The sequence below is a fragment of the Mustela putorius genome, unplaced genomic scaffold (genome assembly GCF_011764305.1).
Source record: "Mustela putorius furo isolate JIRA1106 unplaced genomic scaffold, ASM1176430v1.1 tig00537284_pilon_pilon_pilon, whole genome shotgun sequence".
NCBI classification, from domain to species: domain Eukaryota; kingdom Metazoa; phylum Chordata; class Mammalia; order Carnivora; family Mustelidae; genus Mustela; species Mustela putorius.
In genome coordinates, this window is record NW_025422422.1 from 2,455,146 (window position 1) to 2,597,611 (window position 142,466).

At 42.2% G+C, this 142,466-nt stretch overlaps 5 protein-coding genes across 8 annotated transcripts in view; all 5 read left to right on the plus strand.

Moving 5' to 3' along the window:
* LAPTM4A (lysosomal protein transmembrane 4 alpha) overlaps positions 1-777 on the plus strand; it is a 17,645-nt gene extending 16,868 nt beyond the window's left edge. The window contains exon 7 of the mRNA XM_004745862.3: positions 163-777. Within this exon, the coding sequence (XP_004745919.1) occupies positions 163-237 (75 nt within the window). The 3' untranslated portion in view covers positions 238-777. The remainder of the gene's footprint in view (positions 1-162) is intronic.
* A 10,834-nt stretch (positions 778-11,611) lies between these two features.
* On the plus strand, positions 11,612-33,346 carry MATN3 (matrilin 3). Of its 2 annotated transcripts, XM_004745861.3 has the most exons (8): positions 11,612-11,844; positions 16,878-17,444; positions 20,352-20,477; positions 21,237-21,362; positions 22,674-22,799; positions 26,312-26,437; positions 30,039-30,149; positions 32,401-33,346. In XM_004745861.3, exons 1-8 carry the CDS (start codon positions 11,661-11,663, stop codon positions 32,454-32,456), a joined length of 1,422 nt encoding a protein of 473 aa, XP_004745918.1. In that variant the 5' UTR covers positions 11,612-11,660; the 3' UTR covers positions 32,457-33,346. The 2 variants fall into 2 exon arrangements, with proteins under 2 accessions (XP_004745918.1, XP_044929752.1); XM_045073817.1 differs by lacking the exon at positions 20,352-20,477.
* A 1,939-nt stretch (positions 33,347-35,285) lies between these two features.
* Positions 35,286-99,302, plus strand: WDR35 (WD repeat domain 35). Of its 3 annotated transcripts, none has more exons than XM_004745859.3 (28): positions 35,286-35,455; positions 36,140-36,257; positions 37,855-37,926; positions 39,657-39,749; positions 41,231-41,359; positions 44,455-44,588; positions 45,466-45,631; positions 45,927-46,072; positions 50,024-50,149; positions 53,131-53,316; positions 57,999-58,031; positions 58,387-58,447; positions 73,897-74,041; positions 76,880-76,949; positions 77,987-78,040; positions 80,046-80,155; positions 80,632-80,842; positions 85,948-86,028; positions 88,202-88,338; positions 88,650-88,853; positions 89,675-89,821; positions 90,452-90,584; positions 92,900-93,010; positions 93,888-94,052; positions 94,913-95,053; positions 95,938-96,094; positions 97,738-97,978; positions 98,281-99,302. In XM_004745859.3, the coding sequence occupies exons 1-28, from the start codon at positions 35,432-35,434 to the stop codon at positions 98,429-98,431; spliced, it is 3,546 nt and encodes a 1,181-aa protein (XP_004745916.1). In that variant the 5' UTR covers positions 35,286-35,431; the 3' UTR covers positions 98,432-99,302. The 3 variants fall into 3 exon arrangements, with proteins under 3 accessions (XP_004745916.1, XP_044929749.1, XP_004745917.1); XM_045073814.1 differs by having other exon boundaries at positions 89,720-89,821; XM_004745860.3 differs by lacking the exon at positions 57,999-58,031 and having other exon boundaries at positions 35,287-35,455.
* Positions 55,168-56,620, plus strand: LOC123390195 (ATP synthase subunit e, mitochondrial-like). Its single transcript, XM_045073815.1, has one exon. It carries the CDS (start codon positions 55,405-55,407, stop codon positions 55,615-55,617), a length of 213 nt encoding a protein of 70 aa, XP_044929750.1. The 5' UTR covers positions 55,168-55,404; the 3' UTR covers positions 55,618-56,620.
* Positions 99,303-106,505: 7,203 nt separating the features above from the next.
* TTC32 (tetratricopeptide repeat domain 32) lies at positions 106,506-111,896 on the plus strand. The gene is made up of 3 exons (XM_004745858.3): positions 106,506-106,834; positions 110,808-110,974; positions 111,715-111,896. Exons 1-3 carry the CDS (start codon positions 106,683-106,685, stop codon positions 111,840-111,842), a joined length of 447 nt encoding a protein of 148 aa, XP_004745915.2. The 5' UTR covers positions 106,506-106,682; the 3' UTR covers positions 111,843-111,896.
* Positions 111,897-142,466: the final 30,570 nt, after the last annotated feature.

Here is a 142,466-nt window from a genome sequence, read left to right on the forward strand (position 1 = left end):
TTCAGCGGTCTTGGATCCGATGCTCACCTCCAGTTACCAGTCCTCTCTACGCTCAGGAACTTTTTAGCTCACAAATTCTTCAGCTAAAATCTGAAAGCTGAATTATTCCATGTAGGATTGTAAAGGCGCTTTAAGTCCAATATCATTTTTTTCTCTCTTCAGTATGTTTTGCCAACCTATGAAATGGCCGTGAAGATGCCTGAGAAAGAGCCACCGCCTCCTTACATACCTGCCTGAAGAAATTCTGCCTTTGTCAATAAACCCTATACCAGCTTTTTGTCTTGTTTATTTTACAGAATGCTGCAAACTTGTTTGATATAAAATACATTTTCCTTTGTTTAAGCATTTATTTTCAAACACTAACAAGCCTTTTGGACATCTATTCAAAGTCTTTTTTTTTGTGTGTTTTGTTAAGTCTATACATTTTAATAGTATTTGGAGACAATCTAGGTTAAGCAAGAGCAAAGTGCCATTGTTTGCCTTTAATGGGGGGGTGGGGAGGGGGTATTCTCTACACATTCTCTTTTTTAACTTTGCACTTTCTTTATATAATAGTTTGCATTTGGGCTCTTTGCTGCCCTGGATACTTTCAGGAAGAATGACTTAAGTATTCAGGGTGAATGAGTTGGTTATAAGATCTGAAGTTCTCAGCTATGAGAACAGGAACAATACATAACATTTTAACTTTTGACTGTGGAAGATGACGGTTGCATGTTTCTAATTTGTATGTGTTTTCCATCTTTGTGATAAGATGCTTTAATAAATCTCTTAAATATTTACTGTTGTCATTTTTTAAAAAGTCCATTATCCTCTGTTAGATAGAATTTAACATTTTCCATTACAATAAACTCAGACTGTCACGGTCTTCTGGTACTTTGAGAATATAATGCAGGCTTAACTAGAAAGCATTTATTTAGTCCAGTTACTCAAATATTATTTAAAGTTATGGTGAAGATATTACTTGCATCACAGGCCAGAAATTATTAATGGTTTGTTAGAAAAATTATATGATAAGGTTAGCAAGCTGTGTTTTTATGTAGAATCATTTAATATTTAGTTAACGAGTTCGTCAAGAATAATTCAGTAGGGGCACCTGGGTGGCTCAGTCATTTAAGCACCTGCCTTCAGCTCAGGTCATGATCCGGGCTTCCTGAGATGGAGCCCTTCATGGGGCTCAGTGGGGAGTCTGCTTCTCCCTCTCCCTGCTGCTCCTCCTGTTTGTGCGCTCTGTCAGTTGAACAAATATCTTAAAGAATTCAGTAATTAAAGAATAATTTAAAAATGCCTCAGGTTAGCTTCAGAGAGGAGCCAAAGAGAAAGCAAGCCAACTGCGACTTACAGACCGCACAACTAAAACATTTCTCCTAAAAATACTCCAGCCTGCATCTTGTTAAGAGTGTAGCAATAGTGGCCTCACACACATCGACCATATAGACACATGAACGTATTTGACACATTCTTTAAGGGTTAATGACATTGTTTTTGTTTTTTTTAATTTTTTTTTTTTTTTAAGATTTTATTTATTTGACAGACTGAGATCACAAGTAGGCAGAGAGGCAGGCAGAGAGAGAGGAGGAAGCAGGCTCCCTGCTGAGCAGAGAGCCCGATGCGGGGCTCGATCCCAGGACCCTGGGATCATGACCTGAGCCGAAGGCAGAGGCTTTAACCCACTGAGCCACCCAGGCGCCCCTTGGGTTAATGACATTGTTTGACGCAAGGTCACTTTTACAAACACCCGCCACCACCAAAACAAAGAGTAAACTTTATATTTAGGAGGTACAGTTTTGTCTGGGAGTAGACCCATTTTTGGGTAGTATAAGATATTTTACTGGTCTTATGATTTTAGGACATTTGAAAATTAAGGATGATTTTTCTGGGCTAGGTCTCAACTTCATTTCTTTATAAAAAAGAAATCTTGGAGGTCCATGAAGTTTCCTTAGTTACTGTTGGTTTATTTGAGTTCTCTGATGATATTAACCAAACTCTTCCTAGCTTTTTAGTAGTGGTGGGATTACATCCAAATATGAATACATCAGGACCCTGATTTGGTGGGGCACCTTTTAGGACCGGGGTAGGCATGGCTTTTGCCTGCAATCCATGGCCGAACCCAGTGGGCCCAGCTGGGTATCGTTCCTCCTGGAGGAGAAGTGGTGGGCCTTCATGACCTTTAATCACGACTTCATTTGAAACCGGTTTATCTTCTGGAAAATGACACAGGCCGTAGACTTTATGAAGAACAGTCCCAATGTGTTAAACCTAATCATTTTCCCTAAGGCAGGGGAAAAACTTGCACGATTGTTAAGGGGTCATGTTCCCAGTAAAGGGAAATTTGTTGTCATGTAACAGTTAAATATCCTCAATATGCCAAAATTGTTTGCCTTAAAAAGAATTTTTTTTTTCTTCAGCTAGTTTTGGAGAAAAAATGTTAGTAGATTAGTCTATCTGACTCTGAAATTCAGGTGGAGACAACACTGAAAGATAAACGTTTAGATGTTTGGTCTTTTTATTTTCATTTTTTTTTTAAGGTTTTATTTATTTAACAGAGAGAAATCACAAATAGGCAGAGAAGCAGGCAGAGGGTGGGGGTGGGGGTCAGATCATGACCTGAGCGGAATGCAGAGGCTTAACCCACTGAGCCACCCAGGCGCCCCTTGTTTGTTTGTTTGTTTTAAATAATTATTTTTATTAACATATAATATACTATTTGCCCCAAGGGTACAGGTCTGTGAATCATCAGTCTTACACATCTCACAGCACTCACCATTATCACATACCCTCCCCAGTGCCCATAACCCAACCAACCTCTCCATATCCTCCCCTTTCAGCAACCCTCAGTTTGTTTTATGAGATTAAGAGTCTCTTACGGGTTTATCTCCCTCCTGATGCCATCTTGTTTCAGTTTTTGGTTTTGTTTTTTAAAATAGGAAGCAACTCCAGCTTTAGCAAGGAGATCATAAATCTCACTGTTCTGACTTCTGAGGTTGGCACTGCCTCTGAAATTCCCTTAATCACAAAGTTCTGTTAGGCTTGCTTGCTGGTTTTTTTTTTTTTTTTTTTTTTTTTTTTTAAGATTTATTAGTCAACAGACAAGAGTGCAAGCTCGGGGAGAGGCAAAGGGAGAAGGGCAGAGAGAATCCCAAGCAGACTCCCCGCTCAGTGCAGAGCCCAGTGTGGGACTTCATCTCAGGACCCTGAGATCATAACCTGAGCTGAAATCAAGAGCCAGATGCTCAACTAAGCCACCCAGGTACCCCGCTGTTACACTTTCTAACCTGTTTCTGCTTTTATCATCCAACATCGTTGCCTGTGCAACCTCTTGGTTTTCACAACTTTTCACTGAGCTTTGCCATTCTTTGTCATCTGTTCAGTTTCCTTTTGTAGCTTTTTCATCTCCATCTGCTTTTGTTCACTCTGTGCTCCGGTTTTGGCCTTGCTTCACTTTCTCAACATTTACTTATATGAATGTGGCTAGCTATAAAAGCTCCATAAAGTTCCAGGTGTTTCTGAGGCCTATCAAACAAAACTTGAGCCCTGTGAAGCCCTTGTTTCCAGAATTGAGCTCTCCGGAGCATGCCTTTTCTCTGGCATCATTAGTACATTTGATGTGATGGAAAGAGGATGATCTTAGGGATTATCTGATTGGGTTCAGAATCCAGCTCACACTCTAATCCTGGGCAAAAGCTTAACCCGTATTTATATTTTGAGCCTGTACTTTGTTCCAAGTGCAAGAGACATAGTGATGGGCAAAACAGTAAAAAACAAAACAAAACAAAAACCCACAAAGTTACCCGGTCTCCTCTTAGTGGGGAGAGACAGATGATTTAAAACAACATAGTAAATTAGTAATAGCGCTATGGAGAAAAGGAAACAAGAAAGGGGGATGGGTGGATAAAATTTCAAAAGATGTCAGGAAAGGCCGCTCTTGGAATAGGTGACATGTGAGTGAAACCTGAAGGAGGAAGGTGGTCTTGGGCAGAAGGACCTGCAGGAGTGCACTTGGTGTGTTCAAAGAATAGCCAGCTTGAATGAGGGGAGTGGAAAGGAGAGCCAAGGGCAGTGGGCCATGAACTTGGGGAGGCATTGGGTTGGCCACTGTAGGTCATTATGATGATTGTCTCAGTAGAAGGGAAACCTACTGGAGAATTCCAAACAGATGAGTCTTAAAAGGACTCGAATAACTTCTCTGAATCTGTTTTCTCATGTAGAGAAAGACCGCTAACTCACAGAACTGTAAATAATAAATGATATAATTCATGGGCAAAATCTAGAGCAGTGCCTAGCACATACAAAAAATCAGTAGGTTTTATAAAGCAGTCGTATAGAAGATTTGTTAGATACTGGATTCAGACAATCTTGGTTTTAAACTTGAGTTCTGCCACGGATTTGCTGTGAGTCTGGGCAACTTTATTATCCTCCGTGAGCTTTAGTGAACACCATATGACTTCCTAAGAGAAGGCAGTGTGTACAGTGCTTAGCACAACTGCAGACTGACAGCTTGTCCTCAAAGAATACATCTACATATGTTGTTGGGAGATTTTAAAATATTACTTTAAAAGTTTTGGCAAATTAAGTAAACTCTTTTAAATTGGCCTTTTTTCCCTTTTCTTGTTTAGCAAATGGGCTACCAAGGAATTTGAAGAATGATTTGTTGAGTCGGCCTGCTTCCTTTCCTCTCCTGGCACCTGGGACATCCCTCCATTACAGCTCATGTGTTGTTGTGTCTGTGTCTCTGTTAGTGAACAACTTAGAGAGGAGACCTTACTCTTTTTTCCATCTACTACACTTGGCACAGTGGCCCACACAAAGTTGGGAGGGAAAAAAAGGGTGTAAGTGTTTACTGAATGAAAAACTTTGTCTCCACAAACTTTACACAGCTAATAGACATTTTTTTTTGCTTATAGACTATTTTCAATATGAATTGGATATGATCTAAATGTTGGGTATACCAGTCTACATTTAAAGGTACTTGCAATACAAAACCAAGAGAATTTCCATTGATAAACTGCACATTTTCTTCTGTTTGGTGATGGACTAATCCCTGTTTTCTAGCCTGTGACTAATTTGTTCACAGTCATCGTGAACTTTATTCTAATTGTTCCGATGTCCCTGGCGGCAGGTAATTTGTACCTTAAGTACAAAAAGCAAATGTGCCCTTTTCAGGACTTTTACTCTCAGAGAAGGAACATGTTACAAATAAGCCCAAGCCAAGTAATACCTTTGCTTTTCTGAGGTTGCTTTTTGTTCCTATAAAAGTCATGACGTCAGGTATAAGAAGATAAATTAGAAATAAGATGTGTGCCAGACAACATGGAATTCAGGCCCATGAGAGAGGCAGTATGGGGAATGAGCATGCAGTCTAGAGTCAGAAGATGGAAATTTCAGTCCTCACTTCATACTATTAACCCCTCCTGCTGGGGAGTTTAACTCCAGTCTGAGGTTGAGTTTCTGCATTTGCGAAATCATGAAGATGCAAACCCCTTACCCACACACATCTGGGAGTTGTTTTTAGGATCAAGTGAGGTAACAGACATGGGAGAGTTGGCAACTACCAACCACTGTAAATATTATCGCAGGGTGTGTGAGCAAGGAATGGGGAGAGGAGGGACTGGAAAGGGAAAGAGTGTTTGACCTGGAAACCAGAAAAAGACTAATGGTTTCTGGTCTGTTAGAAAGAGGTGTTTACCTGTCATTCAGTGAGGTAGCTTAAAATCTGGACCACGCATCAGGAAACCTGATTAATATTCCTTTGCCCTCCTACCAGTAGAATGACAATAAATAATTCGTTTGCAAATGAATGGCTGACTAGGTTACTTCTTGTGTTGACTTTCTGATAACTTAATTTTCCTTAAACAGTTAATTACCTTCTAAAGAGGAGGCTAATTTTTAAAATTACATATATTATCCATTTAGTTACTATTTCGGGTGTTTTTTATTCTTTGTAGATCCACATTTCCACCTGGTATTATTTTTCTTCTGCCAGAGAACTCCCTTTAACTTTCTTTTTTTCTTTGTAGTGTGGTTTTGCTACCCATGAATTCCTTTGTATGTCTGACAGTGTCTTTATTTTACCTTTGTTACCAAACGGTTCATCCCTGGGTATAGAATTCTAGGTAGTCAGGGTTTTGTTTATTTGTTTTGTTTCTCTCAGTTTTTATTCAGTACTTTGAAGATACTGCTCCACCATTTTCTCGTACACATTGTTTCAAAGGAGAAATTTTCCATCATCATTAACTTCATTTTTTTTTAACTTTCAGTGATGAAAAGTTTGGCTCTGTCCCTGCACTGCTCTGTCACAACATATTTTAATATATTCCTTGGTTTCTTTTTTTTTTTTTTTGAGGTATAATGACACAAATATTGTAAGGTTTTGTGCGTGTGTTTCTCGTGCTAGAGGTTCATTGGGTTGATCAGTTTCAAGTTTCAAATGTTTTTCAGCCATTATTTCTTCACATAGTTCTGGCTTCCCCTCCCTCTCCTTTGGGAATTGCATGGAGCCGGAAAGATCAGGATAAGCTTCTTGTAGTGAAGAGATTTGAGATACACTTTGAGGATTTGACAGAATTGGAGATGCGGGTAGAAGGCTTGATAACCTTAATACAAGGGGACCGAGAGTGGAAAGAGGACAGCAAGATTCCTGCCCGTGTGGCTGGGAGAGCGCTAGAAATGCATGAAAGGGAGTTCGTTACAGGGGAAGATGTGGAGGGGCACTTGGCTGGCTCAGTGGAGCGTGCAAACTCTTCATCTCAGGGTTGTGAGTCTGAGTTCCTCTTTGGGTGTAGAGATGACTTAAAATATTAAAAAAACAAAAAGAAGAAGAGGAAGATGTTGAGTTCATTCTTGGATATGGTTGAACCTGAGGGGGTTTTGTCACCTTTGAAGAGCGAGTACAACAGCCAGAGTTACCAGTGTAAGTGTGTTGCCCAGGAGTGCGACTCGGACAAGAGGCTCTGACGGACTAGGGAATTAGCACTAGAGAGGTGGCGGCTGAAACCACACTCAGTGGAATTCCTTATATGATGGTACGCAGGGGCTCAAGAAGGCCTAGTCCCCGAGACATTCCACTTCTAGCAAGAAAGAATAATAGTTCATAATCATTCACAAAAGCAGATTCATTGAAGCACAGTTTATCATTAAAAACAAGTAGAAACTAAATGTCCCACAATGGAGAATTGTATCAATGAATAGAATATATGATGGAATACAATATAACCATTAAAAATGATGTATTAGGGGGCGCCTGGGTGGCTCAGTAGGTTAAGCCTCTGCCTTCGGCTCAGGTCATGATCCCAGGGTACTGGGATCGAGCCCCACATCGGGCTCTCCGCTCAGTGGGGAGCCTGCTTCCTCCTCTCTCTCTGCCTGCCTCTCTGTCTGCTTGTGATCTCTCTCTCTCTCTCTGTGTCAAATAAATAAATAAAAATTAAAAAAAAAAGATGTATTAGAAGACTATAAAAATGTTCACTATACATTAAGTACAAAAAGCAAGTAATAAGGTCATAATATACAGTGTGATCTCATTTTTAATAGAAATATATGAATATACAAGCAGAGAAAAAAAGATAATACCACATAGCTTATCTTTGGATGGTAGTGTTACAGATGGTCTTTATTTTCTTATTTTTGCTGGTCTACATTTTCTGAACTCCACAGGAAGTTGCATTACTTATACGGTTAAGAAAAAAAAAATCGATTACAATTTTTTAAAAGCTGACCTAGAGAAAATCTTACGGGTTTCTAGACTGTGTGGAATATGGGAAGCAGGGAAACAAGTGTAAAGGAAATAGACAATTCGGGTAGAATCAGGATTGCACCCCAGCCCTTCCAACAGGGGAGCTGCCTGAACTCTCTGAGGAAGCCTTTGGATTTGATGATCTGAGTGTTAGTGACTGCTCTTGAGAAGTGTGACGGAGGAGAGAGAGTCGTCCCCGGCCCAAGTTGTCTTCTGACCACACAGGCAGTCCCTCAAAGGCCTTCTGTGTTGGGTGACCACTTCCTTGCAGCTGCCCTTGCATTGGATCCTGCCCCGGGGCCTGTTGTCGAGACCATCAGAACCCAGACATTGCAAATGCTCTCAAGTGTCAGCTGCCTAGAGAGATTGCTGAGTGCAGGTTCCTAGGCCCAGTCCCAAAGCATCTGCATGAGAGTATCTGGGTACCTGCCTTTTAATTCCCGAGTATCAGGCAGCTGCCTTGTAATAAGCCCCCTGAATGATTCTCAGACTCAGGTGGCAGAACCTTGGCATTCAGATCTGCGCAATAGGCAGATCTGGCATGAGGAGTCAGAACTGAATCTGGGAGTTTCTATAAATTAGCACAACTAGGTGTTTTGGTTATGAATCAGTAAGTCCAGGATGTGAGAAAATAGCTCTTGGAATCCAACCGACACCATGGCCTTGCATGTGTCCTGGGAGACTTTTGGAGCTGGGCAGCACCCCACAACCAGGAGGTAAGAGTGGGCATGGCTTTGGGGGGTGACTACCGGCCAGAAGGGGCTTCCACGGACACTTCCTAGTGGGTCTGCGCTGAAGGCTAATGCAGCTCCTCTATCATGGGAGGCCAAGCAGCAGGAACAAAAAACAGTGCACTGAGGCTCTCCCACCTGTGCAGCTGGAAAGCTGTTAGTGGTCAGGATTAAAGGCGCCTAGCTGGATCAGTCTGGGGAACATATGGCTCTTGATCTCGGGGCTGTGGTTTTGAGCCCCACCTTGAGGGTAGCAAGTACTTAAAAATAAATTCTAAAAAAGGAAAGAAAAAAAAAGTTGGAATTACATGGCCCAGAGGGAGGGGCCTCTGAAAAGCCGATCAGGATTCAGAGACCAAAGATTCTTACTGAATCTAGAGAGGAGACCTCAGAGCGCACCCATTCATCCCATTATAAAAGGTGTATAAATAAATTGTGCTAAGTTGTATTATGGTTTGCAGCAATTTGCTGTAAAAGCCTTCTACGCCCCGCCCTCGGACCTGGCTTGCTTTGGCCAATCACATGTGAGTGGTTTTGAGGAAGGCCGCTTCCTTGCAGAAATGGTAAGATCTGTCATGTGGATCTTTCATCTTTCATTTACTTCCTTTGGCACAAGACCACCATGTCTCAGATTGGGTCTGCCCCTTGTCTAGGTTCCAGAATGAAGATGAGGTGGGGAAGAATTGTAGCCACCCTAGGAAGGACACAGAACAGAGCAAGAAATACATTTTTCTTGTTAGGAGCCCCTGAGATTTTAGGATCATTATTACCACAGCCCAACCTAGCCAGAGCTGATCAGTAAAGATGTACTTTTTGTTTGTTTGTTTGTTTGTTTTTAAGAATTATAAAAACAGGGTCGCCTGGGTGGCTCAGTTGGTTAAGCAGCTACCTTCGGCTCAGGTCATGATCCCAGCGTCCTGGGATCGAGTCTCACATCGGGCTCCTTGCTCGGCAGGGAGCCTGCTTCTCCCTCTGCCTCTGCCTGCCATTCTGTCTACCTGTGCTCGCTCTCTCCCCCCCTCTCTCTGATAAATAAATAAAATCTTTAAAAAAAAGAATTATAAAAACAAAGTAGTATAATGAATTTTTAGGGAAAACTACCTACAATTATTTCCTTAGCCTAAACAGTTTTACTCTTTACATATGCCTACATGCAAATGTGCTGAAACAGACTATTACACTTTCTGTTGCTTGCCCCCTGGAATTTTCTTCAGAGAAGGAGCCGGGTGGTAGAGAAGGACCAACTCCCCACTAGAGGAGGCCAGTGGAAAGGACTGTCTCTTGAGCCAGGGTCCAGCCTAGCGCCATCTGTTGTCAGGCAGTGAAGTGAAACTGAGCAAAGCCATTTCCTCAGCATCCTTGGGCTCTTGGAGAAAGTGATGCCAGGTCATTTCTTTTCTCACAGTCTCTTATGCCTGTTACTGTCCTGCCAAGACAGAGTTAAATTCCAGCCCTGCTCTATGATCTTTCCTTTCCTAAATTTTCAGTCCCACTGCAGACCTGCATGCGTACAGACGCATGCCGTGCAGGCACTAGCTCTGCCCTTCTGGAGCCTGCAGTCTGGTGGGAGGGATATAAACATAAATAAATGGAATATAAATGGAATAATTACAAACTAAGGAAGTCCCCCAAATGAAACACACAGGATGCTATAATAGATCAGAAGGCAGAGACAGTAGGAAAGAATCTATTTAAAACCCAATTTTTTAAACTGCTCACTGGGAAACATTAGTGAACCACAAACTCATGTGCTCGTGATCACATTAAAAACAAATGAAACAGAAAATGGGGGTGAATAGAAGAGCATCAAATGCGGTTAAGTGTTAGTATTGTTTTGTGGGTATATGTGTTACCTATTTATGTAGCTGCTGGCTCATAATGTAAAATGTAGTTGTTATCATGGGTCGTGGTAAAAATAAGCTTGAAAAACTGATTAAGATCTGGCCTCCCGGAAGGCTGCTCTGAGGAAGACATGAAACTGATGACAAGCTCGGTGTCCTCCAGGACACGGAGAAGGCAAGGCTGGCATGGTTGAGGCATGGAGAGCAGGAATACAGGTCTGGATGTTGGTCAGTGCTGCAGAGGGAGGTGGGATGGAATCTCCAGGAGCCTTGTTGGCCCTGAAAAGGAATGTGGATTTTACTGGAAGCAAAGTTGCAAGGAAGTGATTTTTAAGGTTACTGCGTGGAGTGTGGGTTTTAGAGGACTCCCAGTCCGGAAGCAGGGAGACCAGGTTCGATCTGTTGGAACTCGCCTGCGTTGTCAGGTTTTAGGACCCAGCTCAAACCTCACCTGTTTCTAGAAGCCTTCCTGCTTTGCTCAGGAGGAGACAGTCTGTTCCCTGAGACCATTTATGCTTTTCTCCCAGTAGACAGTTCTCCGAGGGTCCCCTCAGGGGCCCCAGCCCGGTTGCTGCCACCATCCCTCTTCCGGAGAGGACCTGGGGTCTCGGGCGCGCCTTCGAAGCCTCTGTTGGTACAGGCGGGCCTCCCAGCTGCCAGGGGGTTCTCTGGGGAATGTATGTTTGACTTTCTATTCCTGGTAATATAAGTTCAAATGTTTATGGATGTTTGAAGCTGGGATGAAAGCGTTCCTATTCATGCTGCCAGAATCTGTGAGGCTTCTTTCTCTTTTACCGAGAGCCCACAGCAAAACTGGGGTGACTTGGCTGGGGAAAGGAATGCAGTGTGAGGAGCGAGATGAAACCTCGCCGCAGGCACCGCTGCCGGGAGCGGGAAGACAGAGCCCGGGGCCCCCTCGGCTGGGGCCGGGGGTCAGGCCTGCTGGGGCAGCGGGAGAGCGCAGGGCGGGCGGACTGGGCCGCGGGTTCGCAGGCCTGAGCGCAAGTCCCGGGAGAGGCGGAGCGCGGCCAGGAGGCGCCCGGCCTTGCCCACCCAGACGAGACCCGGCGGGGGCCTCCGCGCGCCGGACTTCGGGCACCGCGCCGCCGCCGGCCTGCCCCAGACATTCCGTTTCTGCCGCCGGAATGCGCGGACAGGATCCCGCGGGTCCCGGGCGCGGAGCCCGGCGGCTCCACCCGCGCTCCAGCGGTGGGCGGGGCGCGGGGGCGGGGCCACGGGTGGGCGGGGCGCGGGGCGGCGGGACCTTTAAATTGGCCGCCTCGGCGCGGGGCCCAGGCTCTTGGCTGCTGGAGCGAGCGAACCTTCGACGACGACACCTGCAGAAGCGCGGAGCCCGCCATGCCGCGCCACCTCTCGGGACTGCTCCTGCTGCTCTGGCCGCTGCTGCTGCTGCTGCCGCCGACCCCCGCCGCCCCCGGCCCCCTGGCCCGCCCGGGTTTGCGGAGGCTGGGCACGCGGGGCCCAGGGGGCAGTCCCGGGCGCCGCCCTGTCTCCGGCCAGCCCGGCGGGGCCCGAGGCGCAGGTACGCGGGGGGAGTGGGACCCCCGCCTGGGAGGGACGCGAGCGGGCACCGGGGAGGGACAGCCGGCAGGAGGGAGGTGGGGAGGACCGGGCGGGAGGGATGGGTGGCAGGGGAAGCGGGGCATCCAACAGGAGAAGCCCCGTGCAGCCGCCAAGTGTTCCCTGCGTCCCAGCCTGAGCCAGACTGCGGTGCAGGAGAAAGAATCTCCTCCCCGATGAGACCTGTGGGGAGACGGGTCCAGGCAAGGGAGTGGGATGTCCAAAGTCACTCATAGTCGGGACTCGAATTTGGGTCGCCTGAAGCTCAAACTCCAGCCTCTTCCCTCTGCAATTTGGGCCTGGAGGTTGGGGCGGCCGGGGACACAGACGACCTCCCCGCCTCTGTGCCAACCCCTACCTCTGTGCTGCTGAACGAACCCTTCCTGAGATTCTGCCTTTAGTGTCTGGAAATCACTTCACCTATAGCCCCAGATCAGGGTGACCCTCCGTCTCCTGGATACACCCTTCAAGCTGTCTCAGTCCAGTCTAGGATGTGGACCAGAATTTGGACTGGAATTCACACCAGGGAGTGGGGGTGGGAAGCCAAAAAGGAGACCAGAGGGGGCAGCTGGATGGCCAACGACCTCTCTTGTAACCATCCTGGTCTCCACGTCTTCTGCCGCTGACCAGGTGTTCTGCTTGAACTGACTGGGTCTCAGTCCCAACCTGTACTCTCTTAGATCCTCAAACACCCAAGACACTGAGTCTTTGGCAAACAATTTTCCATTGCCTTTTTGGTCAGTAGTTAGTTCCGGGGGCAGAGGTTCCTAGAGTAGCAGAGCTGGAAGACCACCCGTCACAATCCCTGAAAGCATGTAAATTGAGGCTTACCAAATGACCCAGCAAATCTGTCAGGGCTCAGAACAGAACTCAGGGCTCCAAAATCCCACACAAGGATCTTTCTGCAGCTATATCCTACCAAGCTCTTAAAATGGGTTTACATAAAATTTTATCTTCATTACGAAAATGTCCAGTTTCAGTCTTGCTGAAGAGGAGAGGCTGCACCAAACCATTTTCTGGGTCTCCAGTCTCATTCATGCCTCAGGTTGATTTGCTTTGTCTATCCCCTTCTGCATCTTTCTGGATAATGTTGAGAAAGAGTACAAAGGTTTCCTTCCTGTGTCAGCCCCAAGGGGCTGGATTTGAAATGGTGAAAGCATTGTCTTTGAGCCAGGGAGTACCAGGATTCACAAGGGTTAAATTTAGGGGGTAGCCTGCTTTGCTCCAGGCTGGGGTGGTGGTGCCTTTCTTCTAAAAGGTAACCTTGCCTCTGGTCTTGACCCATCTCCCTTGGGGATGAGACTGGGAGAGGGAGGAGGGATTCCTTAAGGGGTGTTCGAGTTCCCCCGCATTACTTGGATCCAAGCTGATCTTGAATGATAATCCTTCAATAAACATTACATTTCACCCTTTCCCAAACACCCTCCCTTTTCTGCAACCAGAAATGGCTATGCTTTCCTATAGGCTTTTATTTCTAGCAGAACTATAAAAAAAATCAGCATAATTTTAAGTTTGGAAATCTTTAAGGAAGTTTAGATTCTCACTTTCTTGCTTTCTGAGAATCAAAGCGCTGCTTTCTAGTATAGGGGAGTGAGATTCCAAAACAGTGACGTTGCAGAGGGAGTCCAAATCAAGAAGTAACCAGATGCTCAAGGAATTTCCCGTCATCTGAGTTGAGCCCCTGTATTAGTTTTCTATTGCTGCTGTAACAAATTACCACAAACTCAGTGACTTAAAAATAATACACATATATTATCTAAGAGTGCTATAGACCAGAAGTCCAACACTAGTCTCAGATGTCTAAAATTGTGTCAGTAGGGCTGTGTTCCTTTGGGAAGGATCTAGGGGAAACTATCTTTGCCTAGTTCAGCATGAAGAGGTTACCTTCACTCCTTGACTCATGGCTTTTTCCCCATTTTCAAAGTCACTGAAAGAAGTTTGGGTCCTTCTCACATCTCATCACGGTGATCTCCTCTCCTGCCTCTCTCTTTTTTTACTTTTAGGGGCCTCTGTAATTAAAATTTAGGACCCACCCCTAAAATTCAGGATAAAATCCCCATCTCAGGGTCATTAACTTAATCCATCTGCCAAGTCTTCTCCTCCTCCTCCTCCTTCTTCTTGCCATGTAGAGTAACATACGTCCAGGTTCCAGGAATTAGGAGATGGATATTTTGGGGGGCAAGGGAGCTTTATTCTGCCCACGACACCCCCTGTAGCCTCCATAAAGGATTCCATGTGAGAAGGAAGGAATCATGCACATATACTGTAAGAACATAACCTTGACATGAGTCAGGACAAGATTTGGGTATTTGGGTTGTCAAATCTAGGTCTCATATCGACACGTATTTTTCCTTTTATTCTAATTATGTACAAGTACCTACATCCATGTCCGGGAAGGATTTTCAATAGGATTCTTCTTCCTTGCTCCTGATACATGGTAATCAAGGGATGAAATGAGATTTGGGAGGGTTTTTTTTTTTTTTTTTTAAGATTTAATTCCTTTTGACTTAACTAAATACATGACATATAGCATACTTCAGGGCAGTAGCTCAAAATCAACAAGCAGGATGTTTACTAGGTACATGATATAATGTTGATTTTGTGTGTCTGTGTGTGTGTGTGTGGTGGAAAATATGGTTTCAGAGAGAGGCAGCCATTCAGTGAAAAGCCCCTTTAGGTTGGGAGTCAGGAAACCTGGAGTCCTATCCATGACCTGCTGTTTTCTGGCTCACCCACCTTCCAAACCTCAGGCTTCTCACCTGTAAAATGGGTATAAAAGCAACTTCTGCACCTCTGACTTCACAGGATTGTTTCTTTTGTGCCCTAAGATCTCTATAACATTATTGAAAGTAAAGTATGATTTATTTTCCTAATTGAATACGTCCAGGAAGCAGGATAAAACCAGAGGATAGTTTTCTGTTTTTAGAAGAAAACTCTCTAGAGGCATCATTCCTGTTCCAGATAGGGCTTTTTTGGTCACAAACTGTCTCGTGTAGGAGTTTGTTTTGAAACCATCTTTTTCCCTTAGTCACCGAGTAAATTGCCTTCTTACACTAGTGTTACCTTCCAGCCCCCTGTCAGGAAAAGAAAGAACCCTGGTTGATGCTTCATGCCCAAGCATCAGTTACATTTCCATTTAGGACTTGGTGTGTATGACGAGTTGTGTGTGCGTGTGTGTGTAGAGGAGGAAGAATGACTTGAAAAAGATGTTTAGTAACTGGCTTTCCTCTCTTTTGGACTTGATTTTGGTGGCTAGGAGAGAGAGTTTAGGACAAGATTGGGGGAAAAGGAAGAAAGAACAAATGAAAATGAAGATGTGTGTGATTTTTTTTTTTTTTTTAAGATTTTATTTAGGGGCATCTGGGTGGCTCAGTTGGTTAAGCATCTGCCGTTGGCTCAGGTCATGATCCTGGGGTCCTAGGATGGAGCCTCATGTTGGGCCCCCTGCTCAGTGGGGAGTCTGCTTTTCCTCCTTCTGCCCCTCCCCCTTGCTCACACTCTTGCTCTTTCCCTCTGAAATAAATCAGTAAAATCTTAAAAAAAAAATTTTTTTTTTTCTTTGAGTGTGAGAGAGAGGGCGTGAGCTGGGAGTAGGGACAGAGGGAGAGGGAAAAATCAGGCTCCACCCAGCAGGGAGCCTGATGCAGAGCTCCATCCCAGGACCCCAGGATCATGAAGGTAGACCCTTAACCGACTGAGTCACCCAGGTGCTCCAAAGATGTGTGGTGGTGTTACAAGGAGCTTGTTTTTTTTTTTTTTTTTTTTTTTAAGATTCACTTATTTATTTTAGAGAGAGAGAGAGAAAGAAAGAGAGGGAGGGACAGAGGGAAAGGGAGAGAGAATCTCAAGCAGACTATGCGGTGGGCAGGGAGCCAGCATGGGGCTTGATCTTACCCCTGATACCATAAACTGAGCCGAAACCAAGAGTCAGAGCCTTAACCTACAGCGCCTTCCAGGGGTCCTGATGCTTGGAACTTTAGAGGAGGAAAGATACAAGCTTCTTTGCTTTTGTAGCCCCGGGGCTAAAATATGGTAGGTCCCCCAAAAGAATTTGGTGAATGAAAAAATGAAAGGGGTGACTACAAGAGTTTGGTGGGGGCAGAGGGGAGACACAAGTGGACATCTCTGCTCCTGAAAACCAGACACGCAGAATTGGAAGCACAACCGACATGGATCAGATTGTCATTCCTCTTCTCACGGTTAAGTATCTCAGGCTCACGGGGCCCCAGAGTTCACTAAACCTGATGAATGATGGGAAGGAGGGGGCACTTAGGGCTACTCTGGGGGCAGTTTTTGTCTCATTGGTGGGGGAGTAGAAGAAGGAAGCTTCCAGAAAAGCACCAGTGTGTTTGCCTTGAAGTCTGCCATTGCTTGAGGTGTATGAGGATTGGACAGGGCAGCGAGGCTATTCAAGGCCACTGTCCCATTGTGCCATGGCTGAGGTGCCCAAGAAAGGTCTGGAAACCATTCATTCCTGGGAGGCCAGCAGAACCTTGGGAGCAATGCTGAAGCAGAGGAATGAGGTTCTAGGGGGAAGTTTGGGGTTCAGCCAGCCTTAGCCAGCCTATTGGAGAAACTTCTCCCCTCTGTGTGAATCCTCATTAGGGAATTTGGAAGGACCTTGGTGCTTTTAGCATCTTTTTTTTTTTTTTTTAAGATTTATTTATTTATTTGACAGAGATCACAAGTAGACAGAGAGGCAGGCAGAGAGAGGAGAGGAGGAAGCAGGCTCCCCGCTGAGCAGAGAGCCCGATGCGGGCCTCGATCCCAGGATCCTGGGATCATGACCTGAGCCAAAGGCAGAGGCTTTAACCTACTGAGCCACCCAGGCACCTGGTGCTTTTAGCATCTTAAGGGAGGATGATGGTCTTGGCGAAAGGTAGCAGACAGTAGGGCCTCCAACCGCAGGGCTCTTCGGGTATGAGGACCGCCCCATTTCCGGCTGGGATGACGTCATTGCTCAGCTGTACCCGTCCTCCACACCCTTCTTCGCAGGTGTTTGCAGGAGCAGGCCCTTGGATTTGGTGTTCATCATCGATAGTTCCCGCAGTGTGCGGCCCCTGGAGTTCACCAAGGTGAAGACCTTTGTCTCCCAGATAATTGACACTCTGGACATTGGGGCGGCAGATACACGGGTGGCAGTGGTGAACTATGCTAGCACCGTGAAGATTGAGTTCCATCTCCAGACCCACTCAGATAAACAGTCCTTGAAACAGGCTGTGGCCCGGATCACACCCCTGTCTACAGGCACCATGTCCGGCCTGGCTATCCAGACAGCAATGGATGAGGCCTTCACGGTGGAGGCAGGAGCTCGGGGGCCCACTTCCAACATCCCTAAGGTGGCCATCATCGTGACAGATGGGAGGCCCCAGGACCAGGTGAATGAGGTGGCGGCTCGGGCCCGGGCATCTGGTATTGAGCTCTACGCGGTGGGCGTGGACCGGGCAGACATGGAGTCCCTCAAGATGATTGCCAGCGAGCCCCTGGACGAGCACGTTTTCTATGTGGAGACCTACGGGGTCATTGAGAAACTCTCCTCTAGATTCCAGGAAACCTTTTGCGGTAAGTCTTGCTCCCAACTAGAATATTCAGATATTGTGTCTCCCAAGAAAGAAGATTTATTCTTTTTTTTTTTTTTTTTAATTTTTTGGTAGAAACTTTATGGAAAACTAAAATATAAGCAGTGCTTTTCTTCAGTTTTTTACCAGCTTAAACACACCTTGTTGGTTTAGGAATATAGAGTTGCTTTATATATAACTTGGTTTGCTCATAAAAATCTTCGTGTTTGCATTAGAAATGTGAAGGTCTAGAAATATCCAGGATAAATGATCCTGCTGTTCCCTGATGGGGTCAGAAAAAAATAAAAATAAAAAAACTCAAGACTCCTCTTTTCTCCCCTCTGCCCACAACTCCATCTTCTCCCGATATTTTCTTTAGCTTTACCACCTCCGGCTTTAACAGAACTCTGCCTGTTTTCCTGCCGAAGACGGCGAGCAGCATCTGTCCGCCCGTGGAAGGATCCCCCGGCTTTCCGGCGTAACTGGCAGTTAGGGTTTTGCTTATTTTCTGCATCCTCTAGTTTTCAGATTCTGTTCTTCCTCCGATTATTCTTTGTGGAGGGACAGGATTAGGAGCGGGGGTTGGGGGAAGGGTTGAGATTTCAGTTCACTTGGGAGATAGCGAGAAGCAGATTTTTTTAAAAAATCTTGGATTTTTTGTTACAGTCCTTCTTTCTTTTTTCCTTTAGGATGCAGTTTGAATATGAGCATGCTAATTTTTTTTTGTAAGATTTTATTTATTTATTTGAGAGAGAACGAGTGAGAGAGAGCACGAGAGAGGAGAAGGTATACAAGAGGGAGAAGCAGACTCCCCAAGGAGCTGGGAGCCCGATGCGGGACTCGATCCTCAAAGTCCGGGATCACGACCTGAGCCGAAGGCAGTCGATCATCCAACTGAGCCACCCAGGCGCCCGAGCGTGCTAATTTAATTGGAATTTTTAGCAGGAATCAGTCAAATCCATGAATATGAATCCAGTCAAGGCGGGGCTTTAATCTTAGCCACTGATTAGAATTATGAATGTGTGAGACGCATACTTTATTTTTAGGTTTGTTTTTTCTTTTTAAAAAAGATTTTATTTATTTATTTGAGAGAGAGAGCGAGAGCGAGTGAGCACAAGCAGTGGGGAGGGGCAGAGGGAGAAGCAGACTCCCTGCTAGGCAGAGAGCCTGATGTAGAACTTGATCCCAGGACCCTGGATCATGACCTGAGCTGAAGGCAGACACTTAACTGACTGAGCCACCCAGGCACCCAAGTTCCTTTTTTCCTTTGTATCCATCTATGTTTTGTCTTTGTATCTACCCATATTCATGCTTTATTATTACTATTATTTTTTATTTATCATTTAGAGATACAGTCTTTCAAAGCCTTCTGTGGAATTACCCAAACAAGTGTGGGCAAATTTCTAGTTCAGGTGAATTTTAAAATGTAGATACCTACGCTGTGTAACCTATGCCCCATCTCTTTACTTGATATGCATTAATTAATCTGATGCACTGATGATGCATGGATAAAATATTCCCTCCATATTATTAAGCAGTAGTCTGGAGATGGTGATGAGACATGAATTAGTAATTACAGTTGCAAATTTCAAGGAGGCTTTATATTGAAATTAATGTGGAACTCAGCAATCACCCCAGTTTGTCAGGAAATGGAAGATGAAGTCTTGGTCTAGAGCCAAGTTTGGCCTCAACTCGGCCAGACCTGGCTGGTGGCCCCTCGTCTTTCCTGTCCCAGGATACTGGGCCTTCACAAGCTGTTCTTGGCATTCCTTGGTTTCTCAAAAGAACATGGCTTTCTTTCTCCCAGGAAAACCCCCTGTGCTTGTGGGTGAGAGCTTTTCCATAAAGACGCTGGTCTGTGGCAGAGTTGGGTCTCAAAGCTAGCACCTGGGGTTGGGCTTGAAGGCCATAAAGTAGCAAGTGGTGAGTGGCAATCTTTTCCTTCTGGTACAAAAGAACTGCTTGTTCTGGGGGAAAAAACGTCCTCTCTATGAAAAGGGACTGAGGGGTAGCTTGTTGTAGTCAACGGGTTGGAAAGATCATTCCATGAAAAGGCTCTTCTTGGGAAAATATTAACCTTGACCTGTTGCCAAAGCAGTCGAGGCTGGGTTACCTGCCCAGGGGTGCCAGCCTCCTCCAACAGGCCTCCTGGGTTTTCTCAGAAATGACTAAATTCATTGATTCTTCTTTCAAAACATGTTACTAGGAAAAAAAAAATCCAACGAGATACAAACACCTCCAGGAGTGAAAAGGTGAGGCTGCGGCTTCGCTGACGTAATCTTCCTTTTCTTTTTACCTGCTTGCATGGAGCTTGTGAGTCCACGCTCCTTGCAGATACTTGAGGCCCTGAAGTTTCACACCTGTATGTTTAGGCTCCCACACCCCTGCTGCTCATTCGGAAGGCGGTTACCTGCCTTGCCCTCCACTGTTTGCATGTTCAAGTACGTACTGCCGCCCCACTGAGTTCCAGGCGGAGGGACATGCCTGTGTGTGAATTCGTTTTGACAGACACTGTAGAGCCCTTGGAAAGCAGATTCTGGCTCCAGCAGGACAATGATCTCATAGATTTTCCAGAAGTGCACTGAAGTAAATTCTTTTTCCTGGGCTAGGTGGAGACATTGAATAAAACATCAAGTTGTGTGACCACGTGAGTGTTTGCCTTCGGCTCCAAATTCAGAATTTCCTTTCTCTTTAAGAAAGCTGAAACAAAATCTGTAATTTTAAATTAGCAGCATCATTCATGTAAGAGTGGTGCTTCCAAGAAGCCAGAGACAGAAGACAGAGGGCCAGTTTTTTATGACGAGCTCTCATTGAAAAGGAACCAGAGGGTGATGTCTTTTTGACAAGGAAGGAAGTATCTGGAACATTTCTTATGTGTTGATACTAATGATTGTCTACTTCCGGTGGGCAGCTCTGGACCCGTGTTTGCTTGGCACACACCAGTGCCAGCATGTGTGTGTCAGTGATGGGGAAGGCAAGCACCACTGTGAGTGCAGCCAAGGCTACTCCTTGAACGCCGATCAGAAGACATGTTCAGGTGAGGCCCGCTTCGGGGAGCTTGCCTGACTGGGGCTCAGCTAGACACCTGCCCTCCAGGTTTGGGACTGGCCTTATGCTTTTCTCTTAACTGTCTTTTGGTTGGTTCATGGTTGCTTATCAATGTTTTTCCTCTAAAATTGTTGGAGAAAAGTGAGGTAATACATGAATCAGCATCTTTATAGTACTTATAATTAGTTTTCAAGAAAAGGGTTAGTAGGGAAATGGGTTAGTCAGGAAGGGAGCCAGAACTCTCAGTCTTTTTGAGGATTTTGGAACTATTCCTGGATTTTACTTAATTAAGTACAAGCTGCTCCTTTGTCTCTGAGACCAGAGCTGCTTGCTGAATTTAGACACAGAAGAAAGTTTAGAGAGGTTCTTACTCATCTGGTATATGACTACTCACATAAAGTAAGTAAAGATGGGATCTACGTCCATTTTTTTTTTTTTAAATCCTCAAAAAAAGTCTTGAGAGGAAGGAAACTTAGAGATCATTTAATTCAACCTACTCATTTTATAGATGATGAACTTGAGACCCAGGGAAGGAAGATGACTTACCCATGTCATGGGGTCTGTGAGTGAAAGAGCCAGCACAGAAATCAGTTCCCAACCTCCTGTCCTGTGGCCTTTCTGTTGCACTAGGCCACCTCCCATTTTAATACCTGTATGTGTGTGTGTGTGTGTGTACCTGTGGTGGTGACCTGTAATTAATTTACCACGTTTTCCTGTGTTTCCATTTGTCCTGATGGTCTTTTGGCAGCTATCGATAAGTGTGCTCTGAACACTCACGGTTGTGAACACATCTGTGTGAACGACAGAACTGGCTCTTACCACTGTGAGTGCTACGAAGGTTACACCCTGAACCAAGACAGGAAGACTTGTTCGGGTAAGTGGAGGGGGGCTTTCTTTTTGCTACCTCCCCGTCTGCATTCCCCCCCCAGCTGGTGTTGAAGGGGTAAGGCACACTGACCCGGCACTTGGTTGGTTTTTCTCTCTTGGGCATTGTAGCCAGCCCTGGCAGTGCTTTCCAAATGCTAAACACAGTGTAGTAAGTTAAAATCGAAGAATGCTCCACAAGACACTTATTAACTACAACGGTATAAACAGTTCCTTCCTAGTAGAGAGACCTGGCAGACACCCCTTCAACCAGGTGACCAGAGGGAACCCCACTAGTCGTGACCTGCAGTGACATCATGCCTCTCCTCACACGATGTCCTGAGGGCACAGTAGTGCTTCTGTTGTCTTCTTTAAATATTTAGCCTCAGGAGGAAACTTCAAACAAACCCAAACTGAGAGATATTCTACAAAGTAATTTTCCAGTGATTTTCAAAGCTGTCAAGGTCATGAAAGGCAAAGATGGAGGAAGTGTCCCAGAGAAGAGAGGACTAAGGACATGTTACAGTGAAGTACAATGTGGACCCTGGATTGGGTCCTGGACCGGAAAAAGGGCGTTAGTGCTAGAACAAATGGCAACATTTTACTAAGATCTGTGGATTAGTTAATAGCGTTGTGTTAGCGCTAATTTCCTGGTTTTGATAATTGTGCTATGGTTATATGGGACGTTAACGCTCAGGAAAATAGGGAGAAGTACAGAACTTTCTGTGCTGTTTCTGGAACTCTTCCGTATGCCTGCAGTGATTTCAAAATGAAAAGTTTAAAGACAAAAAAAAATTACCACGTCCATGTATAGAAAAGTGCATTGAGTGACAGTTTGGGTCCTGAGTTCTGATGCTGCTCTGAGTCGGCTGGTCTCCTCTAGATTCAGCTTCTTCACTTAGAACAGGGAGGGCTGAATTACAGTTCCTTCCCACTCAAATTTGGCGTCTTTCTGAATCTAGTGGAATTAGCCACACAATCGTTGGTACACCCCTGATGCAGTGTAAATACAATAAACCTAAGAGGAATGCTTTAGGAATTATTTATTTATTTAGTATTTATGAGATACTTAGGTCCTAAAAACTCAGTCTGGATGATTTTGAAAAAGCAGCTGGGAAAAAGGAAGAATAAGGACTGTGTGTAGGATTTCGCTAAACACCGCTAACTTCTGGTATCAGCCCATAGTTCGGATGGCTGTGGAAGGTTTCCAATAGGTTTGCCTCTTATATATTTCTAGCCACAGGTAAGAAGATTTCTATATATGGGTAATAAAAGACTTTTCCACTTTTAATTGCTTTTCTCCTGGAATTTTCTTTGGTAGCTCAAGACCAATGTGCCTTTGGTACACATGGCTGCCAGCACATTTGTGTAAATGACAGAGATCGGTCCCATCACTGTGAATGCTACGAGGGTTATACTCTGAATGCTGACAACAAAACGTGTTCAGGTAAGGTCCACTCAACAAATTCTTTCCCAGCTGGCTCTATCTATGGCAGTGAAACCAACTTGCAATGGACACAGCAAGAGACTCTTAAAGATACTTAACGAATCAGACTCTACACCTTCTATCCTGCTTATAGACCAAGGCACGCATTGCTCAGACGGCAGTGAGCTCACTTGATTTTGCAAATATATCTCACTTCAGAAATGGGTAGGGCGTGAGGGATATGAGAAAAGCTAACTGAATGTAGGATCCGTATCCAGGAAAATGTTATAGCTCTGTACACTGGGGACTTGTGAAGCAAATGGGAACTTCAGAGGAAGTCAGTTGAAAACAGTAACTATTTGGTGTGATAGGCTGAACTGATCTTTTTCCAATTAAAACTTGCCCTGGAACTTTTCTGTAGCGTTAATCTTAAAGCTGGATCGTTTTAGTAAAGGAGACTTTGTCAATGACTGAATTAGACCCACACAGATCTTCCAGTAAATGTGAAGTCAGTTGTTCCCTGACGGTTTCTAGATGATCAGTCTTCTGTGAGTCTGAGCCTTATGTCTTGGCAAATCCTCATTAATTTGATTTAAATTCACTGGCAGAGCAGGGTGACATTTATAATGTAAAAACACTTCTGAGAGAAATTCCTGCCTCTCAAGGCTGTGTTTAATTTTGGCCATTTTATTAGATTTTTATGTATATGCTCCTGTCCCTTGAGGAGAGATATTATGTGACCTTTTCGAGAGAGACTAAGGGAAATGGCACATGACCAATGCCCTTAAAAAAAAAAAAAGAATTTAAAGAGGACTGAGCACCTATTTTGCTCCCAGGACTGTGCAAAGCCCTGTGGGGATGTAAAGAAGCACATTTTCTGCCCCTGGGCAATTTACAGGCTGGGTGCAAAGAGAACCAACACCTTGGGGAAGCAGACTAGGCAGGGAGAGGGATGGACAGTAACGTAGGGCTGTGGAAGCCCGGGAGGCAGGCTGTCTGGGGAAGGGTGCAGACCATGTGGGCAGCAGGTGGGCCTCGAGGGTGGTGGAGGTTTAGACAGAGGACTGCAGAGCTGGATGGCCAAGGGGAATGGCTTGTGTTGGTTTGCTCCGGGGGTAGGACCAAGTCAGTTGGGGTGGAGAGGCCACATGGCTGCGCTTCTCAAATTGGTTACAGGTACCCCACTTGGTAGCTTAAGCAGCCAGGGTCATCGAAGACCTTGAAAAAGGACACTAAAATTTACATTTAAACTAACAGATATTGGAGCACCTGGGTGGCTCAGTCATTGGGGGTCTGCCTTCGGCTCAGGTCATGATCCCAGGGTCCTGGGATTGAGCCCCACATTGGCTCCCTGCTCAGCAGGAAAGCCTGCCTCTCCCTCTCCCACTGCCCCTGCTTGTGTTCCCTCTCTACCCCTGTGTCTCTCTCTGTCAAATACATAAATAAAATATTAAAAAAAACCCCTAACAAATATTATGGAATAAATGGAACATTTTATTAAAAAAAAAATCCAAGATAATGTTTAGTTACGGCACACTATTCCAGGCCATGCTCCGAGGTCACAGTACCCCATTTCTTCAGTGCCTACTGGATGCCATACATGGTTCTAGGCAGCTCAGTCACACCTTTATTATTGCTCATAGCCCCTGTATGAGGAAGCTGAGGCCCAGACAGGTTAAGTAACTTGCCCATGGTCACACAACTAGTGAGTCACAGAGCGAGGATTGGAACCTCGGCACTTGCTCTGGGGTTACGCATGAGATCGCATGCCAAGCTATCATGTTTTGTGGCTGTACAGTACAGGGCAAGACTAGATGGTGGAAAGTTAAAGGGTTAGGAAGAAATATATCTATGGAGCCCAGTGCAGAGCAGTGTTTATACATTTTAAAGTAATAACAGCTACTGTTCTGAACTGGGGTACATAACATGGGTCACATCCCCACTAGTGGCCTGCTTTTCCCCCTGCTGGGCAGTACCACAAGGCTTGTAGATTAAATATGGAGCCCTAGAGCAGGGCCGGGGGTGGAGGCATGGCCGTTGTTATCTATAGGGCAGCTTTAGGCTGGGATGAAGGGAAGAGTGAAACAGTCTACTGTTCTGCCTTTTTTTTTTTTTAAATTTTAGAGAGAGAGTGAGCGAGCATGCACCTGTGCAGGGACAGGGACAGAGGGGGAGGGAGAGGAAGAGAGGGAGAATCTCAAGCAGACTCCGCGCTGAGTGCAGAGCCCCCTGCAGGGCTGGATCCCATGACCCTGAGAGCATGACTTGAGCCAAAACCAACAGTTGACACTCAACCCACTAAGCCACTGAGGCACCCCCGACTATCCGGCATTGTGCTGGAAAAGTCTGGAGTAATGAAGGGGACTATCAGTGTTAGAGTTAAAAAGATACTCTACAATACACTATGGAGAGACTTGCCTTTCACTCAAAGCTCTTTCATAGGCAATAGTGGAAGTTTCCCAAGTGTGGAGGGACAAGCAAACAAGCAAACAAACTTGGTTGGTCCCTGGAATGACAGAGGAAGAACTTGTGTCTCCCGGGAAGAATTTCTGGGTTTATTAAACTCCTTTAGTTTAAACAGACCTGCTGTTTTCACTTATCCTGGGCCCCTCTAAATGTGGAATGAGCTGAGCATGGCACTTTTTTTTTTTTTTAAAGATTTTATTTATTTATATGACAGAGATCACAAGTAGACAGAGAGGCAGGCAGAGAGAGAGGGGGAAGCAGGTTCCCCGCTGAGCAGAGAGCCTGATGCAGGGATGGATCCCTGGACCCTGAGATCATGACCTGAGCTGAAGGCAGAGGCTTAACCCACTGAGCCACCCAGGCGCCCCCGAGCATAGCCCCCTGCTCTCCACTCAGATTTGGGCCAGCCGTCTTCCTCCTTGTGATAGATTTCTGGGACAGATAATAAGTGCTCCACTCTCCAAACCGACACCTCCCCTCACTGTCATCACTGTTGTCACTACCTCTGTGTGCATGGGTGTGCCGGCTGGAGTCTTCTGTCCTGCTTTGCACCCTTTCAAGGGCAGCCCTTAGCCCGCACAACACCCCCTTTATGTGCAGCGTCTGAGTTAGCTCCCTGTGCCAGTGGGTCCCTAATGCATTGTTTCTGGTGATGGTGAAGATGGTCCCTGTGTGGCTAGAGATGTGGGAGGCACTTGGAAGCATCCAGAGAGGACGAAGGTTAAGTTCCAGAATGTAATCAGGACTCGGGCCAGCCCCAGCACTGCGGGCAGTTAGAGGAGAGGAGGCACCCCCTGTACCTGCGAGAACTGAGAAGGCAAGCGGGGAGGAGTCCAAGGTGGGAGCGCAGGGATGTGAGGCGGGGGAAGGGACGGCAGGGCGTTCGCCTGGCAGGTGGGCGCGCTGTCGCCGGCCGCGCTGTCGCCGGCCGCGCTGTCGCCGGCCGCGGACGGCTTCATTCTCAGCCCCTGCTGTGACTGCGCCGGGGCTTTTCTCTGCCGGAAAGCTGGGTCTCCTTCCGCGCTGTGACCTGGGACTATTTTCTCTCCCGCCCCGCGCCCGGCTAGTTCGCAGCGAGTGTGCTGGGGGCTCGCACGGCTGCCAGCACCTGTGCGTGGACGACGGGCCCGCGGCCTATCACTGCGATTGTTTCCCCGGCTACACCCTGAACGAAGACCGGAGGACGTGCGCAGGTACGGACTGTCCCTGCCACCTGTTGGGTTTGCGAGGCTCGTCTTCTAGGAGGCAGCTTTCCTGTCTAAGGCCGGAGCGCCGTCCCGAGGGGTCCGAGGCCCCCGGAGGCTCCCAGCTGTCTTCCCAATGAAGCAGGTGTCGCCGCCAGCCGTTCTAACCCCTAGGATTCCTTCCTCTTCCTTTCTGCTTACAGTCTCTTCCTAAGTGGGATTGTCGTTCATGGATGGTAAGATACACCTGACGGCCGATTTCCCGCTTTCACCGTTTCGAAGCGTCTAGTTCGGTCCCACTCCCCATCCGCAGAACTTTATCATCCCAGCCTGGAGCTCTGCCCCCATCCCCTTCTTTCCCCGCCCCGGGGGTCCCCTCTCCTTTTCACCCTGTCACTCCCTTTGCCCCGGGGCTCCCTGCTTCCAGGTCCTGGGCTCCACCGTGTGCACACCTGGCTATGCTAGGAACGCGCCCTGCCCGTGTCCCCCCTTCGCTGGGACCCCCTTCCCTCACCACTACCGCTTGCCAAAATCCAAGAACCACATCCTTGCCAATATTTGGTTTTGTTGGATTAAATTTTTGCCATTCTAGAGGAGGCAAAAAAAGTGTTTCCCTACGGTCTTTATTTTTTCATTTCCTGGCTACTTCCTGTATTTATTAGTCATTGGAGTTTTTTTTTGTTTGTTTGTTTTGTTTTTTTTTTTTTTAATTGGGAAATGCTACCTATGCCCTTACTTTTCTCTTGGGTTTATTATATTTTTCTTACTGATACAATGGAACCCTGTGCATTTCCGGATATAAATTCTTTGTTGTTTTATGTGTGGCAAATATCTTCTAGTGCTTCTATTTTTACTTAAATGATGTCTCTGCAACAGTATTCATGATATTTTAGTTCTTAAGTTGTATGGTAGCTTTATGAGTGTTTATTTTTATTATGCTTCATCACTTGCCTAAGTGTTCTCTAAATTGCTTTGTTTGAAACAAATACTACACAGTTGTGTTGGTATGTTTGTTTCTATAACTAAAGAACATGAATTAGTTGAATTAATTAAATTGAATGAATGAATGAATTCAATGAACATAATTAATTGAACAGGTCTAGTTCAATTTTACCCCCTCTACCAGAGCTTCCCTTTTCCTTCTGATGAGCTCAGTCCTCTTTCAGCCCAGGACACCTTGTGCTGGAGTGACTTGTTCCTTCAACTGTTCCATCAACCCTTCGGTCAGCAGAGCGCCTACAATTTTCTGGGCACTGGGTGTATAATCGTGAACAGAACATGTATGGTCTTTGGTAACAGTCTAAGGGGGAAAGACAAGGAAAGAGCTATTTATAAAGAAGAGCTGTGAGAAAAGAACAGGGTCCTGAGCCCATGAGGGTTGGGGGACCTCCTTCAGGTTGGGAGGGGCTCTCTGAGGAAGTAACACCTGAGACCTGAGGATCAGTGGTATTTAGGTTGGAATTGGGGAGCTGGAGGAAGAAGGGAGAGCGATGCCAAGGACTTTAGGGGGAGCAGAGGGAATGGGAGAGGAGAGGAGGGGGGAGGGGGCAGAGGGAGGGACCTGCCTGGTTGCCAGCGCCTGTGGCAACCACCACCAGCCAGGGAAGTGTGGTGTCGCTTTGAAGAGGGATGCAGGGGCTGAGTCATGCTGATCTTCTGGGGCAAGAGCAAGGAGTTTATATTTGGTTTTATAGAAGATGGGAAGTCACCGGAGAGTTTTGAGGAATGGGGCGACATGATTCTGTTTACATTTTCACAAGTCCCCCTGGCTGCTGTGTGGGTCTGAGGGGCTGACGAGCTGGGCCGGGGTGGGGGGCGGCAGTCGGGATGGGGGGGGCAGTCGGAGACTGTTGCAGTGGTCCCAGGGTGGGTGAGGAGGGGGACAGTGGTGAGGAAAGCAGGCTGATTCCAGACACCTTCCGGAGGCAGAATGAACAGGATTTGGTGATAAAACAGATGTGGGGAACAGGCCAGGAGACGAATGAGGATGGCTTTCCTATTTCAGACTTGGTCAGAGTTTGAGGCGTGTGTGTTTATGCTCCCGGAGACAGTAACCTCCAAACCCTGGGGGCGGTCGATGTTGTCTATATTTCTGGCAACTTCCATAGCACCTGACAGTTACTAGTAGATATTTCTTCACTTGAAGTGAAGTATGGAACCTCTTCTTGGGGAGGGTGAGGATAGTAGGGAAGAGCTTGCTTTTAGGACTTGAATGTATCAGGGTACTAATATCTAGGCTACCCTATCTAGGGGTTCAATCCTCAGAGAACTCAGTCTTGGGGCATTTTTCTTCTCTTGGAAGATGGGGATTCCAGCCGCATTTATGTTGGATTACGTCCTGACCGCATTGGCCTAACCACTCACTTCTTTGCTCAGCAAGCATTCATGGAGCTGCTCTTCTAGATCTAGTACTCTTTCAAGTCTTGAGGAAGGAACTGGGGACATACAAATGTTTTGTAGTTTGTAGTGTACAAGTCTTGCACATCATTTGTTAATTTTAATCCTAAATTTTTATTCTTTTTGATGGTATTGTGAATGGGTTCATCTCCCAACTTACAATTGTGCCACATCCCAATTTTAAAATTTTCTGTGAGTGTTTTAATTAGACTACCCCGCTGAGCCATTGTCTTCACAGAACTTACAGTTTATCAGGCAAGAAGCACTGGAAAAGCATCATGAGTGTCAATTATATGCTCTGTACAGGGATGATGGGGATGTACTTAATTTCAGTAGATACTTTCTGGCTTACCGAATGACTGACTGATTTGGGCTGGCTGTCCCAAAAGACAACAGGATTTGGTCAGGTAGATAGATTTTATTTGATCAAATGAATTTATGGTCATCTTTGTTCTATATCCTATCTTTGTAGAATGTGGGAGAAAACATAGGAGCAAAAGACCGTTCTCTGTCCTCAGATGACAATGGAAGATTATACATGGGAAGTTACTCTTATTTCTGTTAGGCAACTTTAGGCGCTATGATAGTAGGGAGAGCTGCCTCACTGCATTTTAGAAAGAACTAGGAGTTAGCATTATCATTCTCCCAGGTTCTTTGCTTAACTGCTGATACAAACCTAATTTTTACTTCCAAAGTATTTATGGGTAAGAATTAGAACTCTCCATTCAGACCATTCAATAGAATAATAGTCTGTATAAGAAATCAGGAATTATCTACTTTTAATTCTTGAAATATTTTGGCCAAAGAGAGAATTCTTTTCCTTATTTTCATTTCTTAATAGGGACACAGTACCATAATAAGATTAATTACCTTAGGTCTGCATTCTTGGCTCCCCCCTATGTCAACTTTTTAAAAATTTACTTTGTATCACAGAAAGTTTCCAACACTCACAGAAGTAGAGAGAATATAAGGAACTCTCACATAGTCAATACCTAGGATTGATGACTGTAAACGTTTCCCAATATCTAATTCAGTTCCTTCTGTGACATTAATATTTCAGAGTGTTTCCTCCTCTTTCTGTGTGCTCTTATATCCTCTTACCTCCTTGAAAATGCATTTAGTTAAGTCTTAAAAATGGAAGGACTGAATTACAGATTTCCTGATTTCTACGGTTTCTGATTAGCTATAACATTTTGTGTACTGTCGTCATCAGCCATTGAAGAAGCTCGAAGACTCGTCTCTACAGAAGATGCTTGTGGGTGCGAAGCCACCCTGGCCTTCCAGGAGAGGGTCAGCTCATATCTGCAGAGACTGAATGCCAAACATATCCTTTCTGGAAAGGTTTCTGCTTTAAGCCACCCTAGGTAGTACAACTGAGCCAAACATTTTAGGACATTCCGGAGGATAAGGGCCCTATTCATTATGTTTTAAGATGCGCAAAAGCAATACAGTGTTTATTTTTTGAGTTCTTTTAAAATGTTTTAATAGACTGTTTTGCCCATTCAACATTTACATGCAAAAAGCTGCCTATTTCTTTCTCTAGTGCTTTTTCCATAGCAGCTTATGCTGTGTTATTAACAGGTGGAGCTCTTATGCTATGATTCCTTCATATGGGCTTTCTTAGTTCAGAATCTGTAGATGTACAGGAGGTAGCTGATTAGTGAGGAGATGGCTCAGATGACACATACTTTACATAGGCTAGCCAGTTGGTCAAAAGCAGATTTCAAAATGTAGCACAGTCCCATCCAAGAAACTTTCAAAATCAGTTTTTTTTTTTTAAAGATTATTTATTTATTTATTTGACAGAGAGAGCACAAGTAGGCAGGGAGAGGGAGAGGGAGAAGCAGACTCCCCATTGAGCCTTGAGCTGGATGTGGGACTTGATCCCAGGACCTTGGAATCATGACCTGAGCCGAAGGCAGCCGCTTAACCGACTGAGCCACCCAGGCACCCCCAAAATCAGTTCTTTAACTAAAGGAGTAAGTCAGGAAGAGTACTTTTTCTTAGCTCAAGTTAACAACACTGTCTCTAGGTATCTTAGAGGCGTGGTGTTCAAATTGTGATAGGGGTAAGGGGGGGAGCACAGAAAGTTTTACAAAAATCCATTTTCAAATCCTTAAATTGGCCTAACAAAAATGCTCCAGGGGGTCAGCCGACATTCTCTGTTCCCATCTCTCACTTTGCATTGTCATTCTTCTAACTCTACAAAAGGAAGGCACACTTTATCTAACCTGAGTCTGGTAGGGTGAATTTCTTGGAAGGGTAAAATCTCCGGAAAGCCAAACAAAGGGATAGTTCAACTGTTTTTTCATCAAGATTTCATGAACTCCCCCAATTTCTTTCACTAAAAGACTTTTTTTTTTAAGATTTTATTTATTTATTTGACAGAGAAAGATCACAGTAGACAGAGAGGCAGGCAGAGAGAGAGACAGGGAAGCAGGCTGCCCGCCGAGCAGAGAGCCCGATGCGGGACTCGATCCTAGGACCCTGAGATCATGACCTGAGCCGAAGGCAGCGGCTTAACCCACTGAGCCACCCAGGTGCCCTCACTAAAAGACATTTTTCCAGTGAAAGTTTGCCTTTTATTTTTAGTAATTTTATGTCAAAACTTATAATTTATTTGTTTGATCAATTATGTGCTCATAATAGTTGTAATGATAATTCAACCCAGATGATTAAAAGAACTGGGGACCTTATGGTCAAAGAATATTAATTTAAAGGTAGTTTCAATATAAATGTATATATGCTTGTTGTTTGTATAAATTTACCTCAGAGAAGTCTCAGGGATCAAGAAAAGATTTTCAAGATTTAAAGTAGAATAAAATTCTGTGGAGAAAGTGGAAAGGAAATACAAATTCCTTTATTTTTAAATATTTGATTTTTAAAGATGGATAGTAGGTGTCCATTTGTATGGTGTTTATATATGGGGTACATTTGAAAGACTAATTTAGATTTTATTTTATTTTTTAGTTAAATAAAAAAAAAGATTTATTTATTTCAGAGCGAGGAAGGGTGCGGGGAGGGATAGCATGAGTGGTGGGGTGGGGAAGAGGAAAATGGAGAGGGGAAGCAGCCTCCCTGCTGAGTGCAGAGCCCAACACAGCGCTTGATCTCAGGGCCCATGCCATCATAACCCAAGCGGGAACAGAGTCAGGTGCTTAACCAACTGAGCCACCCAGGTGTCCCTAGATTTTATCTTAAAAACCCTCAATACTTATGATATGGCAGAAATGGCATATTTTGTAACAAAATCTTACGATGAAAATTTTCAAATAATTTAAATATGCACAGATATCTCTTATTTGTCAAAATTACTTTAGGGGACAAGAGCAAAAATGTTTGAAGACAGATGCTCTGTATCATCATCTCTGAAGACCACTGCTTTATAACATGCTCTCTAAAGAATAGAATTCCTGAGTTTTAGATTAAGGATTTGATGAGAAAATAATTTCACTTTTTCTTTATTTACTATAGAATGTACTTATTTTCTTTTATCTTGTATTGAAGTGTTTGAAAGTGTGTTTATGTTTTCTGATGTCTAAAAATAAAAGGCGTTGGCCTTAACAACTAGTCACTCGATGATATTTTGGGCAAGTTGCAAGCAGATGCATATGGACAAATACATCGTTGAATTACTCAGATTTTTCACCTGGATCTACGGAGAGCTTGGTCTATTTAATATTTTTGCATACTTCAATGTTCCTGCTAATAATTTGCCATTGCAAATGCTTTAATATTACTGATAAGTAGTATGAGGATCTTCTGGAGAATCAGTAGGACATAAACGTTCACATCCTTAAGAGCAAACTTTAGTGTTTCTAAGCTATGACTGTGAAATGATTCATAGGGAATAGAATGAAAAGTTTGGTATTTCTTTATTTACCAATTGAGCCATTTAATTTTTAAATGTTTATATTAGTAAGATAACCATTCTTAAAATGGGAACTTTTGATCTATTTTCTCTTGATAGTATTTGTAGTATAAACCAGTTTTATTATTGAGAGTGTAAATTATACAAGTATTTACACATAAAAAAAGTTCATATAATTGAGGTAAATATAATTTAGAACTGTTTCTTTAATGCTTTGTTTTTTGCTCACTTTTTGCTGGAATATCACTGAAGCTGTGATCAGGGGATTATAACACACATATCAAGATCAAGGGAACACTACATGAAATATTGTAAGAAACACATAACTAAAGACTTTAGTTTTGAATTAAGTGTTATAACTTCTTACCAAGTTTTGGTAAAAAATCCTACATTATCTTTACAGTTTCACTTTAGGATCCAATCAAGAAAATTATATACTTATAAATATTGATCTAACAAGTTAACAACAAACCCAATGTCGCCATTTTAAAGTTTAAGCTTAACTTTTCTTCACTTACATATTTAGTATATGTATTTTATTTTTCCGCTTGAAAGCTTATAGCTCTTAGGAGAAAACCGTCCTTTAAATTGTGACTACTCATTTTTTCTGTTTGTATTGTCTTTAGTGTAATAAAGTTACTATCTTTATATATTATTGTCATGACTTTTTTTGGTGACCCATATCAATTTCATCTATTAACATATTTCCTTAAACTGAACTAACAAGTATTGAATATATGACGATTTCTGGTCAAAGGACTCAATGTTGTAACTCTTCCTATAATTTATCTCATACTTTTAAGGTTAAAAATGTAAGTTCAGGTTAAATAGGCTTTTATCAAGAATGTTATGGGAGGGGGAATAAAACAAAATTATCTAAATTTGAATAAAATAATGAAGTATAAAAATATAAGCACTTGAAATGTAAATATAACTTACAAATGTAAACCTAAAATCAGTAAAAAATCTAAAGAGAACCTTCAAAAGGAAGAAACAAAAAATAAATATATCAAGGCAGTGTATATTATATGAAACATACACTGTCATTTCTCACCATTTTTGAAAGTTGACTTGAAGCAGTATTATTTTCCAAACTTCAAGACAGGATCAGAATGTTGTTGCAGAAGGAATAAATGACAGCTCATGTGCAAGCACTAGGGGAAGGTACTTAAAGAGGTGATTTTTCAAGAGTGTGACCATCTCTAGTTTCATCTCTTATACTTCACCGCTTGATTGGAATCCATGGCTTAGATAATTCTGATGTGTTTCATGAGCCCAGTATAGGGAGCTCATTGTGCACCAGTGCCAACATATCTTCAGAATCTACAGTCTGACCTTGAAAAAAGATATACATTTAAAAACAAATAAATTATCTGAATGGGATGGCCGTTAATTTTGGAAGTAATTTCTCAGGCAGACCTGATTTGTACATTTGGCTAGGCACAATTGGCAGAGAGGGTAGGAACATCACAGGACATATAAAATGGCCTCTGATGCACAAAGCACATTGGCTTGCTTAGATGCGGGTACCATAGTAAAGACATTTCCCTATTAAAGGAAAATCTAATTTTAGCTGAGGTTTAGATTTGATGGGAAAGGCACTGGGACCATTGTCAATTCTTCAGTGAGTGTGCTGGGTGAGGCAACAGACTCACTTCAAAGATCTGAACATTATTTGCCTGAAATGGGGAAAGACTAAGTGGGGGAATTAGCAGCTGCTGCTGCATAAAGTACGAGAGCTTATGCAATTCAACAGCAGGAGCCGCAGAATATGGTAAAAGGGAAAATCAGATATAAATTAAAAGATAAGTGAGACTAAAATAATTTTCGTGGGAGTTTCTGCCCTGTGCCCAAACTGCGGTGCTTTGCAACTCTCCAACCATTCAAAAAGGACAAGGGAGAACTGAAGAATTAAGGTAGGAAAAGAAGAAAATAGTACACAGTCGACCTCAGGCGAGAACATACCAAACATCAAACTTCATGATTCAAAAATGGAAGGCTATGCCCCAATGGCAATTATATGCCGCAAAGGCCCAAAGCTCATGAACCACTGGGCTGCAGTAACAGCTTAAAGAACCTGTTCAAAAAATTCTAAAACAAACAATGAACACAATCTGGCAAAGAGGGTTCTCCAGTCCCCAAAGGCGTAGGGGAAGGATTGCGCCTTCATTTGGCAAAAAGCGCCAGTCCACCAAATACTGTAAAATGCATTTCCTTTAAATAATGCTGGGACTCTGGGGCTTACAAAACACCCAATCATCTTGACCTCATCTGAATGCGCGCCTTTGATCCTGAGTGGATACTGACACCTCAGGCAAGTTCCACGGCAACCCTCGGAGGTATGACCTGTCCTCCGAGCCTATCGAAAGGAGGGCCGCTAAGGCGACGAGGCAGGGCGCTGAGGTCACCCACCAGACCGCAAGCGCAGGGCAAAAAGGCCCAGAACCCGAGCGACCAAGCACGACCACGAGCTCAGCCCCGCGTCTGCGGTCCCTCCAATACCCACGACGTCCGCGGGCCCTCCAGCAACCCCGACGTCCGCGCAGGCGCACGACGCCCGGCGGGGCGAGAACGGCGCCGGAAGTGTCCCTCCGCGCCCCGGATGCGACCCGGCGGCTGTGGTTGCCAGGGCGACGGGCGCTCCCAAGAGCTGCTGGTACTCGCAACTGGACAATTAGAACCGGCTTCCTTGGGCGGGCCTGGACGGCTGGGCTCGTCCTCTCGGAGTTCCCAGAATGTTCTTTTACCTGAGCAAGAAAGTGAGTTTTCCCGCGGGCGCCATCCCCTCCCGTTCGTCCTCGCGTCCCGCGGGCGATTCCCGCATCCCGCCGGCGGAATCCGGTGTCCTGATCCCGCTTCGCCCCCGCGCTTCCCACCTTCCTGCCTCGTCCCCCCTCGGACGGTGCCGAACCGCAGATAATTCTCGGCGGAGCCAGCAGCCCTCTCGCACAGCTCTCCCATTCCTGCCCCGGGCTCGGTCTTTTTTGGGAAGCCAGCAAGGCAGATCGCGGCGTGCTTCTCCACCCTTTCCCTCTACCTATTGCTGATCCAGGTGCCTTAAATTCTTTGGATGGTCATGGGCTGCCGGCCAAGAGAAAAGTCACAACAAAAGGGTAGCCCAAGGGTTGTGTGTGGAAAGGGAATATGGACTGATGGTCTGGATTTATACCTCCGTTTCCCTCTTCCTCCCTATAAAACATTCATCAGCTGACTCCCCACTGGGTTCCCGCGGAGTCACTGTCCTCTTGGGTGCACTTTTTTTTCTCTCTTTCGCAAATGGTAGGGCAGCTCAGGGGATCGTGCCATGCCCATTTTCATCACAGCTCACGCTCTGCAAGAAGGACCGTTTTTCTTCTTGGGAGGATTTTCATCACCCTTTATGTGTAAGTCACTAACCAAGCCCTCCGTGAAAAGCTGTGAAAATGGTTGTGGTTGCTTTTCAGATTGCCATTCCCAATAACGTGAAGCTGAAATGTGTCTCTTGGAACAAGGACCAAGGTTTCATAGCATGTGGTGGTGAAGATGGATTACTGAAAGTTTTGAAGTTAGAGACACAGACAGGTAAATAAATGAGTGCAAGCCCAAATGTTTGAACTTGCTGGAAAATTGGCTAGTATGATTTGTTCAGTGAGATTTGCTCATGGTATTTGTCAGTATGCAATTCTAATTCTTTTAAAACAAACAAAACAACCCCCCCCCCCCCCGCCGCCAACTCCCAAACACTTAGTGGTGTTTTTCGTAGAGTATTTTTGCAGTAAAGTTCAGAGAATATTTGCTGAAGTTCTTGATGGAAAAAGAAAAACAATGAAGAATGAGAGCTAAGTCACTATATTGCCTTGTTCTTGTCTGCTTATTGTGCTCTGTTATTTGGTCTAATAAAAAGCGATGTGAATCTACATTTCAGTAAGGTTGCAAAATCTCACACTTTGTCAGATTATTTGCAGGCTAAATCATCCTCTCTGCTTCTCCTTTCTGCTTCTCAGAAAGAAGCAGAATCATCCTTTCTGCTTCTCAGAGGTGTTAATAATTACTCACCTAGTTTCGAAGAAGAGAAAACGAGACTTTTAAACACATTTTTGTCCATAAGTTTCATGTGATAACAGCTTGCTTTCTCTTTTTTTGGTTCTCTGGAATCATAGCAAACACTTTCACATTTCCTTTACCATCCATAATGTTGCTCTAGAATGGAGAGCTAGACAAGTCCTGGTCGATCGGAGATCTAGATGAGGAGATTGGAATCGGAATCTCAGCTCTGCCATACTGAGGGACTTTCAGCAAGTTGGTGAACATCTTTGGGTTTTAGTTCGGTCTTCTGTAAGATAAAGGGCTGAACTAAATTCCATTTTGGATTCAAAGGTTCTGCACTTCGACCCTGGGGCCTTTGCATCTGCTATTTCTGAGTCCGGACCACTCCCCATTTCCCCCCTCTTTTTCCCCACCTCCCTTGCTGTAGCTAGTTTATTCCTCAGTCTCAGCTTAAATGTCATTTCTTCAGAAAGCCTTCCCTGGTTCTCCCTCCTTCCAATCTAGATTAATTTCCCTCTGTTACTACCTCTTATTATGGCTTTACTTCCTCAATTTGTAATTTTACGTATATGCATCTACATTTATGGGGGTGGGTGAGTGTGTGTTTAGTATCTCTGTCTCCTCAGTAGACAAGCTCTCTGGGGGGACGCCTATAACTATTTCATTTATTAATTTATATTCAGATGCTTCCACAGTGCATGGCACAATGTAGACATATAGTGAATGAATGAATAAAAGATTCTGCAAAATCTGGTAAAAACTGATTTCCAAAGTCTTTGGTTTCTGGTCCCTTTATACTTTAGAGTTTTCAGTCTGTATGTCATAAATGTTTCTATTTATGATCTTTTGGGAAGGAATAATTAGTAATATAATTACCAATATATTTAATATATTGGGTAACCAATTTTTAAAATACATTTTGCTTTATTTTGCCAGAATAATATCTTTACAATGGGGTACATATTATTCTATGTTTCTAGCATGAGAAAAATAGATCAGAATGAGGCATACTTAAAAAAAAATCTTTTATATATCATCCAGGAGTAGGAACTCCTTTTAAAATAAGCAAGAAATGTCAAAGTCTTATAATCTGTTACTTTTATGTATTTGCTGTAATGTTTTTTTCCCCTAGATGATGCAAAATTGAGGGGTCTTGCTGCCCCTAGTAACCTTTCTATGAATCAGACTCTCGAAGGCCATAGTGGTGAGTCATGTAATTTTTAAAATCATATTCAAATAGTTTTTAGGCATTTAGAAACCATCTACTTGGGATGCCTGGTTGGCTCAGTTGGTTAAGCAGCTGCCTTCGGCTCAGGTCTTGATCCCAGCGTCCTGGGATCCAGTCCCACATCGGGTTCCTTGCTCGGCGGGGAGCCTGCTTCTCCCTCTGTCTCTGCCTGCCTCTCTCCCTGTGCTCGCTCTCGCTCCCTCTCTCTCTCTGACAAATAAATAAAATCTTAAAAAAAAAAAAAGAAACCATCTACTTAATGCAGAAGTGTTATCATTTTTAATAATGGTAATATTTAAAGTAATCATTTCTATTGAGCCATAATTAATTAATTGACCCTAGAGTCCTTCAACAACTTTTACATGATTAAGCAAGATCTTCAGTAAATCTAAAACAGAGTCGGTGTTACTTTATATATTAAAAAATACTGTTATTTGTCTATGGATAGAATATAATCCTTTTTTAGAATCTGACCGCGTGGTTTCCGCATTAAAGTAGACTAAAGAGACATGACAACTGAATGTACTCTATGATCCTAGATTGGATCTAGGAATGAGAAGAAGTACCTATAAAGGACATTATTTGGACAGTTGATAAAATTTGAATGTGGACTACGGTTAGATAAATAATATTGTATCAATGTTAAATTCACTAATTTATTATGTGGTTATGAAAGAGAATGTCTTCTTAGGAAATAAACATAAAGTATTTAGGGATTAAAAAGAAAACAAAGCAAAAAAACCCTCAGTTGTTCGTATAACCGAGAGGTTTAAGATACGCTCAAAAGTGTGTTGCTGGGGGGTGGGGGAACGGGGTAACAGGGTGATGGGTACTAAGGAGGACGTGTGTTGTGATGCGCACTACGCAACTGACGAATCATTGAGCACTACATCAAAACCTAATGATGTACTATACAGTGGCTAACTGATCAAAACCTAATGATGTACTATACAGTGGCTAACTGATCAAAACCCAATGATGTACTATACAGTGGCTAACTGATCAAAACCTAATGATGTACTATACAGTGGCTAACTGAACATAAAAAAAAGAGTGCGGAATGCCTGGGTGGCTGGTTAAGCGGCTGCCTTCGGCTCAGGTCATGATCCCAGCGTCCCAGTATCGATTCCTACATCGGGCTCCTTGCTCGGCGGGGAGCCTGCTTCTCCCTCTGTCTCTCCCTGCCTCTCTCTCTGCCTGTGCTCGCTGGCTCTCTCTCTCTCTCTGACAAATAAATAAAATCTTTTTTTTTTTTTTTTTTTAAAGAGTGCATTACAAATAGAATGGAAAACAAGAGGGGGAAAAGAGAAATTAGGGCATATACCAACTACAAATAACCCCTTATCCCCCTAAAAAAAATCCAATGTCCCTTGGGCATTAGTATCCTTGGGAGTCAGTCCACTTGGGTAAATCTTACTTACATTTGTTTCTGTCATCAGATAAATGGCAGCTCTTGCATCTGACCGTAATAGGTGCCTTTGCTGGCCTAAGATAGGAACAAACATGAAAATTAGTATCACACGTTGTGGGAAATGAGTGACAATAGCGACTATATCCTATGAATATTTTTGAGTGATTTATTAAAGAGTGGCTAGTTGCGTAGGAACCATGTTGATTTGAATGTGCTGTTGGTGTTTATTATAAAAATATAAATTTGAAGTTATAGCCTTTTTTAAGTTTCTAAATTGTTTTATAAATTTTTTTAGGTTCCGTTCAAGTTGTAACATGGAACGAACAGTATCAGAAGTTGACAACCAGTGATCAAAATGGGCTTATCATTGTTTGGATGTTATATAAAGGTATGCTAGGAGAGCTTATGGAACCTTCCACAGTTTGGAGTCTGGGTTACAGTGTTTGCATGGGGAAACAGCATATTTGAAACAGGTTCCTTTTAACCAGCAGCAGGAATTCATCCCGACCGCACAGGGGTGATATTTCTGGATTTATTGCTGCCTACTTTTCCTTCCAACTTTATTTTTTGTTTGAACCGTGAACTTATATGAGGAAAGTGGACTAGGTGACTGTTGGTTATCTCCAAAATGTACTTAGGCCCTTAGTAGGATAGTTTCTGTTTGAGATAATTTTTCCTCCCCCAGGTTTCCAGTAAGAATTATTCTTTGTGTGGTCAGTGACTAGAGTTAGTCCAGTGGGTGAAAACATTTATTAAGAAGTCAGGAGTTATTGAGTCATTTAGCTTCCTTTTCTTTCATGGGTACAGATTTTATCTTAGCTCTTATGGCTAGCTCAGGATTTGTACCTTTTGCCTACAAGAGAGAGCAAAAGAAGGATTAATTTAGGTGCATCACTATTACCAGAAAATAATGTGTAATACATGATCTCTGGGGCCTGTAGCCATCATTTTTAAATGAGAAGTCTACCTTAGTTTTTGTGTGTTGTTTTGAAAATATTCAGGGTATGCCATTTAAAAATTCTTAATTAAAAATATACTGTACATGTATCTATTTATGTTTTTCAAAGTTTATGTATGCCGTGTTTTTGTCTGTGCAGGGAGTAGAACATGAGAGTACAGGAGATTAGGGTAAACTGTCTTTTTCCAAAGTGGGTATTTTCTGGGCCTCAATCCTGACTCTGATAATGCCCTCCTCGACTAATTATTTCAAATTATGGGATAATTTGGTTAGTAATAGGACCAGAACCCCTAATACCAAAATGGGGTAAAAAGTAAAAGCAAAACAAAATAACCTTATGATTTGCCTCACATTCAGTTACATTTTGAGACCTGTCACTCTAGCCCTGTGTGCAAGAATGTTTTTTTATCATTCAGCATTAGTGGTGTGAAATCACTGAAGTGATTTGAACTGTTGAAAATTTTTTTTCAAACAGGCTTAGAGTTTTACCTAATGTATTTAATATGCTTATAATTAGTCATTAGAGAGTTTATGCATGCATATAAAATTATTGTGGTTATTTTGTTTTTTCCTTGGTTATCATCTAAAGTTTCAGGCTTTGATAAAAATCAATTACTTTGGCCTGTCAAAAGTGAATAAAGTTTTATTTTTTTAATGGACAGAAAGGAAGAAAGAAAGAGAAAAGGTGGGCGTTTATTGTGTTTTCTGTAATAATCTTTGAAGCAGTTGTTGGTCAAGGCCTCAGCTAATTTTTTATTTTTTAAAATTTTTTTTGGATTTGAAGGTTTTATAGCTTAACGTCTCAGATTGTAGAAAATTTTGCAGTTATTTATTCCACAGTGTGTTTTATGGAATGTTTTCAACTACGTGCAAGTTTTGACTTGTAATTTTTTAAAAATTTGTGCAAAAAGGCTCTTGGTATGAAGAGATGATCAATAATAGAAATAAATCAGTGGTTCGAAGTATGAGCTGGAACGCCGACGGACAGAAGATCTGCATTGTATATGAAGACGGGGCTGTGATCGTCGGTTCAGTGGATGGTAATGCTTTGTTGTACATAGAACTAAGGTCAAGATTTGGTTGTCTTTAGAGGTTTAATTAATTATTTGTTAGCTTTCTGACAGAAAAATAAACATAAAAAGAGAAAATAGTTGATACACAATTTGATGATGTTCAAGAAACACTTATTTTTTTTTTAAGATTAATTTTTTTAAGTAAACTCTCCACCCAACGTGAGGCTTGACCTTACAACCCTGTGATCAAGAGTCTCAGTCTCTACCAATGGAACCACCTAGGTGCCTCTAAGAAACATTTATTTTTACGTATTCTCAAGTAAAAAATCCATTTTTAAAAAATGTCTTAGAGTAGCATTGAAAAAAGAGTGAATTAATTTTTCAGGATTATTTTAAATATGTCTGCCTAGTTATACTTCATTTTTATACTTGTTAGGGTATTATAAATATGTAGATGTTAGTATGTAGGGATGTAACAGTCTTTGGTTATTTTTTAAAAATTGAACCATTGAATATTATTGATATATAACATTAGTCTTAGATGTACAGCATAATGGTATGGTACTTTTATATGTCGTAAAGTCATCATCTGGTCATTTTTTAAGAGACTTGAGCATGTTATGGTTACTTGTGTTTTGTAGCTTTAAAACCTGTGTTTTTCAAAGTGTAGTTATTTAGATACCTAAATTTAGATAACTGGGGCTTCTGAGAGTCTGTACCTTCACTTTAATGTGGAGCTCTCTAGAGAAAGAATTTATTTGAAAATGATTTTCATTTTTCCATTTTTTTTAAAAGATTTTATTTATTTATTTGACAGAGAGAGATCACAAGTAGGCAGAGAGGCAGGCAGAGAGAGAGTGAGGAGGAAGCAGGCTCCCTGCCGAGCAGAGAGCCCGATGCGGGACTCGATCCCAGAACCCCGAGATCATGACCTGAGCCGAAGGTAGCGGCCCAACCCACCGAGCCACCCAGGCGCCCCATTTGTTTTTTTCTAGTGTAACTTCATTTATTCCACAAATGCTTCTGAGAGCTTACAAAGTCACAGCTATAGTTCTAGGCACTAGGTACTAGGTATGACAAAAGAGATTTCAGATCTAGAGCAGGAGAAATGGATATGTAACTAGGCATTACAGTGCCTTGTGTTAAGTGCTGAGACTGGGAAAATACAGCAACATACAGTACAAGTATCTAACCCAGGCTTGGAGGGCTCAGGGAAGGTCTTTTTGTCACTACCTGTGACTACCTGTCACTGTCCTAGAAGGTGATGTGTGCTGAGGCATTAGGCACCAGGAAGGTTGGTTTGTAGAGTGTCGTAGGCCTCTACATTTGAGAAGGTCCTCCGGGGTGGAACTTAGCCATGTTTAGGATCTTAAAAAAATTTTGAGAGTCAGTATAGTATATTACTAAAAGGAGAAGAGTTGTGTGTGATGAAATTAGAGACATTAGCAGAAGCCAGATTATGCAGATCATAAGCTATGTGAGGAGTTGGGATTTAAATTTAAGGGTACTGGGGAGCCAAAGAAAGATTTTAAGAATGGGAGCAGGGTGATCGCCTTTGTTCTTTGGAAGCATCTCTGTGACTGCAACATGAAGATTGGAGGGAGGGAAGAAAGATAGGGGGCAGGTGTATCAGTTAGAAATTACTATGGTGATTCAGGTGAGAGGTGGTGGTAGATGGTGGCTGAACCAGGGTAGTGACAAAAAGGCTGGAAATAAGTAGACATATGCAGGAGATACTTAGGAGGTAGAATAGGTGGGGCCTTATTATTGATCATTTTGGGGATGAGGGCATGGAAGTGTCTAGAATAACAGCCAGGTTTTTAGCTTTGACAACTGGACAAATGCTGATGCCATTAAAATAAGGGATGTGGGAGGGGTGCCTGGGTGGCTCAGTTGGTTAGGTGTCTGCCGTCTCAGGTCATGATCCCAGGGTCCTGGGATGGAGCCCCATATCAGTCTCCCTTCTCAGCGGGGAGCTTGCTTCTCCTTCTCCCACTCCTCCTGCTTATGCTCTCTCTCTCTGTGTCAAATAAACAAATAAAATCCTAAAAAAAACAAAAACAAAAGGGATGTGGGAGAAATACTGGTTGTGAGGGAACATTTCATTTTCAGACATGTTGATCTTGTCATGCTGTAGGACAACAAGTAAAATTGTCAGACCATAGTTACATGTGTGCATCTGGGCCACAGTCAGACTTTTGGGAATCACCAGCATGTAGATGGTAATTTAAACCATTGGAATAGATGAAAAACCTAGGAGCCACCTGTGGAATAAGAACCTGCAACATAAGTGTTGGAGATAAAGGAGTAAACGAATGCACAGAAACCAAGAAAGAAGGAAGGGGTGGTTAAAGAAAAGCCTGTAGTGGACCTAGCAACAGGCCATTAGGGACCTCCTGAAGGTCATCTCAGTGGACGTATGGGGTGGAAGCCGGGTTGGGTTGGGCTCAGGGTTGAGTGGGAGGTGAGGAAGTGGTGACTGCAGGTGTGAACTCTTTCGAGGGAACTTGGGGTTGAGGGAGATGTTCTTTGTTCTGTTGTTTGTTTTTATTTGAGGTGATAGTTTCGAAGAAGGATAGATCTGAGTATATTTAAATACTTGTACGAAAGGGCCTGGAGAGAAGAGTAAGAGAAAATGTGAATAATCAGTGGAGATAGATCTTTGCAAAGCTAGGAAGGGCTTAGACCAGTAAGTAGGTGGAGGGATTCACCCTAGATGGGTGTCTAGTTAGAGATACATCCCTTACTTTGTTTTTGGGGGCAAAGCAGAAAGGTTGTTGAGGATTCAGTTTTGTCCTGAATGTTTGAAGGTGGAAATGAGGGATTTCTTTTTTGAAAGCTTTTATTTTCTTTCCAGGGTTGAAGATGAATTCATCTGCTAATTGCAAGTAAGGTCCTAGATTAGAGTTTTGAAGAGATGGGGGAAAGTTGGAAACAGCTGCTATTTCAAATATTTAGTAGGGTGTTTGGCACATAATAGGTGCTCAGTAAATATTTATTGACTGCATAAATTGAGCAAATAAATTGAAGTGAAGAATGTGAGTTCTCTTTAGGGAAACAGATTTTTAGGGCAGTTACTGGAGAATCATGACCTTGAACTTATGTTTTATGTTTTATTTTAGGGAATCGCATTTGGGGAAAAGACTTGAAGGGTATACAGTTATGCCATGTAGCATGGTCTGCAGATAGTAAAATCCTACTTTTTGGAATGGCAAATGGAGAAATACACATTTATGATAATCAGGGGAATTTTATAGTAAGTGCATGTATTTTCATATATTCATTAGTTTTGGTTACACCATTTTATGATTATTTTATGTATCATTCATATATGTATATGCATTTATCATGATGGTTTGTGTCATCAAGAAGGTCTTCAATTCAGTATTTTTTTTTGCAATCATTTAGATTTCTTAATTAAAAGAATGGGACACTTCAAGGTAAATTAATGCTTTTCATTTGGAATTCTTGGTAACCGGGAAGGACAAGATTTCAGTGTATTGAAGCTGAGGGGTAATGAGTTAAATGAGGTACAGTTTAATCTTTGTGTCTTCTAATAGCAGAAGCCTGAGTTTACGTGAGATACCAATGATATATATGTATTTTTTTCCAATGATATTTTTGTAGCAAACTACTCGAGGCTGTTTGTAAAAAGAATGGAAGACTTCAACAGTAAGGGACAAAAAATCAGGTCCTGGGAAGCAGGCAAAATAGAAGAGACTCACCTAGCATGATCTCAAGAAAAACTCTGGGTTTGTGGGATTTAGCTGTGTTTGATCTCTGATCTTACTTATGGGGCAGTTTTGTTTGTCCTGAAACTGAGGACATTACATAAATCTATTTATTGGTGGAAGTGATAATAGCCAACTTTTCCATGACGCTTCGCTCTTTTTGAGGTACTTTCATATACCTCTTGTCATTTAGTCTCATAAATTTTCTGTGAATTTTTTTTAATCCTCATTTTGCAAGAGGAAAAACTGAAACTCAGTTGAAGTGGTTTGTCCCAGGGTTGATAAATCAGTAAGCTGCTGGCACTTGAAATCAGATTTTTAAATCCCACTTTCAGTGTTCTTTATACAGTACCCTAAGGTGACGGGTTTTAAAAGATGAACTATTAACCTGATTCTTTTTAGATGAAAATGAAACTGAATTGCTTGGTGAACGTCACTGGAGCGATCAGTATTGCCGGGATTCATTGGTACCACGGCGCGGAAGGCTACGTGGAGCCGGACTGCCCCTGCCTGGCGATTTGTTTTGACAATGGGCGGTGCCAAATCATGAGGCACGAGAATGACCAAAGTATGGAATTCTTTTCTTTCTTTTTTTCTTTCTTTTTTTTTTTTTTAATGTGGAGAACTTAAAAGTATTTTAAAATTGTTCTGAAGATTATACAGTTCTATAGGCTAAGTTTACCACAATTATTTCTAACTTTTAAAATTATTTATTTATTTCTTTAATATTATTTTTTAATTTTTTATTTTTAATTAATTATTTAATATTACTTTAAAAATTATTATCACAGTTGTTCTGAAGATTATACAGTTCTGTAGGCTAAGTTTACCACAATTACACCATTTTTTTTCTTTCTGAGTAGATCCTGTTTTAATCGACACCGGCATGTATGTGGTGAGTATCCAGTGGAACCACATCGGCAGCGTGTTGGCTGTGGCCGGCTCCCAGAAGGTCGTCACTCAGGATAAAGATGTAAACACCGTGCAGTTTTACACTCCATTTGGTGAGGTAGATGTCTTTTTCCTTTCCTGTGTAGTGAGTAAGGCAGGGGAAAAAAGAATGGAGGTTGTGGTGTAAGCTTGCCATATTTTTGAAAAGGGTCTTTTTGAGTAAAAATGATAGAATATCATGCATCTTGTCTTTGAATAATATCCTCACTTGTAAATCTTGGTAGTTAAATGTTATCAAATATACTCTGTCATTTAGAAAATGAGCTGTTTCACCTAAGAAATCGCTGTGCAGTACTTATTTAGAATATTTTTTCTGTGATCTCAATGTGCATCTTTTTTCCTAGCTGGTTTTTCAGTTGTTTTTAATATAATTTCATTGTTTCGGGTTAATATTTTGGATTTTTAATGTGATTTCTAATAGATGTTAAACATACCTATCTGTCTCTTTCTCCTTCAGATTTTTTTTTTTTTTAAGATTTTATTTATTTATTTGAGAGAGAGCATGCAAGTTAGTGGAGTGGCAGAGGGAGAGGGAGAGAATTCCAAGCAGACTCCTTTGAGTACAGAACCTGATGCAGGGCTTGATCCCTGGACCCTTGAGATCATGACCTGAGCCAAAATTACCAGTTAGACACTTAACCAACTGAACCACCCAGGCACCCCTCCCTCCTTCAGACTTCCAGCAGTTTTAATTTGTTGATAAAGAGCCAGCTATTTTAAGAAAATTTATCTTAATAACTAATCTTAAGTGATGCTGCAAAAATAAAAGGATTATTTTCATAAATGCATGTGTTATCCTTCTCAGTAGTAGTAGTACATTTTTTTTTTTTTTTAGATTTTATTTATTTATTTATTTATTTGAGAGAGAATGTGCATGGCAGAAAAGGTGGGGCAAAAGGGGAGTTAGGCACAGGCTGACTCTGTGCTGACTCCAGAGCCCAAAGCAGGGTTCTCTCTCAGGACGATTATACCATGACCTGAGCCAAAACCAGTTGCTTTCCCTACTGAGCCACCCAGGGGCACCTAATGAATTTAATTTTTAAGGAGAATTTTATTGAAGAACTACTAGAAAATATCAAATAGGAGAATTAATATACTGTGAATTCTAAAGAATTTGGAAAGTGAGAACTTACTACTAAGCTTAAGTAACTTTTTACCTGTTTTATTTTCTGTTTCTCGACTCTTATTTAGTTCCTATTGGTTTTTATAAATTCACCACAGACTTCATTAATATGTGTTATTGCTACACAAAAACCTTCCCCAGTTGTTTTAATATTTTAAAATACATTTTAGTAATTTCTGTGAGAGTAAGAAATGGTATCAGCTCATGCTTTTGAATCAATATCTCAAAATATCCAGTAGAATGTGATGTAGAGAATAGATTGTATATTGCCAGCTAATTATATTTCTGGTAGCTGTTAAAACCTAAGAGAAAACAGGAGTATAGTTCTCAAGGTTCCTAACTATTAAAAATCTGAATTCGTTCTTAATTCATGCTCTTTATTGGTTATTTTTGTCAGCCATTGGCTTATTTATCATTATATTATTTTGTCTGCTTATTTTTGTTAGTTCATTCTTTTTTTAAAACAGAAAAACATGGATTCTAAGGCCTATTTGTTTTATCTTGCAAAACAGTGTGTTATGTGTCAAATCAAAACTGTAGGTTGGTTTGGCATGGTTGTAATTAAAAGTATCTAGTATAGTTCCTTAGGATGTATTAGTCACTTAATATATACATATATTTTTGAATGAGTGAATATATAGGGGGCTTTTTTGGATCTATGTTATTAACATAGGAGAAGTAACTTGGAAGGAAGTTATTATCTAAAGATTTAAACTTAAGGAAATCTCAGGGAAGAATTTGCTTTTGATTCTGAAGGCCTGAGTCTTCTGGTTTTTATATTGTGGTCTTAGCCAGGGAAGGGGGTGACAGAGCATGTGATTGGTTGTCAGGCTGGCCTGGCTTTGGTTGTGAATTCCATTTCCACAGTGTTGTCTCACTTGGAGAACTTATTTCACCTCTGAGACTCAGTTTACTTATGTTCTGAAATACAGGTTAACCTCATGGCACTGTTGTAATAATTACAGGAGGTAACGATGAGAAAATGCCTACCCCAGTGCTTAGTGAGTTCTTACTGCAAGTTGGTTTTCTCTCCCTGTGCTGCCATCACCTGGCTGGCCTTACTCTCCTCCCAGTGAGGCTCATCACTACCACCAGTGCTGCTGGGAGAGCCTGCTCGCTCCTTTTGGTTTCATGCAGGCAGCAGGACAGATAGAGTGGACCCTCCTAGGTTAAAACATTTTTACCCCCATCGGTTTCCCTGGCAAAATGGAGTTTAATACATTAAACCCTACTTCAGAGCATATCTGCTTAAGAACAAGGGATACCAGTGTGATTTATTAAAATTCTTGGGTCTGTCAAAAAAGCATAGATTTACAATATTTTCTTTTCATGGCCACATTAAAATGTCTTTGTATTAATTTATTCATTTGTTAATTTAGCCATAAAAGTGGGCTATTATTTTAAATTAAAAACTGTGAGTTGGTTTGATATCATAATTAAAAGTATCTAGCATATCTTTACATATGAAGATATTAATTTGAATGCATGATACATTTATTTACTTAATAGATATTTATTGTGTACCTGTTTGTCAAGCAGTCCATTAAGGGATAGGGACATAAATGTGAATATGAGGTATGAATATAAGTTAGTGCTCTCTGGTAGCTCGCTTTCTGACTTTTCTGGACCTGTAGAAGGAAGGAGAAGGCAGGAAACAATATTAAAGTTGCATTTTTGAGGATGGAAACCATGTTCCAGGAGGACAAGGGCGAGTAAGGCTGGGAGGGCGTGGGGAGAGGAAAGGCAGATTTCAGACAGAAGGGATATTATCCAGGTCAAAGGTTTGGAGGGACAGTAGCTCTGTCATGAGGGAGAACACAGGAATCGTGGCTAAATAGTGAGGTACTGAGCCAAAGAGTATAGTTTTGAGCCAGATGAGAAGAGCATTGTATACTCTGCTAAAGAATGTGATGGTGGGAAGCTATTGATTTTAAAAATTATTAAACATTTGTTTTGAAGCAGGATAAGATATGATTGGATTTGTGTTCCAGAAAGGTAATTTTGACAATAGAATGACTATTGAATTTGGGATGGTAGAGGCTGGGAATGAGAAAAGAGATAAAAGGTGAAGATTGCAGTTAGACCATTACCATAGTTCCTTCAGGAAAGGAGGAAGATGGGAGCGAAAGCAATAGGAATTGGTGACCGATTGGCTTTGGAGCAGGAAAGAGAAAGAGGCCAGACTTAAAGCCTGCATTTACTGCCACAGGGGCGCCCGGGTGTCTGTCTGCCTTAAGTTCAGGTCATGATCCCAGGGTCCTGGGGTTGAGCCCCTATCGGGGTCCTGCTCAGTGGCAGCCTGCTTCTCCCTCTCCCACTCCCCCTTCCTGAATTCCCTCTTTTGCTGTCTCTCTCTCTCTGTGTCATAAATAAATAAAATCTTAAAAAAAAAAGATTGCATTTACTACCACAATAATTCATTCATTCTGAGGGCACAATTTTTTAAAAAAGATTTTCTTTTAAAGTAATCTCTACACCCAACATGGGGCTCGAACCCACAGCCACCCACTGAACCAGCCAGGTGACCCCAAGAAGCAAAACTTTTTACAACTCCAGAATCGGAATGTATCTTATAATCAAAGGTATCCTATTTTAATTAGCAATGTGTTTTATTCTTTCCTGAGTTGTACATTAATATGCATATTTAGGTTCTAGCATCTTAGACTTGATGAAATTTAATACTGAATTCTTTCGCTTTTGTTTGTAAATTTCTCCTATCATAAGTATGCTTTTCATTATAAAAATTCAAGGAAAATGATTTTAAAGTGAGTAGTAACCTTTCACAAAATAATTTTTATAACACCTTTAATTCCTATGAAGTAATTGGTGGTAATTTATATTTTATTTAATTGTGATACTTTAGATTAAACATAATTATTGTTTCAGCATTTAGGCACTTTGAAAGTTCCTGGAAAGCAGATGACTGCACTATCTTGGGAAGGAGGAGGACTGAAAATTGCACTAGCTGTTGATTCGTTTATATATTTTGCAAACATTCGACCTGATTATAAGGTGAGTATTGTGAGCAGTTGTTAAAAAAAAGAGCTTTCTTAGTAAAGAATTTTGTTACAGCTCTAAGTATAATGTATGTTTCTTGCATGTGTTTGCAGCTACTTTATTTTAGACACCAGAGGAAAGGAGACGTTTTTAGTGTAAAGACTTTAGAACCTGAAAACTTTCCTAGAATACTATACATAATTAATATAATACTCCTGATATTCAGGGTCTCAGCAGGAAACAGATGGCACACTCAAAGGAATAATTGAAGAGAGATTGATGGAGGGTTTATTACAGACGTTCGGGCATGGCTGATGGCTTCAGTAAGGGATGACAATGCAGGCATCCGGGCGTTAGCAACAGTGGGCAAGATAAGAAAGTATTGTTTCTGGAACCCACTAGAGCTGTGGCTATGCAAGAGGAATTATCCTGCAGGAGCACAGCCTCTGCCGGCTGGCTGGGTAGAAACACTTTTGGGGAGGAAATACTTCAGTCCATCTCTCTACCTTCTATTGGCTGGATCCAACTGGAAACTGGAAGGCAACGTAGCCTGAGTGTTGCAGTTCATAGAAATCAGTCTCCAGGGAACAGCAGGATAGAGAAGATCAGAGAGAGGGAATGGATCAGGAGGGGGAAAATGAGAATAAATAGCATAATTCTAATCAATATTTTAAAAAAATATTTTACTTATTTATTTATTTCTGAGACCGAGAGAAACAGGGAGGTGGGCGAGGGAGAAGCAGGCTCCCCACTGCGCAGGGAGCCGGATGTGGGGCTCTCAATCCCAGGACCCGGGCATCCTGACCTGAGCCGAAGGCAGATGCTTAATGGACTGAGCCACCCCGGTGCCCCAATACTAATCAATATCTTATATTTAACACTTGACCCCAAACAAATTTGGAAGTATGAGGTTAATCAATCTGGTAAACTACTAAGAATATTTGTTATGGAAAACCTGCTTCATTTTTAAAAGGCAAACCACCCTGGAGAACTGTCTGATTTTAGGACAAGGGGAGGGGATTTTTCCCTTCCCTTTAGGGAGGGGAAAAATCCAGGATGAACCTGGAGTCTCTGATAGTGCCAGAGAGTAAGGACGTGCTCAAAACGGCAGGATGGGGCATATCAAAGAGACCAAGAGCCAACCTGGAAGAGCTCCCAACGGCCAAAACCGGAACACCCTGAGCAACAAAATAAATTATGTAACTTTGGATTGTAACCAAATTATAAAACCAAATTATAAAATAAATGTCCATGAGCAAGAGCTGATCTAAAATAAATTATTTAAATAAATAGAGGAGACAGAAGTATTTGAATTACTTAGATACTACCCCCTCCAGTCCCCTGCTTCCTTAACTTGAACATGAGTTGCATTTAATGACTCACTCCCGAAGAGCAGGCTATGGAAAGGGGAAAAAAGAAAGTCACTTAGGAGGGACCTAGCGGACACCACCTTGTCTAGGCGATCAAGGCTAGCATTATCAAGCGATGTTACATGGATCTCATGTACCCCCGATGTGGCAGATGAGAAGAGCTCTTCGCTTCTATGATGATCTTGCTTAGAACTGAAAATTCCACTCTAAACAGGAGAAAAACATCAGACAAACCCGAACTGAAGGACATTCTGCAGAATACCTGACCAGTACTCCTTAAAACCGTCTAGGTCATTAAAAAGAAGGAAAGACTGAGAAAGCATCACAGCCCAGGGGAGTCTAAGGAGATCTGACACTACATATACTGCATCCCAAATAGGACTCTGGGACAGAAAAAGGACATTAAGAAAAAAACTAATGAATTTCCAATAAAGTGTGAAGTTTAGTTAATAGGACTGGATCAGTGTTGGTTTCTTAGTTGCAACAAATGTACCACAGTAGTGTAAGATGTTAACAATAGGGAAAGGAGTATAGGGAACTCTGTATTATCCTTGTAACTTCAAAAAAGTTTTTTTTAGACTGAGAGCATGCGCAAGTAGCGGGGGGCACATAAGGAGAGGGAGAGAGAGAATCTTAAGCACGCTCTACACTCAGTGCAGAGCCTGACCCGGGGTTTGATCTCATAACCCTGAGATCATGACCTGAGCTGAAATCCAGAGACAGACACTTAACCAACTGAGCCACGCAGGAGCCCCTTATCCTTATCCTTGTAACTTCTGTATAGATCTAAAATTATTTTAAAGTAAAAAGTTTATTTGAAAAAATAATCATGGTATAAAAAGTAAGTATGCCTTAGTTTTGACTAGTAAACACAGTCATAATAATATCAATTCTGAATGCTGATTTATTAAAAATTAGGTATGAATATATTGGGAGAGTTAGCCAAGAGAAAGAAGTTCCATTATGTTCTGTAAGTTCCACCATCAAACGTGTATGATATGGAGATAAATAACAAAACAGTCAAGGTTCAGAGTTGTAAATGACTACCCCTGGGAGGAAATTAGTCGGCGGGGTCTGCATTTTATTTTTGTTTTAAATTAACTACATAGAATTATTTGACTTTAAACTATGTGCACATGTTACTCTGGTGAAAACAAATGTAGAAAGTGTGGATGGGGAAAAAAAAAAAGCAAAGCATCTGTTTTTGAATTTTGTCTTGGGGACCCAGAATTTAAACTTTTGATTGAGATCATTCTTCCCTGTTGTCCCCCATGCAGCTGTTAATGACTATTGAAAAATCGGAAATTTTCGCCACTGAAGCTTAAATCTTACAAATGAAAATAAGGAAAGTTAAAATAAATTTATTTTTGTAGTGCATTCTTTGTTTGATAGCTATATTACTCTTAGATCATTGTTGTTGTTGTTGTTATTTTACTGAGAAAAGGTATTAAGGTGAATGTTCAGTCCTTCTATCTTCTATTCCTGAAGAAGATATTTGGTCAGCATCAAAAAACCACGTACTTACAATATATAATACGATTTTTCTTTAACAGTGTTAAATGTCCTTTTTCTCTTTCTCTCCCTCTCTTCTTCCCTCCTGTTCTTTGTTCCTTCCTTTCTTCCTAGTGGGGTTATTGCTCAAACACTGTCGTTTATGCTTATACCAGACCTGATCGTCCAGAGTATTGTGTTATCTTTTGGGATACGAAAAACAATGAGAAATATGTTAAATATGTGAAGAGTCTCATTTCGATTACTACTTGTGGAGATTTCTGCATTTTGGCTACAAAAGCTGATGAAAACCATCCTCAGGTGGGTGTTCGTTTCTACGTTAAAGCTAAGATAGGTTGACCTCTACTTTTTCCAGCATAGCCTCTGTACTGGTAGGTACAGCAGAGTGTTGGGTCTACTGGCCGTGTCTGTCTAGACCTCTGTTTTGGAAAATTATGTGGCTCCATTGGTTCTCTGTCCCATGTTTTTTTCCCCCTCCAGTCAGCAAATCCATTAGCATTTCATATCGACCACTTCAGTACGGAAGCTTTTTTCTTTTAAGATATATTTCAAGTGCCATAATCCTTTTCCAAGTTAAAATTCCACAAGAAAAAATGAATATCCAGATGTCTAGTATAAATGCTCAAGAAATTATGTAATGATGGCCATTATAACATTTTGGGTAGCTTTGACATTGAGAAATATACTTTTATTTGGAATTATAGTGCTTTCAAAATCAATGTCTCAGTGTAAAATAAATAATGTAAATAATGCCTTTTTAAAAAGTATGCTAACAATTCAGATATTTGCAGAAGCATATAAATTTTTTTAAAAAGGGTTACCATTGTCTCTGGCTGGGTTATAAATTATTTTATCCCATTAAAAAGTATAGAGTTTTTAGTTTAAGGAGGCCGTTTGAACAGCCACCTTTGGCTCTGTTCTCTCCTGAAACTCACAAAACAACAATAACGGTATTTTTTAAAAAGTCATAAGCCCATAGGGACCAGAAAGGGAGAGGAAATGGCAACATAGTTTTGGAGGTTAAAGAGTAGGTGGATTAGTGGTAATGACCTTAGCAGACCTAAGAAAGCTGAATCCTAAGTCATCAATGGAGAAAGCAAAGAAGTAACTGGTTTTCATCCCAGAATCCTGAAGAGACACAGGACAGGACTTAATAGTACCTGGTAGGAGAAAGAAACAAATGGAAAAACAATTTGGAAGTACTAGAGATTATGCAAGAAGAAGAGAGAGAAAAAAAAGAAGGCATATAAAGAATCCTGTCTGAGGAATCTGAGCCGTTCAAGAGAAAAGACCTCTTAAAGTTACTCCTATGGGGAGTCCCCAAGGAAAGATCCCTGCCTCATCACCTTACTGTGAAGACCAGACTCCTGGGGCTCACTCATAAACAAATAGATTCCAAACAGCTTTTCAGTGTCTTTCTCTTAAATCGAAGCAGATAGACAAGGTCTATCGGACATTTGAGAAAATCATCTCATTGAACAGACACAAAGAAATAAACACAAGGAGGAAAGGATTGGGAGGAAGCAGAGACTCTGCAGGGAGAAGAACAAGGCCGAAGAGTCATTTCAGATTATTTCCCTGGAGTTAAGAGATGCGACATCCATAAAAAGGAAGGAACTCACCACACACACACAAAAAACCAAAAAAAGGGAAGGGACGCTACAGAAAAGGAGGTTTTTGGATATTACAAATATGATAAGAGCAATGAAAAATTTGGCAGAAGAGTTCGAAGATAAAATGAAGGAAAACTCTTATAAAGTGGAACAAAAAGACAAAGAAATTGAAAACACGAGGGAATAGATAGCGAAGTCAGAGGACCGGAGCTGGAAGTTCGGTGAACAGGCAAAGTGGAGGAGAGTGATTCTGAAGAAAATATCCAAGAAAATTTCCCTTGAGTTTCTAGATTGAAAGTGCCTTGCTCAGTGAATGAAAATATTTCCACATCAAAGCACATTGTTGTGAAATTTCAGAAGACTGGGGGTAGAAAGATCCTTCATAAGCTTTCAGAAAGGGGAGCCTGGGTGGCTCAGTGAGCCTTCGGCTCAGGTCATGATCTCAGGGTCTTGGGATCGAGCCCCACATCAGGCTCTCTGCTCAGCAGGGAGCCTGTTCCCTTCTTCTCTCTCTGCCCATCTCTGCCTACTTGTGATCTCTGTCTAATAAATAAATACATATCTTTAAAAAAAAAAAAGCTTTCAGAAAAACAGATTTCACAGGGTCAGATGTCATCATGGCATTCAACTTGTCAATAGTGATACTTTGGAGAATTGCTTTTGAAATTTTGAGGGAAAATGATTTCCCATCTTGAATTCTGTATGTTAAGCAAACTATAAATTACAATGAAGGTGGGAGGCAGATTGTCCTTCTGGTGTGAAGGTTTTGAACGAGATGATGTCGCCCGTGCTTGTCTCTCTGCTCATCAAGCTCGGCCACTACTCTGCCTATTTCTTGGAGTTGCCCGTGGAGCCAAGTTCCAGTTACCTGAAACCTTGGGCAGAAGAGGAAAAGAGGAGAGCGGCTGAGGAGAAAAAGAAACAGGATGAACAGAAATGGATTGAGAGAGAACTGGCAGAAGCCCAAGATGACAGCATACTAAAGTGAGCCTGCCGTTCTGTGGAATGGTGTGGATGAATAAAGCTTTCTGTGTTGTGAAAAAAAAAAATAAAATAAAATAAAATAAAATAAAATAAAGGTAGGCAAAAGACATTTTTAGATGTACAAGGTCACCAGAAATTTACCTTCCAAGCTTTCTTAGTTACTTTAGGATACGGCCAATCAGAATGAGGACTAGACCAAGAAAGAGGAAGAAATTGGTAACCTGAGAGCCATGGTCTTCGAAGAGTGGTACGAGCTGACAGAGTGTGGCACGCCTGCGGTGTCGTCAGATGACCGCGTGTCCCATGGTTCCAGAGGAAGCTCAAGATGAAATTAATAGAACACTTAATGTGGTTGAACCCTTAAGAGGGAACTTAAGTTAGTAATCAATACAGAGAACGTAGCAAAGAGAAAAAATAAAGACAATTACCAACCGCAGGGAAAAGTAAATGCACTTGAAAGGAGAATAAATCGTGATATACTTACAACTCCGTGATGAATAACACTTATATAGTCAAAATGATGTTTTTTAAATGAATTTTTTAATTAAGTGGGTTTTTAATTAAATAGAGCCTTTTTATTTGGAGTGTAATGACCAGATTAACCCCTGAAATTCTGATCTAACAAAATGGTAGGTGGAAAGCTGGAGGCAAAGGAGTGCGCCCATGTGCTGGGTGCTGGGAAGGCGGCTGAAAGAGAGGTCCATACCTGTCGGTGATAGTGGGAAGTCAGAGAATGTCCCAGGTTGAAACTGAACAAAACAAGACCTGGCATCATAAACACATTACTTAGATTTGTGGAGGTAAATATTAAAAGGATGAGTTAAAGGAGCTGGAAGTTGTTACTTCAGGGAGCAGAAAATGGGAAGTTGGGAGGAACTTCTGTTTTTTAGGAAGAAGTCTTATGGAACTACATCATTCTTTAACCTTGAGCATGTAGATTATATGTGGATTAAAAAATACAAGTTATTTGTAGCACTTTATGGCAGTAAATCAGCTTTTTTAAAGTAGTGGAATAATAAATTATATTTTGATATAATTTTTGTCCTTTAGTTTCTTAAAAAGTTTTTGAAATATTCTTCTATTTTTTCATTCAAATTTTAGTTTTGTTTATTTTTAAAAGATTTTATTTATTTGTTTTTAGAGAGAGAGAGAGAAGCCTGTGTGCCTGCATGTGAACGGGGCGGGGGGGTGGGGGGGGAGGGGGGAAGCGCAGAGAGAGAAGGAGGGAGTCTCAAGCAGACTCTGTTGCCAGCATGGAGCCTGATGCAGGGCTTGATCTCAGGACCCTGAGATCATGACGTGAGCCGAAATCAAGAGTCAGAGACTCAACTGACTGAGCCACCCAGGTGCCCCTAAATTTTTAACTTGAATCCCAGTATTATTTACACACAATGTTATATTAGTTTCAGGTGTACATCATAGCAATTCAACAGTTCTGCACATGACTCACTGCTCATCTTGACAAGTGTACTCTTAATCTCCTTTTCCTATTTCAGCCGCCCCCCCCCAGCCTGCCTCCATCAGTTTGTCCTCTAGAGTTAAGAGTCTGTTTCTTGGTTTGTTTCTCTCTTCTTTTCTTTGCTCATTAGTTTTGTTTCTTAATTCATATGAGTGAGATCATATGGTCTTTGTCTTTCTCTGACTTATGTCGCTTAGCAACATACTCTGTAGCTTCAAGCACGTTGTTGGAAATGGCAGGATTTCATTCTTTTCCTTAATGGCTGAATAATATTCCATCATATGTATCAATACACAACATCCTCTTTATCCATTCATCTGTTGATGGAGACCTGGGTTGCTTCCATAGTTTAGCTATTGTAAATAAAGCTGCAGTAAGCATAAGAGTGCATTTATCTCTTTGAATTCTTGTTTTTATATTTTTTGGGTAAATACTCAGTTGTGCGAGTCCCCAATCATGGGCTGGTTCTATTTTTAACTTTTGAAGGAACCTCCGTACTGTTTTCGACAGTGGCTCTAATGGTTTGCATTCCCACCAACAGTGCATAAAGATCCATTTAGTTTATATTTATGAAATTAAAGAAGTTTTACTTGAGAAGCTGAAAAATGAAAGAGAAGGACTGTAAATAGTACATAGAGAATTGGTTTATTTGAAATCATTATGCTTTTCAGAAGAACATCTAAGTAAAACAGTATTCTTAGCACAAGATAATAGAAAAGGTAACTAACAGTAAGAAAAATGAAATTATCACTTTAGAATAATATGGTGTAAAGTGTGCATTATCCTTGATTATTTTCCCTAATATTAATTACTGGTAATTGTGTTTGTGCTAACTAGCGGGCATTGTAAATCATTTTTCGCGAGATTGGATTATGTTTTTTTCTGAGTTAACTGATTTTTTCTGAATTTTTTATATTGCTTCAAAGGAGGAGAACGAGATGGGGACATTTGGTGCAACGGTAACAAATTAGTTCTTATGTAGGATGAAAGTGAGTTTTGAGGTTACAGTTGATCAGGAATTTTAGAAGTATAAATAATGAAAAGTAGTGTACTTGCGTTTCTTAGGTGGCCTCTTAAAAACACAGTGTTCCATTAGTTGGAACTTGTTTTGAACTGATTTGAGGAATCAGCCTTGTTTTAATTTTAATTCATGTTTCTTTATGTTTAATGCTGTAGATTATGTTCTTTGCACTTAACAGTTTTATCAGTTATTTCCCAATTGTGATACTTTAAAGAGATAAGCATGATATTTTAAGCATTGTTTCCTTTATCGTAAAGAAGCAGAAATTCTGATACTCTGTTTTTTGTTCACAGTTTGTGCTAGTTCTTTGTAATTCTATTGGCACACCTTTGGATCCCAAATATATTGATATTGGTAAGTAAATGTTAATGTCTATTCCCTCTTTAATCAAATTTTATTTGTAACACTAATTTAAAAACCTAACAATTGTATTAATTAAAATGCTATTCTCCATAATAAGGATGACAGTTCTTCCTGGTTTGCCAAGTCCAGCACCAGTTTATGCCTATTATCATGGTAAAATTACTAATAATGCTCCACTTCACTATTAGAAGTCTCCTGTTTAATAGAATAAGTTGTAGATTACTGTATCTAAAAGCCACAGTAATCTCATTACCACTGTACTGCCATCATTTGCTTTCAATGGGAAATATAATTGTATAAGAATTGGTATGCAGCATAATGATTAGCATGTAATAAATTGAGGATTATAGAAAGAATTTTGCTGTTAAACCACTTTTATTATTAATAAACTGCTTGTAAATACCTCTCTTCCATAAAAACACTTTCGCTGCTTGTAAAAGTGCATTTGCTCTCTCCAGATTTTTCTAATGAAATCAGTCTATTAATAGGGACAGCTTTCAAAAATTCCTGACTTTTTGTTTTCAGAAGACATTTGTTACTTTAGATTTACAATTCCCTCTAGCCAACAGCTATGAAAGTCATCATTAAAAAATTGCATGTCTTACTCTTAAGTTTTTTCTTAAAAATCATTACCAAATATTTTGTTGCCATTTCACTGCAACTTCCAAAACTAACATTTTTTTAAAGTGTGATAGTTTATTGGATATGGTATTAGAAAATTTAATAGATTTCAGAAATTGAAAACCAATTGAATTATTTTCTGAATCTGAGAGCTCGTCTTTTTTTTTTTAGTTTTCATATTCAATCTTAATCAAATGTTAGTGTCTGTCCTCTGTATTTTGCTAAATTTTTTGGGTGATACAAGCAAATGTGAGAAATACTGGCTTTAAAGATTTTATGCTCTCTGTTCAGGGTCTTGGTGACTCACTGTTATATAGTGAAACTTTCAACTTCATGTCTTATGTTCATTGTTACTTAGCTATATGTTTACATATGTGCACACATGTGTATGTTATTGTTCCTTGTTAAAAGTCTTCCCTGAAATTCTTACAGATTCTTGTTACATGAATGTCTTCTGTTAGAAACCTAACAGTCTTTAAGATGTGAATTCTGTCACTCTTTAGATTATATGCTTTTTCTTTTGATATCAAATAAGTTCTAACATAGAATAATGATGATATGTTTAGCCACAAAGTAATTTCGATCACAGGTAGTCTTTTTTTTTTTTTTTTCATAAAGCCAGATGTCAATCCCTCACCTTCATAAAATGGCCAATACTTGAGGGCATGATTATTTGTATTTTTGAGTCTCAAAAACTTTTTTTTTTTTTTTTTTTTGCCGTCACGCTGGCTGAAATTTTAACAAACAGGTCTTTCATTGGTCTGCAGTAAACCCAGCCAAGGACTCAACATTTTTGTTTCATACATATCCTGTAAAATTCCTTTTTTTCAGTTTGTATGCCAAATTTTCATGAGGACCAGAGGCTAAAACGAAAAAAGTATGCAACTGATGTTGTTCTGGAAAGTGTAATTTTCCTTGTGCTACCTACTCTTCCTCTGGATAATCTCTTTAGAAACTTTTTAAAAGAACTTCATACTTTATTATAGAAACTTAGTCTATGTGTCTCTTGTTCTATACATAAAGGAGTTAGGTACCCATTTTTCGTGCTCTTCCTTTGCACCCTTAAAATACCTTAGGTGCACTTCTATTGACAGTATTGCTTTTTACTGGGCACTATGATTATCGATTTTCTTGTTTGTCTTCCCCACAAGATTTTGAGCTTCTTAAGGATCTATGTCTTACTCATTTATGTATCTCCTCTACCTAACACTATGCTTACCCATAATAATGTTTATTGAATGTATGGAAAATATTTATTTTCTGTCACGAAAATAGAAAATGATAATTCATTTATTTAGCAATAAATAAATTCAGTGAGTTTCAGGTCCTGTACCAGGGATCTGGAGTTAGAAGACATTGACTATGAAACTTGCTGTAGGACATTTAAATAAATAATGAAATATAGTTACTCCATTGAACACTGGCTTACTGCTTGCTCCCCATCTGTGTGGTCGGTGTTGTGCTGGGTATTGGATAAGTGCTTGTTGGTGAGTAAGGACACCAGGGACATCCTTCCTACTTAATTTAATTTGACCTGAATTTTGAAGATGAGTATTTCTTCAGGTGACTTTTTAAGGAGAGAAAACAGCATCTGCAGAGGATTGAAGGCATGGAAAGTGCCTGGAAAGTACCAGGGGCCTGTCCTTTAGCCATTTTGGTGGAACCATATCAGTGGCTTTCTAGTATGGTCTCTAACACATGCACTGAGTCCTCCATATAATCTAGAAATAGGCAATTTTATGAAAACATGTCAGTGCAGTTTCAGTTTACCAGCTCTTTAAGGGGCTGAGAAATGAATAAGTAGAAAGGTAGGGGAACATTACAGATGTAGACATTTATTTCAGGCCTCAGCATTAAAATATTACAAGCAGGTTTCACTTATATGTGAATTCCTCGATTGTTTTAAGTTATTTTACATCCTTGCTTGCTTAGTAACTACAGCTTCTTGATGTTACAAAGTTCAGTTAATGGAAGCATTATTTTTTTTTTATTAGTTTCAGAGGTAGAATTTAGAGATTCATCAGTTGCATATAATACCTGGTGCTCATTATGTCAAGTGCCCTCCTTAGTGCCTTCCTTACTGCCCGTCGCCCGGTTATCTCCCACCCACCTCCCCTCCAGCAGCCCTCAGTTTGTTTCCTGGAGTTCACTGTCTCTTATGGTTTGCCTTCCTCTTGGTTTTCATCTTATTTAATTTTTCTTTCCCTTCCCCTGTGTTCGTTTTGTTTCTTAAATTCCACATGAGTGAAATCAGATGGTGTTTGCTTTTCTCTGACTTATCTTGCTTAGTGTAATACCTTCTAGTTCCATACATTGTTGTTGCAAATGGCAAGATTTCTTTCTTTTTGATGGCTGGATAATGTTCCAGCGTGTGTGTGTGTGTGCGCGTGTGTGTGCGTGTGTGTGTGTATGTATATATACGTATGTACACACCGCATCTTTTTTATCCATTTATCTGTTGATGGACATCTGGGCTGCCCCTTCAAATCACTATGTTTGCATCCTTTGGATAAATACCTAGTACTGCAATTGCTAGGTCCTAAGTTAGCTCTATTTTTAACTTTCTGAGCAACCTCCATACTGTTTTCCAGAGTGGCTGCACAAGTTTGCATTCCCACCAAGAGTGTAAGAGGGTTCTTCTTTCTCCATATCCTCGCCAATATCTGTTTTTTCCTGACTTGTTAATTTTAGCCCTTCTGACTGGTGTGAGGTGGTATCTCATTGTGGTTTTGATTTGTATTTCCCTAATGCCGAGCAATGTTGAGCGTTTTTTCATGTGTCTGTTGGTCATTTTGACTTCTTTGGAGAAATATCTGTTCATGTCTTCTGCCCATTTCTTGACTGGACTTTTTGTTTTTTTGGGTGTTGAGTTTGATAAGTGCTTTATAGATACTAGCACTATACTTTATGGATACTAGTAGTACTTTATCTGATAAGACATTTGTAAATATCTTCTCCCATTCTATAGGTTGCTTTTAGTTTTGTTGACTGTTTGCTTTGTTGTGCAAAAGTTTTTATTTTGATGTCCCAATAGTTCCTTTTTGCTTTTGTTTCTCTTGCCTTTGGAGACATGTCTAGGAAGGAGTTGCTCTGGCTGATGTCAAAGAGGTGCCTGTGTTCTCCTTAGGATTTTGATGGATTCCTGTCTCACATTTAGGTCTTTCATTCATTTTGAGTTTACTTTTGTGTATGGTTTTAAAAGAGTGGTCCAGTTTCATTCTTCTGCATGTGGCTGTCCAATTCTCCCAACACCATTTGTTGAAGAGATTGTCGTTTTCTTAAAATTTTTTTCCCCAACATTCTAGATATTTGAATTTTTTTTTTCCCAGATGATGAATAGTTGAGAAGGACATGGAGTGCTTTTATCCTGGTTGTGTTCTTTTTCTAAAATGTTCTGTTAAAATTTGGATTCTTTTTCCTGGAGGTTTAGTTCTAGGAAACTAAGAACAAATCCACCTGGATTGGGTAGATCTTTTAATGAAGATCTAGCACAATTTTTGTAGATAGGATTATCTACCCATATGAGTTTGCTGAAATTACTACCTGCTGGTTCAAAAGAATGTATGTTTCAGGTACATTTGTATTTGTTTTTTGTACTGATCCGTGGGTTTGTATGTGATTTTATTATAAAAACCTATGTAGGTAATAAAGGTAAAGACAATAATAGTAACCACATCTAATTCTTATTAACCCTTAATGAGAAGCCGTATGGCATAGTGGTTAAGGACATGGCTCTTGGAGACAGATTAACAGGGCTTGTGTCCCCCCTTCTCCCACTTCCCAGCTGTGTGCTTCAGCAAGTTATGTAATCCCTCCATCTTTCTGTGTCTTCATCTGCTACCTGCAGATAATAATGCCAACCTCATGGAGTAGTTGTGTGAGTGAGAATAGATACTATGGAGTATGTTTGTTATATATTAACATAATTATATATTGTATATAGCTAGCAATTATAATTAGTATATTATAATATATACTGGTATATATATTATATACATATAAAATATTTCATATTATATATAAATATATATAAATAATTTAAATATATTATATATAAATATATATTATATATTATATATAAATATTTAAATATATTTATATAGATATAAATATTTAAATATATATTTATATAGATATAAATATGTATTATATATAAATATTATATAAATATTTATATATATTTATATATGAACATATATGAATGTGAATATATATATGAATTATATATATATATATAAAATTCAATCAATACTGGCTTTGAAGTGATTATTAAGCCTTTATTCTATTCCAGGCACTGTACTGTGCTTTATGTTTACTATCTCTTTTAATCTTCAAACAACTGTATAAGCTTGGTATTATCATCTTCAGTTGCAGTGAGTAAACTGAGGTTCAGAGAGAATAAGTGATTTATCTACGGCCACAGAGTTAAGCAAGTACCTGTTGCTTGAATCTCAAAGTCTGACTCTTTCATGGAACCACTAACATTTTACTTTTGAATTAATCAGGCTAACGATTAGTTATTGTGATTATTAAGGATGTATCAAAAAGGAACCGGACTCCTGGGTGGCTCAGTAGGTTAAGTGCCTGCCTTCAGCTCAGGTCATGGTCCCAGGGTCCTGGGATTGAGCTGCATGCGAGCTCCCTGCTCATCGGGAGCCTGCTTCTCCCTCTCCTTCCCACTTGTGCTCTTTCTTGCTATCTCTGTTACTACCTCTCTCAAATAAATAAAAAAATCTTAAAAAAAGAGAAAGGAACATGAATATAATTTAGTTGTAGGTAAACAGTGGATAGAGGAATAATTTTATATACTTAAGAAAAATTGTATTAGAAAATAGTTTAAGGGTTTGTGATCCTCTTTCATACCATACTGAGGGCATAATATTTGGCATTAGAGTGTCTGTGGTAGAATTTACTAAACATTTAACAAATGTGTTAGGATTTAGTGGAGAGCGGGGGTCAGAGAAAGCTGAGCAAAGCCTGGGCCTGGCGTGCAAGTTCATCCCACTCCGCAATCCCCAGGTCTTTGCTACCCTTCTCCAGGACTGCTTTTCAACCCCTTGTCCCCTGTAGGAAAGGCTTCTGGCTCCCTCTAGAGTTCAACAATAGTATCTGTTTTGAATAGAAAAATCTCGACAATTATAATGAAAACAATTTTTTTTTAGTATGATTCAACTATACTGAATTACTTAGCATGTAAAAATTCTTGAATTTGAAACTCAAAGTTGGTAATCTACTCAATTAAGATTTTACCATTAGCTGGTTTCTAATTCTTTGTCCACTTTCTAAGTCTCTTACTGCCTTAAATATCTACTTGGACTGTGGCAAGAGTTCCAGAAATGGTAGCTATTAACACCAGTCCTTTATTCTGGCCATATGAATACTTTGCTTAGTATTTAATAAAACATAAGTTTTACCCTATTCTAATCATTCATGAATTTAGAAAATAGATATGAAACTGATCTTTATGAAGGATTTTTTTGTTGTTGTTTTAATATATTTTGTGTGTGCAAGCTTAGTTTTATTATGGTGTTTAGTTTGTTTTGTGACCATGGGCAAGTTATTTTACTTATTTATTCCTCCATTTTTAAGTTTTTAAGATAGTCTTCGTAAGACTGTGTCATCAAAGGGCACGCAGTAGGGGGCGCCTGTGTGGCTTAGTGGGTTAGGCCTCTGCTTTCAGCTCAGGTCATAATATAAGGGTCCTGGAATCCAGCCCTGTATCAGGCTCTTTGCTCAGCAGGGAGCCTGCTCCGGCCCCCCCTCCCCTTCTTCTCTGCTTATGTAATCTCTCTCTGTCAAATAAATAAAATCTTTTGGAAAAAAAAAAAAAGGGTACACAGTAGGAGCTTAATTAAATGTTTTTTAAGAAACAACAGAAAGGGGCGCCTGGGTGGTTCAGTTGGTTAAGTGTCTGCCTTCAGCTCAGGTCATGATCCCAGGGTCCTGGGCTCAAGCCCCGTTTAGGGCTCTTTGCTCAGTGGTGAGCCTGCTTCTCCCACTCCCTCTGCCTTCCATGCTCCCTGCTTGTGTGCGCTCGCTCTCTCTGTCAAATAAATAAATAAAATTTTAAAAGAAAAACAGAACAGATGAAAAAAAGTTATATGTTTAGGAGAATATTTTTCAAAATTAGGAAGGGACTTAAGAGAATTTTCTTTTCTAAATTAATGAGGAAATTTAAGACGTGAGATCAGAGGGAAGGATACAGGCCCAAACCAAGCAGTAATAGTAGTGGGGACAGGAGGAGGGAGTGGGATTTGATTTCTCTTTTGATCAGTTAATGGACATTTGGGCTATTTCTACCTTTTGGCTATTCAAAACAATGCTGTTCTGAACATTTATGTGTGAGCTTTTGTGTGGACATGTGTTTTCATTTCTCTTGGTTATGTACCTAGGAGTGGACTTGTTGGGGCATGTGGTAATAACTCTGTATTTAACATTTGGAAAAATTGCCAAACTATTTTTGAAAATGGATGCACCACTTTATTTTCCTACCATTTCTGTACATTCTTGGCAATACTCATTAATGTCTAGCCTTTTGATTCTAGCTATTAAAACAGGAGAGTAGTATCTCATTGTGGTTTTGATTTGCGTTTGCTTGCTGGCTAGTGCTGTTGAACATCTTTTCCTTTGCTTGCTGGCTGTTTGTATATCTTCATTGGAGAAATGTCTGTTCAGATTTTTTGCCCATTTTAAAAAATTGTTACTGTTTTTATTTTTTTATTAACGTAGAATGTGTTATTTGTTGCAGGGGTACAGGTCTGTGACTCATCAGTCTTACCCAATTCACTGCACTCACCATAGCACATACCTTCCCCAATGTCCATCACCCAGCCACCCCACCCCTCCCACATACCTCCCTTCTGGCATCCCTCAGTTTATTTCCTGAGATTAAGAGTCTCTTATGGTTTGTCTCCCTCTCTGGTTTCGTCTTGTTTCATTTTTCCCTCCCTTCCCCTATCATCCTCTGTCTTGTTTCTTAAATTCTTCATATCAGTGAGATCGTATGATAATTGTCTTTCTCTGATTGACTTATTTCCCTTAGGATAATACCCTCTAGTTCCATCCATGTCATTGCAAATGGCAAATTTTTTGATGGCTGCATAATATTCCATTGTATATATACTACATTTTCTTTACCCATTCATCTGTGGTTGGACATCTAGGCTCTATAGTTTGGCTATTGTGGACACTGCTGCTATAAACGTTCGGGTGCATGTGCCCCTTTGGATCACTACATTTGTATCTTTAGGGTAAACAGCCAGTAGTGTGATTGCTGGGTCATAGGGTAGCTCTATTTTCACCTTTTTGAGGAACCTCCATGCTGTTTTCCAGTGTGGCTGCACCAGCTTGCATTCCCACCAACAGTGTAGGAGGGTTCCCCTTTCTCCGCATCCTTGCCAGCATCTGTCCTTTCCTGACTTGTCAATTTTAGCCATTCTGACTGGTGTGAGGTGGTATCTCATTGTAGTTTTGATTTGTATTTTCCTGATGCCCAGTGATGTTGAGCACTTCTTCATTTGGAAGTCTTCTTAGAGAGAGTCTTCATTTGGATGTCGTCTTAGAGAAATGTCTGTTCATGTCTTCGGCCCATTTTTTTTTTTTTTTAAAGATAACTGTGTTTTTTTGTTTGTTTTGTTTTTGTTTTTAAAGATTTTATTTATTTATTTGACAGACAAATCACAAGTAGGCAGAGAGGCAGGCATAGAGAGAAGAGGAAGCAGGCTCCCCATGGAGCCGAGAACCTGATGCGGGGCTTGATCCCAGGACCCTGGGATTTGAGCCGAGGGCAGAGGTTTTAATCCACTGAGCCACCCTTTGGCCCAGGTGCCCCTTTGGCCCATTTCTTGATTGAATTCTTTGTTCTTTGGATGTTGAGTTTGATAAGTTCTTTATAGATTTTGGATATTAGCTCTTTATCTGAAATGTGATTTGCAAATATCTTTTCCCATTCTGTCAGTTGTCTTTTGGTTTTGTTGACTGTTTGCTTTGCTGTGCAAAAGCTTTTTATCTTGATGAAGTCCCAATAGTTCATTTTTGTCCTTGCTTCCCTTGCCATTTTGTCCTTCATTTTATCTTTGCTTCCCTTGCCTTTGGTGATGTTTCTAGGAAGAAATTGCTGTGGCTGAGGTCGAAAAGATTGCTGCCTGTGTTCTCCTCAAGGATTTTGATGGATTCCTGTCTCACATTGAGGTCTTTCACCCATTTTGAGTCTATTTTTGTGTGTGGTGTAAGGAAATGGTCCAGTTTTATTCTTCTGCATGTGGCTGTCCAATTTTCCCAACACCATTTGTTGAAGAGACTATCTTTTCTCCATTGGACTTTTCTTTCCTGCTTTGTTGAAGAAACTTAGTTGACCATAGATTTGAGAGTCCATTTATGGGCTCTCTGTTCTGTTCCATTGATCTATGTCTCTTGTTTTTGTGCCAGTACCATATTGTTTTGATGATTACAGCTTTGTAGAGCTTGAGGTCTGGAATTGTGATGCCGCCAGCTTTGGTTTTCTTTTTCAACATACCTTTGGCTATTCAGGGTCTTTTCTGGTTCCATATAAATTTTAGGATTATTTGTCCCATTTCTTTGAAAAAAGTTGATGGTATTTTGATAGGGATTGCATTAAATGTGTAGATTGCTCTAGGTAGCATAGATATTTTCACAATATTTGTTGTTCCAATCCATGAGCATGGAATGTTTTTCTGTTTCTTTGTGTTTTCCTCAATTTCTTTCATGAATGCTTTATAGTTTTCTGAGTACAGATTCTTTGCCTCTTTGGTTAGATTTATTCCTAGGTATCTTATGGTTTTGGGTGCAACTGTAAATGGGATCGACTCCTTAATTTCTCTTTCTTCTGTCTTGTTGTTGGTGTATAGAAGTATAACTGATTTCTGTGCATTGATTTTATATGCTGACACTTTACTGAATTCCTGTATGAGTTCTAGTAGTTTTAGAGTGCAGTCTTTTGGGTTTTCCACAGAAAGTATCATATCATTTGCAAAGAGTGAGTTCTTTGCCTTCTTGACTTCTTTGCCTTGCTGATTTAGATGCCTTTTATTTCTTTTTGTTGTCTGATTGCTGAGGCTACTATTTCTAGTACTATGTTGAATAGCAGTGGTGATAGTGGACATCCCTGCCATGTTCCTGACCTTAGGGGAAGAGCTCTCAGTTTTTCCCCATTGAAAATGATATTCACTGTGGGTTTTTCATAGATTGCCTTTATGATACTGAGATATGTACCCTCTGTCCCTACACTGTGATCAAGAAAGTTTTGATCAAGAAAGGATGCTGTACTTTGTCAATTGCTTTTTCAGCATCTGTTGAGAGTATCATATGGTTCTTGTTCTTTCTTTTGTTAATGTATTATATCACACTGATTTTTGGATGTTGAACCAGCCTTGCAACCCAGGAATACATCCCACTTGGTCATAGTGAATAATCCTTTCAGTGTACTCTTGGATCCTATGGGCTAGTATTTTGGTGAGAGTTTTTGCATCCATGTTCATCAGGGGTATTGATCTGTAATTCTCCTTTTTGATGGGGTCTTTTTCTGGTTTCAGCCTCATGATATGAGTTTGGAAGTTTTCCTTCCATTTCTATTTTTTATAACAGTTTCAGGAGAATAGGTATTAATTCTTCTTTCAATGTTTGGTAGAATTTATCTGGGAAACCATCTGGGCCTGGGCTCTTGTTTGTTGGGAGATTTTTGATTACTGCTTCAAATTCCTTATTGGTTATGGGTCTGTCAGATTTTCTATTTCTTCCTGGTTCAGTTTTGGTAGTTTATAGTCTCTAGGAATGCATCCATTTCTTCCAGATGTCTAATTTGCTAGCGTATAGTTGCTCATAATATGTTCTTATAATTGTTTGTATTTCTTGGGTGTTGGTTGTGATTTCTCCTCTTTCAGTCATGATTTTATTAATTTGGGTCCTTTCTCTTTCCTTTTTGGTAAGTCTGGCCAGGGGTTTATCAATATTTTTTTTCTTAAGATTTTATTTATTTATTTGACAGAGATCACAAGTAGGCAGAGAGGCAGGCAGAGAGAGAGAGAGAGAGAGGAGAGGAAGCAGGCTCCCTGCTGAGCAGAGAGCCTGATGTGGGGCTCCATCCCAGGACCCTGGGACCATGAACTGAGCCAAAGGCAGAGGCTTTAACCCACTGAGCCACCCAGGCACCATTACTAATTCTTTCAAAGAACCAGCTCCTGGTTTCGTTGACCTGTTCTTTTGTTCTTTTGGTTTCTATTTCATTGATTTCTGCTTTTATCTTTATTATTTCTCTTCTTCTGCTGGGTTTAGGCTTTATTTGCTGTTTTTTCTCCAGCTTTTTTAGGTAGGGTTAGGTTGCATATTTGAGACCTTTCTTGTTTCTTGAGAAAGGCTTGTATTCCTATATACTTTTCTCTTAGGAGCGGCTTTGATGCATCCCAAAGATTTTTGAAAAGTTGTGTTTTCATTTTCATTTGTTCCCATGAATTTTTAAAATTCTTCTTTAATTTCCTGATTGACCCATTCATTCTTGGTAAGATGCTCTTTAGCCTCCATGTATTTGAGTTCTTTCCAACTTTCCTCTTGTGGTTGAGTTCTAGTTTCAAAACTTTGTGGTCTGAAGATATGCAGGAATGATCCCAGTCTTTTGGTACTGGTTGAAACCTGATTTGTGACCCAGGATGTGATCTATTCTGGAGATTGTTCCATGTGCATTAGAGAGGAATGTGTATTCTGTTGCTTTGGGGTGGAATGTTCTGAATATATCTGTGATATCCATCTAGTCCAGTTTGTCATTTGAAACCTTTATTTCCTTGTTGATCTTTTGCTGAGATGGTCTGTACACTTCATGGGGGGGTGTTAAAGTCCCCTACTATTATTGTATTATTGTCAATGTGTTTCTTTGATTTTGTTATTAATTGGCTTATATAATTGGTTGCTCCCATGTTAGGGGCATAGACATTTAAAACCGTTAGATCTTCTTGTTGTACAGACCCTTTAAGTATGATATATTGCCCTTCCTCATCTCTTATTATAGTCTTTGGCTTACAATCTAATTTATCTGATACAGGGATTGCCACCCCATCTTTCTTTGGATGTCCATTAGCATGGTAAATTGTTTTCCACCCCCTCACCTTAAATCTGGAAGTGTCTTTGGGTCTAAAATGAGTCTCTTGCAAATAGCATATTAATGGGTCTTGTTTTTTTAATCCATTCTGATACCCTTTGTCTTTTGATTGGGCATTTAGCCCATTTACACTCAGGCTTAACTACTGAACGATAAGAATTTATTGTCATTATATTACCTATAAGGTGACTGTTACTGTGTATTGTCTCTGTTCCTTTTTGGTCTATGTTACTTTTAGGCTCTCTCTTTGCTTAGAGGACCCCTTTAAATATTTCCTATAGAGATGGTTTGGTGTTTGCGAATTCTTTCAGTATTTGTTTGTCCTGGAAGCTTTTTATCTCTCCTTCTATTTTCAATGACAGCCTAGCTGAGTATAGTATTCTTGGCTGCATATTTTTCTCATTTAGTGCTCTGACTATGTCATCCCAGTTCTTTCTGGTCTGCCAGTTCTCTGTGGACAGATCTGCTGTCAGTCTAATATTTCTACTGTTTTAAGTTACAGACTTCTTGTCTCCAGCTGCTTTCAGGATTTTCTCTTTGTCTTTGAGACTTGTTAGGTTCACAATTAGATGATGGGGTGTTGACCTATTTTTATAGTTTTTGAGGGTGGTTCTCTGTGCCTCCGGGATTTTGATGCCTTTTTCCTTCCCCAAATTAAGGGGAATTTGGTCCAATATACCTTCTGTTCCCCCACCCCTTTTCTGGGATCCCAATTACTCTTCTTTTTTTTTAACATAAAATTTATTATTAGCCCCAGGGGTACAGGTCTGTGAATTGCCAGGTTTACACTTCATAGCACTCACCATAGCACATACTTTCCCCAATGTCCATAAAGGGATCCCAGTTATTCTAATACTGTTTCATCTTACAGTATCACTTATCTCTTGAATTCTCCCCTTGTGATCCAATAGTTGTTTATCTCTGTTTTTCTCAGGTTCTTTATTCTCCATCATTTGGTCTTCTATATCCCTAGTTCTCTCTTCTGCCTCATTTGTCCTAGCAATAAGAGCCTCCATTTTTTATTGTACCTCATTACTAGCTTTTTTGATTTCAACTTGGTGAGATTTTAGTTCTTTTATTTCTCCAGAAAGGGATTCTCTAGTATCTTCTATGCATTTTTCAAGCCCAGCTAGCATTTTTATAATCATCATTCTGAACTCTAGTTCAGACATCTTATTTATGTCCCAATTGATTAAGTCCCTAGCAGTTGGTACTGCCTCTTGTTCTTTTTTTTGAGGTGAGTTTTTCCACTTTGTCATTTTGTCCAGAGAAGAATAGGTAAATGAGAGAACAAAATTCTAAAAGGGCAACAACAACCCCAGAAAAATATACACTAAACAAATCGAAGAGACTCAAAACCAGGGGGAAAAGAAAGGAAGAAAAAAATGTATGATCAGGCTGGTGAAAAGAACAGAGCCCCATACTTGATTTTGGGTATATTTTGATCTGTTAGAAGAAACTGCCTCCTAAAATTTTAAAGAAAGAAAGAAAAAAAAATATATATATATATTCACAAAAATATATATATATTCACACACGCACGCGCACACACAGACACACACACACACAAGGGTAAACACAATGAATGGATGGAATGTGACTGTGAAGATGAAAATTAAAAGATTCTAAAAAAGAAATTGACAAGAAGTTGGTTCAAAAAAGAAAGGAAAAAACATCTAAAAAAAAGAGAGAGAGAATATGATCAGGCAGGAGACTAGCACAATGCCATACACTAGATTTAGGGTATCTTTTGGTCTGTTAGAAGAAACTGTATCCCAAAATTTTAAAGAAAGAGAAACATATATATACAAAAAATGAGATTAAGTACAATGAAGGGATAGAGTATGAGTATAAAAATGAAAATTAAGATTTCAAAAAAGGTGTTAAGATGGTTAAGATAGGTAAGACGATAAATTAAAAAAAATTAAAAAGAAAAAAATAAAGAAAATTTTAAAAATTTAACTTTGGAAGACTGAAGTGTCAGGGGAAAAAAGCCATGAATTCTCTGTGCTCTATGTCCCTAGCGTGGGAGTTTTGATGTTCTCATTGATCAGTAATCTTGGTCTTGGCTGGATGTTCTTGCTGATCTTCTGGGGGAGGGGCCCATTGCCATGATTCTCAAATGTCTGCCTGAGGCTAATTGTACCACTCTAGTCAGTGCCATGCTAAGTAATCTGCTTTGGAGGAGGGTAATGAGGATGGTGGCCTCCCAATATCCGGCCTGTAGGAGCTGAGAGCTCAGGGCCCACTCCTCAGTGTGCCTTCAGAGAAAAGCAGTCAATCCCTCCCATCTCCCTGGTCTCTGGCCACACTTGTGCTCACTTGGGCTATGACCGAGTGTTTCTATCTCTGGCGCACGGCCCTGTTTGGAGTGTCCAAACCCAGCAGATTCCTGCAGTGCGCTCCCGCACTGTTCTTCCTGGTGGAGGAAAGGAGGGGTCTCTCCAGATCTGCCACTTGTGGGGTCCCTGTTCAAAGAGCAGTGGCCTATGCCTTGGATCATGGTTTATGGCAATCCGTAGCTGAGAGCCCACCCCTTGGCTTCGTCTTTGCAGCCAGCTTTCCTGCTCCAATACCGGGGAGCTCTATCACACTCAGACACCCCCAGTCTTTCTGTGACCTCCAAGGGTCCTGAGATCACACTGTCCCAGCGAGGACTCCACCCCCCGCTTAGCCACTGGAGTGATGTCCCTCCACAGAGCAGACTTCTAAAAGTGCTGATTTCATGCTCCGCTGCTCTCTCACTTGCCTGGAGCCAGCTAATGGAAGCTTCTTCCCCCGGCGGTCTAACTTCTGGAATATCCCCTCAGATTCACTTCTCTGCACTTCCTGCTTTCCAGAAAGTGTCGCTTTTCTTCATAGAATTGCTGCTATCCTTTTCTTTGATCTCCTGTTGAGTTTGTAGGTGTTCAGAGTAGTTTGATAACTATCTAGCTGAATTCCTGGGATCAGACAAAATTAGGTCTTCTCCTCTGCCATTTTGCTCCTTTTTTTTTTTGCCCATTTTTAAATCGGGCTATTTATCTTTTTATTATTGAATTGTAAGTGCTCTTTACATAGTCTAGAAACAATTTCTTATCACAAACACGATTTATACATATTTTCTTCTGTGGGTTATCTTTTCACTTTTTTGATGGTGTCCTTTGAAGCACAAATGTTGGGGTGCTTAGGTGGCTCAGTTAAGCATCTGCCTTCTGCTCAGGTCATGATCTCAGGGCTCTGGAATTGAGCCCCCTGTTGGGTTTCCTTCTCAGCAGGGACCCTGCTTCTCCCTTTCCCATTGCTCATGCTTTCTCTTACTATCTTTCTCTGTCTCAAATAAATAAAATCTTGAAAAAAAGTCTTTTGAAGCACAAATGTTTTTAATTTGATGAAGTCCAGTTTATCTCCTTTTTGATTCATTGCTTGTGCTTTTAGTGTCATGTCTAAGGAACTCTTGTCTTATCCACCATCACAAAGATTATTTCTAATTTTTTTGTCTCCTCGGACTTCTGTAGTTTTAGCTCTTACATTTAGATCTTTGATCCATTTTGATGTAATGTTTTTGTATAGTTCCACAAGCCTTTGATTCTTTTTTGATTTCAGAGACTGTGTGTGAGGTATATTGTCTGACATGTGGGGTTGAACGCAGTGCTCACTCAATTCTTTTGTAGCACAAACATTCTATGTGTCTATGTAACTAACTTAATTGTCTTAATGCTCTTTTTAATAGTACCATTATTTGTTGCAATGACCAAAACCCATGTGATAGCAGCTTCGAAAGAAGCATTTTATACCTGGCAGTATCGTGTGGCAAAGAAGCTCACAGCATTGGAAATTAATCAGATCACACGGTCTCGAAAAGAAGGGAGAGAAAGGTATATCTTTTGATGCATGGTTTTTAGTAGCTCAACCATATCACATTTAAATCAGACATAGTTAATTATAAATTGTCATGCTTGAGAACTGTAAATTGTTTTGGTTACTAAAAATAATATTTTTCCATTAATTTCAAAACCTTTCAAATTATTTGTTTAAATATCAAAATAAATGAGAGGTAGCGTGGTGTAATAAAAGACAGCCCTTGGAGATGAAGAGTGGAAATCTGTGTTTTTATAAGGAAATAGCTATTCTCACTCATTTACTCTTACCATATTAGGATAAACCATAAATATGATTATTCAGTTGAAAATCTAACCAAAGCTTCATTCTTATGGGTTAGTTGTATGGGTCTTTCCAGAAGGGTGGGGATGATTCTAGTATCAATCTCCATAAGAAAGGCAGGTTCTTAGGGAGGAAGTCTTCAGGTGGGGCGAAGTGGTCACTTGGCTTCTTTCTCTTGCCCTTGATTCGAGGGGGGCTGGGGTTAAGTGATAGAGGGGGCTCTACCACATGGAGAAATTAGGAGCTAGGATGGGGGGAATTCCCTTTAGTAAGTTTCAAGGTGCAGATCCATTTACTGTGTTTTGTCAGTTATATTGTCTCTGTTGGTGATACTTTTTTTGGCCTTTTGTTATTACCGTAAGCCTTTAAATAAAGCATTTTGTTGACTGTTCTAAGCTAATAATTCTTAATCAGGGCATAGGCCTGTGATGGTGGGAGTGGGCAGTAGGGGTCATGTCAGATCATCTTCCCTCACACATGCTTGAGATCTTAATGCCATCTTCCCTTCCCTCACTCTTGTACTAAGATCAGAGAAATGTCCCCAGTAAATATTTTAGATACATGAATTCATGTGGAAGCAAAACAAACAAACTAAAAAAACCCCAAACAAAACAAAATAAAAAAAAAAGTTGAGGGGCACCTGGGTGGCTCAGTTGGTTATGTGTCTGACTCTTGGTTATGGCTTAGGTCATGATCTTAGGGTTGGGAGATTGAGGCCCCGTGTCTGGCTCTGTGTTGGGCATGGAGCCAGTTAAATTCTCTCTCTGTCTCCCACCCCCCCGCCTTCCCAACTTCTCCCTCTCTAAACAAAACATAACAAAACTCCCAGAATAGTTGAAAAACTATATCTTGCTTTCTCAGTAGTTCTGAAAGTCTAACTAGAAAGAATCTTTGGCCTCTTTCCAGGAGAGCATGTGACAGTGGTAGCAATAATAAGTAAAAGAGCCACAGTCTGCTGGGAGGTCTTAGGATAAAGTTGGAACTGAAAAGTCTAGCCTCTTCATAGAGTAAGTAGAGTAAGTTCCTCTGAGAGCCAGCGAAAGATATTCTGGTTTTAAGATGGCAGCATCTCCCTTTCTTTCTATCTGAGACACACTTACAAGTTCTAGTGATTGGGCAGGTTCTCTCTGGGCCTCAATTTTCTCATCTGTGAAATATGGTGGATGATGGTAGTAAGAAAAGAATACTTCTAATATGCTAGACACTACAGTAAGCCTAGTCAGTACTCTTATTAATCCTGTTTCAGAGAGGAAACTAAGACACAGGAGCTTAAATTATTTGCCAAAGGTCACCAGCTGATAAGTAGAAATGGGACATAGATCTGGTTGATCTGGCTTGATCTGGCTCTGAAACACTCAGATTGGCCTTTCTTGTAGTACTCTACTTGTTTTAAGAGATGGAAGGTGGTCACATGATCTCCTGGGAGACCTCCTATTCTGACCTTTGACTTTTATTTTGTGATAACTAAGTAGAAGTAGTAGCTGCATATACTTAATAGCAATGTATTACAATGCAGAATCCTGGCACCTCTAAATTTATTTTCTTTTTTAAAATATGTTTTCTTTCTGCATTTAATACATTTCTATTTAACATTTGATCTCATTATACTGACAAAAGTATAAGCACGATTTCAATTTAACAGTGATAAAATTTCATGATATTTTAAAGAGAGAAAATGGCTTAATTTTGTTGTGCCTATATTCCATCTACGATTTCTTGATCAGGCTCTGTTCATATGTGCTTTACAAACATCATTTTATTTATGCCTCTTAAAAAACCCTGCAAAGGTTGCCCTTATTCTCCACATGGAGAAATTGAGGCTTAGAGGCTTGCCCAGGGCCTCATAGCTACTCTGCGATGTGCCTTCCCTATTCGCCGTCATTCGTTTCATATTTTCCCAGCAAACATAGAGCACCTGACAGTGTGTCACACTGGGCTAGGCACATAGTCTTTGCCTCCTCAGCTGGTGGGGGAGACAAGTAAAGTGGAGATGCTATGGTGTGAAGAGTATTATATTGAAGGTACTGAAGGTATCAGATGGGGAAAGTCCAAAAGTAGTTCATCCTCACAACACAGGGAACATAAGAATGATTCTTTATTTCAGGACAAAAATTCCATTAATTAGAGCTTCCCAAATACTTTTAAGCTTTACCTTTATTAAGCACATTGACAGAAGGGAAATTATAGAGAAATGACAGAGAAACTTAGTGTATTGAAGTTATTTCTGAGTGATGTTCATTTGCAGAGTAAGGTAAAATAATCTGTTGGGGCTTAATAAAGTGCATTGGAAATATGTGATTCAATGTCCAAATAAGTTTTTGGCATAACTTTCAGGAACATATCATTTGCATAACTAGTAAACACCTGGCAGGTAGTTTTTACCTTTATGGGATCTAGCTGTGTCAAGAACTCTTTAAAATAATCAGGACATTTAGGTTACGTAGTAGTATTCATTGGTGTCATCCAGTCCTTTAATTGTTCTAGAGATTGTGAAATGGCATAACCTGTACTTAGACCATCTTTGAAATGATCACCTTTTTTTTTTCCCCCAGAATTTATCATGTTGATGATACTCCTTCTGGATCAGTGGATGGGGTGCTTGATTATAGTAAAGCAATTCAGGTAGGCGATTGCAGCAAATGTCAGTATCTGTAAGTTTTGAAATACTGTAATTTTATTTTGACATCTGACAAATAATTATTTTTTTACTGAATAGCATGTTATTCTAGTAATTCTTTAAAAAATGTCTATTCTGAAAAGCTTTTATCTCAGTCTCCTTTTTTCCCCTCGATTTTTAAAACCATTTTTGAAATAATAATAGGCTCTCGGGAGGTTGCACAGATACAGCACGTAGAACCTTTTTACCCTGCTTCCCTCAGGGGTAACATCTTCTATAACTGGGATAATATCAAAGACAGGAAATTGCTATTGGTAATGACACTCTTCACTGGACTGCCACCCGATTCCTTGTTTCAGTTTCACTAGTTTTGACATGTACATGTATGCGTGCAGTTTTATGTAATCTCACCATCGGGCACGGACTTGCCTCATGCTAGTTCTCCATTTTTGCACTTGCTCTCCACCCTGTCCCTGCCTCACGACAACCATGAATCGGTTTCTGTCTCTGGTTTTGTCACTCTGAGAATTTTTCAAATGAAGAGAATCATATAACGTGTAACCTTTTGAAATTGACTTTTTCGCACTAAGCATATAAGCCCTTGGGATCCATCCAGGCTGTTGAAGTACTGTGCCACTACTTCCCCTTCCTCATTCTGGCACGAGCTGTCTGTCCTTCCACAATCTGTACTTTTATGTCTGAGCTCAGGGTTTTGCCTCCCTGTGCTTTTCTGTGTATGTGAGATGTTCCTTCCTGTCGCGCTCGTAATTCCCGAGCACATCTCTACTTGTGTCATACTGTACTGTAATAAGGTGTCGGGCTCGCTGTCTTCCCCAGGAGGCTTTTGAGGAATCCCTGAAGGGAAAGATTTTATCTGAGTGTCTCCAGTGCTTAGTTCAGTGTCTAGCACATAGTAGGTACTCATTAAGTAAATCTTAAGTCAATAAATATATTGGAGAATTTTTCTAGGCGAATTGCCTACTACCTCATGTCAGATTAGTCATTCAATAAATATTTGTTACAGAATAACGATTTATTTTAGGGTACCCGGGATCCAATTTGTGCCATAACTGCATCTGATAAGACACTGATTGTGGTAAGTTTGAAGCAAACTGATTTTATGAATAATAATTGTTTAAATTATAAATATAGATTCCAGTAATATGTTTCGGATTTGAATATCATCTTGTGGGCACCTGGCTTACTAAGTCCAACATGAGAAGTAAGAAAGTTTTAAAGATTGCTTCACAAATTGTTAAGCATTTGCAAAAATAGCTGTCTTTAAAATTGGCCCGCTGGGGAGAGTTTGACACTGGGTTGAAGGAGCCACACAAGGGTTGGCGGGTGCGGGATGGATTGGACCGTGGTAGCAGGTCTTCGAAAGCTCCCTCTTCTCTGTGGCCTTCTGTTTTGTGTTAGAGAAGGGTTTTGGCTCAGCTACTTTCATAAAACGTAAAATGAAGAGGTAGTGTGTTTGCTAACCAGTAAAGCGAAGAAGTCTAGGGCAAAGTTTTCAAATAAAATCACTGTTACAGTGTCTTTTCTTGAGCTCTAACATTTGAAAATATTAATTTTAGAACTAAATGTTTTCTTTACTTTAGTAATGCTGGTGGAGCCCTTGAATTTGAATTATGTAATCAGAGCCTTAATAGTGTGTATTTAGTTACATTCTTTAGCCATTAGATAATTTTGTGGGGGACAAAGTCCTAAGAAGGTAGTATTTGTTTTTCCTCATCAGGGTTTTTATAGCAGTTTGTCTTACAGAGCCTTTTCTTTTCTTTTTAGATTTTTTTGTTGTATGGCAGGTTTTGTTGTTATTGTTGTGTTAGCTGTGTTTCTGACATTTGCAGAAATAAATAACACGCAACTCAAACTAATCACAAAAACTGACACAATTCCTAAATGACAGAGTCTACCTAAAGAAACGTACTCAGATAGTTTAATACCAGCCAGAAGTTTAATGGAGAAAATATCTTCTGCACTTTAAACTTCTTTTTGCCATTGAAATGGAGAAGGTTTTAGAACGATTACTTTTTCAAACCTTTGAAACAGGACCCCTTTTTTCAAAAACAAAATTTCATTCTCCAATATGGTAAACCTTCTGAAACCCATACTGCCCTTCTGTACATTAAAAAATATCCCCCTCCCCCTTCCAGGCTTTCTGGTTGGCCCCTCTTGAGAATCATGCTGCAAGAACAATGCCACTCTGATTAAAATGGGGAGCGGGAAAGATTGGCCGAGTGGGGCCCTCTCTGCTTTGTCCTGTTGTCATGGCCAGAGGCACAGAAGGGTTTGAAAAACACAGTTCTCTCTTGATTGTTACACCAACTGTTGATCTGTTAAGGCTTGCACAGAGTTGCTTAGTAATTTATACTGTTTTATTTATTTTAGATTTTATTTATTTATTTGCAATAGAGAAAGAGCATGAACCAGGGGATGGTGGAGAGGGAGAAGCAAACTTCCCACTGGGAACCCAACACGGGGCTCGATCCCAGGATCCTGGAATCATGACCTGAACCGAAGGCAGACATTAAACCAATTGAGCCTCCCAGGCGGCCTTATATTTTATTTTTAGACCCATTTAAATTAATACTCATTGTATCATTGCATTCTGACCATCTCCTTTTGCCACTAACTAGTATCAGATAAGTGGCTATAGATGAAAAATACAGACAATTTCAATAACAGCTGTTTCATATAGTGATCTTATATGATTTTATATGAAATTTAATTCAATAAGTGCTTTGTATTTTAGCTTTTCATGTACCCTGCATATTAACCTAGACAACAAATGTAAACAACCCTTGTTATTTCTTCCTTGTGATATAAGTATTTATGTATTATGGAACAGCTAGATTTCTGACTTCTTTTTTGAATGCTACATGAAAAAAAGATCACCTTCAGCCACTTTGAAAGGGTTTTGATTAAATTAGAAGATACATATGTAATCAGTAATGTGATTTAACGTCAGAATTGGGAATTAGTTATGACAGCATCACTTTGGTTTTGGAAACAAATGTATGAACATATAGAGAGACCTGTATTTGTAATTTAATTTCATTATGTAAATATGCTTTAATAATCAAAAATAATTTCCATAGGGTCGTGAATCTGGCACCATTCAGAGATATAGTCTTCCCAATGTTGGTTTAATTCAAAAATATTCCCTCAATTGTCGAGCCTACCAGTTATCCTTGAACTGCAACTCTAGGTAAGTCTGAAAATTCTCCTCATGTAGTTGTTGGGTTTAGAAGTTATCAACTAGGATTGTTGGATTTATATAAAAATACAAAGATGTGTGTTTGTTTTAAACTTGTCTTACAGTTCATGTGATTTTACTATACTATATTTATATTTCAATAGTTGTATTATACTTTGTTTAGATCTTTTTCTTTAATTGGGCAAAATATAGAAATCCTGATGTAATACTTTAAATTGTTTGCATGTCAGTTGCTTTAATTCCCTTGGATATTTTTTCCTCACAAGGAAGCAAAATGAAGAGTAGTCCAAGTCTTCTATCAAATTTGTAAGAATTTGTTTAAAGCCAGTTATTTCTTTAAGCCATTTCTGCCTTCTTCCCAGATTCAGATGAACTGATTTTGCAGAACAGTAATGGGTCATTATATTTGTGATTTCTGATCATCATTTTACAATTTTGTTTCCCTTCTCCAATGCCATTACTTGTAGTCGTCTGGCTATCATAGACATCTCAGGCATTCTCACTTTCTTTGACTTGGATGCTCGGGTAACAGACAGCACGGGACAGCAAGTCATTGGCGAGTTGTTAAAATTGGAGCGGAAAGATGTCTGGGATATGAAGTGGGCCAAAGACAATCCGGATTTGTTTGCAATGATGGAGAAGACAAGAATGTATGTTTTCAGAAACTTGGATCCTGAGGTAAACACAAGAAAGGAGCGTTAGCAGTACATAAATAATAAGCCAGATACCGAAACCGATTTCCCTTTTGTTTCCTTAAGAGGTTTGTTGGTGTTGGTTGCATGAATTTCTGAAAATATATAGAAACATCTCTGTGGAGTTGTAACGTGTTTGGTCTTAAGTGGGAATAATACTGATTCTTTAAATAGTCTCTGCTTTCTCTGAAAGGCACTTCCTAAGCATTTATCTGTTCTTTTTGAAAGATGGAGCCATGGGTCTCTAATATATAGTCTTTATTTTTTCTTTGTCAGAGTTCAGGAAGAAAAGAAAATCAGTAGTAACATTTACCAAAATTGCTTAAAACAACCTAACCAAGGAAATGTGGTTTTGAAATGTCTTTGTGCTTTTCTTTTTTGCCTCTCTGTCCGCCTGCACTTGTGCTGCGTTGGTCGTATTTATATTTATAACCGCTCTTTCAACCATGAATCCTGGCCTTTTTCACCCTGATAATTTTATGAATATGCAAGTGTGCAGTGATTAAACTGCCCTGTCTGGAGTATCAGGAAGCCCCTTGCTCACTAATTTTTAAGTTATTTTTGGATTTTCTACTTGCAGCTCACATCGGCTCATTTTTAAGCTTGGAATTTTCCTGTCACTTGGTCTGCTCTGCATCGCTGTTCGCATTCGTGTTTAGGAAATTCAGAATAATTTGCGTGGTAGCCTAATCAAAGCATCATTGAAATAAACCTTTTATGTAATTTTTGAATAATTAATGGATTTTCAGTTTGGAATTTTCTCTATGCTTGCTATACGCAACGGAAGTAAATAATAAGAGATAAGTTGATAAATGCTGTATGTCATTAATTGATGTGTGGATTTACAGTTAGATTTTTGGAAAGAAATTGCATGCTTGGGCCCCTGAGGTGCCAAAGATCTTCTAGGGTAATTTATTTAGTGGTAACCTATTTGTCCCTTTAATATCCTAAATTATTTTCACATTTCCCCATTTTGGCTCTATTCACGATCTTTGGGTTGTGAAATGACCTGATATAAATCACTCCCAAAGGCTTTGTTAAAGCTTTTAGGAGCCTTAAGGATCTTTGTAATTTTTAGTCCCTGAGTATGGTTTAAAGGAAAGGCATTCGGGGCTGCTGCATTTAACCTGTAAGCAGGGGCTTCTGTCAAGGGTCCAAGGGAAATTTGATGCTTGCCACAAAACAAGTGTGAAAATTTGACATGTAACCACAGGATTACCCTGAGGAAGGGAGAGGAATACGTTTTGAATGTGGGGGTCCTTTTTCTGTTGTGGGCCCCGTGTGTACTAAGTCAGAAATCATATGCCCGGACAAGTAGAGTGTTAGGCCTGGCTTTCACAATGTGTGTGTAGCACACATGCTGAGTCTAGCACCAGGGGAAAAGATATCTTGGCCTCGTGCAAAGTGATTCTTAGTTTTAACTGATCGGCTTTTTTTTTTTTCTTTTTCTTTTTGAGTTTGTTTTCTGGCTTGGCGAGTAGTTCAGTTTCTGTTGGATTTAGAGCTAGATGCATTTCTTTCAACCTTACCACTGACTGGATTTCTTTATAAATCCTGCTGTTCTTTCATTCATGAGGACACTGGCTGGCTGTGATGCCTGCTTGGTTAGTTACTGTGCTGTTCATTCCGGTAGCTGCTTATTGACTGATCACGTAAGGACACACTTTTCAAAACCGAATTTACTGGGGCTGTTTTAGGGCATCATATTCTTTTATTATTCAGGAGGTAGGCTATTATTTGACAGATAATAGTTAATGTGTTTTTATCCATTTGAGTGTTATTATGAATTCTAGATTCATACTTTTAAGTTGTAGAGTTTTCTTTTATATGCCAAAAAAAAAAAGGTGCCATTTGTATGTGAAGTTGTAATTCACTGATAAAGCACATTTTCTTTGAGAATTTGGAAATGAGTATTTGATGTTGATATTCCCTGCTCGATCATTTTTATCTCCAGTGATCCTCTAAAGGTACTAATTCAGCTTTTTAGTCTTTTTCTTGAATCTTCCCTCTCACTGATGCTATTTCATATTCATATTCCTTTCATTTCTCATATTTTTGTCATTCACCCTCTCATTTTTACACACTTCTTTACCAAGCAAGGGGTTTCCAAACTTTTGTATGTATACCTTCATATGTGCATAATTATTTATTTGGAAATTATATACATGATCTACTATTTAATACAAGTAAATTATGAATCACATCCCTGAAATAGAAATTTTAAAAGACTGAGAAAAAAAATAACAGGAAGTAAACTTTATTTTAAAATGTCATGGTGTTAGGGTTCATGCTACCTTTAGCTAGTTTCTCAAGCATAATGTACACTTTAATAGAGTGTGGAATTATTAACTAAGTGTAGGTCTCATGTTTTATAGTCTTGTTGATAATTTTCACTTTTTAACCAACTTTTTGTCAGACCTGATTAGACTGTCATTGTTTTCACTTTGTAATGTGGCTAACCCTGGAATCTGGGCGAGGGGCGAGGGAGGTGACTGTTCTGCCTTGTTTGCTGGTCCTTGCATTATGGGTAGCCTGCTAATCCCCAGATTCTTTGTGGGAGGATTTTTAAACCACATGTCCAATTTATGAGGGTTAGTTAAAAATGAGAAACTATAATCCCTAAATCCACTTAGCTAGGTATATACAAACTTCAGTATGTCACAATGTGCTAGGATTGAGGGAATTAGCACTTGTAGGGTACCTGTTATATTTTACATGTTATGAGACCTTCTGACTTATGTACTGAATAAGAGGACATAATATAGTATAGATTAGTGAAGCTTTAAATACTTTCTTGATAAAAATAAATTTCTTGCACACTGCCTAGGGGTATGTCCTGCTTTTGTCAGTCACTGGTTTAAAACTTCATATTTAGTTGAAATGTGGGTGGATTATCTAGTGAATTTTGGAAAATAAAGAGAATTAGTTGAGATCAAGCAGAAGTTGACTTTTAAAAAAAGATTTTATGTATTTATTTATTTGAGAGAGACGGAGCACAAGTAGGCAGAGCAGCAAGTGGAGGGAGAGGGAGAAGCAGGCTTTCTGCTGAGCAAGGAGCCCAACATGAGCCTGAGATCATGACCTGAACCAAAGGCAGCTGCTTAACTGACTGAGCCATCCAGGCACCCCAGAAGACTTTTTTAAAATCTGAATTACACAAATATTTGCAGATTTGCTTACATGCCAATAGACTATTTTGGAAACTCTTAATTTTTTTATTTCTCCTCCTTCCTGTATTTTCTTCCTTTCTCTTTATTTTTGGTATAACTTTTTATCCACATATCATCTTTTATGACTTTATTTTTTGGCTACCTTGCTTTGTTTTTTCATATAGCCAAATATAAAACAATTTTGTAGGTATATTTGGATACATATGTAGTATCAAAATAATCCAGGTATGCAAAAGGCCTTTATAATTTACAAGAAATATGTTATTATATCCTTTTTTTAAAAAGATTTTATTTATTTATTTATTTATTTATTTGAGAGAGAGAGAGAGAGAGAATGGCAGTGAGAGAGCATGAGAGGGGGAAAGTCAGAAGGAGAAGCAGACTGCCTGCCGAGCAGGGAGCCCAATGCAGGACTTGATTCCAGGACTCTGGGATCACGATCTGAGCTGAAGGTAGTCGCTTGACTAATTGAGCCACTCAGGTGCCCATATTCTTTCATTTGAATTAAATTTTGTTCTGATTCTCTCTGTGTGTTCATTGCTCATAAATTATTTGCCTTTACATAGTACAATTTTTTTCAGAAATGAAGGTTTTTTGTAAAAATTTCTCATGTAATCAACAATTTTTACTTTCTTTCTTCTTCTTTTCTTTCTTTCTTTTTCTTTTTTTTTTTTTTTTTGAGAGAGTGAGCACAAGCAGGGAAAAGGGTTAGAGGGAGAGGGAAAAGCAGTTGTCCATTGAGCAGGGACAACCCCAGGACCCTGAGATCATGACGAAAGCGTATGCCTAACTGATTGAATCACCCAGGCGCCCTAACAATTTTTTACTTTTTAAAAGAAAATAATCACTTTAAGACTCAAGAATCACATTTAGTATGTATGCAAGAGCCTTATTTTTAAACTTTGACATACTAAAACTAAATTCGATTCCATTTTTAACTAATTTCCATTTTTTTAGTATCTTCCTATCATAATTTTTGTAGTTTCTACATTTAAAGAACTAAGTTTCAGAGTTATAAATTCAATATGTTATTTTCTTTGGATTTTGCTTAATTTCTGTTTCAGGATATAGATATATACATACATTTTATAAAAAATTGCATTCTGGTATTACTTCCATTACTAGATGTTATCTTATCCTTTCTTGGAGGTAGTAAGTATATTGAGAGTTTATTTCTTTTTGTTTACCTAATATTTATACCTACTTTTTCTATAGAGATTTAGGGTAGCTACTTTACATTGTAATATGCATTTACTACACTTTTTTTCTATAAGCCTGTATAACAGTAGAATAAGAGACTTGTGTAACAGACTTGTATATTTACATATTGGCAAATTAAATCTTTTTATATAGAAAATCTATCAGGAATGCTCTCTGACTAATGTTACAGAGGATGGACTTTTCCGTATAGTACAAGATTTCTTTGATATATGTGCTTACATACAAATATAGTGTTTGTCAGTTTTATTAAGAATTAAATTTAATGTTGCATTGCATGAATAGTAATTATCTCATGGTATCGGGCACTTCTGGATTGAGAAAAATTGGACTGATATTAGCTGCTATTAGGGAATTAATATTGATTACATAAGGTATAATAATAGTAATGTGGCCATGTAAAGAGCATTTTTTTTTAAACATCTTTATCTTTCAGAGATATGTACTGAAATATTTAGGGGTGAAAATATCATGATGTCTATAAATTTACTTGATTTACTTTAAAATACTTCAGCCAAAAAATTGACTGAAGCATATTTAGCAGATTGTTAATAATTATTTAGATGATGGGCATATGGGTGTTAATGACATTCTTTCTACTTTTCTGTTGGTTTGAAAACATTGGTAATAAAATATAACATCATATATTAAACGAAGGAAAATTTTGTACAATTTAACATAACATTTGTTTTTATCTTTAAAGGAGCCCATTCAGACTTCTGGATATATTTGTAACTTTGAGGATTTAGAAATTAAATCTGTTCTTTTGGATGAGATAATGAAGGTAATTATTAAAAAGCAACAGTGTTTCTGTTGCTAGCTTGGCTGGGATTTCCTTTTTCACCAGACAGTGTAGTGTCCCTGGCAGGAATGTGGATTGAGCCTCCTCTGTCAGTTGCTCCACTTTTAGACAGGTTCCTTCACCTTTCTGAGCTTCATTTTCCTTTCTTGATTACAAGCCTCATTTTTTTTTTTTTGCCTCTATAAAATGTGAAAATACTAATACCTATCTTCCAGGATTGTTATTGTATAAGGTAATATGTAAAAAGCACTCACCACAGTGCTAGGATCATGAGCTCAAAAAGTGGTAGCTAGTTGTTGTTGTCCTTGTTTCTATATTATTAGCAGAGGAACTGAAGAAATATTGAAATTTTTGACAATTTAGTGTTTTGTAGTTCTAGGATACTTCCATAGCTTTGTGTTTGCAGGGCCACTATCCTATTTTTTTCAGGCTTTATAAAATAATCCATTTCTGATTCCAGATACCCTTTTGAACATCTACTTTGGCCTTCACTGACCATCTTTTGAGAATTTCTTTCTCTAAAACTGTTTTGAAAAGAGTTTTACCTTCATTTTGTGCAAAGCATTTCCTTTGCATTATGCAAAAGGCACTTACTACCATGCTTCGTAGATATTACATAGACCTCACTTTTAGCTGAAGAAGGCTCTTAGTGGGTAAAATGATTTGCCAAAAGTTCATCTGTTCATTGACTCAGGAAATGCTTACTGGCAGTCTGCACGATGCAGTTCCTGGCCTCAAGTAGAGGGACTGGGAGATAGACAAGAAACTCAGCAACCAGACAAGGCATGGGGGTGCTGTAGTCTCTTTGGCAGTTGTATCCCTTCGGAGGTCTGCAGCGAGAGAGCCCTGGGTCAGTTCTGAGTCAGAGTGATGTGAGTAGCACAGTCGGGTGTTGTCCTAAATGTTTGATGTGTGTTATCTCTTCTAATCCTCACAACTCCAAGGAAGTAAGTTTGATTATTATCTTCATTTGTTTGATGAAGAATTTGAGGCTTGGAGAGATAGACTAATTTGCCAGTGACACCCAGTTAGCAGTAGACAGAGACATGATTTGACTCCAAGTCGTCTGGCTTCAAAGCTGGTGTGTGTAATTGGTAGCACTGGCAGAGATGGGGAAGGGGAGCGGTCATGGGGGAGGTTGGCCCCGGTTGGAAGAGGCCTTGTGTGCCTTCTGTGGAATTTGGACTACATCCTGGAGTCACTGGGGGCGTAAAACAGGAGAGTGACATGATTGGGTTTCTATTTGGGGAAGATGGCCTTGGCTTCCTGGGTGGGCACGGGAGGAGGGGGCACACTGTAACACGTTTTAGAAATACTTGTCACATAGCCAGTGAGCTTAGGTCTGTTTGAATCCAAACCTCATGCTCTTTTCATACTGCTTTCTTTCTGTCTTGTGCCAGGGAGTTCCCGGAGAACTTATTAGCTTCTGAATGCAATAGTTTAGTTGCAGGGTGAGGAGGGGCACACGCAGCTCAGTTCTGGGAACCATTGAGGCGCATGTTTCACTTTTTCTTTTCTTGGAATATGTAGGATATTGGTGAGTTCATTATAACCGTTTGCCCACTAGCTAGCTCTTTCCTGCAAGGCTGGCCTTCAAAAAAATTTTTTTTGGAGGGGCCAGCTTGCAAAATTAAGAAAAGGAAAGAGGTGAGGAAAACGAACCCTTTTTCTTTTATTTGTTTATCTGCTGCCCAGCAGCACAGGGAGCAACAGTTTCATTGCTCCTGGCAAGGAAAGAGTAGATTCATGAGTGAGGAGAGGGGGCTGTGGGTAGAGGCCCTGGCACATGTGTTTTCTGCTCTGATGGAAACCACAGGACTCTGGGCGAGAAGAGGATCGTGGTTCCTGGGACCATGACATTTAAGCGAGGGAAACGAGGCTGCATAATTATAAGACACCCCTTCTTCCACCACGGCCTTTTCCCCGTGGGCAGCCTCATAGCTGCAGGAGGAACTTCACTTGTGGGTTGTGGGTGTTTTCCAGACAACTTGAAAGACCCACACACTGGAATAGCTTTTCTTCCCATTGTGGTTTACAAGGTGGTGCAGTTTGTGTGTGTGTGTGTGTGTGTGTGTGTCTGTTTTATTGTAAAAAAAAGAAACACATGCTCTAAAGGCAGCCATTTGACTGACTTTCTTCTCATGTTTACTTTTAGAATCCCGAACATCCAAACAAGGATTATATAATTAACTTTGAGATCCGGTCCTTGCGAGATAGTCGAGCATTGATCGAGAAGGTTGGAATTGAAGATGCATCTCAATTCATAGAGGACAATCCACACCCCCGACTTTGGTATTTAAAAATAAAAAATCTTCCCAAATGACTGGTGTATGCTTTTAAAGTCTCAGCTCGATTGTCCCCCACTCTTGTAGTAGCCTTCATGGGGGCAGACGCCCATTCCTGCTTTTCTGTTTAAAATATAGAAATTCACTTCAGATGTGGAAGTACTCAAAATGAGCATAATATTAAGTGAAACATGTATAAATGTGTTCGTCGCTTCCCACTGTGTTTGACGGGAAGCAATAGGGATAGTAATTGAATTTAGTTCAAGACCTGTTTATCTGTAATTGTAATAAGCTTCTCTGTTTCTTTTTGTAATGAAGGCGCCTACTGGCTGAAGCAGCTCTTCAGAAACTGGATTTGCACACTGCAGAGCAAGCATTTGTGCGCTGCAAAGATTACCAGGGCATCAAGTTTGTGAAGCGTCTGGGCAACCTGCAGAGTGAGTCCATGAAGCAGGCGGAAGTTGCTGCCTACTTCGGCAGGTTTGAAGAGGCAGAAAGAATGTATCTTGATATGGACAGAAGGTAAGTCAGGAAGGTACAGGCTCCCTGAATGCTTCGGCATTCATGATCTTCTTGTGCAAATGAGGAAGGTACCGTAGACTAAATGTATCATACCATTTCTTTGGAAAATAATTTCAGTTTGAATGAATGGCTGGAGATTCCACAAGCCCCACATTAATTTACATTTTGTAATTTGGAGGCCGTTTTCTTTTCTATTTTTACATACATAAGACTACATTGACTGGGGGCTTTTATCCTCTATTACGCAGCCCAATAGTTGGGTTTTCTTTTTTCGTTTAGGCCTTTATTTAAGTTTCTGTCAAGGAGTCAAGTTTGTCAAGGAGCATGAAATAAAAATGAATGGTACTTAGGGATTGGTTTTTATTCCTATGTTTATTTTAGACTTACATAAGATAACGTCTGAATTTCATTTCAGCTGTAAACATTACGTCTAATGTTTATTAATATTATTTGTACTTCCAGGGGATACCTAATACAGCACAAACCCTGAAAAGAAAGATAAAACCAAATGTGTTTATAAGTGTGGTTTTTAAATAAGCCTCATTATGTCTATGAGATTGATGAAAAGAAATGATTAGTATTTAAATCATTATTTGGCTAGGAAATTGGAATTCTAAGAAAATACAAGGCAGGAAATCATGTTCTTTACCCTATTTCGGGTTTCCCCCATTGCTTCTTTCCTGGTTAAGTTTCTAAAGTGTTTGGCAACGTACATTGTCTGTCAGTTCACTGCTGTGTATTCTTGTTCCTTGGAATTGAACCTGGACATGGTGAGCAGTTGTTAAATTATTTGTCAAATGAACAGATGTTGTCATTTGTAGAGATCTTGCTATTGGCCTTCGGCTGAAATTGGGGGATTGGTTTAGAGTACTGCAGCTCCTGAAAACTGGATCTGGTGATGCAGATGACACTCTCCTAGAACAAGCCCACAACGCCATCGGAGACTACTTTGCTGATCGACAAAAATGGTGGGTAACCTATGGGGACCACCTTCTCCATTCAGGCGGCACTTAATATGGTAGCTGCCCGGGTAATTCCTTGTGATGCTGGGGATATCGAAGGCCGCCCTCCCAGATCCTAAAATTCAAACAGCTTTGGATCCACACTGAGGAGCTAGAGATCCTTTGCAGTTTTCATACTCAAAAAATGTGTGCCTAGCTTCAGGCCGCCTTCTACTATTTAAGACCACAGTGTGCATTTCAGAGACATTATATGATTTACTTCTGAAAAAGGTATAAAAAATATTTTATATTTGGTTGTTTTATTGTAGATTGTTTTCAGCTATCATTGACTTTGATTCTGAAGTTTTCATTTTAATCAATATGCTTATTTATTTACGTCAGTGTTTGGAACCTGTATATCAGATTACAGCAGTATTTCTTAAGAATATCCAAAGGATGTTGCAGCTAAAATATGCTTCACAGTCGTTAGACTTTTTTCCCCTGCACTTTATATGCTTCAAAGACATACAGTAACTGAAAGTGGTCACTAGAGTAATACTAGTAATTCTAATGAAGGAACATTTTTGGTGAAAATGCTTATTTACCAGGAGATTCACATTAATTTTAAAAGTTTTTGCTTTTTAAAATTTTCTGTAGGTTGAATGCTGTACAATATTACGTACAAGGCCGGAACCAGGAACGTCTAGCTGAATGTTATTATATGTTGGAAGATTATGAAGGATTGGAGAATCTTGCCAGTTCACTTCCAGAAAACCACAAGTTGCTTCCAGTAGGTATTACAAATTGTAGTTTTTAGAGTTGTTAGGTTATTTTATAAGGTTTTTATGTTACAGTCAGGAAACATCCCCTGCCACGAAGAAAATTTAAAATGAATCTATAATCTTATAGTTTCTTAGATGTGGAATGATATTTTTAATTGTTTGAATAATATGTCAGTATTATAGAATGCTTGAAAATGGAGGGAAAATTAGTCATATTTCCACAATTTAACATGTTCACAATATTATCTAGTCTTATCAGTTTTATAAAATTGCTTTTAAAGTTAACTGAACAATGGAGGGCATGTATTACATGGAGCACTGGGTGTGGTGCATTGACAATTAATTCTGGAACACTGAAAAGAAATAAAATTTTTTAAAAAAGTAAAGTTAGCTGAACACATGAAATATTTCCAGCAAAAATGATTTCTTGTTAGATATTTGCTTCAAAATGATCTGAGCTGTGTATGTATATATTTGAAATTTGCTATAACAAAAGTTTAAAAAGATAGCTTGACTTTTATTAGGTTATATTAACAATAAAGTATTTAATGTTAAAAGAAACAAAAGGCAGAGTTTTGTGGAACTTTGTTTCAAATGTTCTTTTTAAGCGTCTTAATTGCTGAATGGTGTTAATGAGTTTATATTTTATTTGTTTTAGCTAAAATGTAAATTACTGAGTTGTAAAATACCTGTAGAGTTAGCCTCTCTCAGCTACAGGGTCTAGACATATGTCGGTTGTGAGTTCTAACTCAAAAATTTTGTCAATTAATAGATGAGTGAGTAGTAGAAATATGATAATTTGGTTTTCTCTATTGTGAATCAGAGCAGTTATCCCTGTAATAATGGCATTTTCAGGTACCTTTTTTCTCAGTCCTGTGCTTTCTTGAGTAGGAGAGAAACTGAAATTACTTAAAACCCTGGGTATTAGGACAGTGTATCCTACATAAATGTCATCAGTTAGGTGTGTCCGATGATGCAAAGAAGAATGTTGCTATAGAATATCCAGAAAAGTATTCTTATTGAGTAAATACTAAGTAATTATAGCTATAGATAATAATTAAATAATTAAAATGATTAAAAAGTTTTAGTAGTGCAAATTTTAAAATCACGTTTTTGGAGGAGCTTTTTAATAATATGGTAAAATATGGTATAATTTTTTTTTTAGTATTGTAAACTTTAAATCAAGTTTTTGGAGGAGTTTTTAATAATATGGTAAAATGTACATACTATTTAAGTGGGGAATTCAGGGTGCAGAACTGTATATAAGACGGTCATGATGCTTAGAGCAGCTCACACATACATACAGTTTTATAGGACAAAGATGTTAGGAGATAACATCAGACTATTGAGATAGATTTCCTATGGGTAGTAAGATTATGAGTAACTTTACATTTTTGTACTTTCTTTCTTTTTTTTTTTTTTACTGTGAGAATGTGTAACTTTATAACCAGAAAAATACAAATATTATTTTTAAAAAGATAATTGGATCCAAAATGTACTTTTATGATTTTCCCCATATAATTTTTTTTTTTTTTTAGATTTTATTTGTTTATTTGACAGAGATCACAAGTAGGCAGAGAGAGAGGCTCAGGCTCCCTGCTGAGCAGATGTGGGGCTTGATCCCAGGACCTAGGGATCATGATGTCAGTTGAAGGCAGAGGCTTTAATTTAACCCACTGAGCCACCCAGGCGCCCCACCCCAAATATTTTAGAAATGAGAGTAGGGAGAGAAAAGCTCTGAGTAAGTAGATATTCAGAAAGAAAAAGAAAATTGATTTTCTGAAAGTGGAGTGTAAGCCAGATGGGTATGGTCGGCTTTTGTTGTGGTCTCCCTCCTCACCACTGCCTTGCAAGGGAGCTCTGTTTTGGATCTAGCTTCCTGAACTAACGAATGGCCGGCTTGTCTGGGGTGTTTCTTTGGAGAGGTATGTGAAAGTGCTGTGAATGTGAGATTTCCCTGAAGCCTCTAACGACGACCATTGATTATACCATCGGTTGCTCTAAATGTGTTTTTCACACAGTGGTATGGAGTTTGTTCCAGAACCTGACATTTCTGTAAAGTTGCTACTATACTGGGAGAAGGAAAGAGTGCAGTAAGCTCAGGACCTGGTTAAAATTCAAATCTGCGGCGTGAGCCAGCGAAACACTGGTTTTTTAGCATCCTTTCTGGTTTGTAGCCTCTGTCCCTGTGTATGTTTCAATGAAAAATGACTGTAACCACCAGTCAATTTAATACTCATATGTCCCTGTGGAGTTTTGTAAATGAAAATATAAGTGATTTCCTTGGTCTATGAAATCTGAGAGTAATGTTCTGTCCTTACAGGAAATAGCACAGATGTTTGTGAGGGTTGGAATGTGTGAACAAGCAGTGACTGCATTTTTGAAGTGTAATCAGCCAAAGGCAGCGGTAGATACCTGTGTACATCTCAACCAAGTAAGGAACTGAAAACTGAAGTCCCTGTTCATCTTCTGAGGCTGTTGCCAGTGTGGGTTGAGGTGAATTTTGTGAAAGGAGCTAGATACACTCTTACTTTGCTGAGGACCTAGAAAATGTTGGAGTTTGCACTTACCTCTTGAAGTGCTACCATTAAGGGTGACCTGCTCATAACTAACTCAATATGGGGACAAACCCTATGCTGCTAGTCTGGCAAGTTCTTGTCTGGAAGTAATTTCATAATCTGTATTTTATTAGGGTTTTGTTTCCAAAGAAGGACTAGTTGATGGTCATTGCAAGAGGAAGGAATTGGGTTACCTTATCAATATTTATTTTGGCAAATCTATTTTCCTGTCTCTTTTTAGAAAACATATATTTGGTATTTTTAAGAGCTGGAACTTAACTAAAAGTGCAGAATTGTGGAAATTGCTGAATATCAGTGTATTTTTTTAAGTATTGAAGTATTTTATAAAGCTCCATTTACTTTTTAAAAGTAACTTTTAAATGTTAAATCTGATAGAAGATTTTCTTAACTGATTACCTGTCTTGTTTTACTGTAAGCAAATGTAGTTTTACTTACTCCTTCTTGGTGCAAAACTGAATTATAATATGATTATAAACTTCGAAGTTTTCCTTTTTCGATGTATTTCCTATGTAAATCAAAATCTTATATCATTTAATCATTTTGACACACATTTAACTTATAGAATCTATAGTTGCTCTGATTTTAATTAAACTTATTAAAAAATAGCAGTTTTTAAAAATTTTTGATGTAGTATTTTTAATTACTGTAAACTTAAAGCTTTATTATATGAACTTGATGACATCTGTGACTATAAATGTTTGGGTAACTGAATGGTATATTTTTCCCCTCTAGTGGAACAAAGCTGTTGAATTAGCTAAAAATCATAGTATGAAAGAAATTGGGTCCCTGTTAGCGAGGTATGCATCTCATTTATTGGAAAAGAATAAAACTCTTGATGCCATAGAACTCTATCGGAAAGCCAATTACTTTTATGATGCTGCTAAACTGATGTTTAAGGTAATATAATAATCTTGGTAAGTCTGTGATATGTTCTAGTTACCAATGTTTTCTTGTGTATTAAAGAAAACATTTTCCATTTTCTTTGAAAACAAATTCTTGTGATAGCAAAATCCCTCTGGTTTTATTACTGCTATATCTATGTGTTATCTTAGTGTTGTTACTTTTTACTAAAAAGTCTGTTTATTAGTGTTAGCACCTTATTGGTACCTAAACAATTGAATATTAATCCTGAAGTTAACAAAGAGTTACAGAATTTTCAAGGACCATAAAGTATAAATTCCCTTAACTAGGAATTAAATCCTGTTGATAATAGAATTTTGAGTCCTTTTAAATGTACACATTTTAAAGACATTACATTTTTTCATAATATGCATTTGGAGGGAAGACGACTAGTACGTGGTAATGTATGCAAAATTTACATTGTGTTCTATTTTTTCCCCTTTGAGTTAATGAAAAAGGGAAGGGAAAACTAAAGTTTTCTAAATAAATCTTCATTTCAGAAGGCTGTACCATGTTAAAGTCCTGTTATTTCAGTATACTTGGAACATCACTTATAAAATCTCATGGAAAATGCTTACCCCTTCCATGAAAACTTTCTTCATTGTGACTTAAGAGCATTTGTAATTTTCTGAGATTGTTATATGAGTCGTAACTCCATGGCCAAATGCTAAGGAAAAAATGGAGTCCTTAATAAGCTAAAGAGAAGAATGTGGGTTTTAAAATATTTATCATAAATGGGTGGTACTTATGTTCCATCCACTGGTTTTCTCTTTTTATTAAAGATCAAATTTCAGAAATGATTATATAAATATAAGTTGATTAAGGAATGTCGTCCCATATTCTTTAAATGTTTAAAGATTGCAGATGAAGAGGCAAAGAAAAGAACCAAACCGTTACGTGTCAAGAAGTTGTATGTCCTATCAGCTTTACTCATAGAACAATACCATGAACAAATGAAAAATGCCCAAAGAGGAAAAGTTAAAGGAAAGAGCTCAGAGGTAAGGTAGAATGCCACAGAACATGAAATCACCTCATGTGTTTAAGGGAAAAAAACAACAATCAATCAATCAAACTTCTCTTTATGGACAGGCCATTTAATTTGCTTGTCTGCATTTATTTTCCTAAATGGGAGGAGAAAAAGGAATGACTGACTTGGAATTAATACTCAATTTAGAAATTTCCACTTAGGAGTACTGAAAATGTTTTCTGCAAGACTAATCTGTAGCCTTTGCTTTCTAACCAGTGAGTTTTAGAAACTTTCCTAGAATATGTGTATTATTTTAGGTATAATGAATCTCTTATTAAATTAAAGTTTATACTCCATTCCGTTTTCAAATTTGACCACATCATGGGTCATGGTGTATTGTGTGTTGGATCACCACGAGGTACACTTTTACTATCTTACAGTTTTGTCAGCTACACCTGAGTAAAGCTGAAAGAAAAATTTTTTTAAATATATGTTTTTAAGATCTTATGTATTTATTTGTCAGAGAGAGAGAGAGAGAGAGAGAGCGCACACAAGCACAGGCAGGCAGAGTGGCAGCAGAGGCAGAGGGAGAAGGCAGAGAGAGGAGCAGGCTCCCTGCCGAGCAAGGAGCCCAATATGGGACTCGATCCCAGGACTCTGGGATCATGACCTGAGCTGAAGGCAGCCGCTTAACCAACTGAGCCATCCAGGCGTCCCAAGCTGAAAGAAAATTTTGATGATACTGGCTTAAAAAAGATGAATTCTAATGGGGAAGTTAAATCTGTAATGATAGTTTTATAGTGATAAAATCTGCTTACTTGGGTATTTTAATGTATAACCATTTCAGAAGCTGTCTTTATTGGAATGACAGTCATGGTTGTGCTGACAGAAAATGTGGGTCTGCTTGACTCATAGGCCACTTCTGCTTTGGCTGGTTTGCTGGAAGAGGAAGTTCTGTCTACAACTAGTCGTTTCACAGATAATGCTTGGAGAGGGGCCGAGGCTTACCACTTCTATATACTTGCCCAGAGGCAGCTCTACGAGGGATATGTTGACACTGCACTGAAGACAGGTGGGCATATGACCGAAGGTAGAGAATATGTGTAAAAATGATCACTTGAATATGAAGGGCCAGCTCCTTCAGTTTGCCCATATGTTAATTTCAATAACACTTTTATCTATGGGTTTATTTTCGTGTTTGAAATTCGCTATCTGTAATTTGTTTTGAAGCACTTTAAATTTTTTTTAATACATAAAAAGTAATAATTATGGTTCACATTAAAATCAGGAGTTTGAGATAAGCAAAAAAACTGTCTGTAGCATTCACTATTCTATTCATTTAAAGTTAAACACGTAATAGCTCAGTCCATATGCTTTTGAACATATATCTAGTTTTTGTTTGTTTTGCTTTTTAAATAATATTAGGAGTATAACAGGCCATACTTTTATGTCCTTTTTGAAAAACATTGATAAGATATTTCCATATTAATAGCTTTCCATAGTATTTGCTTTTTTTTAATTAAAATGACACTGATGTAAAAAAAAATGATATGTAACAATTTAAGTCAAAACAGAAAAAAATACAAAGAAAAAGGTAAAATAATCTAATAACTTGTAAAATAATCTTCTAACTTTGACAAAATGATTGCTAACATTTAGATGAACTTCCTTTTAGACATTTCTTCATGCCTACAAAATTGTAGATAGTTTTCCTTAAAATAATATTATTCATGTTGTTCAGGAGCTTGCTTTATACCCTGTGGTATATGTTGCAGTCATGTTTCCATGTTGACAAACAGAGATCTGTGTTATCATTTGTATTAGCAAGGGGACTGTAAAGCTTTTTTAAATTGGTTATTATACACAGGAACCATTTTTGTTTTTGTATATTTATAACTGACCTTCACTTAATTTTAACTAATTGCTATGTGGTATAACTTATGCAGTTATGTTTAAAATGGTTGTATTTTATATAACTTATGCACAATTTCTAGACTTATAAGGAGAATTAGAACTTTAGCTTGAGAGTTTTCACCTACTGGATGAAGAAATCCATATACATTCTATTAATTCTGCAATATATTTTAAAGAAAGATTGTATCTCTAGCATAGAAAAGGTGAAAATGAGATATGGCAGCTGTCAAAATAAATTTTCTGAACTGACAACTTAATAGGCTCATTGTCACTTCCTTTTTTCTCAATGTTCTGTTGTTTTGGTAAGATAAGCAAAAAAAAAAAAAAATCTGTTCAAAGACATGCAAAGAAAAAACATGATTTCATGGTGCTTTGCTTTTTTACCAAAAGGAAACATGATATTATCTTGAAAATTATGACTAACAGTATAATATTAATTTACTTTTTCTGGAAGGCCACAGAAATTTCTAATATATTTATATGAAAAAAAGATATGTTTTGACAACAATTTTTATTTTTTTGTCTGCGTGTGTACTTTAACCAGTACAGCATGTGAGTCATTTGATGGTGTTGAGTTTTGTGGCACCTGAGCTGTTGGCTAGCGTTACAGAACTGTGAGATCACATAACTTACTTCCTTCTACCAGTCCTTGCTAGTCCTTTGAACGCCCGCCATTGCTTTTTTTTTTTCCGTAAAAGTTCATGTAGGTTAAACTAACACAGCTTAACATAGATTCTTTTTCCATGCATGATCATGATAGTATGATTACTTTCCAAAATCTAAATTGTCCTCTTTTATTAGCCCTTCACCTGAGAGACTATGAAGACATCATCCCCGCCGTTGAGATCTACTCTCTGTTGGCGCTCTGCGCTTGTGCCAGTAGAGCTTTTGGTACTTGTTCAAAAGCTTTTATTAAACTGGAATCTTTAGAGACCCTCAGTTCAGAGCAAAAACAGCAATATGAAGATCTTGCTTTAGAAATCTTCACGAAGCATACTCCAAAAGATAATAGAAAATCTGAATTGGACAGCCTTCTTGAAGGGTAGGCTGATTGTAATTAACGTGTATCATTCATCCAATTAGAAGTTGGCATTTCTGTAAGTTTAATAGTGTGATATAATACTATAAGCACTGAATTTTGAAGTAATTTTCTTAAGATTATACCCTATGTTATTTAGTCTTCTAAGTATATTAATGCTTTATTTTCTCATCGTAAGAAAAGTTTTTAATTGAAACTTGCCTGGAGATGTTTTTTTCATTCCTAAATTTTTTAAGTGTAATAAGTAGTTTAAGTAATTAGAAGTTTTAAAGTATAATTCATCATTTTTCTCCTTGTTTTTACAGAGGGGAAGGGAAACTGCCAACCTGTGTTGCCACGGGAAGCCCAATCACCGAGTACCAATTCTGGATGTGCAGCGTGTGCAAGCACTGTGTGCTGGCACAGGAAATAAGTAACTACAACTTCTGTCCCTTATGCCATAGTTCAGTGGGATAAAGAAATGACAGATTCCTCTGTCTGTAAAATACATGTAGCATATATCCATAGCTGTGACGGTATATATAATGATGGGTTTTCATACATTTTATATGAAAACCAGCATCATTATTTCATAGTTGTGTTGTTACACAAAATCATATGTATACATAATACATACACATATATATATCATACAGATGTTATATATACATAACATAATTTTGTGTAAATATACTGCTATGAAATAATGATGCTGATTTTCATATAAAACATATGGAAATCAGTCTTATTTCCTATCTTTCTGTTATGATTACATGATAACTATGAAAATATTCCAAATAAGAAGTTTTTCTCACCGTTTCAGGCTTACTGACTCATCAGAAACCTTGGTAGGGTTAGGTGATGAGAAAGCGGGAGTGGGGCAAAGTTGAATGTAGGGAATTGACATAATCTGTATTAGAAGGTTAAACAATTGTAATATTAAAATGATCTCTATTGTTAGCTGTGTTTCATTAAATAAGTATCAAATGTCTTCTATATTTTATTTTCAGAAGTGAGAAGGCACTTTAAGCTATTTTTTTATGATTTTGATTGTTTCTAATAGCCTATTTTTTTATATAGCCTTTCCTTTTTTATCTACCCTTTTGGCCTCATCTGAGAGATGGCATTTAACGTGACTCTGTATTGTGCAGAAAACTTGGCTCTTTTTATAATGATAAAATTTATACAACAACATCCATTTTGTAGTTACAGTTTTAGTTGAAATATTGTCTCTAAGCAGGGCCCTTTCTTTAAACAACTCTAGGGTGCGGGGAATGATTCTTTCTGGGTCATGTGTCTGTTATGACTTATCATCATTAATTAAAAAAGAAAAAATGGTAACCAGCAATGATCTGTGTATGTAACTAACAGCCTTCTCTATTTATTTCTCATGAAATTCGTCCTTTCATTTTTGCGGCTGCAGGCTAAGCTCGAGCTCTGTGTCATCACCATTATTTGCTCAAGTTTGGCTGATGCTTAGTAGAGGTAATGAGTAAAAATATGCTGCATTGCTATTGCAGCTGTGATACGTAGGTTAGTCACCTCTCTCAAAGTGCTATGTGTTGGGTGCTTTAAAGACAAATTAAGCCCGTTGCAGATTGAGAATAGTGAGTTCAGAGAAGAGGTTTAGAGCCTAGATGAGCTTTTGGCAGTGAACTCATATGCCTAAATAAAACGAGAGGACCAGAAGTCTTAGAAGTCTCTGTCTGTGTTCAAGGGCCTTGTGGGAAGTTACCATAATGCAATGTTAGCCTCCAAATATACTACGAAGCAAGCCATTCTAGAAGTCATGGAGCAGAAGAGGGTACAGACCAATGGAGATGCTTTAAATAACATGGTTTATTGAATCAATTTGAAGTGCACGGTGATGGACAAGGAGAAAGTGACTGGGCAGATTAACACTGGTGTTAGGGTAAGGTGTCAGTGGGGTAGAAAGATTATATTACCTGAATCCTGAGTTATGTTCTGTTCTTGTGTCCCGACTCCCATTCTGCCCAGTCAGCTCCCCGCCACCCCCCTGCCCTGCCCAATAGTATGGTTATAAAGAGGAGTGGAGCTGAGGTTTGATCCACGTGACCCAGTCATATGGAATGTGCCTGAAGCTAGTGATGGACACTTGCTCTATAGAAGAGGCCATGGGGCAAGTATACCAGGTCACAGCCGCAGGTTGCCAGTCTGCTGAGCGGTCATGGATTTGATTGGATTGTATTTCTTGGGCAGAGGACTGGCCAGAGTAAGTGTCACCAATGGCTAATTATATCAAGATCTCACACATATCGAACGCTTTATAGGTCTTTTGCATATTAGTGTGTCATGAATAGTATGTTGGTTGCCTTTATATTTTCAGTGCCTCTTTAAAATTTTTTTTTTTTTACTTTTTTTTTTTTAAATTTATTTGACAGAGAGATCATAGGTAGGCAGAGAGCCAGGCAGAGAGGAGGAAGCAAGCTCCCTGCTGAGCAGAGAGCCCAATGCGGGGCTTGATCCCAGGACCCCGTGATCATGACCTGAGCTGAAGGCAGAGGCTCAACCCACTGAGCCACCCAGGTGCCCCTTCAGTGCCTCTTTAATATGAGGTATGGTCAAACATTCATAGTCTACTTACTTTGTCTAACACACCCCATAAATTACCTACTTATTAAGTTTAACACAGTTTCATCTAACTGATTTGTTTTCTTCTATGACTAGTACAGGATATTCTTCCAGATTAGAAAATCACATACTAGGGGCGCCTGGGTGGCTCAGTGGGTTAAAGCCTCTGCCTTTGGCTCAGGTCATGATCCCGGGGTCCTGGGATCGAGCCCCGCATCGGGCTCTCTGCTCAGCAGGGAGCCTGCTTCCTCCTCTCTCTCTGCCTGCCTCTCTGCCTACTTGTGATCTCTGTCTGTCGAATAAAAAAATTTTAAAAAATCTTAAAAAAAAAAAAAAGAAAATCACATACTAACAAAAGGATCAACCCTAGGGAATATATCTCCTGTTGAATGTAATTACATCTTTTTTTTTTTTTAAGATGCATTTATTTATTTGAGACAGAGAGGGAGGGAGCATGAGTGGGAGGGACAGAGGGAGAGGAAGAGAGAGTCTTTCTTTTTTAAATTATTTTTATTAACATATAATGTAGTATTTGCCCCAGGGATACAGGTCTGTGAATCAACAGGCTTATATATTTCACACCACTCACCATAGCCCATACCCTCCCCAATGTCCATAACTCCACCCCCCTATTCCCTATTCCCCCACCCCTAGCAATGCTCAGTTTGTTTAGTGAGATTAAGAGTCTCTTATGGTCTGTTTCCCTCCCAATCTCATCTTGTTTCATTTTTCCCTTCCCTACCCCTCCCCCACAACTCCCCCACCCTGCCTCTCAAATTCCTCATATCAGAGAGATCATAATTGTCTTTTTCTGGTTGACTTATTTCGCTCAGCATAATACCCTCTAGTTCCATCCATGTCGTTGCAAATGGCAAGATTTCATTTCTTTCTTTTTTTAAAGATTTTATTTATTTGACATCGAGATCACAAGTAGGCAGAGAGGCAGGCAGAGATAGAGGAGGAAGCAGGCTCCCTGCTGAGCAGAGAGCCCGATGCGATGCGGGGCTTGACCTGAGCCGAAGGCAGAGGCTTTAACCCACTGAGCCACCCAGGTGCCCCAAGATTTCATTTCTTTTGATGGCTGCATAGTATTCCTGTGTGTGTGTGTGTATCACATCTTCTTTATCCATTCATCTTTTGATGGACATGTAGGTTCTTTCCATAGTTTGGCTATTGTGGACATTGCTGCTATAAACATTTGGGTGCACATGCCCCTTTGGATCATTATGTTAGTATCTTTAGGGTAAATACCCAGTAGTGCCATTGCTGGGTCATAGGGTAGCTCTATTTTCAACTTTTTGAGGAATCTCCGTGTTGTTTTCCAGAGTGGCTGCACCAGCTTGCAGTCCTACCAACAGTGGAGGAGGGTTCCCCTTTCTCTGCATCCTTGCCAGCATCTGTCCTTTCCTGACTTGTTAATTTTAGCCATTCTGACTGGCGTGAGGTGGTATTTCATTGTGGTTTTGATTTGTATTTCCCTGAAGCTGAGTGATGTGGAGCACTTTTTCATGTGTCTGTTGGCCATTTGGATGTCTTCTTTGTAGAAATGTCTGTTCATATCTTCTGCCCATTTCTTGATTGGGTTCTTTGTTCTTTGGGTGTTGAGTTTGTTAAGTTCTTTATAGATTTTGGATACTAGCCCTTTATCTGATATGTCATTTGCGAATATCTGGGAGAGAGTCTTAAGCAGACTCCACACTGAGTACAAAGCCCTTCATGGGACTTGATCTCATGACCCCGAGATCGTGATCTGAGTGGAAACTAAGAGTTACATGCTCACTGGACTGTGCCCCTTACTTACATCTTTCTATAAACTTTCTCTTTTCAGGATAAAACTATTCTCTGCTTCATCAGTGGAAGAGAAAATCTTAAGGATGTAGGGTGAAGGATTCCTTCATGCAGAAGGACTGCATGTTCAGAGTTCTGATTCTTAGTCCATGGTCTAATTCCTGATACATCTTTCTCTTTTTCCTTTCCCATCCCAGGAATCAGCTGAGTACTTGGTTAGATTGTCTTTCCTCTAGACCTTACTGTACTTGTTGATTACATTCCCAGTTGCTCCAATTCCAAAATCAGCTGTTAGCTCCTCAGGCCTTTCCTAACATATTTTTGGGAACTCTCTTTTGGAGACTTCTCATTTGCCACGAATTCCATGTTGCTTGAACCCTAGAATTTTTCTTCCAACAAATTATTTCAGATAGATTCTGAGTTGCTGTCACTACCTCTTGTTCAGTTTAATTCAGAAACCACAGTCCCTGAAAACAACTGTTAAACTTTGTATACCTAATTATCATATATGTAGATGTATGTGTACAGACATATCTTTTATATTATTGTGACAGCTTATGCCTGTTTGGTATTTATACCTCTGGAAGTTTTAGTGATCTGCCGTAATATCTTGGGGACTTTTGTCTTGCTTAAAAATAGTACTAGGGAAAGACCTCTAGTATGAGTTGACCTAATTCAGTTTGTTCAGCATGAAGGAAATTTCAGGATAACCCACCAACAAACTCTGTCCTGATGAAAGGAGCAAACAGAAGTAAAATTGTCTGTATGTAACAAATAGTTGGGGAGAAGTTGGGCAAAATGAAGCATATATTGAAGACATACAATGAAGCAGTTATATTGTTTCTCTTCCTGTAAGAAGCATGTCTGACTCCATTTAAGTAATGCCGAGTTGTTCTTTATCACAAAACTTGGCCTGAATTATGTGAAATTTCAAAACAGAATTATATTACATTTCAGAGTTTCAGAATACTTTGATAGGTCAAAGTATTGAGATGATGGGACTGATAAAGTTTGTAGTGATAAGCAGTGTGTTTATCAAGCAACCAAATAACATTGTTGACCTATCATGCACAAATGCTGATTTTATTACTTTTTTTTTCTAAAATACATTTTGAAATGATCTTTTTGTATTCTAAAAGCTGAGATTTTAGGTTTTGTGTGGCATTCAGTAAAAAAAAAAAAATAAGTATTGAAGGAAAAATGACTTGTATTTATTCTGTTTCCTTTATCTATAACTTAAGGATAACATGGTATTTGTTTTGATTTAAATGTTCTGGTGGGGGTTGGTTAGGAAAGTGTTGGGCTTCAGAGTGGACAAGGGAGAAAGAGACAAGGAGGTCCAGTAGATGTATAATGTCATATTTTGCTACCAAACAGAAAAAACAACTTAGAAAGGTAATCGGTAAATGTCAGATAACTGGAGATTGCAGTGAATTACTCTAGAAGTCATACAGAGTTCTCATTTAGAAATGGGGAGAAATTATTTTAGCAGACTTGTAAGAGAACATGGGAAGTACTTATCTGATAATGTTGTAGCTCCAAAATATTGCTACTGAGCTTCTAAAATGAAAATGACAATATTATGTTGCCCCCTACTGTCTATTCTTATGATTATTCTCAAGTTATTTTTAAAGAAATTATTTTTTGAAAATAAACTTTTTTTTTTTTTTTTAAAGATTTTATTTATTTATTTGACAGAGAGATTACAAGTAGGCAGAGAGGCAGGCAGAGAGAGAGAGGAGGAAGCAGGCTCGCTGCTGAGCAGAGAGCCCGATGTGGGACTCGATCCCAGGACCCTGAGATCATGACCTGAGCCAAGGCAGCAGCTTAACCCACTGAGCCACCTAGGCGCCCGAAAATAAACATTTTTAAAGAAAACATATATCCAACTACAAAAATACATAAAGAGTTTTCATGAGTGATGAGAAGTGAAAATGGCCTTAATAACCTCTTTAAAATTAAAGGCATTTATTTATGTTTTAGTTGAATTTAGGATAAGGAAAAAACAGGTCTAATTAAATTGCTGTACTGCAAGTTTTCTTCATGACATTAAAAGACTTGGAGTTGGGGCGCCTGGGTGGCTCAGTGGATTAAAGCCTCTGCCTTCGGCTCAGGTCATGATCCCAGGGTTCTAGGATCGAGCCCCACATCAGGCTCTCTGCTCAGCGGGGAGCCTACTTCCTCCTCTCTCTCTGCCTGCTTCTCTGCCTACTTGTGATCTCTGTCTGTCAAATAAATAAATAAAATTAAAAAAAAAAAGACTTGGAGTTAATTTTTTATTTACTCATTTCTTATTTGGCATAGCTTAAATTTCTAGTTGGTAAAATCTAGAGAAAAATGGGATACCACTCACACATCCTGTCATAGCTAAAATTAAAATTACTAAGTAGTGAAAAGAATAGGGAACAACTGAAACCCTTATACACTGCTGGTGCAAATGCAAAATAGTATACCCATTATGAAAAAAGTTGAGTTTTAGTTCTCTATATATTCTGGGGGAAAAAATGTATGTACATGTGTGTGTTTGTGTATTTTTTCCCCACTGCCTTAGTCAACAAGAGAGAAGCTTTTCTGAGGCCATGGGGCTCAGGCAAGTGGTGGCCCTATAGGGGAAGGAGGAGCCCAAGAAGGGACTTTATTTGACTTTGTTCTCAGGGCGTGGGTGGGTTGGTGTCCCCGCACTTTTTGTAGCAGCTGACAGAATGAGGTTGCAGGCAAACGTAGCACTTCCAGCAGACTTGTCTTGTTGCAGCTGTAATTTCTGGGTGAGCTGACAAAGGGGAGGCTTGTTGATGCCACTTCCCAGGCAAAGCACAACCTGCTGGTGGAGTCTGTGAAGATGGATGATAGGGAGGGACAGCAGCTGAGCCTGGCCCCAGCTCTCTGGTAGGCCTACGGTAGGCTCTCCAGTGTCCTCTAGACCAGAGCTTCTCAAGTGTGACAGAGACACTGTGTCGGAATCCTTTGTGTGTCTTAGCAATAGGTGGACACACCAGCCCAGCATCTTTCACATTTCCCATATCAGACTCATGATTTTTTATGTTTTCTCCCATTCTCTGGGTTGTCTCTGTTTTTAGTCTTAATGGCACAAAAGTTTTAAATTTTCATTAAGTCCAATTTGTTTATGTTTTCTGTGTTTGGGGTCATATCCAAGGAGTTGCCAAATCCAGTGTTACAAAGCTGTTGCCTTATATTTTCTTCTAAGAATTTTGTATTTCAGCTCTTACATTTAGGTTTTTTATCTATTTGGAGTTAAGTTTTTGATATGATATTTCCATCCAACTTCATTCTTTTTCATGTGGTTATCTAGTTTTTCCAGCAACACTTAATTGAAAAGATGTCTTTATGCCGATACCACAGTGTTTTGATTGCTGTGGCTTTGTAGTTAAGTTTCAAAATGAAATGGATTCCTTTCGACTTAATAGTCCCTTTAACTTGAACATGGGATGTCTTTCCATTTATTTATGTGTAATTTTTTTCAGCACTGTTTTGTAGTTTACATTGTACTAGTCTTTCACTTTCTTTGTTAATTCCTAAATATTTTATTTCTTTTTGATGCTATTTTAAGTAGAATTGTTTTGGTAATCTCCTTCTCTGGATTGTTTTTTACATAATTATTACTTTAAAATACTGCACTTAATAAATCACTATCTGGGTTTCCCTCTGGCAATAACAGCCAGGGAATGTAAACTAACATAACAGACCGTCAGCACAAAATATTATTTAATGGATCCCTACACTGTTCCGGAGGACTGAGAAGTGTGCCGTCTAGGCTCTGGGAGCTAATAAACGGTCATCTGATTCGGACAGCTAAGCTGAGGGATTTCTACAGTGTCTCAGAGCCACCCAGCCACCCTCTCCCAGAGGTCTTGCCAAGAGCGGACGCTGGAACCCCGAGGGGCGTTAGAATCTGCGGGCCCCTGAGCCATTCGTAAGAAGCCAAGCTTGCTCCGCTTCTGGCATCGTAAGGCTCCCTCCCCCAACAACTCGCTGTGACAAAGGGCAAGCTCTTCGCAACATCAGTCGACCCACACGGAAACCAGTTTGGGCCCATCAGTCCACTGCTCTCCGGAAAAGGAAGCAGGCGGGACCGGCAGCAATAACGGCGCCGCATTTCAAAAGGGTCGGTCCAGGCTCTCCCCCGCCGCCCGAGTTCCCCGCCCGCGCCGTGAGCTTGATCTCGCGAGATGACGGGTCCTCCGAAGGTACAAACTGCCCCCTTCGCTAAGCGCCGAGGTTTTGCGGTCAAATTAAATTCCGGGAGTGCGGAAGTGGCTCTGTGGTGCCCCGTCTAAACGCCCAGAAGTCAACCCCCCTTTCTACACGGAACGCTAGGCCTCCGGCCGCTATGGATAGGCAGCCAGGGCAACAAAGCCACGCGACGCTGGCACTCGCGCAAGCTCACTTCGAGAAAGGCGACTACGCCGAGGCCGAGGCGCTGTACTCCGCTTTCATTCGCCAGTGCGCCTGTGCAGGCTCCGGGGGAGCGGCGCCCGGCAGGTACCTATCGCGAGAAGTGGGGTCGCGGCGCCTCCGGCACGTGGGTGGCTGGGGATGTCAGGTCCACGGTTCCGCCGCCTGAGCTCCCCCGGGCCGGGGATGCGCGGGGCGGAGCGTTTGTCTTTCCAGAGGGCGGCGGGGGACGCGTGCCGCCCCCCACCCCGGGGGTTCTCCTACGTTACTCACTCTGACCCACGACTTAGAGCGGATAGGGCTTTTCCACCTGACATTTAAACGGGCGGGGGTCTGAGACCTGGAGACGCCGAGGTGACTCGCTAGGACCCGGGACCGCTACTCCGGCCGCCACATCACCGCAGGGGTGTTTCATTTTTCACGTGTGTGTGTGTGTGTGTGTGTGTGTAGTGGGGGAGGATGTCACTCGGCCTAAATATTACCGTTTCATCCCACAGTCATCCATGGATATCTCAAAAAATGCATTTCTCAATATTAAGGATTCTTGCGGAAACAACCACAGTATCATTATTATTACATGATTCCTTACTAAGAAATATGCAGTCAGTGTGGGTTCCTGATTGATTAATAACGTTTTTGTGTGGCTGATGTGTTTTTTAGCAGTTGGTTCCAGTCAGGATGCACACCAAGTCTGTAAGGCTCCCCTTCCTTCCCCCCCCCCCCCCCCCCGTGAACTTTGTCGAGGAAGCCAGTCCTGTGTTTTGAGAGTTCCCCGTATTTTGGATGTGCTGAAGTCATCCCCCTGATGTCATTTAATACAGTCCCTTGTCTCCTACACTGCTTGTAAGTTGGTAGTGAACTCCTGAGGTTTGATCCGGTTCAGATCCAGTATTATGGCGATCATATGTTAGGTGGTGCCGTGTACCTCGATGAGAAAGCTGATAATGTCTTTTTGTGATATTAGCGACTTCACCTGCTAATACCTGCTTGTCCAGAGAGCCTTAGGTTTATGCCTGGATGTGTAGCATTTGATGGTCCTCCCAAGTTTTGCCTTTGTTTTTGTTGATGGAGTGATGTGGACCAGAAGGAGAAAACAGAGGAGTAGAATGAACAGCTTTTTGACGGTTTTGAATGGTCTGCACCATGACTCTTCTCTCCCTTCAAGGATTTGGTTTTTCTTGACAGCATGCCAGTTTGTCTTTTGCATGAGACTTACGATTTTTTTTCAAAGATTTTTTAAAAAATTATTTGACAGAGAGAGACAGTGAGAGAGCAACACAAACAGGGGAACTGGGAGAGGGAGAAGCAGGCTCCCGGCTGAGCAGGGAGTCTGATGGGGGTCTCAATCCCGGGACCCTGGGATCATGACTTGAGCTGAAGGCGGACATTTAATGACTGAGACACCCAGAGGCCCCAAGGCACAATTTGCTAAACTCATGGAATTAAACCAGAAAAATAAAATTCCTTTCATGTTTTGATAATACACCTAGGTAACAGAAGAAATTTCTGAACAGGCAGTAAGACAGTAGCACCATCCCCTGAGCCTCCTCCATCCCAAGAAAAGATTAGTAAACATAAAAATGTAGTTTTCCATCATTTCAAGCTCAAAGAGTAACTTAGCTAATAGGTTTCAAAAAGTATTTATCAGCAATAGGTATACTGACACCATCTAGTCTCCTTTGTACATTTTGCCTAAGAGCACCAATGTGTCTTTATAGTAGATGTAATATCTGCTTCTTACCAATGCAGGAAAGAAAAACCTCCATGGTTTACTAGAAGGTCGCTCAGCATGCCTGAATGAACCTTCTAATTTCCTTATAGTTCTGAAATTCTTCTAGGAACTCATGAATTTAAAATGAATTCTGTCAATTCAGACTTTTTTCCTTAAATAGGTCTTTTAGCTTAAATTTATTTTATTTATTTATTTATTTTTTTAAAAAATATTTATTTATTTATTTATTTGACAGAGAGAAATCACAAGTAGATGGAGAGGCAGGCAGAGAGAGAGAGAGAGAGGGAAGCAGGCTCCCTGCCGAGCAGAGAGCCCGATGCGGGACTCGATCCCAGGACCCTGAGATCATGACCTGAACCGAAGGCAGCAGCTTAACCCACTGAGCCACCCAGGTGCCCTTAAATTTATTTTTTAAAATAATGGGTCACTGAACCATTTTGAAGAAGCATTTGCAATTTTTGCCTGCCTGAATGGTTTACATTTTCTTTTTATATCCCAAAGTGCAGCCTTAGTCATAAACCTAACTTCCCATTTTTTTTTAATAAAGCTTGCAAATGTAAAAAAAAATCCACATTTGTATTAGGAAGTTAAATTCTAGTATGATAAATACTATCATTACAAAAATCTTAATATTATCAAAAACAATTTGGCTTCAGTAGTTAACCCACATCTTTAAAATATGAAGCAGTTTCCACATGAAAAATAGGCTTTTAGAATTTGTTGTAATGAGATCTAATTCTAAACCAAACTTTTTATCATCCTCTGAGTATAAGAAACTCACAACAAAGTTTTGAAGCTTAAAAATTTACTGTCTGAAACCTTTCTGGAGTCCTGAGGCTGCATTTTTCTTAAAACCCTTTATGGGGCAGCAGTTCACCTAGTATCATAACAGAAAGAGTTGAAGGGAGTGTGTCCTCCTGTTCCTCCAGTTTCAAACCTGGTGCTAGTGGCGTCTGGAAGTGGTCTTGCACCCTGTCTCTGTCATAGCTCCTGGAAGCAAGTTTTCGCATGTTGCAGTAGTTTTGTCCATCGCTAGTAAACTTAGACTTGAAGGAGACCCCTGTGCATACCTTTCATGGTAGCAGTGGTTGCCGTGCCTGTCATATCTCAAGGATCTAGATATTAGCAGAAGTCTCTTTTGCTGGCACTGACAGCAGTCACAATGTTTTCTGAGGACTGTACTTTGTACTAGGGGGCATAATGAAGAAATGACAGATGAGTGTAGCCTGCACCTGTTCTCTTTGATTCAATTGTGAGAACCACTTAGGAAAAAAAGGGAAACAGAATTGTCTCTGACCCAGAGCAGAGTCCGTTGATGTTCTCTGCATGAATTGTCTGGCCGTGGAGGGGTGACCTGCTGCGCCGGTGGCTGGTCGAAGATCCCTCGCTGGAGACCCTGCCCGCTCACAGCTCCTGGGGAAGCCTCTGGAGCTTTCAGAAGCAGAGTCCCTTCGGCACACAGGATCCCCAGAATGAGCCTGAGCCCCGATGTCCTCCTCACAGGAGACCAGTGTGGCCTTGCTGGGGCGATCGTAGCTAAGATGAGAGGGAGGGAAGCTGCATCCCCTCCTTGGGCAACAGCATGTTGAGTCTTCACTTTTGGTCAGCTTGTATTTCTTTACTGGTGAAATATGATTTAAAATCTCATTTTTGGTGGGATCACTTAAAAATTTGAGAATAACATTGATGATTCATTTTGTGATACATCCATTGCAAACTGGAGCTCTGGGCTGGCTTTACCTCCTGGCTCAGGGCGAATCTGGTTTGTCTTCTTTGCCCTGCTGGCTGGCGTGTGCTTAGAAAATGAACAATTTCTGAATGTTGCATTCTGCAAAACAAGTTGACAATGCACGGGGCTCTGAATATACTATAAAATGAATGTGTTTTTCGGACTGACAGGGTAGTGCTGCCACGCTATAAGGTAGGTAAATGGATTAAACAAGAATTGATTCCTCTGCCTCTTTTTTTTTTTTTTTTAAGATTTTATTTATTTGACAGACAGAGATCACAAGTAGGCAGAGAGACAGACGGAGAGGGGGGAAGCAGGCTCCCCGTTGAGCAGAGAGCCCGATGCAGGACCCTGGGGCTCTATCCTAGGACCCTGGGATCATGACCCGAGCTGAAGAAGAGGCTTTAACCCACTGAGCCACCCAGGCGACCCTGATTCCTCTGCCTCATTTCTTTGCACTTTGTTTCTTCACTTGGTTTTTCCGGTGTAGATACCGCATGTCACAGGCTACGAAGCTGGACAATACCCAAAAGAGAATGAAAGTGGAAATGAGAGGAATTTGGTAACACACGTTTTTAATGTGAACTCTTTGTTTAAAGCAAATGCAGCCCTGAGGATTTGGCTACTGCCTACAACAACAGGGGGCAAATCAAATACTTCAGGGTTGATTTTTATGAAGCCATGGAGGACTACACATCGGCCATACAAGTCCAACCCACTTTCGAAGTTCCGTATTACAACAGAGGGTTGATACTGTATAGGCTGGGTAAGAATTATCTTTTTTCCCTTTTGCCCTTGACTTTATGTTATGAATTAGAGCCCTCAAATGCAAAACTAATGTAGTAGACATCAAGTCTTAATGTCACATAAAATTTGGGTGTAGTGCCTGGAACAGAGGAAGCATTTATTTTAGGCTTCTGGTAGGCTTTACAGTGGAGCATTGGGGTGAGGATTGGACCTGGAGACCGATGGGCCGTTACTTTGTGCCTGTCCATTCCCAACTGTGAAATGAGCTCAGCACGGATGATCACCTGTGAACTTTTCTGAGTTAAAATTTTTACGGGCACACAAGACAATATAAAGTGAAGGGATTTTAGATCCTTAGGTCCTTAGATTAAAGGACTAGATTAAAGGACTGTAGGTACTGTTTCTTTTTAAAGTGTTAAAAGGAATGCCAATTTTCTGTTCCTTAGTGATAGGATTTTGTTGAGATTTTATGACATTTTATGCTATTTCTCTGTTAAATCTCAAGAAATAAACTCAGAGCTAACTTTAAGGGTTCATTTAAAGCTAATTTAAAATTTTAATTTTAATTATTCTGTAAGGTCATGCAAAATTACTTTGATATACACATCCATATATCATTATTAAGAAGAAAAAAATCCTTTACTAGATATGGTTGAAAGCTCATCAATACAAAAGCACGTGTATGTGAACTTTGTTATGAATAATATATAGAAATACTCAGTTTTATTATTCTTTTTCATTTTTTTGGTTCTGGTACAGGATACTTTGATGATGCTTTGGAAGATTTCAAGAAGGTATTGGACTTAAATCCTGGATTTCAAGATGCTGCTTTGAGCTTAAAACAGACTATTCTAGACAAAGAAGAAAAACAAAGAAGAAATCATTGAAAAAATTTTTGCAAGTTTTAATTTAATTAAAATATTGACTCATGACCCTTATAATACCTGGCATCTCATTCTTTATGATGTAAAGTAGGTGTTGAGTAATTACTATTTTTTTTTTTTTGGTGACAAGCTATTTTGATATATATTTAAGATGAAGAGATTCATGTCTTAGCACTGAAAGTTAAATAATATATTTAAAGTAGTTAATTTCAGCTTGACCAACTGTTGAATAACTGCTTTTTGTAAAGTATAAATAAATAATATCAATGCATAGTTGTATATGATTATAGTAAAATATTTAAAGAAATGTGTGACATTTTCTTCATTAATGTTGTATTTTTTATTATTTTCATTCCCAACTTTTTATTTAAAAAATTTGACATCTGGACTGAGCCACCCAGGTGCCCCTTCTCTTGGCTTCTATTCGCTTTTCCTTACTCTTGACTGGGGTCGGATCTAAAATGAAAAGACCTGGGTGCCTGGGTAGCTCAGTGGTTAAGCCGCTGCCTTCGGCTCAGGTCATGATCTCAGGGTCCTGGGATCGAGTCCCGCATCGGGCTCTCTGCTCAGCAGGGAGCCTGCTTCCCTCTCTCTCTCTCTCTGCCTGCCTCTCTGTCTACTGTGATCTCTCTCTGTCAAATAAATAAATAAAATCTTTAAAAAAAAAAATAAATAAAATAAAATGAAAAGACCAAAAAAACAAAAAACCAAAAACCAAAACCTAAACTCCATAAAAGAATTTATTTAGTTTCTCGAATTCAATGATTCTTCATCCTTTGTCAGAAAAAAAAATAAATAAATAAATCACTGAAGGTCAGATTCAGTACTTGCTAATTAGAACCCAGATGCTTATTTTTCTCTTGTCTTATTACTGGAAATAACTGAAGGACAATATATTTTTATCTCTTGATCAAAACTTTAGGTGTTACACAGATTCTAAATTTCTGATTTACTAAATAACAGCTTTGTTATGTGCCTTCAAGATATTCTTTTATGTGTGCTGTTGCTCCGATTTCTCCTATTTTAGCATTTCTACTAAAAATACACCCAAACGGTGTCATCTTCCAGCCTTTCTCTCCCCGAAAACAAGAGAGAAAATTGTGGTTTGTTACAAAGTAAGGTAAGAGAGTAAATGGATAGAAGTTACTTCTGAGCTTAGAGAATTACTTTTACACCAACTGAAAACCTGGAGCTATTTATGCTTTTTTTTTTCCCTGAAATCCAGAACTGAATGAAGCCAACGGATTTACTTTCTGATAGCAAACTACAGTCGGCTGGTGGAACAGGAAACTCTTTCCCAGTCAGCTTTTAGTCATTACTGGTTTTGCCCTCTCCTGGATCTTCTCTCTGTTTTCTGTCTTCCACTGACTTCTCTAACCTCCCCTCACTCACTACATAGTCTTGCCCCCCCACCCCCATCATTTAGCTGGTCTGAAAGTCTTTTTCAGTGGGTGTGGTGGAAGCCAGTCTACCTTCAGGGCAAATCAATTTGGCATTTGCATGGATCTTTGTAACCTCTCTGCCAAACCTAGTTCCCCCTTAAAACTTTAACTCCGTTTCCTAAACCTCTTTCTTGCTTAACAAACTTAATTTGTCCCTAAAAATGTTTCTAAGGGAAAAACCATTACGTGAAAAAAAAAATGGCCATTTTTTATTTAATTCTTTTAAAAAAAGATTGTATTTATTTAGTTGACGGAAAGACAGTGTGTGCATAAGCAGGGGTAGCGACAGGCAGAGGGAGAGGGAGAGGCAGAGCAGGGGGCCGGATGCCGGGCTGAAACTAGGACCCTGGGATCAGGACCTGAGCCGAAAGCAGATGTTTAACTGACCGAGCCACCCAGGCGTCTCAAAATCCGTTAATTTTAATGGAAAAAATTTATGAATTCCATTGTAGCCCAAGATACCCAAATACTTTTCACAGTTAGAAAAATATATTAATTGAGCAATTAAAACAAGTATAAGTAAGTACTAGCAATTTGAAATTACATAAGTACATTTACAGTAATTTCATCAGGTACACCATTACAATGGCATTCATTTTTTTTTCTTTCTGTACAATTTTTTAAAGGACTTAAGTGAGATATAATTTGCACAGCATACAGTTCACACTTAAAGTGTACAGTTCAATGTTTTTTAAGTGCATTCAGTTTCTCTACTGCTTTTAAAACCAATTTTTCAAGGTTTTTGGGTCTCTTGCAGACTGCACTTGCTGAAGTTTTAACAGAAAAACACTTTTGGGGGATGTCTGGGTGGCTCAGTGGGTTAAGCCTCTGCCTTCGGCTCAGATCATGACCCCAGCTGGGGTCCTGGGATTGCCCACATCTGGCTCTCTGCTCAGCGGGGAGCCTGCTTCCTCCTCTCTCTCTGCCTGCTTCTCTGCCTACTTGTGATCTCTGTCTGTCAAATAAATAAAATCTTGAAAAAAAAAGAAAAGAAAAGAAAAAAGAACACTTTTGGGCAAATGAAGGGCTACACATTACAGAGTCCTTCACAATACCAAAGAGCTTACAGACACAACAGATGCAGGGTCCCAAAGGATCCTCTCATCCCCCCAAGTAGCACAACACCAATCGTGCTGGGGAAATGGGAGGGTATGCCTCGTCTGAGGCTAAGACACGGAAATTTCATTCTTCTTTTAGCACATTTTAATTACTGTATTTGAGTGAACAGGTTGCTATTTACAAAAACTGTTGAATAACATGTGGTATAACTTATCAAAATCCTAGTGAAAAGTGAACTGAATGATCACTACACGAACTAAGTGTGTTACTGTGATAGCTTCCAAGTAAATTCATGTTTTGGTATTTTCTGTATTTCTCGAAAATGTGGCAAATTATGGGAAAGTGATTCTAGTTTACACGGCATTTGGTCAGAGAGATTTGTTAAATTTCACATCTAACATTAGGGGACTTAAAAAAAAAAACACTGTTATGTTCTTTTCAAAAAAGGAAAGAAGAGAAATACTTTTTTTTTTTTTTTTGAGATGCAAAGCCATTGGTAAGATTTAAAAACATAGTTTATATCTCTTCAAATCACAAGGAGATAAAAGGACACATCCATATAGTAAAAGACAAATGAGACCCACAAGGGAAGCCCCAAAAGCAGAAATTATGAGCTGTGAGTGTACATTAACGCAGTGAGGGAAGAACTCAGCAGGACGCTCTCAGGCTCGTGTCTGTCAGCATCTCATCTCACATGCAATAATGCAGGGAAAGTCTTATTTTTCATAGAGGATGAAGCCGAGGCTAAGAAATGCAGTAACTTGCCCAAAGTCATGTTCCAAAATCCATGAAAACATTCGAAACTGTAGTTAGTTATCAGTTGATTTTTGTTGTTGGCATCAACTCAAAGCAGACATGAGAACTGTTTTTTTCCCCCTTTGATCCTGGTACAAAATTTAAATTGCCTGTGAGTTGTTTTAGCATCCATCAAGGTGAGTAGCAGAACAATATTAAAATTAGCTTTTACCGTGGAACATTATTGCAATTCTAAACTTGCTTGTTGGTAATTTTCCTTCCTGATTGAAAACAGACACAGAAGATGGTGAAAAGCAGATTAATATTAAGAGCAAACTCCATTTGGAAAATGGAAACCCTCAGCTGCCAATATGTAAATTTGTATCTTATGTTAAGAAAAAGTATCCAACATCTATAAGCAAGGCAAAAGGAAGATTGCATATCCTTTCAATATGCTGAGCGCAGCCTAATAAACCCACCCAGGGACTATTAAATTCTCAGAGATTACATGTAATTTACAGATTTTTGTCCAGAGAACATGCAACTGATTTATTTCTGGTAGAAATGGTATCATGGTTTTATCACCCTGGAGGACATTAACTAGTTATGATTCTAGCTTAACCTAGTGACTTAATTCCCCAATTAGTCATTGACTGTAAATACTCAGTTCCTTAAATGCTCTTTGACCATCCGGCTGGTTCTCTCATTCATGAGTTGAATAGATACTTGTCATGTGTTCGTTCTGTTTTCTTAGAAGAGTCATGCTTACTTTTAAACAGGATTTATATTTGGACACTTCTATTGAGAAAACAAAACCAACTTTAATAAACTTTGCCATTATATGGTGTTTTATTTCTCACAGGACTAAGAGAAAAGAGGGACTGGAATTTTCTACGGCCTGTTTATTTGAAATTTCAATGATTCTTGTTTAGATTATGAGAAGTTTAATTGAGCTCTGACTGGTGCAGAGTATGGGGAAGACCTTAACCTTAAATTGCAACCCATGTAAGTACTTCTTTGAAAAGTAGGCAAAAGGGCAGAGAATGTAGAAAACAAAATTCCCCCCACCCCCCACCCTCCACCCCCAGGCACTTTCCCTTTCTCACGTGGCAAAAGGGGCAAAAGGAACCACTTGAAGTTGTATCTATCCTTCCAGACCTTTCTCGATCAATGGACAAGTACACAGACACATGTGTGCACGGCCATGCACAGATTAATGGCACACGTATCATTATGCAGTCATTTAAATGACTGCTGATCTGGAACATTCTTCTCAGTAAGAACATAGCAATTGGCCTCATTCTGCTTGGACCCATGATTTAAAAAAAAAATACATTAAGAATGCTTGCCAATTTTCTGATACAAAATTAATAAGGTATACAGTAATAAAATTTAAAAATTAAAACCATACAGGAGGGCTAAGTGGAGACTAAGACCCCCGACTCCTCCAGAAGTAACCGCTTTAACCAGAACAACTGCAAACGAAGTGTCAAACCGCTCACTTTCCTGCTCCCACCGCTCACATCTTTAAAACCTCAGTTTGAGTTCTTTTCAGCACCTTCGTAGATCGGTGCCCTCTAGGCAATTTTGGCCAGTTTGTACCAGGAATACGTCTGACTGTATCCTCTTGGCAGCATGTCTTCCTGAACCCATTTCCACGTTTTTAGAGTGCTCTCTTTAAGATTGGAGTTAACGACGGTGCAGCCTGAGCTTGTCCCAGACGGGGCTCTCGGGGCTCCCCACTCTGCTCTCTGTGACCACCCCAGGCCCACAGGACCCCTTGCTCCCCCCCCACCCCCAACCTTTTCTTTTTGCAGGTCTCCCAACTGGTCTGCCTGGGCTCTCACCCCGGAGTGGCTTGTCCGTCTGAGTAAGCGGCAATTTCCCTAAAGGCCTTTGTGCAGCTGCTCCCTCCTGCCCCTCATTCAACCTCGGGCCCTGTCCCCAGACGGTGGGGCCCTCTTCTGACTGCCCTGCGGAGACAGTAAATCCCCATCACATACCTCACCTCACCTTTTCTCTGTCTACCCATTCTACGTGTTTATTCCTTTTGTCTCCCTGTCTTCTCCCACCGGGAGGTGGGCTACCCCCTGGGTAGGGACCTTCCCCTGCTTTGCTCATGCTCCATCATCAGCGCCTCGCACGGAGCCCGGGACACAGAGGGGCCTCAGACATGGTGAGTGGATTAATGAGTTCATTATCAAATCTGCTTATTAAGTTGCTATTATGATCTTACAGATTCATTGCTGGCCAAAAGGTGTGGGGTGGACAAGTGTTTGATCCCTTGTTTTTCAGTTAATCTTTAAAAGGGCCTGATTTTTAGTTGTTTTTATTTTAAACAGCTCACTGTTCTAGTTTTAGAGGAAGAAATTCCTCTAGAAGACAAGGTTGATTCAGCAAGGACTTTATGTTTTAATAGGGCTTTATAACAGGTACCTGTTACGGGTTGAATTGTGTCTCCCAAAAGATATGTTGGAGGTCTTAACCATCAGTATCTCTGAATGGGATGCTGTTGGGGAAGGGGACTGCTGTGATGTTAAGTAATTGAGGTGAGATCATATGGGGGTGGGGTACGGCCATTAATCCAATGTGACCGATGTCCTCATAAGAAGAGAATTTGGACTCAGACACAGGGGAGAAGGCCATGTGCATATGGAAGTAGCCACAAGGCAGAACCAGCTGGAGCCAGCAGGAGCTGGAGGAGGGCAAGGAAAGATCCTGTCCTGGAGCCTCCAGAGGGAGCACAGCCCCGCGGACACCTCGAGGTCAGACTTCCCAGAACAGGGAGAGAATGCGTTTCTGTTGCAGGCAGCTCCACAGTCTGTGGTGCTTTATGGCGGCCCTGGGAAACTGAGTCAGCACCTAATGTTAGTTCAAGTTCTAAATGACAGGCGTCTTACACGTACGTCTCCTTGCACCCACAAATGCCACTCTGTGCACGGAGGAGTAAACATTTGGTGACAATGAGCCTATCAACTACAGATGTCCGAGGAGGGGAGTGGAGGAGGGGCCCTCATTCCGCTTTCTCCTGACTGAATCAGGAGAGGGGCTCGTGACCAGGGACCCTACAAAACATGCAGGTTGGCCCTGGCTGTCCGCGGAGAAGTTCACAGCCACCCTGTGTGCCTTCAAGACGCTCAGCTCTTGGAGGACAGAGGCTCCTCTGGCTTGAGACTGGAAAGACAAGTGGGAGTCCCTGAGGCAGCCAAGCGACAAGCCAAGCGAGACGCCATCCGAGCTGGCTGAGTGGCAGGCCTGGGAACTGTCACCGGGGCTCGCAGAACAATCATTTCCGTTGCGAAGACCGGCTGCCAGTAGACTGCCCGGGACTGGAGCAGCCTCTTGAATGGGGAGTGCTCTGCTCAGTGTTCTCTCCCAGAACACCCTCTTTCCCTCCTTTATTCAACTTTTGCCCGTTCTTGAAGCTTCAGCAACTACCGTGAACCCTTGTCTGTCAATATCAGCCCAGACTCAAGTCCTTGGTCTCCAGGGTTTCAGTACGGTCTAGATGGAGCACCTTGGCCACTGAGTGTGGTCCGCAGACCTGTAGCGTTGGCATCAGCTGGATGTATCTCGGAGTGTGTTCTTGGAGTGTGTTTCACCGGCCCCTGGAAGACACCGGTGCACACTGAGGCCTGGGGACCCCTTGTCTACATCATTCAGCTCAGCATCTGATTAGGCTCTTCCGTTTCCTGCCCTCACACGGAGCTGGGGACCCCGAGGACAGGAGCCGCATTTAGATGTGTCTTTCTGGCACTTGGCCCAGGTGCAAGCCCAGGTGCCTGAAAGCCAGGGGTGTCTGATCCGGCGCTCTGCCCCCATCCGTTCTATTCATTCTATTTGAGCAATGGAGGAAGGAAGAGGAGGACGGGCCAGATGCTGGGAGCCTTCCCGCAGCTCCCCTGACTCTCCCAAGGACTGCAGCTTCCCGGGGAGGGTGGGTGGTATGTTTCCTCTCTCAAACTGGAGATCACATTGGTACCGTGGAGTTTGGCATGATGGGTAACACGGAGTTATCACGTCGGGGCCTGCCTCGATCCAGGATTCTGTCTGCAATAGTTTTATGTGGGGTTTCCTCCCTGGAAAAAGTCATCACTATTGAGCAAATCAAGCAATGCTGGCTCACTGTTCCTTTTTTTCTGGATCAATAGGTCCTTCGTCTGGGCAAGTAGCAGTGGCTAGCTCTGTTGGCTCATGGTACCCGTGAGAAGGATTTTCAGACATGACTAATGTATAGCCTCCTCAGGCTTCCTACTCACGGGCTCTCAGAAAACACTGCCGTGCTCTGTCCTCATCAATTACCACCGCAGCCAGCGGCCTGGGGAGCGGCCTGCCCTCGCCTCAAGTGCTCTTCCTCCTCTGTCTGCTCGCGCTCACAGTTCTAGACATAATTCCTTTTGAATTGCTTAATGGGCATATAATTTTAATCAGAGTCATATGACACTTGAGCTGCAAGGAACTTGAGAAATCATCTCCTTGATTTGTATTTATGTATCATTTGCTTATTGAAAAGACTTTTTTTGTCAAGTTCTAGGTTTACGACACAAGAGGAAGGTGCAGGGACCGTCGTACACTTTCTACCCTCCGACGCGCGCGTAGCCTCCCTCATGACCAACATCACTCCCCAGCGTGGTGGTTTTGTTTGTTTGTTTGTTTTTCAGACCAAGCATGAACCTACATGGACAACATTCTCATCACCCAATGTTCATAGCTGACTGTAGGTCACTCTTCATAGGGCACATTCTGTGGGTCTGGACAAATGCCCGAGGACATAGGTCCATCATGGTACCACACCGAGCATTCTCACTGTCCTACAAATCCCCTGCGTTCTGCCTTTTCTTTCCCTGCTCCGTCCCCGGTACCCTTCATGTTATGGGTAGACGAAGACACGCAAAGGTCGTGCAGATGGTTAAGAATAGAACTGGAGTCCATCTGAGCTCTCCCTTTAAGAATAGCAGTGGCTTCTAGTGAGTGGAGCACTTTGGTCTATACCTGTTTTCACTCATCTTGACGCCAAGTCAACACCTGCCTCCAGATGGGGCCCCGCGGCCCCAGCCCTGTGGTGAACTGTGCGAGGGGCCAGAAACCTGATGCAGAGAAGTGTTAGGTGCACAGACACCCAGATCACTCCCCTAAGTAGCGAGGGTGCCCCAAGGCACAGACAGGTTGTGGGGCTACAGGAAAGGAAGCTGGTACAAAGAACTTTGGGAGGGTAGAGGAGAAGGGGAATGTAGACCCAGTGGTGTTTCCACCCGTGTAGACACAGGTGATAGTTTAACCTGCGATCATGGGAAGGGGAACGGTAAGTTCACGTGAAACTAGAAGTGCAAGAGGAGGAGTTCTACTGGGATGAGGGTCAAGGACTAGTTAGAGAAACTTCCAATGACACAAGGGCCTGTCATCTTCCATGTGTTCTCACATAGGTCTCATGATATCTCTTACACATTGACAGAATTTCTATTTTACCGAAAGGAAGAGTCCTGACTTAACTTAGACTTCAATTAGCCTATAATGAGGCTGGAGACCAAGTTCATAGAAAGTTCCAGATTCTTCTTTTCCTTGTACCTAAGCTGCTCTGGGGTGACCAGATTGTCCTGGTCTGCCCAGGACTTTCTTGATTTTGAGACTGGAAGTCCAGCGCCCTTGGAACCCTCTCAGTCTGGGGCAACACTAGCTCCTCCCTCTTTTTGCGCCCCAGGGGACAGACCATCTTGATGGGAGCCCCCCTTGCTCCCGAAGGGCCTGAGTCAGGCCTGCTTGGCTCAGCGGACTGGCGCCATCGCCAGGGCAGGCGGCCGGCTCCCTGATTCTCTGGCGCGGTGGGACGGAGACCGCAGCCTCAGGCTGCAAGCAGCCGGCCAGCTCCTATCCCGCTGCGTTTGGTCACCAACAGGAGGGAGGCGACGCCCAGACTGAGAGGTTGACAAATAGGAAAAGAAGTGACTCAGTCACTGGGCAAACCAATTCCTGCTATTTCCACCTTGGGACAGATTTAGGTGCAAGGATCAAAACTCACTCAGATTCAACTCAAGTCAAAACTTTATTTTATTTTTTTTTAAAGATTTTATTTATTTATTTGAGAGCAAGACAGTGAGAGAGAACATGAGAGGCGAGAAGGTCAGAGGGAGAAGCAGACTCCCCATGGAGCTGGGAGCCCGATGCGGGACTCGATCCCGGGACTCCAGGACCGTGACCTGAGCTGAAAGCAGTTGCTCAACCAACTGAGCCACCCAGGCGCCCAAAACTTTATTTTAAGGATATAAGTTTCTCACATGGAGGGTTGCTGGAGAGGAGGGGGCTTGGACCCCAGGGGGGCGGGCATGAAGGACGGCACGTGAAGGAATGAGCACTGAGTGTTGTATGCCACTGACGAATCACTAAATTCTACCTCTGAAACTAGCAACACGCTGTACGTTAATTAAATGGAGTTTAAGTAAAGATAAATGTGTTAATTAAATTAATAATAAGTGTATTAATTAAATGTATTTTTTTAAAGATTTTATTTATTTATTTGAGAGAGAGAGAGAGACAGTGAGAGAGAGCATGAGTGAGGAGAAGGTCAGAGGGAGAAGCAGACTCCCTATGGAGCTGGGAGCCCCATGCGGGACTCGATCCTGGGACTCCAAGATCATGACTTGAGCCGAAGGCAGTCGTCCAACCAACTGAGCCACCCAGGCGTCCCTAATGAAATGTATTAATTAAACAAGAAAGGATACAAGTTTCACGGGGTCCAAGAACAAGCTGCTCAAGCAAGCCTGGGGAGGGGAAGGTGTGGCATGGGCTGCCCGTCTGCCAGCTCTCCCGGTGCAGCATCCCTGGGTCTTGAGGGGTGCAGGAAATGGCCCTGGGGTTCGAACCAACCAGACAGGCACTTTTAGAGGGGATGTTGGACTTCTTTGGAAGGACTAGGTTGGAGGATTTAGCTTAGAGAGAATGGAATGCTTTTCCAACAACAAAGCCTCAGAACTAGGATACCTCACCAGCCCACGGGGGCACTGCCGCACTGTGGTCTCAGGTGAGACTCTCGGTGGGGAGGGGACAAGAGAAGCAGAGGCTGCTAGTGGGCTGCTCCTGGGAGAGTGAGCGAAGGTGGGCCAGTGAGGCAGCTGAGTCCTGCACCCCCGGCTCAGGGATGTGGCTGCGAAGTGTTGGGGGCGGGGGGGGGGCTGCTGCGTAGGTTCAGGGGGTGAAGGAGCAGAGGGAGCGCCTGCTGGTAGCCCCCCCACCTCCAGGGGAGGAGGGCTTAGGGGCCCGGGAGCAAGCCTCCCCTCTCCCTCCAGACAATGTGGCTGCAGCCGTCTTGGGTCAGGGCCAGGATCCACACCACGGGCAGGGCCAGCTGGGCCTTGAGCTCCTCAAGCTTGGAGACTTTCACCTTTCAGGAAAGCTCTGGATGGCTACTTCCTGGCTGAAGCCTTCCTCCCTCTCCTCAGAGCTGCTGCCCCTTCTCTGAGTTCTTCTGCCAGGCCGTTGAGACCCACTATTGGCGACCTTTTGCTTTTTATTCATTTTTATTTTTTATTTAAAAAATTTATTTAAAAATTTTGATTTTATGTTAGTTACCATACAGTACATCGTTAGTTTTTGATGTAGTGTTCCAAGATTCATTGTTAGTGATTACATGCAAATCCTGTTTTCTTAGGGCCCCTGTAAGAATCTCCTTTACGTAAACCAGTGCTTGCACTTAAACGGTATTCTTCCTTTTCAACGTTCTTGGTGTTTCTAAAACCTTGATAATGACCTTGAGGCCTGAGGTCTTCAGTGGGAAGAAGCCAGCATCTTAAAGCCCTTCTGGCCCAGCAGGCGTCGCAGCGCCCCCCGCCCAACTCACCCTCCCTGGGCCAGGGACATCTGAGCCAGGGCTCTTTATGGCTCAGGCCAAGAGTGCCACCACCCCCCGCCCCCCGCCCTTACCATTAACCAACCCATGACGCTCAGCTGAGTTAACAAGATGGACCACCCATTTTTATAGTGAGAAACATCGCCCTCCTGAGACAGTTACATAGGCCAGGAAGCAGAGTGGGGGCCCAGCTGAGGGCTCAGGCCGTGACAGCATCCTCTGGAAGCAAGACAAGTTCCGGAACGGGGCCCCAGGGAGACGCTCTTACCACCCGCCGCAGAGACAGCTTCAGGACCCGGCCAGGACGGGCCCCAGCAACAAGAGGCCCACAGGTTGGGCCTCCGATCACACGCGCAGGAAGCAAGAGCCATGCCGAGGATCATCTCCAGGGCCAGGCTGCATGCTGTGGACTCCCAGAGCTGAGTTAAATAGTGACCCTGGGAGGGAGGGGGTGGTGACGACGGTCACGCGGGCGGCCCTGGCCAACACGGTGAGCAGGGGCACGGCTGGGCTCACAGGTCGTCCCTCACAGGTGGGCAGACTCACGAGAAAGTGGGGACGGGCTGGGGGAGCTGTGTTTCCCGGGCAGCTCTCCCTCCCACTAACGACCTCTAGGCTGCGGTGGGTAACTCGCCCTGTCCCCATGTTCCTTCCTTGCCCACAGGAAAGCAGACGACTTGGCTCTGGTCCTTCAGCTCATTTTATACAACAAATGCTAAGGCAACAAACTTGGAGGGCCTCTGGCACAGAGCACTGAGAGCAAGACCTCCGAAACAGCACCTCACACTTGGGGCAGTGGGGGCCGTGTGCTTGGTGAAGTGTCTTCATACTTGGAAGTGGTTGTCATTTGTGGAGTGACTTACAGGCTGTGTTGGAGAGTTTCAGGGCAGTGGTCACTGCTGTGGCGAGGAAGCAGAACGCCAGCCAGGACCATGGTCAGGACTTCCGAGTGCTGCTCTGTGAAGAGGAAAAAGGCAGGGTCTCGGCTGGCCGGGGTCTCAAAGGACACGCTGTCAAAAGTTCCCATCTTCGATCTTGACCATCTGGCCAGCAGGCACAGTGCCCCTCCTAGTCACTGAACCCAGGCTAAATGGTCAAGTCCATTTTCCTGGCCCAAGTTCAAGGTGGATGTGGGCTGGGGGTGTCACTGAGGCAGGAAGACTTGAGATTTCGGTCTCTCTTCCAGGACTTCCTTCTTCTAGAAGGATAACCAGACTTGTTTAACATCCCATAAAACGCCTGCAAATTAGCATAGCCAGACACTAGACAAGCTTGATGGGTGAGAGCCAGGTGGTTTTTTGCCAAAGAACCTTCAGAATTCACCCAGATCTGCCTGCAAGGCCTCTTCAAGCAAGAGTTCCTTGGACTGACAGAACAAAATGGCCCTGGCCAGATGCAGCCTTGATGCAGGGTGCTGTTCAGACAGCTCTGCAGGAAGGGTAGTTCAGAGTCTGGTTGGGACTGGAGGCCGCTCTCAGAAGGCTGGGCTCTTCTGGGAGGCTGGAGGGGAGTGGTGGAGATGTTCATGGGCAGGAATGTGAGCAGAGCTTCCCGGTGTCACCACTGTACCCCGTGGGGTTCAGGTGTAGCCAGACACAGGTGAGACAGTGTAGACACATGCGAGGACAGAGGTGGGGAAGGGGGAGATTCCTAACAGGAGGTCCACCTACTGGACGGTTTACCAACAGTTCTAGAGTTTTCCATAACTGTAATGAGGTTCAAGTCCCCATTTTGCAAAAGGAGATGATGAGGTTAAAAAAGGAGCTGTTACTGGCGCAGTTCACACAGGTAGTAACTGGCCAAGCAGGAGAGCTCCTAGAGGTCCGACTTAGGCCAGGCCGCCTCCCACACTTAGTGCCAGTTACGAGTTACCTACCTCCTGTTGGACTTGAGCTCTGGACATTGATGCCAAATCTCCAAGCAGTACTGGTAAGCCAGATCTCTTCCAAAAAACCTAGAAAATACTCTGGGCCTGGGGCTCCCCAGGGACTTTATAAACTCCGTGTTCCCAAACTGTCCATATACCCGGAAGTCTAGATTCTTGCTTGAACCTTTGTGGTTTTCCCAGAGTACCCCTCTTTGGGTTCAGATGCGATGGATTTCACCACCAGGCTCCTGACCAAGGAGTGGTACAGGATTCTCTCACTCTGGGAGACAGAGAGTAACCTCCAACAGGTTACTCTCTGCAGCCGTCAGGAAGAATTTGGAGACAAGGTGGGAAGCACTCTGGAGAAACCTTGTGACCATCAGCACCAGCCTTCGGTCCATCCTGCCCCTTCTTACACTCAGGGAGGTCTGCATAGGGCTGGAGGCAACTGCTTGGAAGTCAGGGGAAGATCCTGACTGAGAAACAGCATGGGATGAATGGATTAGTCTTTCCAGTGTCCCTTTCCCTAATCAGGTGAGCCTCCCTTTAGATGGGGTGGTGGGAGCCATAGGGCTAAGCTCAGGGATTCAACCAACCTTCTTCCAGAGAGTGGCCATCTTACCTCTAGTCTGTCAGGGTCTCTCATGACTGTGGGCCATCCCTTCCCAGCAAGGGCGTCTTTCTCACAGACGACTTCATTTTCATATACAACATAGTCACCTTCAAAGTAAATAACCCACGATATTAGGGGATTCTGAGAACATGGGACTGAGAAGGAATGCCACCGAAGCCGTTTTAAGAACTGGCAGGAGCAGGTGGTCCTTGCCTTCCCCTCACAGAGGTACCACAGGAGTGACATTAAACTGGAAGAATGCTTGGGTTCTGTTAGACTCTCTTGGTTCGTAGGCGTGGTTCTTCAGAGGGCCTTGCCTGCCAATAGAAGGGTCAGTGGCCATCAGAGTGGAGATGGCCACCCTCCTTTTGGGGAAGCACACAAGAAGACCACCATGGTTCCACAGCCATTCCTGCTCCCCGAGCAGGCCTGTCCCCCACTTCACCTGGGACTTTGTAGACGGGATCTGCACTGAGCCTCTGTGCTGCTCTGTGATAGGATTGGCTCCCGACCTGAGGTCTTGTCCCAGGTGACCTCAGGCATACTGATTTACATTGTATCCTAAGGCCCTCGAGCAGGTGGTGACAAATATGGTACTTGACTCATTTCCACACACATTTTAGGAGTTGAATGCCAAGGCTGAATGCTACCGGAGGCAAAGATCATGGCCCTACCTTCAAGGAGATCCATATGGAAGGAAAAATAAGGATAAACAGTTAAGGACAACCAACCAACCAACCAACCAACCAACCAAGGTAGCATATGGTTGCGACTCTGTGATTATGAGAGTTCGAAGGAAAAGGAGGTGGGGGTGAGGGAAGGAAGAGAAACATTTTGTGGAAGTGGCAGAATTTGAAATGGGTTCTGAAGCCTGAGAATTCACCTCGGAAGAGGTGGGGGTAAGTTTCATGGAGAAGGTATGGAAGTGATGTGAGGTGACTTTGAGCTGTGACAGCCTGGTTCCTCTTCTCCAGTGGGGTAGAGAGATCAGTGCGTCTGGAACTGGAATCCACCAAGGCAGATGCTCAAGGTCGGCCTCATTCGGGATGGAGGGAGATGCTGTGGCTTTAAGGGAGGGCCGGCAGTGGGCCTGAAGACAGAGTTGGACGATGGAACGAGGGAGCATGGAGATCACAGGTCCAACTGGACGCAAGGGTGTGGGAGGCCCAGGAGGCCTCTTGAAACACCACAAGGGGTTTCCATGAGTGGAGAGCCAGAGGCGTTTCTACCTGCCAATGGGGTCTGTAGAAGGATCGACATGCTTCATGGAGGAGGCTTCTCTAATCTCCAGCGTATCCACTTTCTTCACGGCCACGTCACACTGGAGGGAAAGATCCTAGGACCCTCTGTCAGTGGGGTTCAGCTTCCTTACAGGAAGGTGAGGCCCAGCCGTTCTCACAAGAGGCAGATTTGGCACCTTACACTCATCGGGCCTAGGACCTCCAAGAGCTGCCTGCTTGCCTGAGGGGTCCTAGGATCTGGAAGCCACTTCTGGTTCTAGGGGTTAGACTGGCATGCCACACGTCAAAACACAGGCCATTCCTTGTGAACTCCGTCCTAGGCTTGTCTTAGAGACACAGGATGTTCCCTCCACGAGACCTCCCAGAGAGAGATGGCTCCGGCCTGCACCTCACTGCTTGGAGGCAAGCTTCAGATTCTGGCCCTGCCTTGGGGCTGACATGCCGACACATCCTTTTTGACTGACGGCCCCAGACGCTGCCACACACCTTCTCCTTGCCCTCCTTGGCCCACCAGCTCAACTGCTTTCAGAGCTCACCTCACAGTGCCCCTGGGGAAAAGAGTTGTACTGTCAACAGCTGATGGGTGATGTTATTTCTTGGAAGGACTTCACCAGGGGGTCCTGGCCCAGGGCTCAGGCCCTGGTGTCCCATGTAGAAGTCCCGAGTGCAGAACAAGCAGGTCCCCGGGACGGCCATGCCCAGTTTCTCGGGGGGCAGGTGCGGAGCAGTTCTGTGGAATGTGCAGAATGGGTACACTGGGCTCTGGCTGGGATCAGATCTTGTTCCTGATCTTGTCCTGGTCCCGCGAGACTGAAGGGCTAAGTATTCATTCGTCATCGTGCTCTTTGGTCTTTTTGCGTCTCCTGTGAACGCTAGTGAGAAGGCCCTTAAGGGATAGGGTTTGGTCTTAAGCAAAAGGATTTATCCTGTGGGGAATCTGTGGGAGAGCCGGAGGTGGCAAGGGGGCAAGTCGCAGCTGGGAGAGGCCCACACTCAGCCCTGGCTCTGAATTGGGGTCGGGGGGCGGCTCAGGCCCAGCTGCCCCTCTTCGCCCAGTGCCACTACAACTTGGGCTCGTCTTGCAGAACCGTGGGGGGTCAGGGGAGAAAGGGTCGATTTCCAGAGAGCATGTTTGTGCTCAACGTCCTATCCATACTCAGGGTAGCTGGTAGTAGAGAAATGGGGGCTCGGAGAGGCTGGGTCCCTGCTTGCCCTGCACCCAGAGCTCTCAAAGGCCAACTATGGAGGCTTTTCCAGAACTGTGTCCTTCCTTGCTCTGAGAGGGTCAGTGAAGCTTGCCCAGGTTACTCTCGGCTCATTCTGGAGTGGGGAGCCACAGGAACACCCTGGCCGGAGTGTCCTGGCAACTGTGGCCCAAGTAGGCTGTGCTGCGCCCTGACACCACCATCCTCCCGGCGGGGGGGGGAGGGGCTCGCGCCCCATCTGCCGTGGCTTTGAGTGGCCTCCGGAGCCTGGTGAATAAGAGTGGCGGCACCTGCGTAATGGATTTCAGAGCTAAAAGCTGAAGGCAAGGCTGGGAATGGGCACCGGCTACTCACATCAAGAGACCCACATGGGTTCTTCCTGGAGAGGTGAGATCCTCCTTCCAAACTCAAGGCAAGTACTAGATACTTTACCAAGTCAGTGAAGGGGAGCTCTCTGCAGCCTGAAGATGGTGCCCACCCTGAACCCCCTGGGGAACGCTGGGCTCAGGGCCACACGTGGAGCCCTGCAGGCTGCGTGAGCCGTGTGCCACATGTGGCGGGCTCACTGCCCCCAGCTGGAGCAGAGCTCAGGCCAGACGACTGGCCGAAGAGGCCAGCACGTGCAGCGACCTGCGCTCAGCCTCCTCGCCTAAGCGGGAGTCTCCTGACCAGAGGCAAGACGGGCAAAGATGGGGGTGCTCCCAGGTGGGCACGGTGGTATAGGTATGGCTAACCCCCTCCGGGGTCCCAGAAGAGCACAGCGACGCCGAAGGCCATGAGGTGGTTTCCAGCTGGGTTTCGAATGTGCCCTCTGGAGTGGGGCTGTCTATGCTTCGTGTGGGAAAGAGGCTGTTGGATTGAGCAGATTGGATAAGGACGGCCAGGCCAGTTCCCAGTCCTCCCACGGGGAGCAGCCAGCCAGTGCCGTGACTACCACAGCTTGGGGTCCCGAGTGTCAGAGGCCACGGGCACATAGCTCTTCACGGACGGCTGTCGCCAAGTCGGGTTCTCTGGCTGATAGCTGCACACGGGGTCGGGGTGGGGGATCTTCCATCTCTGCCCAGACTGCTCCCACCCTGCAAGGCTTGGAGAAGTTTCCCTATGTCTGCACTTCATGAGCCTCCCTTGCCCACAGTCAAGTGCATCTGAGCCTCTCCTTTGGGTTACCTCCTCAGCAGGGCCTCTGTGGTTCACTCACATTCCCGGCACCTGGTCCAGCACGAGGGCCTGCACTGGCCCCATTATGTCTCCCAGAGAGAAAATCTGGCCAGCGTGACAGTTCGCTCATGTGAAGGCCCTTTCCTGTGAGGACCTAGATTCTCTGTAGATGTCCTGAGGGAGGAGGGTCTGGGTGGGGCCGGCAATGTTTGTGCCCAGGGCAACAGTGGGGAGCCCCCCAAGTCGGTAGAGACCGACTTAAATATACCTTAAATACTCTCTTGTCTTCTAACCTAATCAACTGTTGCTTGTAAGTCTTAAGTATCAAGGGACTCCGTTCCATGTAACTATCACAGAATGAATGAAGTTGTTTCACCCCCGAAGACCCAGCGTCCTGACTGGCATTCCTTGTGCTTCCTGCACTCGACTCAGGTCCTGCCCATCTCTTCCCAGAGAACCTCTGCCGGGGCCCCAGAAAATAGGAACCGGACAAGGCACAGTTGCAAGCGGTTTCTTCGGAAGTTTCCGCAAGCCCAGACGTCTTTATGTTCACACTGGTGGAAGAATCACTTATTAACCCACAAGGAGGGCACGAACGCACGTAAGTCCCAGGAAGACTTGGCGAGGGTTGAGTAGAGCGGTCCCACCAAGGCCCAGCCGTCTCGGTGGGACTGAGGTCTTAGTCTCTTGTTAGTAGATAGACGGGTGGACGTGTGCAGGGAAGCAGCAGTGTGACAGAACAGAGCAGGTGGACGAGAGCACCTAATTTCTGGGGCGCTGGGCTGGCTTCATCAGTAGAACATGTAACTCCTGGTCTCATGGTCATGAGTTTGAGCCCCATGTTGGTCACAGAGATTACTTAAAAATAAGATCTAATTTCTAATTTCACCTGCTCTGTTTAAGGAGGGCCAGCAGCTCCCTCTGTCCTCAGCTCCCCAAATCCCACATCCAGACCATGGTGGGGCTCCGGGTCTGGCTTCCCACCACACTAACCCTGAGAGCATGGTGAGCAGGGCTGGGCTGGTCAGGGGATCCAGGTGGGAGGCGGGACCACCTGTGGGGTGGGCTAGGGGGTGGGGTTGGTGTCGGCTCCAGGTGAGCTTGTGGGCTATGTCTGGCTATTGCTGTTGTTTGGGGACAGGTATGGGCCCCTTGTGGATTGCTGCTCTGTTGGCGACCCTGGAGCTCATGACCCCCGAGATGCACAACAGACCTAGTGGGGAGGTTGCTCTGTGGGACAACCCCTGGCTCCACGCTTTTGGCTTTGTCCAGGGGGTGCCTGTGGAGGGCCGGAGACAGAGACAGGCGGTCAGACCATTTTTACCTATAGGGACCTAAGGCCTAGGGACTTCCTTGCATTCACCCTCTTCAGGACTGTGTGTGTTGGGGACCATGCACTTCATGGAAGTCGGGGGGAGAGATCGCTGCAGTGAATCAAGTAACAGGTCTGGGAGCCCTTCTAGGCTCTGCCCCAGATGGGAGGTCACGCTCCTGGGGCAGTTGGCGTTTACTATCACTGCTGAGGAATTGAATTTTTTAAAAAAGATTTTATTTATCTGTTTGAGAGAGGCGGGGAGGAAGGAGGAGGGAGGGGAAGAGGAAGAGGGAGAAGCAGACTCCCTGCTGAGCAGCGAGCCTGATGCTGGATCCCAGGACCCCTAGGTCATGCCTGAGCCAAAGGCAAAGGTTTAACCGACGGAGTCACCAAGGTGTCCCAGGGATGGAATTCTAAATTTTCTTTGAATTAACTTAAAAAAAAAAATACTCAGTTCAGTTATTGAAAAAATTTAAAGGGTGTTTGGAACAACAAATTCACTTTTAAAATGTGCGAATCTACTTTTTCAACTGCAAAGTTTATGAAATCTAAATACAGAGCAAGTATTTTTGATGAAAATTTAGTGTTCATACTGAGTTACGTTGTGTTTTACACACACACACATCAGATTTTGAAGACTTAATAGCAATGAAAGTGCAAAACAATCTCGTGAGTAATTTTTTATTTGACTCTGTGTCAAAATGGTAACATATTTGAATATATTGGGTCAAAATTAAATAACATTAAATTTAGTTGCACCTGCTTCTGGGGTCTTGAGGGCAGGCTGCTCACAATGACTCAGACAGCCTCTGACTGCAAAGGTTGACTGTTACTCCATCGGCTCCCCCTCTTCAGGGTTGGGGTGCCTCAGCTGAGGTAGGGGTGGGGGCTTGTGCAGGTTCTGGAGCAGAATCTGGCCTAGACCCCAGGTTGCTACTACGTTCCTGCTGCCACCTGACGCTGGGCTGGCTGGGACACGCCGGTTGTCCTGCTGTGTGTTTTAGGTGGTGGAACCCTGTTAGAGGTTCAGTCCCACTGTACACTGTCAGCGGGATTCAGGACTCATCTGAGCTTCAGGGCTCAGCTGCCCACTTTTGTGGGCATGGTTTGGTTCTTTTGTGGGCATGGTTTGGTTCTTTTTAAAAAGAGCTGTGCAGGCAATTATAAGGTCCTGTGAAGGTAGAGGAGTCTTTGCTGTCCCTCCGATGACCTGGAGTCTCAGCTCGAAGCCCAGAGGGTCTGGGACTCCAATCTGACACAGCCACTTGCATACACATGGCCTGAGCATCTTTTCTCCCGCTCAGCCCTTCGCCTCCTGGGGCCTGAGCATGCAATTTCTTGCGTGGACACTAGGTGTCGCCCTCGCCCCACAAGTGGGCCCGCCTCCCTCCATCTAGGGGTCCTTGAGGGCTTACTGTCCTGTTGGCCCCAGGTAGTTCCGGGAGGGTGTGTCCCCCACTGGCGCTGAGCTCAAGGCAGTGGGCCTGACTTTGATCTTCCGGGGTCACACTCGAGGGCGCGGTTGCTCCCTGAAAGCACAAGCTGTTTGTAGGCAACATCAGGAATTAACTGGTTGTTCCGCAGAATGTTTGCTCTCTGTGCAGGTCTCAGCCTCCTGGTGTCTGAGGCTTACCGGTGGGTGTCAGGGGACTCTTGCACCCTGCAGTGTCCCAGCTCCTTGTCCGTAGACCCTGGGAGTGTTGGTGACTTGACTTGGCTCGTGTCCTTATTTGAACAGGGATAGGAGCTCCTGTGGGATCTAGTGAGGGGAGGCCCTGCTGAGACCCTGTTGCTGGCCCCAGGGTGCCTGCAGAATGCAGACCTGTCCTCTTGGGCCCCCGGATGCAGGGATCAGGTGGAAAGGGACCACCACCCACGTTCTGTAGGCCACCGGTGAAGAAATGAGGGTCCGACTGGCGAATGTCTTGCTCAGGGTCACTCAGTTGTCTTCTGTCCCAGTTCCTTCCCTGAAAAGGTGCCAGTTATGGGTTGAATCTGTCCCCCCCCCCCAAACCCCGCACCCCCTTCCGTGTCGCAGTCCTAACTCCCAGAACCTTAGAAGGGACCTTATTTGGAAATATGGCTATTGCAGGTATAATCAAATAAGACGAGGTCTTACTGGACTCGGGTGGGCCCTAATCCAATGGGACGGGTCCTTTAAAAAGGAGAACATTTGGACACAGACGAGCACACAGAGAGAATGCCACGTCAAGGTGAAGGCAGAAGTTGGGGTGATGCTTCTATGTTACCATTTTGCCAACGGAGTAGTAAGCTGCCAACACAGTGGCAGAAGCTAGGGGAGGTGCCTGGGACAGATGGGCCCCCAGAGTCCCAGAAGGAGCAGCCCTGCCAATACCTCGATCTCGGACATCTGGCCTTCCAGGTCAGCGAGACAACAACATTTGGTTGTTTAAGCCGCCAGTCCCCAGTACTTCGTTAGGGCAACCCTCGCACACTAGTATGGTGCCTAAGTCTGAGAAGCTGTTTTGGATCCTCAGTTCTTCCCCTCGGGGTCTCTAATGTGATCAGAGGCTTCTTTCCTTTGTCTCTTTATTTGGCCTTCTGACTGAGCAAGTCCTCTTCCTCTTCCCCATTCTTCCCAGCTTCATATTATGCCCCTTGTTCCACAATGACCCACCCTGTATCAGTCCCCTACAGAATCCATTCTTTTGGGAAGATGAATTCTACCAGAAGGCAGCAGGTAAGCGATTTGATTAAGCTGATTCATACTAAAGGGTGAGTGACTAACACCTACATAATGTGATTTTAGGGAGAAGCCTCCTGTAGCTCTCCCACAGGCAATTAAGTGTTTGAGAGGAGTTCAACTCAACACTTGTCGAGTGAAGAATACTTCTGTCGTGTGTTTGCCTCTAAGTTATCCATTAAACATGTCATGTGTTTTCCTTATGATGAAGGCAGAACTCTGGAGCCTGTGTGTGTGCTGCTGTCCTGGAAGCCCAGGAGTGTTCCGCCTTCTTCACAGGTGGAGGATTTCTGTGCAGATCCACCCCTAAGCCTAGCCGTAGAGGCAAGAGCCGGTTTTCCTACTTCCTTCTGCAGTGGGAAGGACCAAGACCTGCTGCCAGCCCTCAATAGCTCTTCTCCCCACTTCTACAGCTCTGCTCTGTTCTTTTAAAAATGGGTTTGCTCACAGGGCTAGGGCTGTTTTTGTTTTTTTTTTTTTAATTTATTTTCAGGGTAACAGTATTCATTTTTTTTTTTTTAAAGATTTTATTTGTTTATTTGACAGACAGAGATCACAAGTAGACAGAGAGGCAGGCAGAGAGAGAGAGAGGGAAGCAGGCTCCCCGCCTAGCAGAGAGCCGGAAGCGGGACTCGATCCCAGGACCCTGAGACCACCACCTGAGCTGAAGGCAGCGGCCCAACCCACTGAGCCACCCAGGCGCCCGTATTCATTGTTTTTGCACCACAACCAGTGCTCCATGCAATCTGTGCCCTCTCGAATACCCACCACCTGGTTCCCCCAACCTCCCACCCCCTGCCCCTTCAAAACCCTCAGATTGTTTTTCAGAGTCCATAGTCTTCCAATTTCCCTCAACTGGGCTAGGGCTGTTTTAGTCGCTCTGACCAGAGAGGTTGCTCCTGGGGATAGATGGTGCTGGCATCCAGGACTCGTTGGCTTCCTGGGCGTGGGACTAACTGGGCACGATGGTAGCACCAGCAGGCCACCCTGCCTGGCTTTAATGAGGGGTGACCCATGGTCTTCAGCTGCAGGGAACTGGCAAGAAGCAGAGAGCCAAGGGGTTCTGGGAGGAGGGCAGAAGGTGCGGCTATCTTCTGAACTGGGGGCAGGAGCCGCTTTCTCCAGGAGCCTTGTAAAAAGTGGGTAGAAGCTCTGGTCCCTGGGCCAAGGGCTGGGAAGGTGAGCAGGGTCCCTGGTGGGTAGAGAAATGGGCTGGCTGAATGGCCCTGTCTCATGCTATTCCTCCTCAGGATGGAAGGCTCTTCCTGCAGTGCTGGTACACCTGTCCTGGGGAAAGCCACACTGTAGGGGAAGCTCGTGGTGTAAGAAGTGGCCCACTTGTGGTGATGCTGTGAACCCATTAGATGCTTGTCCCACCTGTCACAGCCCTCAGTGGGCGGATGGACTGGGCAGAACAGAGAGTACATTGGGGGAATTCAAGGAAAGCTTCCTGGAGGAGGTGGAGTTTGAGCAGGGCCTTGAAGGATAGAGGGATTTGTTCTGGCGGAACGGGCTGGGAAGCCATGCTGATGAGGAAGTCCTCAAGCGTGGACCATGTAAGCAGCAGGCTGCCCCTCCAGGCCCTTCTGGAGCCCTTCCAGCGTGGACAGCATCACCATGGGTCTATTGATCCTAACTTCTGCACCCACCTCTGGATTCCCTTCTTATCTCCAACGTGCTCATCGTGTCAATTCCTTCTCTTGTCTCTGCACATGCCAGCCCCTGCCTGCTTAGCTTTGCCATGGGTTCCCTCCACCTCGTGCTCTCAGGCTCTTGCTGAAATCCCGCTATCATGTCTGGCCTCACTCCTAGCCAGTTAGTGAAACTTTCCCTGATTTCTCTCAGCCCAGCCTCCACCCTGGAAAGCACTCCTTTGACCCCTGGCTTCCCTCTGTCACCATTCAGCAAACACTGGTTGAGCCTCCAGCTCGGCTGGGTGTTAGGGCTCCTTGCCCTCAGCCTGCAGAAGGTCACAGCTGTGGGGACCAGAAGACACACGAAGCAGTCCCCATTCGGTCTGGCCAGGTCTGGTTTGTTGCGAGATGCAGACCTGGCCAGCTGAGAGACTGGGTCCTTGCTGAAGCCTTGGCCACCTCCTTTGGCATCTGGAAGTCATTGGGCAGGGGGTGCCCCAATTAGCGAGGCCCTCTTGCTTGGGTGCATTCTTGTTGTTCCCTGAGGTATTAGGCCACTCAGGTTTTAGGAGGGACCATATTTGGAGAGCCTGGCTTCCTGGTACAAGTGGGAAGGCGAGGAGGATCAGGCCTGCTGCTCTCAGGGGCGACGCCATCAGGAACGAGATCGCGTTTCTGTTTCCCCACAAGCCTTGGGAATTGAAATATGTGCACAAATATAATTCATAAATCGATGGACTTTCTTTTCCCTGTTCCCAGGCTTCAATTTCCAGAAACAAAACGTGAGTGTTATGGCTGAAATTCTCCTAGTTTTAGGAAACCCACCATAACCCAGATTGTTTATGCATAGTTCGCATATTACATGACAGGACTGGTTTGGGGAGTAACGAAGGGTCACGGGATTGCGGTCACACTGGAACAAGACGATCTGAGTGTGGTGACCCGTTATTTATAGTATTTAAACGGCAAATCCTGCCCTTAACCTCACACCCTCCTCCGTCCCGCCCCCCAGGAAAAACGGAGGGAGTGGAGCTTCTCCTGCAAGCCGAGGCTGCAGGGCACAGCCACGGTCTGTCACTCACGGAGAGCTGCGCATGCGCCCATCCGCGTGAGGGCGCCTGTGCGCGTGCGCACCAGCGCACGCGGTCCGCGTGGGAGAGAAGATGGCTGAGTCGGGGGTGGTGGGGGAGCGGGCTTCCTAGTAACGCGAGCCCTCCCCTCAGTCTCCCCATCTGCAACTTGGGTGTGTGACGCCGACCTCCGAGTGCACCTGGGGGTTTGTGATACATGTGTGTGTAAAGAGTGCAGGAGGAGGGCTCCCAGGCCTGCCTGGGGATTCCGAAGGCTCCGGGATGCTCAGGACGCTGCTCTGGGTGCACAGCCGCCAGGCAGGTTGGGCGAGAGCGGCGGCCGTCCCTTCGGCTCCCGGCCTGAGACCCACTGCGCAGGGCAGCTTCCGTAGTGTGGGTTTCCTCCCACCCTGGAATACGGTGCCCCCAGATGAACAAGACGCATCGGCTCTGTTCGTTTTACCGCAGCGCTCAGGCTTGCCGGATGCTCCCTGCGAGGACGGAAACCTGCCGCTGCCTCCACGGACAGCTCCGACAACCCCTTCTCGGGAAATCCGGGCCTCTGCGACGTGAGGCGGGCGACGGCGTCCCTCTCGAGACTGTGGCAGGGATCGCGGGTGCTCTTCTGGAAGGTGTGCCCTGGACAGGGGGCAGTGGGGTTGCGGGCACCTGCCTAGGGCCCCTCCCCAGGTGCAGAGCCCCCAGTGCATCCGCCTCTGCCAGGATTCCCAACGCCCCACTCCTGCCCTTTTTTGGACCCCAGAAGAAGGTTTTCAAATGGCAGAAGCTGGCCGAAGCACTAAAGATCATAATTTGGGTTGTTTTGACTAAGTTTCTGCTTTCACTTAATAGAACTCCTAGTCTGCTGCCCTCAGTGGAGCCTCAGTCCTGTCTCCGAGGTGTGCAGGGCACCATTGTTTTGGAAGATGGCTTTGTAGCAGTCCCCACTCACCATTGCCCCCCCCCCCACCCCCGCATCCTTGTGAGGGGCAGAAAGGGTGCAGGGAACGTAACTCTTCCGAACTGGAGAGGACACTTTCTAATGGGAAGAATTCATCGTGGCCTCTGGCACATGTGCTCTTGATGTGGCTGATACACCATGGTTCCTTCCAGGACCAGGTCTCAGTTCAACCAGATACATGCCCACCCTCTGCAGCCCGTGCCTGGCCCACCTGGCTGGCTGGGATAGATAAGGAAAGGGTTCAAGCTCTGTCGGAGACCCCTCTCCCTGCTAATCGCAAGCTGTCCAGCGGCACAGCTGGAAAATCAGAAGGGATTGAACCTTGAGTCCCTTCCTCTACAGCAGACTGGTGCAGGAAGGAGGAAGGAGGAGAAACTTGGAAGTCACCTGGCTGCTTCTCACCAGCCCTGGGCCCTCCGGCTTGACGACTCAGGGGTCATTGCTTTGACGCATGGACTGGGAGTTCAGTCCTCGTCCGTGAGCAGTGTGGAAAGCCTCTTCCTTTTAGATGCAGCAGAAGCACCTTAGTACTTGCCTTTTGCACAGGCACGGCTTTCTTCTTGGAGAAGGAAAAAAGGCCATTTTCACAGTGAAACTTGCTTTATTCGTCGTAAGAATAACGGTGAGCCTCTCTCTGAAAGCCACTTAATTATGTGGCAAGCGCCCTGCTGTGGGGCGTGCTGCAGAGGCCTCCCGGCCAGGCACCCTCCCCTTGTAAGTGGTAAAATACACAGTACGATTAAGTAGCACGAGAAACTCGAGTGTTGTTTCTGAAGACATCAGTCCCTGTTTGGACCGTTCTGATTTATTATTAATTTGGGGAGTCTGGCTTCTCCTTGAAAAGCATGGAATGTGCACTTTTTAAAGTAATTGCAATCAAATCTCTCCCTGAAATGGGCTTTCTAGTTCCCTGGACACCGGGTAGCAGTAGTCCGGGGGTGGGATGCGTTCACTCTGCAAAAATATTTCCCTGAGTGCTCTTTCGGCGCTGTTCTCCCACACTTCTGTCAGGAGCAGGGTCGCGTTGCTTCCCAACCCCAGATTCTCTCTTCTTCATCTTTGAAGACTTCCCGGGTTCTGAAAGATGGAGCAGGGGACCTAGGGGAGGCCTAGTCTAGGCGCAGCACCGCTGTGGAGCCTGCCCCTCTGCGCCCTTCTTGTAGGATTTCCTCTAGTTTGAGGAAACTAGGGAGAACCCAGGAGGTGGGTGCACATCTGTGTTTGATGAAAACTGACCCAGCGCTCCCCTTGCGGTGGGGTCTGCCTTAACTTCCCTGGTGCGGTTGGAATTGATAAAATGGGTTATCGAGTTATTCTCCTGATGGGGCCTGCGGTGTCGGAACCAATCCAGGGGCCAAGAGGTGAACTGAGGCGGGATGCAGGCTTTGCTCCATTTGGTCATGGAAACCGGGCGCTATGCAAATCTGGGAGAAGTCAGTATTAGGGGCAGCAGGTTTTCGGCTGAATCGTTCGGGGAAGTAAAGTGAAAACCCGTATTTTGAAAAGTTCATGCTAGGAGAGGAGACAGAGGAAGCAAAGAATTTTTATTTTTTCCTTTCGCCTTACAAGGTAATTTTAACAAATAATAATTACCCTTTGAAAAGTTGCCAGCAGCGAGTGAATGAAAACCAGTGAGGGTTCAGAAGTTCGAGTCCTACTCTAGTTTCACATAAGGTACTTAATGGTCCTTTCCCATCATTGAGCACAAATACATATCCCTAAAATTTCTCCAAAATTTGATTTTGTTCTCTGTTCCAAGGAAAAAGTGTTGTGAACAGTCTGAGCCCGGTTTCCCTGGCCATGGCAAATTGTTCTGAAACTAGCGCACAGGAACTGGATTTTCACAGCCCCCTTCGGAGGGGCCGTATGTCCCCAGGCAGTGGGGAGCTGCCCCTGATGTGGGTTTCTGGGAGGGGGTGCTATGTGGTGGTAGGGGGAGTTCCATACAAATTGGATACGAATATAATTGATATTTAAGTCTCTCCCTGGAAACTTAAACTTTGATAGTTTACGTCTCTGCTTAATAGTATATTAAATCATTTTATAGCCCTTAACAACTGTTTAATCTTTTTCATTGTTGAAAAATGATGTCATTGATCTAAGCCATGTCAGAATATGCCAGGAAAAACTTATTTAAATGTACCACCCTTTGCCATGGCATTCGGGGGATTCGAGGGACCTGTGTGTGTTTTAGGGGGGCCCGCCTCTCCCACAGTGAGGTCTCACCCTGAACCAGCTCAGAGACAAAGAATCCTCAGTGGTTGGAGCCTGCAGGAGGCCAGTGGGGGAACGGCTGAGCCTGAGTTTTGGCCCTTAGGCTATGGTATTGCGGCCATCTAGGATTTTGGCTTCTAATTGGGCATTGTTGAAAACACGCGTTTCTGGCCGACAGCATGTTCTATGATCTCTCACTGTGTTCAGCAAGGTTGTTAGTGCACCATCACAATTGGAGTGCTCGTGGCCGGAGTGAGGGAGAGTGAGAACAAGAGAGGGGGAGAGTAAGTGCTCTGTTATTCCAAAAACAAGTATGCCTTCTCCTTGGGAATGACACCAAAGAATACCTTCTAAATGAAGTATGTTTCCCTTCAGAGATTACAGCATCAGTGGATCAAAGTCCCCTGGAAATAGCTTCTGGCAGCTCCAAGGTTCTCTGTAACTCTTCTTTGACTTGAGCAGGGCAGCCCTGTGCTGGGAGTAGCAGCTGACCTGCCTTTGGAGGCCGCGGGGCTGGGGCTGGGGACAGATAGGTGTCCTGTGGATCTGTTGACCACTCTGCAAACACTGTGGCCTCATGTTGGTTTGGGGTTGGTTTGGTTGGAAGTGGTTTTGTTGCTCTGGAAAATGGATTGTGGTGCACGGGCTGGCTCTCTCTGTCCAAGTAATGCAATACAGGCATCTTCTAAACTTAAACAAGGCTTTGGCAATGCTGGTGAAATGTATTGTCGTCGGCTCCATGTCCTGACGTCCTCCATAGACTTGAGGAATGTTTGGCCCTCGGCCCCTGAGCCCTTTCTGGTTTAAGTTTAATGAGAGTCCGGGCAATCCAAAAGTCTACCTGGCAGCAGGGAAGAGACCCTTCACGTTAATTATTGCTAAGCTCAACTGTCTCCTTCCAAGCCCTATATACAGGCCTACACATTTGTATACATTTTATATGGTCGATTTCCATTATAAATTGCCCATAAATTAAATACAGATTTTCTTGGGAACATCTTAAAAAAAGGGAAAAGATCCGTGTGATCCATGTTTCTGGTATTGGAGGTGATGTGGGTTACAAAGGGGGAGGGTGGGCTGTGTGCTGACTCCCCAACATGGAGGTCACGCGTCTGGGTTAAGGCAACCTGAGTGGTGTGTGAACGGATATGCAGCGTGCTTTTTCTCCATCTTTCCTGTTGTGAGCTGCATATCGTGATTTTGAAAAGAATGGAGACTGATTGATTGACCTAGACAGACTGGAGCGGGTCCAGAGGAGGACCAGAGGACAGTGAGGGATGGGAGTGCTCCCCTCTCTCCTCCAGAGAGAAGCTCGGCTTGCTGTGCTTGTGTGGAGGCGAGCGCTCCTGGCACTGAGTCATCATCGTTGTGAGGTGTGTTTTCAGCACAATCCGTGGCTAGTAAGGAAGTATTGATGTACATTAAATAAGAAGTTAGAGCAGATTCAAGGTTCATCTCTAAAATGTCCTTCTCATTTCCACATCCTTACTGAGTGGAGAGCTGAGGCGGAAGTTTGAGGTGGACCCCATAGAATTGTGCCCATCCTCAAGCCCGTGTTCCCTGTGCTTCAGCGTTTTGCTCCCTCAGGGACTTTGCACGCATTGCTGCCTTCCCTCTTTAGGTCTCTACTTGACAAGGTCTTTCTGACCACTCTAAAATGTATTCTGAGTACTCTCTCCTCCTCCTTTATTTTTATCTCTGTTAGACGTTCTGTGCACTTTATTTATTATTATTATAAGCAGTAGTAAACATAGGATCCATGAGGTAGGGGTTTTTGTCTCTTTCATGCTCTTTTCTGTTCCAGTGCCTAGCACCTGGTAGGTGCTCAGTGAAATGTGTTGAGTGAACGTATGAATGAATGCCCACCCTTATGCATTTGGAAGTCATCAGTTGCATGTTACAGAGGAAACAAATGTTGTGAACATGTAAATACAAATTTCCACCAAGGAATGAGCTGACTTCCAGGGGTGGGAATGCCTGTGGAGGAAGTGTCTAAGACAAGTGAGGACGGCTGCTTGTCACGGAGGTTGTTGAGAGGGTAGGATTTTATGATCCTAGGCAACCTGTCTCTCCTTCTCCATGATTTTCTTCAAGGCCTTAAAATGTTCTCTCCTGGGCTCTCCTGTAATTCAGGATCTTACAATTCTGGGTGCTTCAGGGGCACTTGTCCTGGATCACACGGCTCTGGTTGGGCTGAGCCCAGGTGGCACAGGTGTCTTGCTTAGCATGGGAGCTGTCATCTTGCAGTGGATGGGGTGGCCTCTGGGCTGGCCTCCAGCAGGTGGTCTGGCCCTGGTGGTCTCTGGGCCGCCTTTATCATTGTCTCCTGGACCTTTTCCCTAGGGCCCAATGGTACTGCAAGTTAATCTGTTTCCAAGTGAGGTATTCGTTTCTTTATTCTCCATTTAAGTGACCATTACGTGTTATGTTCTCCCCTTGAGTCTGCTTTGGTGCGTAGCTCCCCATTCCACCAGGTACTGGACTCGACACTTTCTCCCTCCTCCTCTCCTGCCAGCCCTAGCTCAGACCCTCTCAGAGTGGGCGGAAATTCTGGGGTTCAGCAGACCAGTTAGGATGTCTAGGCCTGGGCTCTGCAGCTTCAGAGCTTAGATGAGAGAGTTTCTAGTAAAGCTTCACTGGGGGAGCTCAGCTGGAGTCATGCCCTGGAACAAGAAGCAGCCAGCTCTGTGAGGACCCAGGGCTACAGAGCTGGGAGCAGAGAGCCCTGCTGGTGGATGCAGTGCAGGACACCAGACCCCTCTGTGTGCAAGGACCACCAGCAACCACCCACTTCCCCATCTTTAGGGCAGGCCGTGTATCAATGTGGGGCTCAGGAATTACAGGAGGGATGTTGGGCATCCCAGCACTCAGATGCAAAGTGTAGAAAATGCCATCCAGAGGAACCACTTCCCTCGAGTGTTCAGAGTGCCTGGGCTCCACTACAGGTGAGCTGAGTGACCTCGGGCAAGCCATTTGACTTCTCTTACTGCAGTTTCTGTATCTGTAGAATGGGAACTAGCCTCGAATCATGAGGTAATTCTTTTGAATGTTAGATGGGAGGGGATTTTTCTTTTTATTGTATGACTTTGTGTGCTGTTTTTCTAAAATTCTATATAGGCATAAGTTTGATTTTAATAGTATATCAGTCTCTGCTTTGTATCTTGGGGTCGGAGATGGTAATAATCAGCTTCTGGAGCCCTCAGTTTCTTCTGCCCAAGTCCTTATTCTGAGGCCGTGACACCCAGATGTTCCCAGGAAGGCCTTCATAGAACTCAAACAACTCCTCTGTGTTGGAGCCTAGAAGCATGTGCTTGGAGGGAGCTCCCCTATTCCAGCCCAGAGCCCATGGGGCGGTCAGGAGACCCTATGCTTTATGGCCCTGGGTGGTGCCTGAAGTCTTCTCCACTTGGGCTTCATAAATTATTCTGTGGGATCCATTAGAGCTGGGTGGGGAGCAAGAGAGTGATTTTATGGGTGATTTACACATGGCCTTTGAGATCCCACATGTTGCCAGCTGGACAGCGGCTTCTGGCTGCTTCCATGGCAAAACCTTGGCCCAGAGGGGTCCC

What these genes read in the sequence shown, in the direction of transcription:
- WDR35 (XM_004745859.3), top strand. Translation starts at nt 35,432, where the DNA reads ATGTTCTTTTACCTGAGCAAGAAA. An exon ending in GAAGTTAGAGACACAGACAG is followed by an intron (nt 36,258 to 37,854) that starts GTAAATAAATGA and finishes TTTTTCCCCTAG; the next exon opens with ATGATGCAAAATTGAGGGGT. An exon ending in ATAATCAGGGGAATTTTATA is followed by an intron (nt 44,589 to 45,465) that starts GTAAGTGCATGT and finishes GATTCTTTTTAG; the next exon opens with ATGAAAATGAAACTGAATTG.
- MATN3 (XM_004745861.3), top strand. Translation starts at nt 11,661, where the DNA reads ATGCCGCGCCACCTCTCGGGACTGCTCCTGCTGCTCTGGCCGCTGCTG. An exon ending in CGATCAGAAGACATGTTCAG is followed by an intron (nt 20,478 to 21,236) that starts GTGAGGCCCGCT and finishes GTCTTTTGGCAG; the next exon opens with CTATCGATAAGTGTGCTCTG. An exon ending in AGACAGGAAGACTTGTTCGG is followed by an intron (nt 21,363 to 22,673) that starts GTAAGTGGAGGG and finishes TTTCTTTGGTAG; the next exon opens with CTCAAGACCAATGTGCCTTT.
- TTC32 (XM_004745858.3), top strand. Translation starts at nt 106,683, where the DNA reads ATGGATAGGCAGCCAGGGCAACAAAGCCACGCGACGCTGGCACTCGCG. An exon ending in GGGGGAGCGGCGCCCGGCAG is followed by an intron (nt 106,835 to 110,807) that starts GTACCTATCGCG and finishes CTTTGTTTAAAG; the next exon opens with CAAATGCAGCCCTGAGGATT. An exon ending in GTTGATACTGTATAGGCTGG is followed by an intron (nt 110,975 to 111,714) that starts GTAAGAATTATC and finishes GTTCTGGTACAG; the next exon opens with GATACTTTGATGATGCTTTG.
- LOC123390195 (XM_045073815.1), top strand. Translation starts at nt 55,405, where the DNA reads ATGATGTCGCCCGTGCTTGTCTCTCTGCTCATCAAGCTCGGCCACTAC.